The 121,896-nt window shown below is 42.0% G+C and overlaps 2 protein-coding genes across 2 annotated transcripts; one reads left to right on the forward strand and one right to left on the reverse strand.

The window, feature by feature from the left end:
- Positions 1 to 21,954: 21,954 nt before the first annotated feature.
- On the reverse strand, positions 21,955 to 26,234 carry LOC133252879 (ferritin light chain-like). The gene is made up of 2 exons (XM_061425864.1): positions 26,086 to 26,234; positions 21,955 to 22,860 (listed from the first exon to the last, which is right to left on the reverse strand). Exons 1-2 carry the CDS (start codon positions 26,232 to 26,234, stop codon positions 22,122 to 22,124), a joined length of 888 nt encoding a protein of 295 aa, XP_061281848.1. The 3' UTR covers positions 21,955 to 22,121.
- PCOLCE2 (procollagen C-endopeptidase enhancer 2) lies at positions 25,905 to 121,528 on the forward strand. Its single transcript, XM_061419460.1, has 9 exons — positions 25,905 to 26,315; positions 27,318 to 27,426; positions 89,052 to 89,307; positions 98,845 to 98,969; positions 102,254 to 102,390; positions 109,900 to 110,057; positions 114,050 to 114,133; positions 117,606 to 117,773; positions 120,952 to 121,528. Exons 1-9 carry the CDS (start codon positions 26,233 to 26,235, stop codon positions 121,080 to 121,082), a joined length of 1,251 nt encoding a protein of 416 aa, XP_061275444.1. The 5' UTR covers positions 25,905 to 26,232; the 3' UTR covers positions 121,083 to 121,528.
- The last annotated feature ends 368 nt before the right edge of the window (positions 121,529 to 121,896 follow it).

The following is a 121,896-nucleotide window of genomic DNA, read 5'->3' on the forward strand; positions in this document are numbered from 1 at the left end:
ATCTAAGAAGTGAGAATTTAATATGAAAAAAAAACACTTAAGGACTTCCTTGCCGGCTCAGTGATTAAGGTTCCACACTTCCAGTGTAGAAGCTGTGGGATCAATCCCTGGTCTGGGAACTAAGATCCCACATGCCACGTGGCAAGGCCGAAGCAAACAAACAAACAAAAGCTGGTGGCTCAGGCAGTGAAGCGTCTGTCTACAATGCTGGAGACCCAGGTTTGATCCCTGGGTTAGGAAGATCCCCTGGAGAAGGAAATGGCGACCCACTCCAGTACTCTTGCCTGGAAAATCCCATGGACAGAGAAGCCTAGTAGGCTACAGTCCATGGGGTTGCAGAGTCGGATACAACTGAGCGACTTTACTTTCACTTTTGTTTACTAGGTATGATGTTATTAACTAGGAGACCAAAAAGGTAAAAAGAGGACACTAAGAAATCATACCTGTAGCAACTGTGGGCAGCAACTACCTTCCCACAAAGTGGAGCAGAGAGACAAAAACCAAGTAACTGGCACAAACATCATCTATGGAACACTTACTCCATGCCATGCACAATGCCAAATGCTTCACATGCCTTACTTTATTCAGTTATATTAACAACTTAGGGCAGTGTCCCCATTTTACAGGTGTGTATGTAAAGAAGCTGGGTTTATCTGACTCCATAACTCCTCTGCCATATACAATGAGACATTGTCCAGACAATGTCTCAGTAAGCAGACATCCCTCCCACCTCTACCCTTCCTCCCAGTTCCAATATATTCAGTATTCTCAGAGCTTGGCAGATCCTGGGGAAAGGCAAGGGGAATGGAGAGTCAGGCAAACTTACAGAGGACCTGTGGGGAAGAAGTGGACCCATTTTGTGGTTCAGAAGTGTATAACGTGACCCTGACAATAGGCAGATGGGAAGTAAGAGCAAGAAGGAATTCACTTGGCAGGAATTCACTAGGAAAGAGGAGTCTGAACTCATCGCCCTTGGTTCACTGGGAAACAGTGGTGCTGGTCACTGAAGCCTTGGGAGATGGTCTGATCCAAGAGGGTCATCAGCATGGAGGGTTCATAGGCAGGACTGTGAAGCTGGGGTGGAGCTCCTGAGAGAATCTTGAAGGGAAGAAGCCTTCTTCTTTGTATCTTAAGCCATCACTATGACCTGGAGCACTGGAATGAGAGAGCCATCTCTGGCCATCAGGGCTGGACAAAGGGTCCAGTTTAGAAAGAGCAGCTGTGATGAGGGGTGGCATCTTCCTGAATTTTGGAGGTTTCAGTGAAGAAGGCAAAGGTTTTTGCAGCAATGGCCCATAGTCATGTCACCTCAAACAGTTCTAGAAAAAGAGTCAAGCTCTAGAGAGGATTGTTGAGGTGAGAGCCACAAGGCTGAGTGAGTAGTATGTTCTATCTGCCTTGGGTCGAACTGCCTAGAGACAGACTCTGAGATGGAGACTTGCAAGTAGGTGGCTCACCAAGGTGTTTAGTCAGCAGTGACACCTATAACGAAGTGAGGAAAGCAAGACTGGGCAGAGGAGGGACTGAACTGCACTGCAGATGCAACAGAGGCCTGCCTAGCTGACTCCAGCCTCAGTGGGAACTGGGATGGCCCCTTAGACTATTCCCAAACTGGGACTGGTCTTTTTAACTCCCACATAGACTTACCACTGGATGCCATTCTGGGGGAATGGTTGTAAATCTTGTCCTGTGGGAAATTCCTAGACATATGCCAATCAGGAGACCTTAGCATCTGACACCCCAGCATGCTGACACCCCAGCAGTTGGGGCAATGATTGCCTTGGTCCTAATTGAGAGGTCAAAAAAGCCTACTACAGCATATCCTGTACATCCATCAATTTTAAAAGTATTTCTCAGATAACTCCTCTATGTCAGGCATTATATGGAGCACATGAAACACAACAGTGATTGAGATGGACAAATATTCAGCCTCAAAGTACAGTTACATTTACTAAACTTTTCTTTGCTTCAGTGACCTCATCTATAAACTGGATAATAATAGTTCCTGACACAGAAGGTTGCTGTTAAGAAGGAATGAGTTGCTTCCCTAGTAGCTCAGTGGTAAGGAATTCACCTGCCAATGCAGGAGACATGGGTTTGATTCCGGGTCCGGGAGGGTCCCACAAGCCACAGAGCAACTAAGCCTTTGTGCCACAACTATTGAGCCAGTGCTCTAGAGCCCAGGAGCTATGGCTCCTGAAACCTGCCTGCCCTAGGGCCCATGCTCCGCAGCAAGAGAAGCCACAGCAATGACAAGCCCTCACACCACAACAAAGAGTAGCCTCCACTCCCTGCAACCGAAGAAAAGCCCACGCAGCTACCAAGATCCAGCACAGCCAAAAATAATAAATTAATAAATAAGATTATTTTTAAAAAGAGTGAATAAGACAGCATATGTAAAACCCTTAGATCAGCCCAGTACACAGCAAGCTCTCAATTTGTATTAAATGTTGTTTTTATGATGTGCAATGTCCACTCTACAGTATTTGAGCACTGCCTGGAAAACCAGCAGGGCAGTCAGCTCCACCCCTGCCATCCTTCCCAGGCAAGAAGTTGCATGAAGAACGGATCATCCCCCAAGGGATAAAGAGTTGGAACTCTGGCACTGATCCAAGAGCAACAGTGAGCAGCTCCTGCAGGAGAGACGTGGTTCTCTGTAGTTTACCTTGTCGGCTGATGGCCAGCCCAGCCCGCAGGGACTCAGAGAGGCAGAGGACTGCAGGCAAGACTAAATATTAACACACATGGTGGTTTGACTAATCTCTGTGGCCAACTAAGCACAGCCTGGCCCAGCCAGCAGCTCTGAGAGAGAGGACACTCACCGGGCAATCAACTCAAGCTCAAGTTCATTTTTCCCCTTTGGTGCTTCTCAACTATCAGTTCCCCTCCCCTGGACTTGGGCTTTGAACTGGGACTTGAACCAGGCACTGCATCCAGGAATTTCCCTGGACTCTATGGATTCATTTCCTTGGCTTTGTAACCACAAACAGCTGTGCCCCAACCCCTTCTTCTGGCTTACTTGTTGGCTTGGGCACACCTGAGCCCTGTCTGTCAGGTAAGAGGGCCTGAATGGCAGAAATGAGAGCGGAGGGTATTGTCTTCACACGGAGTCCTTGTTGGAGAAGAGAGGAGACGCCATGTTTTAAAGGGTTTGGGCCTTTCAGCAACATGTGCACCGCCTCCGCTGTCTCTGAAGGCCCTGGACATGCAGAGGCAGCACTGTGCTTTGGGTACCTTGGCTTTAGCAGCCATGGAAACACCACAGGAAGCCACCGCAAAGGGGGAAGAGGTTACAGGTCCTGAGCGATACCCAGAAGAATTGTTCCGCACATGTACACGGGACTCTTGCTAAAGTCTCCAGGGACTCCCCAGATAATTTGGAGGAAGCTGAGGTTCTGAAGTTCCCACATAGCAGGGAGGGATAAACCCAGAGAAATTCTAGTTTGTATGCTCTTGTGACCCTCTTTGTCTCTCCTATCTGCCTCCAGCCAATATCACCACTCTTGTGTGTCCTGAGGTCTTAAGAGTTATTTATAGGTAATTGACATTTGTTTCGTTATGTAGCTTCTATTCTCCCTACTACTAACCACAGTATAATTTCCCTTGAAATTTCCCTTGAAAGAGTTGGGGAATCACCAACTCTTCTTCTCTCAGTTCATAGAATGAATATGGGGTTGATTGTACCCTTGGCTCAACATATGGACATGTGTCTCAGCCTTGATAATCAGAAAAAAAATACATGACATTTCTTTTGGTCACAATGATTGGTTTGCAGATGGGCACATGATCCAGTCATAAAGCTCAATGAAGTTTTTACTGGGAGTCTTAGGGAATAATTACTCTTTCCCAACATACTTGAATGAGGTCTGCTGCTCCTGGAAGCATCTTCTAACCACATAATATTCGGAAATTGAAACAACACTGAAGACAACCAGAGATGAGAGAGAGTGTCTGGGTTCCAGTGATGCCATTGGATCCCAGATCTGTCATGGGATTTTTCGATTACAAGGGCCAAACATCTTTTCAGTTAAGGCTGATTGGGTTGTTTTTCTGTCACTTGCAACCAAGAAAATAAAGACAGATGCAGTCTGTAACCTGTGCGCTGAAGGATACAGAACTTAAAAGGCATGCAAGCTCACTTCAGTTTCCATCTCTCCTTTCATTTAATCCTCATTTCAACTATGAGATGTATTAATAAGTAAGGATGAGGATTTTATTGTCCCATTGAGGAGGTGATAAAGCTATACCCTTGATATGCTGAATGACTTGCCCAAGGTTTTTCTAGTTAATATTAATAGATGATGGAACTTAGGGTTGGTGACCTTCTCATTTGGGAGATAGAAAAAGTCAACAAGATCAGTTCACAACATGACAGGTGATCAGACCTACTTACTGATAGTACTGTGGTAAGGATACTTTTGAGAAAGCATCTGATGCTGCAAACATTTTCTGTTTCTATCCACTAATGTCATTTTATTTTGCCTTTGGTCATATTTATAACCCTAACTGGGCTTCTCATATTAATGCAGACAAAAAAAGTGCCTGGAGGAAACAAACTCAGTTGATCAATAAGAATTTATCAAATACTGAGAAACTATTCCATGACTTTCAACCTCATCCCTCAGGTTTTCTGCCCTTGGCTCTGCAGAGCTGCTCACCCAGATCTTCTGAGAGAGAGCAGAGTTGGAGAAAGGTTGCCACAAAAATCAGTTTTGGGCATTAGGGGGCTTTTAAACGGCCCTGGGTTTCCTATTTCCAAGCATAAGTCACTCCTCAGCCTAGGAGTTCCAGCTGTGAGTGATGCCTAAGTAGATTTGGATAGACTGACTGGCTGACTGACTGATGAACAGATTGGTTCTTGCCACTGTTAACCCAAAATTCTCCATGACATCACTCTGTCCAGCTGCTAGGATGTGAATATCACTTATAGGAAAACTTGGATTCAGACTCTTGCCCCATTCACTGATTCATGTAACCAATGCTAGTCGTATACCTACTATGTGTCAGACACTGGACTAGACTCTGAGGACACAAAACCAACGCATAGACAGCTCCTGTCCTCAGGAACTTTACAACTTAATAGAGAGACAGCCACCAATGATAAGAATAAGGGTTCTAAAGCAATTTAGGTGTTTTGATACAAATGTGTACGGAGTACAGTGGAGGGAAATGAAGGAAGTTCCACCTTGGGCCAGAGAGCCAGAAAAGACTTAGAGGTGATTGGTGCATAAAGTGAATCTTGAAAGAGAAGGACATATTTGCCAGTTGATGGAGGTGGGGTGGGGTGGGGTAACTCCATGCAGTGGAAGCAACAGGAATTTTCCATTTCAGTTGCATGAGACAGAAAACCTGACACCGGTGGGTTTAAAGAAGGGAATTGACTAGGGAACTGAGTGAGAAAACAGAGAGTCCCAGGATGGACTCATCAATCATGGTGGGATTCTGGGCCCAAGCACTGTCTTTAGGACCTGCTCTCTATCTCTCATCCGATTTCCTTTGAGATAGCTCTGGTAGTATCAAGATGGTGGCAGCAGATCTGACCCAACATCCCCTCAGATCTTAGCCTCAGAGCAAAAATGACTCCACATCCCACTCTTCACAGAAATGTCTCATTCTCCAAAAATGTTTCGTGGCAACCCATGGGCTCTGGGGAGGGAGCAGTCAGATGCCCATCCCTGAACTCCTCGCTGCGGCCAGGGGAGTAGGAAGCTCTGATTTACTGCTGCCTGAGTCACTGTTCTCCCCCAGAGAGCCAGGGTGGAGCCTTCTCGCCAGGACAACTTGGACTAAAAGTGGGGAAGGACAATCCAGGCACTAAGAGCACAAGAATGGGGAGTTGGCCACAAGCGTCCATTTCAGCTCTAGCCCTGCCAATCTCCGCTGCCTGGTATCATTCAGACCAGAAACCTGGAACCAAGCAACTCACCACCACGGAGTCCCAGGTGAGCAGCTCCAAGTCAGAGTCTCCAAGAGGACCGATTTCTGGTCAACTCTCTTGTGAGCCTTGTCTTCTCTTGAGCCCACACTGTGGGAAAGGCTTTCTCTTCATTCCCACTGGAGAGTCCCCACCTCTAGGGGGAGCCAGCAAGCAGCTGCAGTCCCAGAGAGGCCCCTGGGTCTCAGGGGAGTCAGCGCTGCCCCTGCCCCCGCTACCACCCTCCTCCCCAGGGACCTAATGAGGCCAGGCCACAGGTATTACCACCTCAGTTTTTTACTTTGTATTATGCTCTATTGGAATCTATGAGCCACTGCTTAGGAAGAGCAGCTAGAAGCCTACCCTCCCAGGAACTGAATTTCCAGTGTGTGCAGTGGCCTCACTCCTATATTTTGGAATCTATTTCTACCTGCTCATTGCATGTTATCCTCAAAGCTGAGAAACATGCTCATTCTTGGTTACAGTGTCTTCTTTGTCTGGAACTTTGGCTTACATATAGTTCCCTACATCTTCATAAACCTTCTTATACAGAGGAAAGGGAATTTAAGAACTGCTACTGCTAAGTAACTTCAGTCGTGTCCGACTCTGTGCGACCCCATAGACGGCAGCCCACCAGGCTCCCCCGTCCCTGGGATTCTCCAGGCAAGAACACTGGAGTGGGTTGCCATTTCCTTCTCCAATGCATGAAAGTGAAAAGTGAAAGTGAAGTCACTCAGTCGTATCCGACTCTTAGCCGCCCCATGGACTGCAGCCCACCAGACTCCTCCATCCATGGGATTTTCCAGGCAAGAGTCCTGGAGTGGGGTGCCATTGCCTTCTCTGATTTAAGAACACACACACATATATATATACATTTTATAGGTAGATATATATATTTTTTAATTGTTTTTATTGATATATAAATTTCATACAACATCTACCTATTTTAAGTGTACAATTCAGTGGGTTGTGACAAAAGCATATACCCATGGAACCACCACCACAATTGAGCTATAGAACATTTCTACCTCCCCCAAAAGTCCTCTTGCACTCTTTGTTATCTATACTCATCCACTACCCACCCCTATTTCTGGCCCCAGAAAACCACTGATATGCTTTTTGCTGCTCCAGATTAGTTTTCCTGATTGAAAATGTCATATAAATGGAATCGTATTATGTACTCTTTTAGGCTGGCCTCTTTTGCTCAGCATAATGTTTTTGAGATTCATCCATGTTCTGGTAGGCATTAAAAAAAGGTTCTTCCTTTTTTGTGACTGAGTAGTTTTCCATTGTATACATGTACTGCAATTTGTTTATCTACGTTCCTGTTGTTAAACACCTGGGCTATTTTACCTTTGAGCTAGTATGAATAAAATAACAATAAATATTCATGTATAAGTATTTTTGTAGACATATATTTTTATTTCTCTTGAGAAAAGATGTAAGAATGGGATTTCTGGGTCAAAAGTACATGTTTAACTCTTTAGGAAAACAGGCAAAGCAATGGGCTTCCCCAGAGGCTCAGCAGTAAAGAACATGCCTACAACACAGGAGACATGGGTTCAGTCACTGGATAGGGAAGATCTCCTGGAGCAGGCTATAGCAACCCACTCTAGTATCGTTGCCTGGAGAATCCTACGGACAGAGGAGCCTGGTGGGCTACAGTCCATAGGGTCTCAAAGAGTCAGACATGACTGAGCACAGCACAGGCAAAGTAACACGGACATATTTACAGGACAGAGAATTGTAGGCATTATTTTGTAATAACTTTTTTTCACCTAGTACAAAGTATTTATTTTAACTGTAAAAGAAAACTTAAATTATAAAATTGCCATATTCTTACTGTAAATAATTCATATATTCAGAAGAATGTAAGGTAAACATAGAAGTCCCTCTTGCAGTTGCCTACTTTCCAGATTTTTCATGCATATACAAATACATATGGATAAATATAAACATGTATGTGTGTATACAAATATGTACATGTACATACACACAGAGACATCTATATTATTTCACAAATGGGATCCTATTATAACAATGTTTAACAATTTACTTTTTAAGCATATAAAACTTGATCATCTGTTTCTTACCAGTACATAGAGATTTACTCCATTGCTTTTTTTCCTTCCAGTTTTTTTGAGACATAATCTACATAAGATTAGTAGTACTGTATAAGCTTAAGCTGTGGTGCATGATGATTTGACCCACATACACCATGAAGTGATTATCACAAGTCCAGTTACCACCTCCTGTAGGTATTGTAAACTTTAAAATGTAGTCACAACCTAGGAGTTCAAAGTCTCGTTTTATTTTTTGGGAATTTTTAGGACTTCAGCCTGGGAGACAGCATCTCAAGTGACCCTGAGAGAGCTGCTCCAAGGAGGCAGAAGGAGGAGTCAGTTTAGACAGAAGTTTGCAGCAAGGGGCAGGTAGTTTGAACACTGAAAGATTCTTGTTAATTAAGGAAAACCAGATATCTCAGTTTAAGAAATTTAGTGCTTTTGTATGTATGGGAAGAGGCAAGAGTCTAGACTTACTGAAATCATTCCTTTCACGTGTATCTCAGCCATCTGGGGCCAGCAGCCTGCGGTTTGATTACTCATATTCTTAGTTCCTTGCTCACCATAGGGAGTGGTGGCAGCTTGTGGTGGAAGCTCGACTGCTGTCAGATAGCAGGCATTGCTCTTCCTGGGCTCAGAAATTCATATCTGGAGGGCTGGATTCACGGATGCTTGGGACATCCTTATTTATTGAGATGGCAGGAAATATTCCATTTCACAGTACAGAAGTAAAGAAATACAAAACTTTTTTTCTTGTGATGAGAACTTTCAGTACCCATTCTCTCCAAAATGTTCACACATAACATGCAGCAGTGTTAATATATTTAACATGTTGTACATGGCATCTTTGGTTCTCACTTATCTTATAACTAGAAGTTTGTACCTTTTCACAGCCTTCATCCGATTCTTTTCCCTATGCTGCCTTCCACTTCTGGTAACCACAAACGTTATCTCTTTTTTAAATGTTTCTGAAGTATAATTGACATACAACACTATGCTAGTGTCTGATACACAACATAGTGATTTAGTATTTCTTTGAATGGAATATAATCCATAGAAATATTGAATTACTATGTTATACATCTAAAACTAGGACTGTATATCAACTATACTTCAATAAAAGTTAATTTAAAAAAAGAAAGACAGATGGATATTTAATAGAGAATAGAGCACTCATAGATGTCAATACTCCAGGCTTTGGTTTCCTCATTAGAGAGATGGAAATAATATCTACCCTAATTCTTGCCACCATTGCAGTGGTCAGAATGGATAATGCATTCAATACATCATAAAGTGCTAAGCTGCACAGCATGGAAAAAGGGCCAAAGGGATTCCAAGGGAGGGGAGAGAGGAAAGGGTTTAAGCAGGACTGGATCAAGAAGGACCTGACCCTTGTATATTTGATGAAATCTGCCCAACAGGTGGATGGATGTATGGACATACAAATAGGTGGACAGATGACATAGTCTCAAGAAATAAATAATAATTTAAAGACTTTAGAGAGAATATTAGATGTATATTAATTAAGGTGTGTGTGTGTGTGTGTGTGTGCTCACTCATGTCTGACTCTTTGCAACCTCATGAACTGTAGCCTGCCAGACTCCTCTGTCCATGGTATTCTCCAGGCAAGAATACTGGAGTGAGTAGCCATTTATGTCTCCTGCTTGACAGGCAGATTCTTTACTACTGGGAAAGAATAGTAGAGCCACCTGGGAAGCCCGTTAATTATGATATATGTTTTGAAAAATCACGTTGGCATAAAGAAGTTCCCCAAGAACTTCACCATACGTATTTCTCGTTTTGGTGCCCAGCTGAGGCAAGAGTGACAACTGGCTGGTGTGGTCCTGCAAGAAAGATGATGCGCCTGTGAAAGAAAAAGCATCATCTTGGCTCTTGCTTCAAAAATTATGTTATACCAAACTCCATGCTTTCTTAATATTGTTTCTGTTCTGTGCTATTCTTTGTCGCTCAGTCATGTCCAACTTTTTGTGACCCCATGGACTGCAGCCTGCCTGGCTCCTCTGTCCATGGGGATTCTCTAGGCAAGAATACTGGAGTTGGTTGCCATGCCCTCCTCCAGGGGATCTTCCCAACCCAGGGACTGAACCCAGGTCTCCTGCATCACAGGCAGATTCTTTACCAGTTGGGCTATTTTTTACTAAGAGTAAAAAAAAAAAAAAAGTTACACAAGGAATAGAAAATGAAAGGGGAGAAGTGCACAAGTTGATTAAAGAATGCTTACTTTTGTGTGGTAAAAGTCTAAGATAATATGAAAGTTTCTTTTTCCTAAGATTTGCTGGTTGCCCAAGTCCCTCCCTTACTGAGGTAGCCAGATGCATTGCTCAGGGTTAGGGAGGAGATACACTATCCGCTTTGCTGCTGCTGGAGCTCATGGAAGTCTTCGGAGACTAGAAGCCAAGCTCTTTCTCACCTTTGAGCTGGTGTCTCCTGTTTCCTTCATCCAAATGCTCTTTTCTCTTTCTCAAGCCTGGTTCTTTCTTATTATTCGGGTCTTGGCTTAAATATTATCACAGTGAGGATTCCCTGTTCACCCAGGGCTTTCTACCACAACATCCTGTTTTAATTTTCTCTAGAGCTTTTACTAGTGTCAATATTTTTCATGTATTTATTTGTTTGCTTTCTTATTGTCCTCCTTCCCGACTGGAACACATGCTCTCTGAGGGGAAGGACTTTGTCTTTATTTTTTAATTATTGTGCACACATGGCTTCTCTCTAGTTGTGGTGCATGCACGGAGCTCAGTTCTTATGACGTGAGGGCTTGGTTGCCCCTGGGCAGATGGGATCTTAGTTTCCCAACCAGGTATCCAACCCATGTCCCTATTATTGGAAGGCAGATTCTTAAGCACTGAACTACCCGGGAAGTCCTATGACTTTGTCTTATTTGCCATCATATCCCCAGTGCCTGGTTCCTGCTGAATAGTGGTAGCTCAGTAAATATTAGATGAGTGAATTAATGAGGTCACTCCTTGAAGAAGAGGAAGAGAAGGGAAATGATGACCACTGAGTAACTACCCAAAATAAACTGAGAAGAAACTGGCAGTGATTTGGGTTTAGACTCAAGAAGTAGGATGAGGCTTTCTGCCTTCTAGGGCTTTGTGTATGTTAAGTCACTTCACTTAACACACTTTGAGACCCCATGAATTGTAGCCCGCCAGGCTCCTCTGTCCATGGGATTCTCCAGGCTGGAATACTGGAGTAGGTTGCCCTGCCCTTCTCCAGGGAATCTTCCCAACCCAGGGATCAAATCCAAGTCTCTTAAGGCTCCTGCAGGCAGGAGGAATCTGGCGGGCAGGTTCTTTCCCACTAGTGCCACCTGGGCTTGAGAGATGGCATGATTTCAGCTCTAGAAAAATCGAGAAAGTTTTGCTTTTGTAACATCTAGCTCTAGCACTAGAGGATTCATATGCGCTGCGCAATTAAATTCAAAACTAGTGTCTGATTTGATGGGAAAGATTTTATTAATGATTTAAACAATAGACCTAATTATAGTCCCTAATTATATATGTGACATTTGACCAAAGTAAATATAAAAATATTTCTGATTTCTTTGAAACACTGTAAGTTTCACATATTGTAAAACTTTTTAGAATTTCAGAGAGGCCATTGATTTTTCTAAAGACTCCTCTGGAAAGATAATTAAAGCTGTCTGTCCTAGCTTTCAAATATATTTTTCATTTTTATATAATTGTAAGTTCTTTTAAATCTGTACTTGGCTAAATAATATATAGAATTAAGCTAATATGATTTTGTTTAATTCTAACAATTTGAATTTAACCTGTTGCTAAAGCTCATTTTCAAGAGGAAGGGTACGAATCTCCAGTTAGTTTTCTTGAAATTCTAACTGATTTAAAGTCTATCTTTTCCCCTGGGCTTTAAACACCAGGGATGGGAGAGGCAGGCAAAACCTGCTGAGAATGTTTGGGAGCAACTTGTCTTCACACCATACAAGAAAAGAATCAATGAAAGGAAGGGCAAGAAAGAAGAGAGTGGAAGGTCAGCAAGGAGGGGAGTTCTCACAGTGAGAGAGATAAGTTATAAACATTTGCTAAAGGCAAACGCACTATTTATTTAAACACTTGCAAGTGAGAAGCTGTTTGACTATCTTGTAGACCAGGCCAATTTATTTAAAATCTAACCAGTCATCTAAATCAGTGCTGCCCCATAGCTGTGGCTCCTGGATACTCAAAATGTGAAGTGTACAACTGTGGAACTGAATTTTTAAATTTTATTTTAATTGATATAAGTTTAATTTAAATTTAAATAGTCACATGTGACTGGTGGCTGTCATTGAATAGCACACATTTGGATACTCAGCTAAAGTATGTTTTAATTTACTGTTTCTCAGAACATTAAAGACATCATAGTTACGCTTTAAAATTAATGTAGGGAGCTAGTTTTTTGGATAAGTGTAGATCCAACCACAAAAATGTTGAGGAGTAGCATAGTGAGAATCTCCTAATCTCCTTCTCATTGTGTCTAATGTTCTCATGTTTCCCTTTTTGGAAACCAAGAAGCAAGTTTCTCCAGTTTCTTTAGTGCTTTTAGCAGAGATTAAAAAAAAAAAAAAGAGTCCAACCACCATGTCTTCATCTGAAATACTACCCATCTGGACACTTAGTATTCAGTTATTTGTTTTTGACCTGAAGAATTCAGTTGACTGCTGGTATTCAATTTTTTCTTGGTGATAATCATTTTGGAGATGGAGAGTTGTTGGCTTGCTATACTATCGGTTAAAATCCTTTGGGCTGCCTATGTTTTCAGACCCACTAGAGCTACCTGATGGGAGGGCAAGCTGGAGGAGGGTCCAATGGAAATGCATTAGGGTACAACTATTCTGGAGATAATCACATGGTTTTGTAGTTTTCATTTTTTAATCCATTTTTTAACTTGGTCTATCTTTTCCTCAACTACAAGTCTTTTGGTGGTGGTGGTGGCATGGGATGGTGGGGTTTTGGCTTAATTTTGTTTAAGAGAAGAGGAAAGGCAATCCAAGATGTCCTAGAACTGCAGGGCTGGACGTCCTAGATTTGTAGGTAGCACAAGCAGTCTAGAAGAGACAGGCAATAAAGGATGCCTGCTGTGTGTCTAATTTTATACCTTACTGCCGGTAAGTGTCTATTGTGCAAGAGTGAAAAAAAGGATTTGGAGCCTTAGACATCCAAAGAAATGCATCATTACAAACAGTCCTATTTACACTTTCAGTGGAGTGGGACCATGGAGGGCGCTAGACCTCTCTCCTAAAAAGAAGGACACAGTAATGCACTTGTTTAGGTGTTACAAAATTAATTTTTTTTCACACAAAATTATTTTTGTTAAATTTCACCTTTCAAATTTTGTACCATCACTGTGAATTCATAGTATACATTTTTATTCATATTATTTATTCTTTTTAATAAATTTATTGAATATAGTTGATTTACAATATTGTGTTAATCTCTGCTAAACAGCAAAGTGACTCAGTTATACATATATACAGATACATAATCTTTTTCATACCCTTTTCCATTATGGTTTAATCACAGGATAGTGAATATAGCTCCCTGTGCTTGCTTGTTTCCCTTGTTGCCAGACAGTTAAATTCTTGATACAGCAGTCTTTACCTGGGGGCAGAAGTGAAATGTTTCTTCCACTCTCACTGTCCTCCTATGCCTTCCAAAAACTTGAAAATAAAGTTGCCTCTGAAGATCATCTCCCAGATGGCGCCATGGTAAAGAATCTGCCTGCCAACACAGAAGACACAGGTGACTCGGTTTTGATCCCTGGGTCAGGGAGATCCCCTGGAGAAGGAAATGGCAACCCACCCCATTATTCTTGCCTGGAAAACTCCATGGACAGAAGAGCCTGAAAAGCTACAGTCCACGGAGTCGCAAAGAGTTGGACACAACTGAGCATGCAGATATTGTACAATCTGTGGATAAAACCCTAAAATCTATCTACGTGGCAGCCATGGAGTATACCATACAGTTGTCCCTCAGGAGAGAACCTGGGTTAAGAACTGTCATTAGCTGGTAGCCTCCAGCTGCCATACTTTAGGAATCTACTAAGATGCATGCCAAGGCCACCAGGCTATTCCCAGTCAATGGCAGAAGTACTACAGCCAGGCCCAACCCAGGTCTCCTCTAATAGGCTCCCTGAGGGAGCTTCTTGATGATGTGGCCCGGCTTCTGCTCAGGACTGCACTGTTACCCAAAGTTCTTCCAACCCAACCCCACTTCTTTCTCTAACTCCTTTCACAGGTGCCAGTCTGCATTGCAGTCTGAGGCTCCCCATCTACTCGTGCCTCCTCTTGCCTTTATCTCCCACAGGCATTTCTTGGACACCTAAGTCTGTACTAGTGTCTGCCTCCCAGAGGACCAAACCAACACCACACAAAATGAAAGAGATTAGTTCCCTTGAATTACCAAGGAGAAATAATCTTGAAGGGCATTCTCAATGGTGAGAATACAAGCTGGGTCTGCTCTATTCAACACTGTATATCCAGGACTTAGTGCAGCAATTGACATAAAGTAGACTCTCAAAAATTTATGAAAGGAAGAGAGGGAGGGAGGAAAGGAAGATTTTGGATTAGCTGAGATTAAAAAATCAAATTAAACTTTGTTGTTGTGTTGCTATTGGTCAGTCCTCAAGTCTTGTTTGACTCTGTGCAACTCCATGCATGCCAGACTTCCCTGTCCTTCACCATCTCCCAGAGTTTGCTCAAATTCATGTCCATTGAATCAGAACTGTAGCATTATAAGGAAAAACATGTAGTTAGAAGAGGCTGGTCAGTTTGGCATTTAGAAAAGGGCACTTCAAAGAGTAAAAAATTTGTTATTGCATTCTCAGCACTGTCTAGGGACGATGCATACACACATTCAAAGCTGCATCCTTATCTACATATGCATAAACAGTACATGTACAGAAAATGCTGGGTATATTATACATATATGTTCATATATTACTTTGTTCAGAATTCTCAATATTTACCAAAAATAAAGCACAAAGTTCAAAGGAAAATGAAACAAACAAAAAAAATCTCTCCACACTGCCAATGGAAACATTACCAATTGAGAAAACAGACAATGCCAGCTCCAGGCACAGACACAGCACTTCTGTTGGTACAACTTCTCATTTGTGCAATTAGTTCTATACAGAGAGCCAGGGTACTCCTGTCATTAGCGTCTGGCAAACATCCCTCAGTTAGGATGTTGCAATTGCAGTGTCCCTGAGAAGAGGCTCTGGACTCTGTCAAGAGCTGTAATCCTATTAAATTTCATCAAACAAGTCTCATGCAAATTTTTAAAATGAATAACCACTTAATATCCACAATAAATATATGTTGATGTGCAAACCTTCGGGCTTCATTTAAATTTATGCAAAGTGATATTTTCTTACATATATCTTCTTTTGCAATTATCTTAGTGGAAAAAAATACGTATTCAGAGTTCAACTCTTTTCTTAGGAAAAATGAAGTTTTCGTTGGGATTATTTCAAAAGCATTTATAAGACTATAAAATGTCTTTAGAACTCTGAAGTCAAAGGCCTTGGGACACATACTTGAAGCTAGTTTTATTAATAGCATGGATTTAGAACTGTGTTCATAGCCATAATTTATATATATTTATATATAAACATATTCAGGTACTATACTGCATATAAATTCTTTACACATAATTTTATATTAATAAATTCTTTATATATAAAGTTTTTAGAGAAATTCTTAAATTTAATTTTGTTTAATTTTTATTCATTCTCAAATTGCAATATCTCTACAGAAATGCTTAAAAGAAAACAAACTGCGTAATTCACAGCACTCTAAAGAATGTCTTAATGATTCAGTCTCATAGTTCTGCAGTCTTTGTTTACGTATAATATTTATTTGTATAATGGCTTTTAGCTAGTTACCTCACTTTTTCAAAAGCAATAACCCCTAAACAATCTTGCAACTCATAACAAACAAGGTTCAGATTGCAAACACAATTTTTTTTATTCCAGATGTTTAACGAGCAATGAATGTGAATCTTTTCCTTGAGGGACAAATAAAAGACAATTAAGTGGATGTAGATTTGCTAGTTCTGCCTGTGATTAGAATTGGTTTCTCCAAATAGCAGTTTAGAAGAGCGATGAGTAAGCAGGAAGTGACTTGTGAATGGAGTTAAAATAGAAAAAGATAAACCACCATTCCTCTTAGGAAGTCATGTTCAGCCTGTCATTGCAGTAATGTTGACACTATAAAATTATCATTGATTTTCTCTATTAGTAACTTTCCCAAAAATCAAAGAAGGACTTGGATTGAAAACAAACTCTTCAAATCCCTAGATACAATTTTATAGTAGAAGAGGCACATCAGAAAGGACGGGGAACAAAATGGACACCAGTGTCATCTTCGGGAGGCAAAGTTAATGGTGATTTTCTTCTTTCTCTTTTTAAATGTGTTCCAGATTTTATATCATAAGCATGTATTTCCTTTTTACTGAGGGAAATTTTGACTTAAAAAATAAAAAGACGAAGACATGGTGACCGAAGATGAACACCCACATAGCTTAAGAGAGGGTTTCAGTTTTCGCTCCTTAGGGTTGGGTCTGACACCAAACTCTTGAGCTTTGAGAATCAGTGAGGAGGGCATAGGACCTCAGGGTGGTCTAGGGCAAAGGGATCTGAGCTAATACTCTGTGGTACTCTGGTATTTCTTATTCCAGGCTCCTGGTTCCTTGTTAATGGGCAATCACGGTGGCATTCCTCTAATCTCTGGGGTCCCATCACTTTCCCCCAAGTGACTCCACTGCACTGCCTTCTTGAAGACAGCTGCCATCTTGGCATGACTCATGATTATGAGTAAAGTTGAGTCCTGGTGAGATAGCTGGATGAGTTAGCTACAAAAAGCATGCAAATGACTTTTTTTACTTAATTATGGGATGTATATCTAACAAATAAAAAGAAACCTCTTACCTACAGTTAATAATAATCATTCTTTTAGGCAAATGTTTATCCCCAAAAGTCAACATAATAAAATCATTCGGAGGTGTTTTGGTTTGATTTGGTCATGTTGATAATTATACTCTATACTTCATGACCCTCAGTATCATTATATGTTCCACTCACTGAGGACTTTTTAGGATCAAGTTAGTTTTTTGACTAACACTGGTACTTGTATCTTTTCTCATGACCAAGTCTCCTTATTCTGTGGTAGAAACTTGCGTTCCCAACAGAATCTTTTCCAAATTCTTGGAGGTTCATCTTCATGTGGAAATTGAATAAGTTGTTTCTCTGAAGCATTTACCTCAGGCTCATTCCTCTTTCCTATAACATCTGCTTACATGCTGCTTCCAGAGGGTAGAAGAACCTTTTTGCCAATACCTCCAGTAGAAGAGATGCAGGTTCGATCCCTAGGTTGGGAAGATCCCTTGGAGAAGGAAGTGGCATCCCACTCCAGTATTCTTGGACAATCCTGTGGACAGGGGAGCCTGGCGGGCTACAGTCTGTGGGGTTGCAAATAGTCTGAGGCAACTTAGCACTAAACAACAACAGAAGAGTCCTGGGAGAGCTCTCTGATTGGACAGTCCTTGGTCACACGCCCCAAGGCCGGCAGGTGAGGCAGAGGCTGGAGAAATACCGAAAATGAAGTCAGTGTTCCTGGGTGCATATACACAGCATATATCCATCAACTCCAGGCACCATCTCCATGTACACTGAACTCAGAATCCCCTGCAAGGCTCTGTTGAATTGATGCACAATGTTGATCAAGAGCCTGGACTTTCTAGTCAATGTGAGTTCCAATTCTAGCATTTCTTTTACATATGGCAGGTTTTGGTTTATTGGTTAACCTCTATACATCTCAGAATCTTCACCTGTAAAAATAGTGATAATCATTTTTACTATATAGGGTTTTTGAGATAATTAAACAAAATATTGTTACAAAGCATTTATATCACAGTTTCTGGTGTATAATATTGAAAGTGAAAGTGAAATTCGCTCAGTCCAGTCATGTATAGTCATGGACTATACAGTCCATGGAATTCTCCAGGCCAGAATACTGGAGTGGATAGCCTTTCCCTTCTCCAGGGGATCTTCCCAACCCAGGGATCAAACCCAGGTCTCCCGCATTGCAGGCGGATTCTTTACCAGCTGAGCCACAAGGGAAGGCCATAATATTAGTGCTCAGTAAAAGTTAGAGATGGTGATGATGATTATGGTGATGATGTTGATGGTGATGATTTATCATGGAGTGCTTCCATTGGACAAAGTTTCATTCCAAACCAGGGAAATGTTGCTGACCTCTTTGTCCAATACGGGCAGATGAGTGGAGTTGGTTTCATTCAACACACATTAGGTTTCTTCAGGACCTGTTTACATAAAGACCACCTGGGAGCCGATTTCCTGAATCAGTTCAGTTGCTCAGTCATGTCTGACTCTTTGCGACCCCACGGACTGTAGCAAGCCAGGCTTCCCTGTCCATCACCAACTCCCAGAGCTTGATCAAACTCCTGTGCATTGAGTCGGTGATGCCATTCAACCATTTCATCCTCTGTTGTCTCCTCCTCCCACCTTCAATCTTTCCCAGCATCAGGATCTTTTCCAATGAATCTGTTCTTCACATCAGATTTCCTCACTCAGTTCAGTTCAGTTCAGTCACTCAGTCATAGAGATAGGTTAATGGAACTTCGTATATTCCCCTGTCTTGGACATTAATCATATTTGTGCCTGCCATTATTTTTTGAGTTGCTTTTTAATATTGAGAGAAATTTATACAACATGTAATTCTTATCACCCACAAAGAGCTGAGCTCCTAGCTTTTCTTGCAGCTGAGATGCAGGCACGTGACATGAACATTACCATATGCACTTGCAGGAGACTCATTCAAGAGATCCAAGCAAAGAGGGTCTGTGATGAGCTTTCCTTCTGTAGGTGGCAGCAGAGCTGTCTGGCCTTTGAGGTAGGAGTGTTGGAGACTGAATTTCACTGGGCAGAAATTCATGAGCTATGTTCACAGAGGTGGCAGTGGCAACAAGTTGAAGTACTTGCATTTAGTGCTTAGCCTTGGTGGCAGCAATGTCAACAGATTTCTCATGGGGCCATTTCTGAAGCAAGGTTTTGTCTATTATTCTGGGGGAAATAGCCTTGAAATAAGTTTCCCCAGTTCTCTTAATGGTAATATAAACTACCTTCTCTTTTAAAATACATTCCTTATACTGCTTGAACCAGCCAGAATAAACTCAGTTGTTTGAAGATAAGAAGACTAACGAGTACAATTCCCTTCCAATGTTCTATTCTTAGGAGGAATAGTTTGGCTACTAGTCATCAAAAAAAAAAAATTTGAAGTTTTAATTTCCAAAATCCTTGGTGACAAGAACAGAGTATCTATGCACAAGAATTCAAAGATGACAGAGTGTTCCTAAATGTTGATAGTATCTAGAAAACTGAATTCAGGAAAGGCATTTCATCACTTAAGTGTTAATATCATAACTCTACACTATTATATTTTCCTAGATAAAAGAACACAGGGAGATTCCAGTGTGATAGTTCTGAAGAATGACACACGTTATGGAAACAAACATCCTGAACATTGTATTGTCACTAACTTGGGCTGCATAAAAAAAAAATTCTACACATTGCTTTCCATATACTTTTCATTTCCTTTATATATTTGGAGCACTTATAAATCTTGAGACTCGTGTGCTGCAGTTGGAGCAGTGTCGAGTTCAAGGAAGCACAGAGCACACCTGAGTTCCAGATATGGCTCATGCCCCTAAGAGAACAAATGGGAGGGATGTGAGGATAGAACCCAGCTCCCTATTATGTCCTCTCTCGGCCTCTCCTCTTCAATCTGATGCAGAGCCCTCATTGTGGTTCAGGTGCCTTTCAGGGTAATTAGAGATGATCATAGCTGAGATTAAAAGGCCACTTAAAATGTACTGAAAACAAGTTCCAAATTTTCACAGCAGATATTGAAAAACTGTTTAGAATTTTACCTTCAAAAACAAAACTAAAAAATCTTAAATTAAATTTTGTATTTAACAAAATTTCATCTATATTTGCAGCTATGTGCCAATTCTCAAAATACTGAATCAAATGTGGATTTTTCAGAATAATTTTCCCTGTGAAAATGCATTTGAGCAAGATACAAACGTTCTTCCCTCCACCTTTGACTTTCACAAAATCATAAAGTAGATTACTTTAGAAAAAAAAAATAGCTTAGGGAGTTTTAATTGTTCACACAGGCATCTCTAATATTTTTGGCATTAAAAATTTTTTTTTTTTGGTCAGAGACTTTTAGCTTTTTTCCTTCAGTTGTTCACTGGAGTGATTGTTCTAGGTTTTCATTTGTCAGAAAAGTCCATCATCCCTCCACTTCTTTCAACATCACTTGTTTCCATCTTGTGAGATTCTGGACCTTTTACAAGATCAGTACTGCACCATGAATTAAATGTGCAATGTATTTATGTTGCATTTTCAGATATTTGCAAGGTTGATGAACTGACCAGGTACTAACTAACAAAGATGTTGACATATTGGGCCTAGCTAGGGAGTTTCCCAGGTGGCTCAATGGTAAAGAATCCACCTGTTATGCAGGAGACACAGGAGAAGTGTGTTTGATCCCTGGTTCTGGACGATCCCCTGGAGTAGGAAATGGCAATCTGCTCCAGTATTCTTGCCTGGAAAATGCCATGGACAGAGGGGCCTGGAAGGCTACAGTCCATGGGGTCGCAAAGGGTCGGACACAACTGAGCGACTGAGTACAGACAGTTTAGTTCAGTTGCTCAGTCATGTCTGACTCTTTGCGACCCCATGAACTGCAGCACATCAGGCCTCCCTGTCCATCACCAACTCCTGGAGTCCACCCAAACCCATGTCCATCAAGTCGGTGATGCCATCCAACCATTTCATCCTCTGTCGTCCCCTTCTTCTCCTGCCCTCAATTTTTCCCAGCATCAGGGTCTTTTCAAATGAGTCAGCTCTTCGCATCAGGTGGCCAAAGCACTGGCGTTTCAGCTTCAACATCAGTCCTTCCAATGAACCCTCAGGACTGATCTCCTTTAGGATGGACTGGTTGGATCTCCTTGCAGTTCAAGGGACTCTCAAGAGTCTTCTCCAACACCACAGTTCAAAAGCATCAATTCTTTGGCGCTCAGCTTTCTCTATAGTCCAACTCTCACATCCATACATGACCACTGGGAAAACCATAGCCTCGACTAGGCTGACCTTCATTGGCAAAGTAATGTCTCTGCTTTTTAATATGCAATCTAGGTTGGTCATAACTTCCCTTCCAAGGAGTAAGCGTCTTTTACTTTCATGGCTGCACTCACCATCTGCAGTGATTTTGGAGCTCAGAAAAATTAAGTCTGGCACTGTTTCCACTGTTTCCCCATCTATTTGCCACGAAGTGATGGGACCGGATGCCATGATCTTTGTTTTCTGAATGTTGAGCTTTAAGCCAAATTTTTCACTCTCCTCTTTCACTTTCATCAAGAGGCTCTTTAGTTCTTCTTCACTTTCTGCCATAAGGGTGGTGTCATCTTCATATCTGCAGTTATTGATCTTTTTCCTGGCAATCTTGATTCCAGCTTGTGCTTCATCCAGCCCAGTGTTTCTCATGATGTACTCTGCATATAAGTTAAATAAGTAGGGTGATAATATACAGCCTTGACATACTCCTTTCCCAATTTGGAACCAGGCTGTTGTTCCATGTCCAGTTCTAACTGTTGCTTCCTGACCTGCATACAAATTTCTCAAGAGGCAGGTCAGGTGGTCTGGGATTCCCATCTCTTTCAGAATTTTCCACAGTTTATTGTGATCCACACAGTCAAAGGCTTTGGCATAGTCAATAAAGCAGAAATAGATGTGTTTCTGGAACTCTCGCTTTTTCGATGATCCAGAGGATGCTGGCCATTTGACCTCTGGTTCCTCTGCCTTTCCTAAAGCCAGCTTGAACATCTGAAAGTTCACGGTTCACGTATTGCTGAAGCCTGGCTTGGAGAATTTTTTTTTTTTTTTTATGCTGCAAAAAGCTTTATTGTTTCCTTTTGGTCCAAGGCTTGAGGGAGGGCTCCAGGGTGTTAAAAAGCTGCCTAGTGGCTGCAGAGAGGGGCTTCAGGCAGCCCTGATGTTAGGTGGGTTCTTCAATGGCCACTGGTCTCCAGAAGCTCCTAGTCGTGCTTGAGGATGAGCCTTTCGAAGAGATAGTCGCCCAACCCAGCCTGGAGACCAGCCAGCCTGAGGAGGTTGGTCAGGTGGTCACCCATCTTCTTGATGAGTTTCACTTCCTCATCTAGGAAGTGGCTCTCCAGGAAGTCACAGATGTGGGGGTCTCCGCGGGCAGAAGCCAGGCCATGCAGATCCAACAGGGCTTGATTCAGGTTCTTCTCTAGGAGAAGGGCGGCTTCCATAGCGTCCTGGGTTTTACCCCACTCATCTTGAGATGGCTTTTGCACGTCCAGGAAGAGGGCGCGGCCGCCACGCTGTTTTTGCATTTTCAAGAGACGCTCCGCGCCCTCGCGCTTCTCCTTGGCCAATTCGCGAAAAAAGTGACCTACACCCTCCAGGGCCACATCGTCGCGGTCGAAATAGAAGCCCAGAGAGAGGTAGGCGTAGGAAGCCCGCAGTTGCATGTTAACCAGGCGGTTGACGGCGGCCTCCACCTCGGTAGAATAATTCTGACGAATCTGGGAGTTCAGATTCGGTAATAATCTGGTCGGTAATAATGAGTTAAAAAATGGTGGCTGGTCCCGGTGATCGCGGACAGCTGGGTGGCTGACTCGGAGGTTGCGACTGGAAAAAAGGTTGGAGGGTGATCGGAGGCTGGAGCAAGGGGCGTCCCTGCGTCTGTTCCGTCCAAGCACTGTAGAAGCAAGAGACAGATCTGCGGGGCCGCCCCCGCACTTCTGGCTTGGAGAATTTTAAGCATTACTTCACTAGCGTGTGAGATGAGTGCAATTGTGCGGTAGTTTCAGCATTCTTTGGCATTGCCTTTCTTTGGGATTGGAATGAAAACTGATCTTTTCCAGTCCTGTGGCCACTGCTGAGCTTTCCAAATTTGCTGGCATATTGAGTGCAGCACTTTCACAGCGTCATCCTTCGGGATTTGAAATAGCTCAACTGGAATTCCATCACCTCCATTAGCTTTGTTTGTAGTGATGCTTACTAAGGCCCTCTTGACTTCACATTCCAGGATGTCTGGCTCTAGGTGAGTGATCACACCATCGTGATTATCTGGGTCATGAAGATCTTTTTGTACAGTTCTTCTGTGTATTCTTGCCACCTCTTCTTAATATCTTCTGCTTCTGTTAGGTCCATACCATTTCTGTCCTTTATTGAGCCCATCTGTGCATGAAATGTTCCCTTGGTGTCTCTAATTTTCTTGAAGAGATCTCTAGTCTTTCCCATTCTATTGTTTTCCTCTATTTGTTTGCACTGGTCACTGAGGAAGGCTTTCTTCTCTCTCCTTGCTATTCTTTGGAACTCTGCATTCAAATGGGTATATCTTTCCTTTTCTCCTTTGCTTTTCACTTCCCTTCTTTTCACAGCTGTTTGTAAGGCCTTCTCAGAGAGCCATTTTGCTTTTTCGCATTTCTTTTCCATGGGGATGGTCTTGATTCATGTCTCCTGTACAATGTCACAAACCTCCATCCATAGTTCATCAGGCACTCTGTCTATCGGATTTAGTCCCTTAAATCTATTTCTCACTTCCACTGTATAGTCATAAGGGATTTCATTTAGGTCATACCTGAATGGTCTAGTGGTTTTCTCCACTTTCTTCAAAATGTACACACAGGTGCTGATATTATGCAGCAAAATACATTTGAGTGTGGTCTGATTTTGTTAGTGGTTAGTCCACTGGTGAATATCCTCATACTCTTATGACTTTGAGTCTCTGTGCAATTTGGTTTACTGCAAAGGCTGGGTAATATACACTTTGAACAACAAGGATCACCTCACCTACCACTCTGCATCAACAGGGTTTGGTCCCCTCCACCTTTCCCCTTTCCTAGTGCCTGGAATTCTGTGGCTACCTACCACCATAGCAACACTGCATCTCTGAAGTCCAAAAATCGGTCTCACTGAAGGTTCTTACATGAACCTTCAGAGTCCACTTGGGTCTGTCTCAATTTTAACACATTAAACTTCTCGGGACATTAAAGGTTTATAATTTTGGTCAGAATTGTAGTTCCAAGTTAAATATTCATTTCTAACAGCAAATAATAAGGTCTTAGTAAATTTCTAAAATCATATGGTAACATTCATGTCTTTTTACATATCTCAACAGTAACAGAACTATCAGTGCTGAAACTCTAACTTTTTTAGTGAGGATATAAACACAGTAATAAACACAGTCATTATATAAACACATAAATTAAGAAAAGAGTTGTTGCGTACTTATGTTGTTATCTATCCACTTAGTCATGTTTAATACTTTGTTTTTTAATTTAAAATTTTGAAAACTTAGCTTAGTCCTAAGAATGAAGTATTTTCTGGCTATGATCACTTCAAATCATTACCAGAAAGTGAGTTGAGTAATATTTTCACTCTATAATTTAAAACTCTGACTTTTCAATAAAATATCATCTAAAACACATATGCTATTGGACAGCATACTCTTGAAACATGTGCAAAATAAACAATCATTTATTTTCCTATTTGCTGTTTTAAAACAATTTTATTGGGTTGAGGGTGTAGGTTTCAGGATGTAATGTTGTTTGCCAAATTCTGTAATCCTTTTTTTCTTTTTTTAATGTCTCACAGGGTGTGGTGCCTTTAGAAAATTTTTTAAAAGTTGTAGTTCTTGGTGTATTTTTCCTTCACTTTTTCAAAAATAGTAAGAAAATCTAAACCCCACAGGGAAATTCTGGTTCCTACTATTGACTCCTGGAATCCACTTTTCTAAAAATAAGATTATTCTATGTAGACAACTTTTGTTTATTTCCTTGCCAGGAGTATTTATGTTCTTAACACTATAGGTTCTTAACACTGTAGGTTCATTATTAGAAATGAAGTCTTGGTAAGTACTATCTTAATGCTTATTATTATTATTCTGCTTAGAATGGTGAAAATAATGTAGGAGGAACATCTAAAAGGAGGCATGTAAATTCAGCTATATCCCTTTTGTGGGGACCTGGTCATTGAAAAACCTCAGTGAATCCATTCTGTTCTTGTTTTTCTTTTACTACTCTATGGTTATTGAGAAACACTTAGCCAAATAAATATTTAAAATTAGTCTTGACTCCATAAGACTGCAATTGTTCTTAGAAAAACAAATTCTCTGTAAAAAGTAATTAATACTACAGAAAAAGACATTGTTGGAAAACATCTTTTTAAAAAGAGAGAGATGCTAGCAAAGAAATACTATTTTCAAAACATAACAGGGGATAGTGAGAACTGATGATCCGGATTTTGTCTTATATTTGGCACAATAATGATAATTCAGTCACAAATCGCATGGCTGAAAACTCGTTTCTAACTCCTAATCCCCCTCCCAAATAGAAACTATGTCCCTATTCTCACACACCAGTAAATACATAAAAGAATCTACTGACACTGTACGTGTGTATGTATAGACGGGTGTGTGTGTGTGTAGGTCCGTGTTTGCTTAAAGTAAGAGAACTAGGGTAGGAGTTAAAATATGATAGAATCCCTCTTTTATTTTCCCCTTTCTATCCTTGGAGCTGGGTGTTTGAAGGAGGAACCCTACGTTTTCCAGCAACCAGCAAGCGTCAATACTTTTTATTTAAAAGCAACTAGAGAAAAACACCCCCTAAAGCAAACCAAGGTCACACCACCCCCTATCATCTGTAGATCAAGGCACCAAGTCCCATTTGGGTACCACTTGGCAGGGGGTTCTCTTTCATCCTTCTCCTCACCGCCCCTGCCGGCGGGATGTGACCAGGACTGCGGGTCTCGGGGTGCCAGCGAGGAGCCGCCCGCCCGCCCCAAGAGAGGAGGAGGCTCCGGCCTGGGAGCCGCCCCCTCTCGCCGCTGGAGAACAAACGGGATATTCAGCAGTGGCCTGTGGCTGCCAGAGCAACTCCTCAGGGGACATCCAGCGGCGAAGCAGACTGCACCGTAATCGCCTCTAGAAAAGCGCCCCGGCCCCGCCTGCCGCGCACACCCAGCTACCTGGGCTGCCCCGCGGCGGCGCGTGCGAGCGAGCGGGAGAAGCCGGGGTGCGGGGCGCGCCGGGGCGGGAGCCCGGGCGGGTGCGGAGCGCGCGGTGCTCCGGTGTGCGCGCCGGGGTGGGGCGAGCCCCGAGCGTCTTCACCAGCCATGAGGGGCGCGGGCGCCTGGGCCCCGCTCTGCCTGCTGCTGGTCGCCGCCGCCCAGCACTCGCGTCCGCAGCTCTCCGAGAGGTAACGCGACCCCCAACCGCACCCCTCCCCTCCTTCCTCCATGCCCCTCGCCCGCTGCTTTACTTTACCCAGTTCGCTTTGGGGCGCCGGGGGACCCACGCGCCACCGGGACACGGGACGGCGCCCGTCGTCGGGGCTCCCTCCTGCGCCCCCAGTTTCGCCCGCTGGACGGCCCTGCAGCTGGCCAGCCACCACGTGGTAGGGGCTTAACCTGCCCTGGGTCTCCTCTGCCCGCAGCTTTATGCGGGTGCAAAGAAGCACTGGGGCCCAAATATGTGAACTTTGGTTTACTTCTGTTTTCTTCCCTGGAGACGCTTTGCCCAGAGGCTTAAGCCTACGGAAAAGCCCGAGTTGCCCGGCGCCCGGGAGCAGCTCTCGGAAAGTTAACTCTTCACCAACCTCTGAGCTGCCGGATGGCTCCAGGACCTGGGCTGGGGACTCGTCCTATGGCCAACTTTGGCATCTCCTTTTCCACCTCCATCACCATCAACATCCCTTTTCAGTGGGAGGCTCTGCCAATGGCCAACTATTTTCCAAAACAGGGAGAATTAGGCATCTCTCTTCATCTAGGAAATTAAAACTTTCCCACATTAACTAATTACTTGTCTGTCTTTAAAACCATGCACTTCACAGAGCCTAGCTCTCACCTTTTCTCTCTCACTCCCCCCAGTTACATTTTCTATTTACCATTTTCCAGTGATGTCTTATCACTTGATACGGACTTGATTGCATATGGATGGTGGATGGATGGATGGATAGATCGGTAGATTGATCTTGTTATTATAGTGTTACTATGGTGGAGATCATTGTAGCTGGACTGAATGTTTTATTAGGCTATAATTTAAATATTCTAAGAGCTAATAAGTATTTCAAATTCCCTATATGATGCAGGCACTTAATAGTCAGTATTCATTTTATCCCTATTAATAAACTACATCTTTCTGAAATTGACAGTGAATTGTTAGGCTCTGTTTCACATTTCTTTTCCTCTTATTTTCCCAGACCTGTTTTCACATGTGGCGGCATTCTTACCGGAGAGTCTGGATTTATTGGCAGCGAAGGTTTTCCTGGAGTGTACCCTCCCAATAGCAAATGTACCTGGAAAATCACAGTAAGCAGTTTTTAAAAGATTATTCTCCAAAAATGAATACTGAAAACTGGAAGAGCTGCTGCTTTTCTCCTCTGGTGACAGAATTTGGGTTGGGGGTAAATGTCTGAAATAGTAAAATGTTGGCTTTGCCTCAACTATTTGGGAGATTTTTAATAGAACTGATGGTGTCCTGCGTTAACAATTAGAAAGGGCTTGAGATAATGCTTGGAGGGATAAATTCTTAAAGCAGATGTGTTTTCTGAAAACCCAGTTGGACTCAGCTGAATTTCATGGATTCTGAATGAAGGCTATTTTCAAGCAAAGGCCCCTTGTAAAGACTTTTAGGAGCTATTTATTGCTTGTGCCTTTCATAAATGTCTCCCAGTGGTGGATAGAAAATCAAAGGTAGTACTCACCTCTGACTACTTTATATCCATTGGAGGGCGGTTAGGCAAAAGAAAAAGAAAAAAAAAAAAAATCCTATTAATGTCTCTGACTTAAAACCACCCTAAAGGGACTTCCCTGGTGGTCTAGTGGCTAAGACTCTGAGCTTCCAATGCAGAGGGCAAGGGTTTGAGCCCTGGTGGGGGAAGTTCCACATGCTGCAACTAAAAGTTAGCGTGCTGCAGCTGAAAAGGATCCCACAACACAAGATCCTGCATGCTGCAGCTGAGACCTGGCATAGACAAATAAGTAAATACTAAAACAATTAAATGATTGTTCTCACAACTGCATTTGGGGGGAATGGATATTTTTGAAAAACCACCATTAAAGGCAATCTAAAAATAGAGAATAATAATAACTTAGTGGGGAAAAGGGCTTCCCTTGTGGCTCAGCTGGTGAAGAATCTGCCTGCAATGTGGGAAGCCAGGGTTCGATCCCGGGGTTGGGAAGATTCCCTGGAGAAGGGAATGGCTACCCACTCCAGTATTCTGGCATGAATAATTCCGTAGTTCATGGGGTCGAAAAAAGTCAGACAGGACTGAGCAACTTTTACTTTCACTTTCGGGGGGGAAATGCCTAAATATCAAACAAAAACTAACAGAACTAACAGGCTGGTTAGTAATAGCATAGATTACGTTAAGTCAAGATAAGAAGTCAGATTTAGAGACAGCTAGCTTGAAAAAGAGAAGGCGATGGCACCCCACTCCAGTACTCTTGCCTAGAAAATCCCATGGGCGGAGGAGCCTGGTAGGCTGCAGTCCATGGGGTTGCTAAGAGTCGGACACGACTGAGTGACTTCACTTTCACTTTTCACTTTCATGCATTGGAGAAGGAAATGGCAACCCATTCCAGTGTTCTTGCCTGGAGAATCCCAGGGACGGGGGAGCCTGGTGGGCTGCCATCTATGGGGTTGCACAGAGTCAGACACGACTGAAGCGACTTAGCAGCAGCAGCTTAAAAAAAATAAGTCTGAAAAAAAAAAAACAAAAACAGTCTGGATTTAGTCAACTAGACTAAGTCATTTTTCCAGTCAGCACAGTAGTGACTGTTATCTTCTGTATTTTTTCATTTTAGGGAAGTTGTTTAATAACTGAACACATTAGTTCACTGAAAGCTTCATTCAATGTCAGCCATGAATTATGATTTTTTTAAGTGGATACCTCTTGTTGAGCACTTACTGTGTGCCAGAAGTTAACAGGCATAATTTTACCGAATCTTTGAAATCACTGTGAGAAAGTACAATTATTCCCATATTATAGATGAGGAAACTGAGGCCCACAGCAGCGGTATAAATGTTCATGCTCAGTTGCTTCAGTTGTGTCCGACTCAATTGTAGCCCTGCCAGGCTCCTCTGTCCATGGGGATTCTCCAGCAAGAATACTGGAGTCGATTGCCATGCCCTCCTCCAGGGGTCTTCCTGACCGAGTGATGAAGCTCGGGTCTCTTGCATTGCAGGTAGATTCTTTACTGCTGAGCCACCAGGGAATCCCCTCGAAATATTGATATTAGCATAAATGTGAAATAAGGCTCTGAAACAAACATGTAACTTGCTTTTCACATTATAGTTGTGTTTCAGTTGTAAGTAAATGGCTACGAGTTAAAAATGATCCAAGGAAATTAGGGACTGAGAGGCATCTTGTGCCTGACAAGTAGACTCCAAGGTTAGCCCAGTGTTTTGGGTGTTAGGGGCATTGTTAGTGTTGATGGGACAGAGGAGGGTGTCCAGTGAAAGTTCTCCTTGACAAACTGGAGTGCTCTCGAGAGCCCTGACTACCCCATTCTTATGTATGCGGGAGGGAAGTATTAATGGATGCTGCATATGGATACAATGCAAAGGTGAGGTAGGTGGGCTCACATTTCTTCACTCATAAGCTGTGTGATGGATTTATCTTCTTTAAACCTCAGGATTGTTGTAAAGACAACATGAGATGGTACATATAAAGCTCTTGGGCTGAGTGCCTGGGATATAATAAGTGCTCACTAAATATTAGCCAACACTGTTACCCTTTGCTGCTGGTATTGACTCATCTTTCCTTCTGACCCACAGGCAACATGGCAGATCACTGCCACCCACTTAGTATATTGGCTTAGCTAGGCTTGGCATCAGCTTAAAGCAGCTCATCTTTGATGGAACAATCAATGTTGTCATGTACTTTTAGGAAATTTTTGTACTTCGGTTCTCCTATAATCTTTTTGGGGAGATTCTGTGTGAGTTAGGACTAGGTCAGCTCCCAGTTAAAGGGATCCAAAGTAACAGTAGCTCAACCAGAAGCTTGGGTTTCCCTGGTGGCTCAGTGGTAAAGAATCTGCCTGTCAATGCAGGAGATGCAGGTTCGATCCTTTGGTTGGGAAGATCCCCTGGAGAAGGGAATGGCAACCCACACCAGTATTCTTGTCTGGGAAATCCCGTGGACAGAGGAGCCTGGCGTGCTACAGTTCATGGGGTGGCAAAGAGTCGGACACAACTTAGCAACTAGAGCAACAACAAAACCAGAAACTTGGTTCTCTCTTATGTGAAGGGATCTGGAGGTAGACAATCCAGAATTGGTGTGGCTGCTTCAAATCATTAGTAACTCAGTATCCATTCAGATGTGTGCTCAAGTTCCAGCCATCAGGTAGGTGCATGGTCTAGCCAGCAAAAAGGAAGAGAAGAAGGGCACAGATGCTCCCTTTAAGGACATTGCGCAGAATTACATGCACTTTGCTGTTCACATCACATTTGCCAGTTACTAATTACATGGCCCTTACTAGCTGCAAGGAAGCCCTGAAATGAAGGCTTCTTGTCAGGAATCTGTGTGCTCCGCTAAAATCCAGAAGTCTTCTTTTGAATAAACATCTTCTATCACCTGTGGAAAGAAGGGAAAACAAGCAGACGACAGGCAGTCTCTGTGACATATTTATTTGTGGTTTGCCTAGGCTGCCCGAACTAATGTTCCAAAGTTGAGTAACAAATGCCAGCCTTTTTAGAAAAAAAATATATTTTTAGAAAGCATAGGTAATGTACAAGAAAGGACGGCACAATTTGTTTTTCTAGTGAAAAGCTTTATAGTTTTCACTCTTAGCTGGTTGATTCTATTTCAAGCAGCTGCCACTTGTATGTTTGCATGTGAATAGGACCAAGGGCTTCCAGAGGAGCCCAGCACATTCTCCTGTTTATAATTGTACCCTCAGCAGAATGTTCACAAAGGCCGTGGATGCTCTCAAGGTTATAGTTTGACGGTATCTTCTTTTCTTCATATTTCACAAGGAAAAGAACTGCATCATTGGTAAAAATCTTTACAGTTCTTTCTAATGGTCCTCTGGTGTGTCAGAGTAGCTAAAAGAAACTTCCTAGCTTCTGTGTGGGAGAAGGCGATGGCACTCCACTCCAGTACTCTTGCCTGGAAAATCCCATGGAGGGAGGAGCCTGGTAGGCTGCAGTCGATGGGGTCGCTAAGAGTTGGACATGACTGAGCGACTTCACTTTTACTTTTCACTTTCATGCATTGGAGAAGGAAATGGTAACTCACTCCAGTGTTCTTGCCTGGAGAATCCCAGGGATGGGGGAGCCTGGTGGGCTGCTGTCTATGGGGTCACACAGAGTCGGACACGAATGAAATGACTTAGCAGCTTCTGTGTGTCCCTGGGTTGATAATAGAAAGAGAACTGTGGTTGGGCTACAGTTTGTAGAAGCTTGTGGCCCTAAGGTCTGTATTCATTCAACAAATGTATGTTGGGTCTTGGATACCACTGGAGTTATGGTGAACAAGCTCCTTGCCCTCATGCAGCTAGCATCCTAGTTTGGAGAGATGAGGGAATTAATGTTTAAACAAACAAGTAAATAAGAAAATATTTAAATAAGTAAATAAGTAATGATGAATGAATTATAAAAATAAAGTGGCTACTACTTCACACCCATTAGGATGACTACTATAAAAAATAGAAAATAACAAGTGTTGGCAAAGAAGTGGAGACATTGGAACCCTTGTGCATTGCTGGTAGGAATGTAAAATTATGCAGCTGCTGTGGAAAACAATGGGACACTTTCTCAAGAAATTAAGCATAGAATTATCATATTACCCAGAGATTCCACATCAGGGTGTATACCGAAAAGAAGTGAAAGTTGGATTTGAACAGATATTTATATGTCCATGTTCTTGGCCATGTTATTCACAAGAGCCGAAAGGTGGAAGCAACCCAGATATCTATCTACAGATGAATGGACAAACAAAATGCGGTATACAGAGGAATATTATTCAGCTTTAACTATTAAAGAAATTCTGACACATGCTACAACATGGATAAACCTTGAAGACATTATGCTAAGTGAAATAAGCCAGTCACAAAAGGACAAATATTGTATGATTCTTTTAACATGGGGCACCAAGAGTAGTCAGAATCAGAGAAAGGAAGTAGAATGGTAGTCTTCTCAGGCTGGGGAGTAGCGGAAAGGAGTTGGTATTTAATGGATATAGAGGTTCTGTTGGGAGGGCTGAGAAGGTTCTGGAGTTGCATGTTGGTGATGGGCGCACCACAGTGTGAGTGCGCTTAATGCTACTGACCTATACACTTACAATAATGGCGGAAGCGGGTACATATTATGTTACGTATATTTTACCAAGATAAAAAATACTTTCAAAATAAAATAAGGGAATTTCCTCGTGGCTCAGTGGTTAGGATGCTGTACTTCCATTGCCGAGGATGCAGGTTCGGTCCCTGGTCAGGGAAGTAAGATTCTGCAAGCTGCATGGCACGGTCAAAAGAAAATAATAATAATTAAAACAGAGCAGTGGAATATTACATAATAATTGTGTAATTCATTTACATGAAATATTCAGAAAAGGCAAGTCCGTAGAGACAGAGTATTATCGATTAGTGCTTGCCTGTGGCAGGGGACAGGTAGTTATGGGGATTAACAGTTAATGGTCATGAGGGATCTCAAGAACGTGGAAATAGTCTAAAATTGACCTATGGTGGTGGCTGTACAACTTGGTGTTTTTACTAAAAGTGCACTTAAAATGGGTGAGTTTTATAATATGTTAATATTCCTCAGGAAATTTGTGAAACAACTAAACAGACATAATTTAGTGGTGGAATAGCAGGAGCAATGAATGAGGTGATCAGGAAAGGCCACTCTGAGGAGGTGACATTTGAACTGAGGCCTGAGTGATAAGGAGCCAGCCATGTGGAGGTCTGGGGAAGAGCATTTTAGGCAGAGGGACCAGCAAGCATCGGTACAAAGGCCCTGAGATTCAAAGAAGCTTGACTTGTCTGAAGAACAGCCAGGAGATCAGTGTGGCTGGGAACAGAATGAGCAAAGGGGTGATTAGAGAAGAAGTCAAAAAGGTGAGCAGGGCCTTGCAGGCCATGGTGAAAAGGTTGAATTTTTTGAGTAGGAAGCTACCGGAGAACCTTGCAGAGGAGTGAGATGATCTGATTTTTTTTTTTTTAAGATTTTTTTTCTTTGATGTGGACCATTTTTAAAGTCTTTATTGAATTGGTTATAATATCATTTCTGTTTTATGTTTTGGTCTTTTATCCTTCAGGCATGTGGGATCTCAGCTCCCTAACCAGGAATTGAACTCGCACACCTGAATTGGAAGGCAAAATCTTAATTAACCCCTGGACGGTCAGGGAAGTTCAGAGATGATTTGATTTGAAAAGATGATTCTGGCTGCTGTGTGGAAGATGAGTTGTAGGGAGCTAAGAGTAGAAGCCAGGAGACCAATTAGGAAGCTCTGTGGTCTCCAGGAGAGAGAAGGGGGTAGAATGGACAAGGGTAGTTACAAAGGAGATGAAGAAATATGGAGCCTTCTGCCTAAAGCAGTTGTCTTAGAGGTTCTGAATGCAGTAAGGGTGGAGTGGTACCAGCCAAGAGGCCTAATCCTCCAGGCTCTCTCTGGACCCTTCCTCGTCACCTGCTCCAGACAGGGCTGTATTCTGGTATAGCCTCAAACAAGGCAGTCTATTAAAAGCTTTCTGAAAGCCAGTGGATCCAGTCTACCTTCCAGCTCCTGCAGTCAGTAAACTGAGGAGTTCCCACTAGTGATTCAATATCATAGAGACCCCTCAAGATGGAAGAGTCTAGAGTAGCCCTCAAACTCAAGTTGCCGTAGCTAGAAATATCCCACCTCTCACCCTCATCTGCCTCCCAGTCCATTCTTCTAGACTGGAGATGTGTCCCAGTAAGGTGGTTTTCACCATCAAATCCTTGTCATCAAACTATGTCTTATCAGTGGGGGGTTGGGGAAAGTCTGATGTTAATGTCTGTATACTTTGAGAAAGGTGAAGGCTAGTTAGTGGTCACAAGCAAACTTTCTAGCCATTTGTATTGGACTTTCTGATATGGAAGTTCAATTTGCAGAGTGGAAATTTAGATTTGTCCTTGAATTATAGTACTTAAAATAATTCATTGCTATTCTGTGGACAGCTGCACTGTCTAAATGCACAATCAACATTGGCTATTTAAATTTAAACTTAATTAAATTTAAGTTGCACATTTTAAATCCAGTTCTTTGGAACTTCTCTGGTGGTCCAGTGGCTAAGACTCTGCACTCCCAGTGCAGGGGATCCAGGTTCGATACCTGGTCAGGGAACTAGGTCCCAGATGCCACAACAAAAGATCCTGCATGCCACAACTAAGACCCAGCATGGCCAAAAAAAGCTTTTAAAAAATCCAGTTCCTCAGTCATATTTCAAATGCTCAGTGACCACATGTAGATGGCAGTCACCGTATTAGACAGTATTTAATATGAATATGTCCATCATCACAAGAAGTTCTTTTGGACGGTGCTGTTGTAGATAATGTTCAAGGTTTGGTTGTGTTTTTTTTAATTGGAATGTAGTTCCTTTACAGCATTGTGTTCGTTTCTGCTGTATAGCAAGTGAATTAGCTATATCCCCACCCTCTTAGACCTCCCTTCCAACCCCCCCGCACCAACTTCCCACCCTTCCAAGTCATCACAGAGCACCGAGCTATGCTCCCTGCTCTGCACAGAAGCTTCCTGCTAGATACCTGTGTTACGCGTGGTAGTGTATACATGTCAGTGCTACTCTCAGTTTTTCCCACCGTCTCCCTCCCTTGCTGTGTCCACATGTCCATTATTTAAGTGTGCGTCTGCATTCCTGCCCTGCAGACAGGTTCATCCGTACTGTTTTTCTAGATTTCATATATATGCAGTATGACCCTCATAACTCAAAAAGACACATGTGCTCTAATGTTCACTGCAGCACTATTTACAATATCCAGGACATGGAAGCAACCTAGATGTCCATTGATGAATGGATAAAGAAGATGTAGCATGTATATTTTTATATATATACACACACACACACACACACACACACACACACACTGGAATATTACTCAGCCTTAAAAAGGAAAGAAATTGAGTCAGTCGTAGTGGTGCGGATAAACCTAGAGCCTGTCGTATGCAGTGAGGTTAGTATTCAGTTCAGTTCAGTCGCTCAGTCATGTCTGACTCTTTGTGACTCCATGAACCGCAGCACGCCAGGCCTCCTTGTCCATCACCAACTCCCGGAGTCCACCCAAACCCATGTCCATTGAGTCAGTGATGCTATCCAACCATCTTATTCTCTGTCATCCCCTTCTCCCCCTGCCCTCAATCTTTCCCAGCATCAGGGTCTTTTCAAATGAGTCAGCTCTTAGCATCAGGTGGCCAAAGGATTGGAGATTCAGCTTCAACATCAGTCCTTCCAATGAACCCTCAGGATTGATCTCCTTTAGGGTGGACTGGTTGGATCTCCTTGCAGTCCAAGGGACTCTCAAGAGTCTTCTTCAACACCACAGTTCTAAAGCATCAATTCTTCGGCGCTCAGCTTTCTCTATAGTCCAACTCTCACATCCATACATGACCACTGGAAAAACCATAGCCTTGACTAGACGGAACTTTGTTGACAAAGTAATGTCTCTGCTTTTGAATATGCTGTCTAGGTTTGTCGTAACTTTCCTTCCAAGGAGTAAGCGTCTTTTGATTTCATGGCTGCAGTCACCATCTGCAGTGATTTTGGAGCCCAGAAAAATAAAGTCTGACACTGTTTCCACTGTTTCTGCATCTATTTGCCATGAAGTGATGGGACTGGATGCCATGATCTTCGTATTCTGAATGTTGAGCTTTAAGCCAACTTTTTCACTCTCCTCTTTCACTTTCACCAAGAGGCTCTTTACTTTCTGCCTTAAGGGTGGTGTCATCTGCATATCTGAGGTTATTGATATTTTTCCCGGCAACCTTGATTCCAGCTTGTGCTTCATCCAGCCCAGCATTTCTCATGATGTACTCTGTGTATAAGTTAAATAAGCAGGGTGACAATATACAGCCTTGACATACTCCTTTTCCTATTTGGAACAGTCTGTTGTTCCCTGTCCAGTTCTAACTGTTGCTTCCTGACCTGCATACAGGTTTCTCAAGAGGCAGGTCAGGTGCTCTGGGATTCCCATCCCTTTCAGAATTTTCCACAGTTTATTGTGATCCACACAGTCAAAGGCTTTGGCATAGTCAATAAAGCAGAAATAGATGTTTTTCTGGAACTCTCTTGCTTTTTCCATGATCCAGCAGATGTTGGCAATTTGGTGCCTCTGCCTTTTCTAAAACCAGCTTGAACATCTGGAAGTTTACGGTTCATGTATTGCTGAAGCCTAGCTTGGAGAATTTTAAGCATCACTTTACTAGCGTGTGAGATCAGTTGGTATTAGGTTTTACTAATTAATTTTGCTGACTGTGTTCTAAAAAATGTTCAAATCAATTTTCCTGAGTGTGTTCTAAAAAAGAGATCAAATCAGAGAATTTGAGGATTAAGAAATTTTAAAATATTTTGTTATCAGTGATGGGGTTAAAGGTTTCTTAGTTTCCTTTATGAGTTGATGCTCAATACTGTGACCTAAGGAGTGTCTGCATAAAATACTAAGCCTGCATACATAGGGGTGGTCAGGAGTTAAGTATGATTTGACAGCTGAAGGATGTCTAATTTTTAGAAAATGGTGGCTGGTCTTCTAAACAGGCTTGGAAGGACATGACTGGGTTGAGGCAAAAGTCATCCAAAGTGATTGAAGGATAAGAACTGTTAATAGTAACTGCACCTATATCAAACCTGGCAACATGAAGTGAAGCTCCACTTATTGACATATCACCACCTGGACCTCTCTATCACAGTGGTCCTTGTGCTGGGCACATATGCCCAGAGGGCCAGGACTGTGCTGGAGACAGTCCTGCTGGAGATCCCCCGCCACCGCCCGAAAGTCAGGCAGAGTGGATCATTGTCAACAAGAGCACAGCCAGTGGGATACGGCTTACTGCTACATTGACAAGGCACGTTTACGAAGAGCCCCCTAGGCATGGTTCTAGGTGCTGGAGACACACAGATGAATACGTGGGAGATGTGAGCACGGCAGGCTGGGCAGCTTGGGATGACGTGTTTCCCAGGCTCTGAGTGGGAAGGGAGGTAAAGCCCAACAGGCACCTTGACTTCTTGATTCCAGAGGCACAAAGATCACCATTCTATTAATGGTTTCCTGATAAATTTGTTGCTAACTTGGCACATCACCAATGCTTCTAAAGCTTGACGGTCTCATCCATAACTTGTTCGTTATTCAGTCTCACAGTAGAACTAGAAATTCATAGTGACGATTTGAAACAATTTTTTAAAATAAGAAGACCATACATAGGTAGCAAAATAACACCTTGCAAAAGCAATTCTATTCAGAGTCTGACTTGGGCGGCATGTGGCAGGGCCAGCTAAGTGGAACCAGCTGAACCTTTGTTTATAGCTGCTATGCAAATTAGAGGAAACTTGAAGCCTAGAACCTTCTGGGAACTCTCCTCTACTAGGTATGTAGAAATCTTTATTTTAAATTGGTTCCTGACGTTAAAACTAGGTATTCCATCTGAATTGCTGTTATTATCTAAATAAATAGCAGTTGGTATGCAGATGTCAGTGAAAATTATTTTGTCCTTACATTTAAAAGTGGGCATCATTAACAAAACAGTTTTTAAAAATGAGATAATTCATGTATGTGGTCCTATTGTTATAAATCATCACTGAAATTGCAAAGTATTTATTTATGATTTATATCTCTTCATTTCCAATTTTTTTAAAGGCACTGAAATTAGAGAGCAGATTATTGAAGGTTTCAGTTATTATTTTTGGCAGAAATCTGGCTTGGGAAAAAAACCAGCTAACATTTGAGCAGTTTAAAATTTGGTACTGGAGGTTCCTTTAACTCTGAAGTAAGTAATGTGGGCCGATCAGAAAGTCACAGACCTATGCCAGAAATGGGAGAATTACAGCAATGAATAGAGTCAGTCCCATTTAAGCTGAAAGTATGTGGCAAAATTTTCCTTGTTTAGCTAATTCATACAGAAGAAAAAAGGCATCGTCATATGTAGATCTTCAGGTTCCCCAAGTAATATACGTACTGTCACTTTGATAACTACCTTTTTTCTGTTCAACAGCAATTAAATATACTAGTTATTATGTAGGTCACAGATCTAAAATAATAACATGTAGTTATTTCATCTGCATCCTATTCCGTGATGTCAATGGATACATGTTATTATGTCCATTTCACAAATGGTGAAACTGAGGTCTAAAGCATTTGTATCTTTACAAATATCCCTGAAAATGGCATGAAAAGACTAGCACATTTCTAACTTGGTGATACAAATGCACTCTTATGCCCTTCTATAACAAACAAACATTCATTCAGTGCTTGTTGAGCATCTACTATGTACTGAGCATTGGGTGGGGTCCTGGGAGTAAAAAGGGAAGACCTAGTTTCTACCCTTAAGGAGTTTATAGTCTGGTAGGGAGTAGTTAGGGTCCCCTGGTGGCTCAGTGATAAAGAATCTACCTGCCAATGCAGGAGACCCGGGTTCGATCCCTGGGTTGGGAAGATCTGGAGAAGGAAATGGCAACCCACTCCATTATTCTTGCCTGGGAGATCCCATGGACAGAGGAGCCTGGTGGGCTGCAGTCCATGGAATTGCCAAAGAGTCAAACATGACTTAGCAACTAAACAACAACAGGGAGTAGTTAGATAGGAAAATCAAGGACTTCCCTGATGCTCCACTGGTCCACTTTCCAGTTCAGTCCTTGATCTGGGAAGATCCCACGTGCTGCGGGGCAACTAAGTCCATGCAGCACAACAACTGAGCCCGAGCCCTAGAGTCTGTGAACTGCAATGACTGAAGCCCATGAGCCCTAGAATCGGTGCTTCACAACAAGAGAAGTCACCACAGTGAGTAGCCCCTGCTTGCTGCAGCTAGAGCAAGCCTGCATGCAGCAACAAAGACCCAGTGCAGCCAAAAATAAATAAATGGATAAAATTTAAAAAAAAAAACACCTTAAAATAGAAAATCAATAGCAATTCTGTTGTGTAAATAATTATGCTGCTCACTGTAAGTATAGTTTTAAGTATTGATAATGTGGAATAAGGCTTATGTGATTTTAAAAATTATTGAAGGTTTTAGATGATTTAAATGAAAATAGTTCTTACCTCATGCAAAGAGTAAAAGATGCCATGACTCATTTTATCTCTATGCTGCTCTGAGACTTGAGAAATTGTTATATGCCCTTTGTTTGACAGCACAGGGCTATTTCACAACACATGCCTTGATATTTCTAAGTATGCCTAACAAACAATGATGTATAGGCATTCCCGTACCATGGGGGGATTTTGTTACTAATGTGTGTTAAAGTCATCATATGGAATACATCCTCCAAAAGCCTGATTAAATTTAAATGGCATTCACATTTAGTTTAAAGAGATGATAGACTGAAATTTTGATTGGGATGTACATCATCCCCATAACCTTCATGTGGCTTCATGAAAATAAAGCAGGGGTGGGACATGGAATTTCATGGAAATTGATACATATAGTGATTATTTATTAAGATTAGCACTAGGTATATAATTTGAGAAAACAAATAGGGAATTTAGACAGGAACTCAACATTTAAGTCCCTTAATTATACCGAAGGCTAGAGCAAGGAGTTCTAAAATTACTGTAATTATTATTCGCCTGGCATAACCACAGCAGGACAGATAGGGGAATGGAATTTTGGCCTTCAACAAATATTTCCTGGCTTTAAACTACATGTAGGATTTAGAGTTAAATAGAGATTTAAATTCCAGTCTTAACTGTGGGGTTTGTCTTAATGTACATATACATTGGTTGGACTAAGCTTCATTATTTCAGCTGCCTGAGTAGTAATTTAACCTAGTGCTTGACTTAATATTATTTATATCTAATTCCTTAGTAAAGATGAGTACAGTTAACAGAAATGTCTCATATCCAAACTTGATTGTATGAACAAGAGCGCCATAGCTGCTTGTTGTTTGCTTTTTAATTAGGAGAGTGTCATTCAGAAACTTTGTGATTCTTACAATCCTTGTGTGTGTGTGTGTGTGTGTGTGTGTGCGCTCAGTTGCTCAGTCGTGTCTGACTCAGTCGTGTCTTAGACTGTAACCTGCCAGGCTCCTCTGTCCATAAGATTTCCCGGGGAAGAATACTGGAGTGGGTTGCCATGGCCTTCTCCAGGGGATCTTCCCAACCCAGGAATTGAACGTGCATCTCCTGCATTGCAGACGAATTCTTTACCCACTGAGCCATTGGGGAATCCCCCTTATGACCCTTAAATTGTCCCAGTGAGGTTTCAGTTGATAAAACACTGGAAGAATTAAAACGTTTTCCATCCTTGTGAGAAGGAGGGAGGAATATAGATCCTAAATAAATAAGCCAAGTAGATGACGTTTTCCCACTGGGGCCTCAGTCCAATTTTTCTGAATGTGTTTATTTTGCTGTTTGCTTTTAAGAGCTTCTGTTGCTTGTTTTTGTTTTGTTTTTATTTGCTGTCTCACATGGAAATCAAATATGTTTTTGTTGATTGACAACATGATGTTTTATTAATGTGCTTATTTGTACTGCCTGTATTTTTAGTGCTCGGTGAAAGCAGATGCCTTAGAAAGGGCTTAATGAATAGAGAAGGAAATGAGAGACCATGAAAATGAACTCCTCTTTGGGTATTTTTTCTAAAAAAGATTCTTTTTAATAATAATGACAAAAAGTCATTTTTCTGAAATATTGCTATAAAAGAGCACAAATATTGCAATCTAAAACTCTCTATTAAAAAGCTGTCTAATAAAGCAAGAGGTAAAACACCCAAAAGTGATTTTAAATATTTTATTATTAAAAAGACTGCTGGAGTTACTTTCCCAGAGTTCCCTTTCTCAGAGTTCAATTTTTGATATGGAATTATAGGCAAATTTGAATTGTTCCAAGAATTTTGTGGATTCCTTGCTGTTGGAATGGGTTGCCATGGAGTGGTATTTCTCCTGGAGTGGGTTGCCATGTCCTCCTCCAAGGGATCTTCCCGACCCAGGGATGGAACTTGAGTCTCCTGCATTGCAGGCAGATTCTTTACTGACTGAGCCACCAGGGAAGCCCTTGAACTTACACACCCACCCCTTATAATTTAGCAATTTTATCAACAGTGGCAATGGCACTTTGGGGGTACTCTTGAATTTCTTACTGTAGGAACTTGGGAGAATAGAAGGGTTTTCTTCAGTTACATTATTTCTTAGATCATAAGAGTTAATGTGGCAGGTCTCTGCAAAACCAGTATGCTGCTGCTGCTGCTAAGTCGCTTCAGTTGTGTCCGACTCTGTGCGACTGCAGAGACAGCAGCCCACCAGGCTCCCCCGTCCCTGGGATTCTCCAGGCAAGAACACTGGAATGGGTTGCCATTTCCTTCTCCAAAGCATGAAAGTGAAAAGTGAAAGTGAAGTCGTTCAGTCGTGTCCGACTCGTAGTGACCTCATGGACTGCAGCCTTCCAGGCTCCTCTGTCCATGGGATTTTCCAAGCAAGAATACTGGAGTGGGGTGCCATTGCCTTCTGCGGGAAAACCAGTATAAATATCTGAAAATAAATGGAACACCCATAGAAATGCGGGGAGTCGCAGTTAAAGCAGGACACGTCCTGCCCCTAAGTGTCACCTCTCTTTTACCACCTCTCCAACACACTGCTGAGCATGACACATAATAAAATAGTGTTTGCCAAAGTGTGGAGGGAGGGGGAGACCTTTTAGTCACAGACGGGCTGTTCCGTGGACCAGGCTGAGAAGAAGCACAGGGAAGCCAGTGGAGATTGGATTGCTGTTTACTGCTCCCAGAAAGGAGTTGATATTGTTACTGACAAGGGTTCTTGGCCCTTCTTAATAAATGAAGACTGATAAGAAGCCAGACAAGAAATTCAGGCAAGGCTTCATTGGGGCCCCTGCAGCAGCAGAGGGGAGTGGAAACAAGTAACAGGCTCCCTTGCTCATTCCCTGAAGAGGGGTGAGCTGGTTCCTCATATGGGGTGAGGGTAGGGGTGTGTCTTGGGGTTGGGTCAGAGGCATGGCTGAAGTGGTTGGCCCACCTCTGAGGTGGTGTTGAGTGCAGGGATCATTCACAGTACCCGGTTTTTGCTCCTGGCTCTTCAGAAGTGGCAGTTGGGTATTTGGTCTCTTTGTATCTTGTTGTCCAGAATCTGCCCCAGCTGCACATGTGCACGGCTCAACTGCATGTGTGCACGGTTATTTTTAGTCCCTTAAAATTTCTTTGTATTTTGTTGATGGAGGAGATGTTTTTCCAGGTACAGGCACTGCAGCAAAAAGTCTGAAGTCTCAGCCTGTCTCAGTGGGGGTCTGATGGAGGTCTGACCTAGACTTCCTAAAAGCCTGGGCTATGACTGATCTTCTGTGAATAAATCATACTTCATGACAATTTAAAGTACCTACCAGAGATCAGGTGCTGGGTTGGGCACAGAGACTGTAATGATTGGAAAACCATGTCCCAGAACAGAGCTTGGAATAATAAGGAAGAGTCAGGAGTCTGGGAGATGTCCGGGAAATGAATCATGGTAGCACGTTGTGCCCGGGTTCATGGTGGAACTTTGTGAGTATGGCATTATCCAGTAACTAGAAGAAAGGGCATTGGCAAGTCATGCTGAAATATCGTTCAGCCATTTGCTAGGAATGTGATGCAGTTTCCAGAACTTTCCAAAGTTGGTTATCATGGCCAGACCTGCCTCATAAGGGTAGTGTGAGGATTGAAGGAGGTAGTAGATGAAAGGCCCTTGGCACAGCGCTTGATGCAAGAAAGTACTCAATAAATGTGTTTTTTTTCAACCTCTCTTCCAGGGTTGTAATAAGGCATAAAAGTGTGGTGTTTGTGTAGAATTTGTCTGCAAGCCAATGCATTTCAAACTGGATGGTAATCCCTTTGGGGCATGGCTAGCTCACACTGGAAATATCCATTCCTACTTACTATGTCCTTTCTTCACTTAAAATATGGTCTTTCATAAGACTTTGTCAACAGAAGCACTTCCAAACCTTCCCTGGTTCTCCTCAAGCCATGGGCCCTCAACCAACCACCCCCATCCCACACTACCTGAGAATGCCCTTTAACTTTTTTTTTAAATTAATTTATTTTTTAATTGAAGGATAATTGCTTTATAGAATTTTGTTGTTTTCTGTCAAACCTCAGCACGAATCCTCCATAGATATACATATATCCCCTCCCTCTTGAACCTTCCTCCCATCTCCCTCCCCATCCCACCCCTCTAGGTTGATACAGAGCCGCTGTTTGAGTTTCCTGAGCCATAGAGCAAATTCCCATTGGCTATCTATTTTATATATGGTAATGTAGGTTTCCGTGTCACTCTTTCCGTACATCTCACTGTCTCCACCCCTCTCCCCAATGTCCGTAAGTCTGTTTTCTATGTCTGTTTCTCCATTGCTGCCCTGCAAATGAATTCATCAGTACCATCTTTCTAGATTCCATATATTTGCGTTAGTGTATGATATTTATCTTTCTCTTTCTGACTTACTTCACTCTATATAGTAGGCTCTAAGGTCTTCCACCTCATTAGAACTGACTCAAATGTATCCCTTTTATGGCTGAGTAATATTCCATTGGTTGTGTGTACCAAAACTTCTTTATGCATCTGTCAATGGACATTAGGTTGCTTCCATGTTCTAGCTATTGTAAATGGTGCTGCAGTGAACATTGGGGTACATGTGTCTTTTTCAATTTTGGTTTCCTCAGGGTACATGCCTGGGAGTGGGATTTCTGGGTCATATGGTGGTTTTATTCCTTGTTTTTAAAGGAATCTCCATACCGTCTTCCATATGAAAATGCCCTTTAACTTTTAAAACTAAGATATTAGAGGCAGAGAAGTAATTGCCAGCTAAAAATTAGAAATAATTTTCTGTCTTTAGAGATGGAGATTTTAATTCACTTTTGGAGCCTCAAACCATCAGAATAGTCCCCATTATTACAAAGTAAGTAATGAATTTATTCATTATTCCTAATAGAGACACTTCCATGAGTATAGTTTCTGGAGCCAGACTGCCTGGGTTCAAACACTAGCTCTACAGTTGTGGTGGTGAATCTCCAATGATGACCTTTAAATAACCTCACCTTCTGGTATTCATGCCTTTTCCTAGCCTCTCCAAATGTTGAATCTTGACTGACCTGATGAAAAAATAGGATGAGGCAAAAGTGACACAACATGACTTCTGGAGTTAGGGCATAAGAATCTTAAAGCTTTTGTCTTAGTCTCTTAAAACATGAACTCTGGGGAAAGCTAGCTGCCATGTAAGGACGACCATGCTGTGAGGAAGCCCAAGCTAGCTCTGTAGCGAAGCTTCATGGAGAGAGAGAGAAACATGCTCAGATAACCCCCAGCTGTTCCAGTATTCTGAGCTAGGGTGTCAGACGTGTGAGTGGAAAAGCCATCTTGGAGGATCAGCCCAGTTAAGCCTTCAGATGACTTAAGCCCTAATGGAGAACTGATAGTAATTGCATGAGATAATTCAAGCAAGAACCACCCAGCTGAGACCAGTGAATTCACAAAACCATAAGAAATGAGAGTACATGAAAGAACCCACCTGCCAGTGCAGGAGATGCAGGTTTGATCCCTGGATTTGAAATAACTTCTGGAGGAGGAAATGGCCACCCACTCCAGTATTCTTGCCTGGGAAATCCTATGGACAGAGGAGCCTGGAGGGCTACAGTCCATGTGGTTGCAAAAAGTCAGACACGACTTAGCAACTAAATGATAATAACACTGCTATATTTAAAATAGATAACCAACAAGGACCTACTATAAAATAATAATAAATGTATTATTAAAAGAAACGAGTACATTGTTGTTTCAAGTCATCAAATTTTGGGGTTGTAACATACTAGCTGTATGAGGTTGAGTTTGGAATTTGTTAGTTTCCCCATGCCCCAGTTTCCTTGTCTATAAATGGCTACTATATGGCTATGACATAGAGCCAATGTCTATATGGCTACTAATACTCCCTACCTCATAGGATCACTTTGAACATTAAGTTAGCTATTGCATGTACAGTGTTAAGAACAGTGGTAAATACTAAAATACTGTTAGCATGTGGTAAATACTAAAACAAAGATATTTTTCAGTCAGGAAATATTTACTGAATGCTCAGTACGTGTCAAGTCTTGTTTTATATTCTGAAGATACAGTACTGAACGTTCTTGCATTGAGGGTGTTTACTTTCTGGGGGGAAAGAGAGACAATAAAATAGATCACTGATTGTAGGATGGGAATGGGTACCATGAAGACAGTAAAAGAAGATGATATAATAGAGATTGATGCTGATGATGTGACATTTGAACTGAAACCTGAATGATGCAAAGCATTTCCCCACTGATGTTCCCTGAAGAAATGATGAGGTCATCACTGCTCTGAATGCATATGACTTGGTACATGGCATTCAGCAACTTCTGAGGTTTCTTGCCTTTGTGAATACAAAATATCTTCCAGATGATTATGAGTGCAAAGGCCTTACTCACGAATTAAGGTTAGCTCCTGTGGAGAGAGTAGTGGATTTGGTTTGCTTTTTTATGTTTTTATGTTTTATGTTTTATGTCTATTTATTTTTAAGTTGTTTGGTGTTTACTTTAGAAAGCTGCTTTAGAATGTAGGGAGGGTGGAGCTTAAGGGTCAGTTTTTGTGAGTAGTGTTGCCTTGGGTTCCAGGTGACACAGTGGGATGCAGAATGGGAGGTAGGTGTTCTCATCATCCCAGCTCACAAGTTTCTGCAACCTTTGTGGGGGTGGGTACTGCAGAATCTTAGGAGCATCAGGAGATAGCACCCTTGAAATAGATAGAGGCTTCCCCTTTATCGACCTGTTCAGGGGACTTGGATGGCACATCAGTTACCAGGAACATTCTGTTTATCCATTTGTCTGTGAAGGAACACTTGGATTATTTCCACCTTTTGGCAATTTTGAATAATGCTGCAACAAAGATGGATGTACAAGTGCCTGTTTGAGTCCCTGCTTTTAATCCCTTTGGGCATACCCTTTGGAGTGGAATTGCTGGATCATGTGGTAATTCTTGGCTTTTTCAGGAGCCATCAATTTGTTTTCCTGGAGGAAGAAATAGAAACCCACTTCAGTATTCTTGCCTGGAAAATCCCGCAGACAGAGGAGCCTGGCGGGCTACAGTTCATGGGATTGCAGAGTCGGACACACTTGGTGACTGAGCACGCACACACGCAACTTACTTTCCAGCAGTAAGAGAAGAAAGACCTGTGAATACTATCACTAGGGAGCCAGACTGCTTTGTGGGCCTGTGTAGATATCCCTTTGGGATACCCCAAGCCAACTGAGATTTTAGGAGGGATTCTGGCACAGTCATCAAGTTAATATGAACCTGCACCATTGTTTTTAGGGATTACAGCTAAGCATGTATTGTTTGGGGGATGCATATATGTTCAGTTCAGTTCAGTGCAGTCACTCAGTCGTGTCTGACTCTTTGTGACCCCATGAATCGCAGCACGCCAGGCCTCCCTGTCCATCACCAATCCCCAGAGTTCACCCAGACTCACGTCCATCGAGTCAGTGATGCCATCCAGCCATCTCATCCTCTGTCGTCCCCTTCTCCTCCTGCCCCCAATCCCTCCCAGCAGCAGAGTCTTTTCCAATGAGTCAGCTCTTTGCATGAGGTGGCCAAAGTACTGGACTTGCAGCTTTACCATCATTCCTTCCAAAGAAATCCCAGGGCTGATCTCCTTCAGAATGGACCGGTTGGATCTCCTCGAAGTCCAAGGGACTCTCAAGAGTCTTCTCCAACACCACAGTTCAAAAGCATCAATTCTTCGGCACTCAGCTTTCTTCACAGTCCAACTCTCACATCCATACATGACCACTGGAAAAACCATAGCCTTGACTAGACGGACCTTTGGTAGCTGAAAAAAATTTTTTGGAGCAAAAGGTTTATCAGAAGCCAGGCAGCTAGCCTAAGAGTTATCTAATATACTTGTTTTTATTATTATAATTGTGAGTTACAGTTTTTAATGAACTTGCTTTATTATTCTCCATAAATCTTATATATATTTATCCATATAAATCTTAGCAATACATATATTATTTCATTACTTGCATCATTGTATTTAGGGATTACAGTGGTGTAGAGACAATTTATAGAGACAAAACTATTTATCTGAAAATAATGAAACTGTATTTCTTATTAGAGAAATGAATCATAGAATTATTAAGTCAGAAAGGAATTTGCAGTTAACATTTCTAGCTGTCTCTCTATCCCGCAGTGAAGACTGGAATCTACTTCCTCTGTGACCCCATAGCATCTGGGGAATATCTGTATTACAGCACTGATCACTGATCATCTGGTTACTAATCTGTCTTCTGTACTCAACTGCAAAGCTCTTGAGGATGAGATCCTTGTTTTAGTTTTCTGTTCTCCTAGTAGTTAACATAGTGCTTGACACATGCAGTATTAGCTGAGTGAAAGAATGAATGTATAAATGAGTGAATGAATGAGTAAACAGATTCAATGACCAAACCTGATTTTAGGCAGAACAGCACAGAAGCTACAGATCCCTGCAGAAGAGTATCTATTTGTTGCCAGAGCTCTCTGGGGAAGGAGACAATCTGAAGATGTTCATAATCTGCAGAATGCTGCTGCTGAAAGAAATGTCCCCTTCCTCCATCCTCCCTTGTGTCTAGTTGTGTTACACGTGTGTGCTGTCCGCACTTCCCCTGGGGTTCGTGCATTATAAGTCACTGTATGGTTGTACTGGGTGACCGCCAGTCAGTTTGCGTATCAGTGACATGAGCGAACAACACAGCCTGTGGATTGATTGTTGATTTCTGAATGTGTACTCTCCTTGCCAGTATGGGTGAACAGTCTTAGATGCATCATGGAGTGAAGCTCTTCTCTGCCTTCTGTTCCACTGCACAGTGTTAGTATTCGTGTACTCGTGTACGTATTCATTTTGTATAGGCGACAGTACAGTGCTGCACTATTCGTGTTGACTTTCAAAGCTGCAGCTTTACATAGACAACCATTTGGGATTGGAATCTGTAAATAGTAAAACAGAGAAATCAATGAACAGCTAATATAAATTGAGTGTATTCTACTAGCTAGTTCACTTTGGGAAAAATGTTATTGATTTTTCAAGCCAGCCAGTCTTACAAAAATGTGAGTGATATAGAGCTGAATGAAATGGGTTAGATTATAGTATCATTGTAACATTTGTAGAATTGTTTGGTGAATGAGTGTTTATAACATCCAGTCACAACATCTTAACAGTCCTTGGGGTTGCAGAGTCATACACAACTGAGCGACTAAACAACAACTGTGTTCCAGGCACTGTTTGGGCACCAGGGATACATCAAAGAACCTGGCAGACAGAGCTTCTTGCCCTTGAGGAGCTTTTCATGCCTGGCATGTGCTGGGAGCAGCGAAGAGGCCTGTGGTATGAACCAAGGGAAGGGGAGCAGATGCTGAGGTCAGACAGGGAAGTGAAAGTGTGAAAATTGCTCAGTGAAAGTGTGAAAGTTGGTCAGACAGGGAAGTGAAAGTGTGAAAATCGCCCAGACTCTTTGTGATCCCATGGACTGTAGCCTGCCAGGCTCCTCTGTCCATGGAATTCTCCAGGCAAGAATACTGGCGTGGATAGCCCCTCCCTTTTCCAGGGGATCTTCCTAACCCAGGTCTCCCACAATGCAGGTGGATTCTTTACCATCTGAGCCACCAGGAGATCACATATAGCCTGGAGACCAGTGTAAGCAAGGTAGTCTTATCAATCAGAGTCTCCATAGAAAACAGCTCATTCAAAAGATGATGATGATGGGGGGTGAGTGTTGTTTACAAAGAAGATGTTTAAAAAGGTAAGGGAAGCCTGGAGGAGGGAGACATTACTAGAACACAGGAGTCAACCCATGATGACCTCAGAAAGAACCAGGGAAGTTAACATCCCGATCTCACTCTTCCTAGTTTCAGTTTCCTGTTGGGGCTTCCCTTGGCTCCAGCACCCTGAACACAATGGTTGATATACGGATCCAGATCAACCATCCAGGAAGGGGAGTAGGGTGGAGGTGGGAAGAGAATGGACCCAGAGGGGCCAATGGAAGGCATTGGACATGGGGAACTTGTGTCAGTGGTCTCCAGAGAAACAGGACCAGTAGGAACTAGATAAACATATACACACATACAAACATATGCATCTGTGCATATAAATATGCAACATGTATATGTATATACGGGCTTCCCAGTTGGCTCAGTGGGTAAGGAATCTGCAGTGCAGGAAACACAGGAGATGAGGGTGCTATCCTTGGATTGGAAAGATCCTCTGGAGAAGGAAATGCCAACCCCCTCCAGTATTCTTGCCAGGAAAATCCCATGGACAGAGGAGCCTGGTGGGCTACAGTCCATAGCGTCGCAAAGAGTTGGACATGACTGAAGTGACTTAGCACACACGCATACATAAATACATCATGTATATGTGTGCTGTGCTGTGCTTGGTAGCTCAGTCGTCCATGCAACCCCATGGACCACAGGCTCCAGGCAAGAATACTGGAGTCAGTTGCCATGCCCTTTTCCGGGAAATCTTCCCAATCTAGGGATCAAACTCAGGTCTCCCATATTGCAGGCGGATTTTTTATCATCTGAGCCACCAGGGAAGCCCAAGAATACTGGAGTGTGTAGCCTATCCCTTCTCCAGGGGACCTTCCCAACTCAGGAATCGAACTGGGATCTCCTGCATTGCAGGTGGATTCTTTACCAGCTGAGCTACCAGGGGAAGCCCCTCATATATACATATGTACATAGAAATAAATACACACGTATACACACACACATATACCAACACATGCGTGTGTGTGCTCAGTCGCTCAGTCATGTCCAACTCTGCAATGTTATGGACTGTAGCCCTCCAGGCTCCCTGTCCATGGAATTTTCCAGGCAAGAATCCTGAAGTGGGTTGCCATTTCCTCCTTGAGGGAATCTTCCCCATCCAGGGATCAAACCTGAGTCTCGTGTCTCCTGCATTGGCAGGTGGACTCTTTACCGCTGCGCCACAGAAGTACATATGTAAAGAGATTTGTTTCAAGGAATCAACTTACGCGATTGTGGAGGCTGGCCAATCTGAAATTTGTAATACAGGTCAGCAGGCTAGCACTTGTCAGTCGGGGTCGAAGATGTTGCAGTCCTGAAGCAGAGTTCTCTCTTCCTCAGGAAAACCTCAGTTTTGCTCTTAAGGCTCTTCAGCTGATTGGATGAGGCCTGTCCACATTATCAAGATAATCTTTATTTTAAGTGAGGTGATTGTAGGAACTTCAGTGGTAAAGAATCCACCTTGCAGGGGACTCCGGTTCAATCCCTGGACCGAGAATTAAGATCTCACATGCTGCAGGGCAACTCAGCCCTCATGCCACCACTACGGAACCTGAGCGCCACAACTAGAGAATCTATTAGCTGCATGGAAAGATCCAGCATGCCACAACTAAGACCCAACACAAGCAGATAAATAAATAGATTAATTAAAAAAAAAAAACAAGGTGATTGTAGATGTGAACACATCTGTGAAGTACCTTCACAGCAACACCTAGATTAATTGAATCCAACTAATTAGATTCAGTTAGAATCTAATTGTGTGAGATTGAATCACTGGGTGCTACAGGCCAGCCAAGCTGAAACTAACCATCCAGAGCCAGTGCCGAGCTCTGGGCGAGCAGTGGCACAACATGATGGGTGTTTGTAATAGATCCCTGGATGCTGTGTTAAGAGCAGAGCATGGGGGTGTGGCAGGGATGGAAGAGGGGAGGAGGTTGGTTAAGAGGCTCTTTCTGTAATTTAGGCAAGAAGTAATGATGCTTGGACCAGCATGGGAGCCACAGAGGCTTAGGTGAGAGCTGGTTAGTTTCTGGATATACTTTAAAGTAGAGCCAATAAGAATTGTTGATGGACAGAATGTGGGGTGGAAGAGATAGGGAGGAGCCAAGGATGGTTTAAAAGTTACTGTTCTGAGCATACCAGGAAGGATGAGACCAAGTGTGGCAGGGAAGGTGAGATGGAGCAGATTTGCTGGGGTGATCAGGGGTGGTGTTTCAACATCCAGAGTGTAAGCTGGAGTGTACATCAGACCCCACATCAAAATGTCCTCCCAAATACTGCTTAACTCGGAAAGAGAACAGGTGGCAGTTAACAGTTGGCTTCCTACTGAATCAGTGCTTTAGGAAAATAAGGAAAATACAAAAATGATCACATGACATCAGCGAGCCCCCATCTTTAAAATTTGCAGTTCAAGGGACTAGCTGCAGTAAAGGATATGCTTAGGTGTCTGGCAGCTGAAGATAAATGTGCTCATGCAAGTTTTTGAAATGAAGTGGCATATAGAGTTAAAAAAAATAGCTTTGCTTCACTGATAATGTTGATAAAGACATTTCTTTTACTTCAAATGACTTGCTCTGATGTATGACGGCAATAAATCTTATTTCTTGCCTAGAGTAAACCTATTATTCAGATCCATAATGTCAATATTTTACATTAAAAATTAGGAATTAGAACCTTTTGAGATTGAATTGGGGTACATACGGTTTAGTTACTGAGAATTTGGCATATTCCCAACACTGGATGTTTTTCTTCACTTTTCAGAGAAATAAATCAATAACTTAATAATAGATATGTTTTCTAACCACACCCAAATGCTTCAGCAGAACACACTTTCTAGAGCTAAATGTTATCATAGACAGAATCAGGAACCCATTCATTGTTCCTGCCCAAATTGAAACAGTCAGCTTTCTAGGCCTTGAGTGTGATAAACCCATCAATCTGACATTTTACAGAATGCTGTCATTTATAATGAGAACTCACTCTGTTATTCTGGATCCTGATTTGATTTGACTCACCAGAACTTTCCAACAGAGCCAGGAAACACTCGCTGCCTTTATTGACATCCTATGATTCTTACTATTTTCTAAGTTTTAGAGACAAGAATAAAAAACAAAACTGATTGCCTCTGGGACTATTACAAAATGTATTGGTACACTTTTTTTTGTGAAAGTGTAATTGATTTACAATGTTGTGTTAATTTTTGCTATACAGCAAAGTGAGTAACATATATATACATATATATATATATATAGAGAGAGAGAGAGAGAGAAACAGAATGTGGTCCACTGGAGAAGGGAATGGCAAACCACTTCAGTATTCTTGCCTTGAGAACTCCATGAACAGTATGAAAAGGCAAAATGATAGGATACTGAAAGAGGAACACCCCAGGTCAGTAGGTGCCCAATATGCTATTGGAGATCAGTGGAGAAATAACTCCAGAAAGAATGAAGGGATGGAGCCAAAGCAAAAACAATACCCAGTTGTGGATGTGACTGGTGATAGAAGCAAGGTCTGATGCTGTAAAGAACAATATTGCATAGGAACCTGGAATGTCGGGTCCATGAATCAAGGCAAATTGGAAGTGGTCAAACAGGAGATGGCAAGAGTGAATGTCGACATTCTAGGAATCAGCGAACTAAATTGGACTGGAATGGGTGAATTTAACTCAGATGACCATTATATCTACTACTGTGGGCAGGAATCCCGTAGAAGAAATGGAGTAGCCATCATGGTCAACAAAAGCAGTACTTGGATGCAATCTCAAAAATGACAGAATGATCTCTGTTCATTTCCAAGGCAAACCATTCAATATCATGGTAATCCAAGTCTATGCCCCAACCAGTAATGCTTAAAAAGCTGAAGCTGACTGGTTCTATGAAGACCTACAAAACCTTTTAGAACTAACACCCAAAAAAGATGTCCTTTTCATTATAGGGGACTGGAATGCAAAAGTAGGAAGTCAAGAAACACCTGGAGTAACAGGCAAATTTGGCCTTGGAATACCGAATGAAGCAGGGCAAAGACTAATAGAGTTTTGCCAAGAAAATTCACTGGTCATAGCAAACACCCTGTTCCAACAACACAAGAGAACACTCTACACATGGACATCACCAGATGGTCAACACTGAAATCAGATTGATTATATTCTTTGCAGCCAAAGATGGAGAAGCTCTATACAGTCAACAAAAACAAGACCAGGAGCTGACTGTGGCTCAGATCATGAGCTCCTTATTGCCAAATTCAGGCTTAAATTGAAGAAAGTAGGGAAAACCACTAGACCATTCAGGTATGGCCGAAATCAAATCCCTTATGATTATACAGTGGAAGTGAGAAATAGATTTAAGGGCCTAGATCTGATAGATAGAGTGCCTGATGAAATATGGACGGAGGTTCGTGACATTGTACAGGAGACATGAATCAAGACCATCCCCATGGAAAAGAAATGCAAAAAAGCAAAATGACTGTGTGAGGAGGCCTTACAAATAGCTGTGAAAAGAAGAGAAGCAAAAAGCAAAGGAGAAAAGGAAAGATATAAGCATCTGAAAGCAGAGTTCCAAAGAATAGCAAGAAGAGATAAGAAAGCCTTCCTCAGCGATCAAAGCAAAGAAATAGAGGAAGACAACAGAATGGGAAAAACTAGAGATCTCTTCAAGAAAATTCAGTTTCATGCATTGGAGAAGGAAATGGCAACCCACTCCAGTGTTCTTGCCTGGAGAATCCCAGGGACAGAGGAGCCTGGTGGGCTGCCGTCTAGGGGGTCGCACAGAGTCGGACACGACTGAAGGGACTTAGCAGCAAGGGAACATTTCATGCAAAGATGGGCTCAATAAAGGACAGAAATGGTATGGACCTAACAGAAGCAGAAGATATTAAGAAGAGGTGGCAAGAATACACAGAAGAACTGTACAAAAAAGATCTTCATGACCCAGATAATCACGATGGTGTGATCACTCACCTAGAGCCAGACATCCTGGAATGTGAAGTCAAGTGGGCCTTAGAAAGCATCACTACGAACAAAGCTAATGGAGGTGATGGCATTCCAGTTGAGCTATTTCAAATCCTGAAAGAGGATGCTATGAAAGTGTTGCACTCAATATGCCAGCAAATGTGGAAAACTCAGCAGTGGCCACAGGACTGGAAAAGGTCAGTTTTCATTCCAATCCCAAAGAAAGGCAATGCCAAAGAATGCTCAAACTACCGCACAATTGCACTCATCTCACATGCTAGTAAAGTAATGCTTAAAATTCTCCAAGCCAGGCTTCAGCAATACGTGAACCGTGAACTTCCTGATGTTCAAGCTGGTTTTAGAAAAGGCAGAGGAACCAGAGATCAAATTGCCAACATCCGCTGGATCATGGAAAAAGCCAAAGAGTTCCAGAAAAACATCTATTTCTGCTTTATTGACTATGCCAAAGCCTTTGACTGTGTGGATCACAATAAACTGTGGAAAATTCTGAAAGAGATGGGAATACCAGACCACCTGACCTGCCTCTTGAGAAACCTGTATGCAGGTCAGGAAGCAACAGTTAGAACTGGACATGGAACAACAGACTGGTTCCAAATAGGAAAAGGAGTACGTCAAGGCTGTACTCCTTGTCACCCTGTTTATTTAACTTATATGCAGAGTACATCATGAGAAACACTGGGCTGGAAGAAGCACAAACTGGAATCAGGATTGCCAGGAAAAATATCAATAACCTCAGATATGCAGATGACACCACCCTTACGGCAGAAAGTGAAGAGGAACTAAAAAGCCTCTTGATGAAAGTGAAGGAGGAGAGTGAAAAAGTTGGCTTAAAGCTCAACATTCAGAAGATGAAGATAATGGCATCTGGTACCATCACTTCATGGGAAATAGATGGGGAAACAGTGGAAACCGTGTCAGACTTTATTTTTGGGCTCCAAAATCACTGCAGATGGTGACTGCAGCCATGATATTAAAAGACGCTTACTCTTGGAAGAAAAGTTATGACCAACCTAGATAGCATATTGAAAAGCGGAAACATTACTTTGCCAACAAAGGCCCATCAATCAAGGCTATGGTTTTCCCAGTGGTCATGTATGGATGTGAGAGTTGGACTGTGAAGAAAGCTGTGTCCAAAGAATTGATGCTTTTGAACTGTGGTGTTGGAGAAGACTCTTGAGAGTCCCTTGGACTGCAAGGAGATCCAACCAGTCCATTCTGAAGGAGATCAGCCCTGGGATTCCTTTGGAAGGAATGATGCTAAAGCTGAAACTCCAGTACTTTGGCCACCTCATGTGAAGAGTTGACTCATTGGAAAAGACTCTGCTGCTGGGAGGGATTGGGGGCAGGAGGAGAAGGGGACAACAGAGGATGAGATGGCTGGATGGCATCACTGACTCAATGGACGTGAGTGAACTCCGGGAGTTGGTGATGGACAGGGAGGCCTGGCGTGCTGTGATTCATGGGGTCGCAAAGAGTCGGACATGACTGAGCGACTGAACTGAACTGATATACACATTATTTTTTACATTCTTTTCCATTATGGCTTAATCATAGGACACTAGATATAGTTCTCTGTGCTATACAGTAGAACCTTGTTTTTATCATTGGCACAGTTTGTAGTCACCCCTCTTGTTTATGTGAAAATACTATTAATTATAAGATGTAAGTGAGTTTAATTTTAGACTTTTTCAAAACAGACCTAAAGTTGACAAACTATATATTCTCAGTATCCGTAAAATGGTCCTTGGAGGTCAAAAATTTGAGAAACACTATTTAAGATGATGCTTTTTTGATTTACAGTGTTATGTTAATTTCTGCTATACCGAACTGCTACGGAACTGAACTTGGATCCTTTTGTCCACCCATGGAACGTAGGCAATCTACTGACACTGAGTACAGTGTTTATTTGCAGGGCACCAAGCAAGACCAGCAATCTCTTCAAGAAAATTAGAGATACATTAGGGAACATTTCATGCAAAAATGGGCACAATGAAGCACAGAAACTGCAAGGACATAACAGAAGCAAAAGAGATTTAGAAGAGGTGTCAAGAATACACAGAACTGTGGATCCAGATAACAACAATGGTGTGATCACTCACCTAGAGCCAGACATCCTGGAGTGTGGAGTCAAGTGGGCCTTAGGAAGCATTACTACAAACAAAGCTAGTGGAAGTGATGGAATTCCAGCTGAACTATTTCAAATCCTAAAAGATGATGCTGTTAAAGTGCTGCACTCAATATGCCAGCATATCTGGAAAACTCAGCAGTGGCCACAGGATTGGAAAAGATTGGTTTTCATTCTAATCCCAAAGAAAGGCAATGCCAAAGAATGTTCATTTCATTTCACATGATAGTAAGGTAATGCTCAAAATCCTTCAAGCTAGGCTTTCAGCAGTACATGAACAAGAACTTCCTGATGTACAAGCTGGATTTTGAAAAGGCAGAGGAACCAGAGATCAAACTGCCAGCATCCACTGGATCATAGGAAAAGCAAGAGAATTCCAAAAAAGCATCTACTCTGGCTTCATTGACTACCCTAAAGCCTTTGTGTGGATCACAACAAACTGGAAAATTCTTCAAGAGATGGGGATACCAGACCACATTACCTGCCTCCTGAGAAATCTGTATGCAGGTCAAGAAGCAACATTTAGAACTGGACATGCAACAGTGGAACAACGGACTGGTTCCAAGTTGGGAAAGGAGTACATCAAAGCTATATATTGTCACCCTGCTTATTTACTTTATATGCAGAGTATATCATGCAAAATGCCAGGCTAGATGAAGCTCAAGCTGGAATCGAGATTGCCAGGAGAAATATCAAGAACCTCAGATATGCAGATGACCCCACTCTTATGGCAGAAAGCGAAGAGGAACTAAAGAGCTTCTCGATGAAGGTGAAAGAAGAGAGTGAAAAAAGCTGAGTTAAAACTCAACATTCAGAAAACAAAGATCATGGGATCTGGTCCCATCACTTCATGGCATCAGATAGTTAAATATATCCTTTGAGGAGGAACTAAGACCCTTGTTTTTTCACTGAACTGTTGTTTAGGCTATCATTACTTTTCTTGCTTAACTGCTTTTCCTTTATTTCTGAATTCTACTACATCTCTAATTAGTATAGCTTCTTGAATCTGTTCTCTGGAACTGAGGGAAGGCCCAGGAGACTAAAGCCTTTCTCTACAAACAAGAAATAGGAGACATGGAGGGGCTTTTGTGCCTCAGAAGGCTCTGAAGGGTCCTGCTCAGGTTCACTCCCCACTTCCCTTTGATACTCCTCAATCCTGAGGGGAAGGGAGGGGATAAGAAAGCTCAGTAAAGTTTTGGATTGGTTAATCATAAACTTAGCTGGGTAAGTCAGTTTTAAGGAGACTGGGTTTCATTAACAAAACAGGATAAATTGGATGTGGCATACAGTAAGAAGTGAGTTTTTATTCTAGATCACAGGGCAAGGAAATGTGACTAAACTTTATAGCAATTTGTTATACAGGTTCATATCAATTTCAAACTTCCTAAATAGTGGGTTTTAAGTTTGCACAATGTTGTGGGTGGCCTTAACTAGTGGCTAGGTTATAATAGATAATACTTATAATTTTACCCAGTATTTATTGAGCTTTTAATAACTGGCAGGCACTGTTCTAAACTCAGTAGATTGATAGGTATATGTTCTTACCACCTGCATGACATTGCGTGTTTCTGCTTATTTTAGTTTGGGTTTTTAAGGTATACTTTAAATAGAGTAAAATGCAAATTTAATGTTTACACTTTAGTGTATTTGACAAACACATTACACCTGTGTAACTGACACCTCCATCCATATAAATATTTCCAGCATGCAGAACCTTCTCTCTCCCTTCTTCCCCATTTGTTCCATATCCCTCCATGGCAAAAGCACCATAGATTAGTTTTTCCTATTCTAGAACTTCATAAAAATGGAATAATTTGGAATGCACTCTTTTTCCTTCTTCAGGGTTTACTCAGCATGATGTTTTTGGATTTATCTATATTGTTGTATCAGTAGTTTATTCCTTTCATTGCTAAGTATTATTCCATCGTATGAACCACAATTTGTTTATCCTTTCTCCTGTTGACATTTGGGCTGTTATGAATAAAGCTGCTGTGAATGTTCTTCTGTAAGGTTTTTTAATATATACATGTTTTCTCTTGCATAGCTACCTAGGGGTGGAATTGCTGAGTCACGAGATCGGTATATGTTTAACTTCATATGAAACTGCCAGATCAGTTTCCAAAATAGTGACCCTTTTACACTCCAGTGGTAGAAAGCAATGGTAGAAAGTTCTGTACGTTCCATGTTCTGGCATTTGATATCCTCATCAGTCTTTCTAATTTTAGCTGTTCTAGAGAGTGTACAGTAATGTCTCACTGTAATTTTAGTTTGCATTTCCATGATGGCTAATGAAGTTGAACGCTCTTTCATGTGCCTGTTGGTCTGGCTTTGTGACGTGTTCAAGTTTTGCTCCCGTGTTTCCTAATTGGATTATTTGTCTGTTATCATTAAGTGGTAGGAGTTCCTTATTTATTCTGAATATAAGTTCTTTGTTAGATACATGTATTGCAAATATTTTCTTATCATCTGTGGCTTATCTACTCATTTTATGAGTTTCTTTGGACGACCAGAAACTTAAAATTTTTTGAAGTCCAGTTTATCGGTTTTTACTCTTATAGTTGCTTTCTTGCTACCCAGGGTTCTAAAGATATTCTTCTATGTTTTCTTTTAGAAATATTATAGATTTAGCTTTTACGTTTATGTCTATGATCCATCTCAAATTAATTTTGTGAGATGTGAGGTGGGAGTCAAGATTCTTATTTTTCTGTGTGGATTTCCAGTTCAGTTTTTCAACATCTTTTGTAGAAACTGTTGCTGATTGAGAAATTAAAATGAGAATCCCAGTGTTCCTAACAAACAGATTCTTTAAAAGGTACTGTTGTCAACTCACTGTAATTCTGTGTGGTAACTTCATCAACCAAACTTGTTAGGGGTGCCTTGCACATTCCTCTTATCATGAAATCGATGTATGAAATCAGGTTTTGCAGTGTGACTCAGATGCTCATCTTTATTACACATTAAGTTTTGATGCTTTCTGTTTGAAATTTGAAACTATTTTAGGGTTAACAATTTAGAAAAACAGGCAAAACATTTGAATACACATTTCACCAAAGAAGATATACGAATGGTCAATAAATACATGAAGATATGTTCAGCATCATTAGTCACTAGGGAAATACAGCCCTAAACCACAATGAGCTATCACTTCACTTCCACTAGGATACCTATCATCAAAAAACAGATATTTTAACAAATGTTGTTGAGGATGTAGAAAAATTGTAACTCCTGTATACAGATGGTAGGAATGGAAAATACTATAGCCACTTTGGAAAACAGATTCTTTTAAAGTTAAACATTTACTAAGTGACCCAGCAATTGCACTCTTACGTGCACACATCAACATAAATTTTGCACAAAGATGTTTATGAAAGCACTATTAACAATAGCCAAGAAGTAAATACATCTCAAATATCCACCAACTGATGAATGGATAAATAATACATGGTATGTCACACAATGAAATATTACTTGCCCATAAAAGGGAATGAAGTGCCAATGAAGTTCGTGCTACAACATGCGTGAACTTCAAAGACACTATGCTAAGTGAAAGAAGCCAGATGCAAAAGATCACATGTTATATAATTCCATTGATATGAAATATCCAAAAAAGCAAATTTATAGAGATAGAAAGTAGTTTAGTGGTTGTCTGAGGCTGGGCATGGGAATGAGGAATGACTGAATGGGCTTGAGGGATCTTTTTGAAGTGATGAAAATGTTAGAAAATTGGATCAAGAGGGAGTTCCTGGTGTCTGGTGGTTAGGATTCAGTGCTTTCACTGCCACGGCCTGTGTTCAGTGCCTGGTCTAGGAATTAAGATCCTGCAAGATGCATGGTGTGGCCAAAAAAATTTTAAAGTAAAAATAAATTCACATATAAAAAATTGGATTGTGATGATGACTGCCCAACTCTAAATAGTTACTAAAAATCATTGAGATGAATCAGTTTTATGGTTTGCAAGTTTTACCTCATGTATCCTTAAGAGGAATCAGTTGTATGATTTGTAACACCTCAGTGAAGTTTCTTGTTTTTTTTTTTTTTACATTTTCAGAATTGAAATGGGGTCTGAGATACTAAAGAAACACTAAAACCCTACTTGACACCTGTGGCCAAGTGGGGACTAATAAAAGCAGAACCGCTGTCTGGCATTACAGGGCTCTAGTTTCAAGAATCATTTTCTTGAATTAAAAACCCACATGATAACACCGCCTTGATATCAGCCATCCCTGTAGGCAGCCAAGAGCTTTGAGGAAAGGGTGAATTTTTTTTTTTTTTTCATTTTATGAATAAGCCCAAGGTTTGCAGTTGCAGAAACAAGAACAGACAGGGGACAGCGTGGAGGCGGAGCAGGACACCACGCCAGGCGATGTTTGACGTAACGACCTCCGCCCTCCCTTGACTTTCAAACCATCTGTGCCAATTACACGCCGTCTGGACTACTGAGTTCGTTCTCAGCTTCTCTCCAATTTTCTTCTTCCCATCCACGAGTGCCTTCTTTTTGTGATTTTCCCTAAATGTGCTGTTGTCACAGAACATTTAATTTAAATGTCACACCATCTGAGCAAAAGGATTCAGCGTCTTTTCTCCAGCTGACTAAACTCTCCTCTGGGAGTCCTGAGGTTTTTCTTAAAAAGCATGTTCGTTTATCCACTTGTGTGTGCAATTTCATTTACATTTTTTTTAAAAGCTTCCTTGGGGAATGGGGCTCTGAGGGGAGGAGAATTTATGAGCAGAGTTAGCGAGGTTGTTGGTCTTGGGAAGACAGTAGTGGAAATAATGGAGAAGCTGCCTGTGTTTACGCTCCTAACCGCTGTACCAAGGACATGCCCTTTGGGTTGTGGCTTCTGGCATCTCTCAGCCCCGCACACACCCTCCTCTCTTACCCTCTCCTTGTGGCTTCACATTTGGGAGACATGTGGCTAGAGTAAGAGTCATCCCTGGCCTCAGACTGTGTTTTCGCTTGTAAAAGTTTTCCATGTCCTATTTCCTGAGAGAACGACACCTTTTAAAATCATTCCCCTCCTTCCAACCATCATTCCAGCTGCCTTTTGATACTGAAATTATAGTCTGATATCTGATACTTGTCGTGTTCAAAAGCAAACTTAGGACACGCTCTCTCTGTCCATCCTGCTTTCCTCTAAAACTAAACAAAAGCTTTCTCTCTTTCTCACTGTTCTAATGTGGATGGTGTGGGCTTGAAGCCTCGAGGTCATCTTAGAGAAGTTTCTTTTCCCTGCCATTCTCCCTTTCATCTCTACCACCTTAAGTGAACCCAGGTGTCCCCTGCAGATGCCCACTGAAAAATTAAATCAACAGTGGAATGTCATTTTTTTGTCTACCAGATTGATATGTCTTGATTGCATCAGTGTAGCTGAGGGTGTGAAACATGAGAATATGCATTAGTTCAGCTTTTTCTTGGGTATATTTTGTAATCATCTAAAATGCCCATACTCCTTAACTTGACCGAGCCATTTCTAGGAATTCATCCTACATAAATATTCCCTTAAACACAAGAAGACTTATATAGTTGTGATCATATAGTAGTGAAAAATTAGAAACATATTGGCATGTGTTAATCACGCAGTTTCAACCCCACAGACTGTAGCCCGCCAGGCTCCTCTGTCCCTGGGATTCTCCAGGCAAGAATACTGGAGTAGGTAGCCTTTTCCTTCTCCAGGGGATCTTCCTAACCCAGGGATCAAACCCAGGTCTCACGCATTGCAGGCAGATTCTTTACCAGCTGAGCCACCAGGGAAGCGCTCAAAGAAGGAAAGGGATAAGATAAATGTTAGTCTTTATAAAAATCACCTTAGTGACTTTTGGTTAAGCATGGTAGATTAAATGCTCATGTTTATTTCTGCCTTCTCTCAAGATCCCACAAAAATTATGGTAAGGAAATTTAAAAATTTAAACCCACAAGGACAAAGGGCACTGGAATGGAACTAACAGTAGGTGAGAGATACTGACAAAATTTTGGAGGGTAAGAAAGCAGATGATCAGTGGTAACCGAATTAGCAAAGGAGAGAGAATGAAAATTGTGTATCTGCCAGAGGGGCAGGGGACGGAGCCGCTGCAGAGCAAGCTGATTTGTGCCACAGAATCCCTGAAAGGAACTGAAGGTGCCAGATTTCTTGGAAGGCAGCAGAGGAGGGGAGGTTAAAAACTGGAGTTATAGTTGAAAGCGTTTTAAGAGTGATTGGGCTTCCCAGGTGGCGCTAATGGTAAAGAACCCGCCTGCCAATGCAGGAGACATTAAAGATGCAGGTTTGATCCCTGGATTGGGAAGATGCCCTGGAGGAGGGCATGGCAACCCACTCCTGTATTCTTGTCTGGAGAATTCCATGGACAGAGGGGCCTGGGGGGCTATAGTCCATGGGGTCGCATAGAGTTGGACACGACTGAAGAGACTTAACATGCACACGTAAGAGCAATTAACCACCTCAGTTCCCTCCCCACTCCCTGCAGCATGGGCACCTCCCCTGCCTGTTGCCTCCATCATGGTAGGCCTGCTTCTTCAGGAACCAGAGGGATTCTGGACCTGGGAACTGCAGGCCCAGCAGAAGGGGTCAGGCCAAGGTGTGGCACTGAAAACTGGGTAATTAAAGTCTGCATATGGGAAGGGGAGGCCCTCCTGATCCCCTTATTTTCTGCTCCTTTCATGAAAGCTGCAGCAAGGTCTTTACCCTTTGGGCAAGGCACTGAAGAATCTCAGAGAAGATGAATAGCCCCAAAGGAAGGCCCTCCAGACACTGACTTTTGGGAGACTCAAGGAAAAAGTCAGTCTGTCCCCAGTCACACTGTAGTGATCAGTCCTGCCACAGGGCTTTCTGTCAGCCTGGCCCCAGTTCTGAATATGAATAGACAGCTAGCTGAAGGTCCCTAGATATTTGAGGAAAACCTCTTACCTCAAAGAGTGGAGCCCCAAACAGACAAAAACCAGAAACTCCAAAGAAAGAAAGTACAGAGGGCAGAAGAAAATTTCAAAATGAATATTGTTATCTCAGAGAGATTAAAAATAAGAAAGAGATCAAAAATAAAAAATTATTGTAAGATAAGAAGAGGATACTTAAAGAAAGAAGAAGATAAGCAAAATGCTCTTGGAAATTAGTAACTTGGAGAAATGAAAAAAAATCAATAGAGGAGCTGGAAGATAAACCTGAACACACTCAAAAAGTAGAACAAAAGGAGAAGATAGGATATTGCAGAGAAAAGGAGATTAGGGAACCCCTGTATGACCAAGAAGAGTTCTAGAAAAAAAACAACAGAATATGAAGGGGAGGAAACTATCAAAGAAATAATACTCAGCACAATGAATGGAAAAAGATAAACACCAAGGCACATCTTTGTTAAACTTAGATGAGAAAATCCTTTCTGGAGGAGGGGGAATCACGTAGAAAGAGAAAGGAACATTAACTTATTGGAAACTAGAAGACAGTGGTGAACAAGGCCTTTAAAATTCTGATGAGAAGTATTTTAAGCTACAATTCTATACCCTGCCAAGCTGGCAGACAAATGTGAGCACAGAATTAAGGTGTTTTTAGAAATGCAAGATCTGAAACTTTTCATCTCTGTGTGCCCTTTGTAAGAAAACTATAAGAGGGTGAGCTCCAGCACAATGAGGGAATAAGGTAAAGAAGAAAAAGCCATAGGAGCCCCGTGGGGATTTCCTGAGTTGATGAGAAAGGGAAATCCCAGCCTCGGAGCTGTGCAGCTGCCAGTCCAGACTGGAAAGAGAGAGAGGACAGGAGGGTGGAAGGTTCCAGAATCATTGTTGGAGTTCATAGGACACCAGTGCCTGCCCATTATTGTGAGGGGTTTGAGTGACAGGCACGAAGCAAACAAAGGTCACTTAAGGAACAAGGCAACTTATTAACCTAAGAAAAGCAAAAGATTATACAAGAATAGTAACAACTTAGTTCAGCAGTGAGTAATATTTATGTGGTCACAATACTGAAAATTCTAAATATTGATTTAACCAGAATTTTGATGATTGGATTCTCTGGTGGCTCAGATGGTAAAGAATCTGTCTGCAGTGAGGGAAACCTGGGTTCATGCCCTGGGTCGGGAAGATCCCCTGGAGGAGGAAATGGCAACCGACTCCAGTATTCTGGCCTGGAGAATCCCATGCACAGAGGAGCCTGGTGGACTACAGTCCAAGGGGTCACACAGAGTCAGACATAACTGAGCTACTAACACTTTCGGCAAAGTAGTGAGTAAAGAGATGAAGTTTTAAAAGGATAAGTCAAGAAATAGCAGCACAAGCATTTTGTTAAAAAGCAGGAGGTAAAGGCCAGATAAAACAGACGAAAGAGTTAATTTGGTTGTCCCCGAGTAGTGGAAATCAGGGATCGGAAGAGTCAGGGCTGTTATTTTCCATTAAAGTCTTGTAGTGCTATTTTAAATTATAAAATAGCATGAATTTTTTGGATAAAGGAATCAGGTTTATTATTTTTTTATTTTAAAATTTTATTATTTTTGGCTGCACTGGGTCTTCAGAAAGCTGCATGGGCTTTCTCTAGTCACGGCTAGTAGGGGCTCCTCTCCGGTTGTGGTCTGGTGGCTTCTCTTATTGTGGAGCATGGGGCTCTAGAACTTGGTTGGGCTCGGTAGTTGTGACTCATGGGCTTAGACGCCCTGCAGCATATGGAATTTTCTGGGACCAGGGATCAAACTCGTGTTCCCTGAATTGGCAGGTAGATTCTTAACCACTGGACCACTAGGGAAGTCCAGGAATTAGGTTTAAAAACAACTTGAGTTCTTTCTTGTAACAACCTAATGTGGCCACGTGAACCCTGTTTCTTACTCCTTGAGGAGAACATTGGATGCTCACATTGCATCTGTTTTGCTTGAAATGTGTTTATTACCTTCCTGTGACTTCTCTCATCCCAGAAGGGAAGGGCTTTCTGTTTCACTCCTAGTAAAATAGTAGAATTTTGTATTCCTTGGCCGTTACAGATTTCTCAGATGAAATCACAGATTACAAGATTGTTTTCTTGAAAATATTTCAGATTTTTTTCCTTAGGTCACTGCATAAAAATCAATGCTGTCCTATAAAAGCTTTAAAAAAAATTACACCCACATGTTCTTAAGGAGAAAACCCCGGGTACTGTATGACAGAAAGGCCCCTCACTAGCAAAGAACAACCCTGGCTTTTGTATCTGTTACCATTAAGCTTCGCTGTCAGAAAACATGAAACAGTGGCTTAGGGTAGAAATGCTTTTTCTCCAAGAATCTCCACCAATCATGTTTATCCCATTCTGGATTAACTTGTGTTGACATCTTCTAGAGAATTGAAAACATATCCTAAAATGACTTAAGTAAGTACCTTGTTCCATATTTTGAAGGCATGAAAAAATTGGCTAGCTTTAATCTCTGTGACCTATCTGCAGTCTGCTGAAACACAGCTAAGAAGAAGCAATGAATATCCTGTAAAGAGTATCCATTATATTCAGGTTGAGAGTGCGTGTGTGCTAAGGCATGACCAACCCTTTGCAACCCCATGGACTGTAGATGAGGAAACTGAGGCCCAGAGCAGCAGTATAAATGTTTATGCTCAGTTGCTTCAGTCGTGTCTGGCTCTGTGATTGTAGCCCTGCCAGAGTCCTCTGTCCATGGGATTCCAGGCAAGAATACTGGAGTGGGTTGTCATGCCCTCCTCCAGGGGATCTTCCTGACCCAGGGATCAAGCCCAAGTCTCTTGCATCTCTGGCATTGGCAGGCAGATTCTTCACTACTAATGCCACCTGGGAATCCCATGCAGATTGAGAAAATATAACAAAGCAGACAGCTTGGGATGGGTGCTCTTACATATCAACTTCTTTCTCCTGAGGTCAAGGAAAACTTCTCTCACATGTCTTAGTGAAGCCCTAACTTACTCCAAGCAACTTCCCTGGTGGCTCAGATGGTAACAAATCCTGTGGCCAGAGTAGCCTGGCAGGCTATAGTCCATGGGGTAGCAAAAAGTCTGACACGACTGAAGCAACTTAGCATGCACAGCTTGCTCCAGGGAGGCACTGTCGGGTCACAGGGAACCTCGGAGTCTGTTTTCTCCAGCCTGATGTATGATGCTGTGCCAGCAGCTGTTATTTAACGAATACTTGTTGATTTGCAGAACAAATAATCAAATACCATAGAAATTCCCCAAACTGTTCACAGATCTGAGATGAAATGATTGGAAACTGTTCCCCATCTCCATTCTAATGATCTTGGAGAGAGCAGTGAGCTGTCCTGAAGAGAGATCTTAGTTCCCTGCCCATGATTGATCCTGGGTGGCCTGGATGAAAACCAGGAGTTCTAACCACTAGATCACCCAGCGCTAGAGGCTAGAAGCAAAGAGGTCCTCCATTTGAAAGCAGAAATGTTTCAAGGAGGAAAAAACTATAAAAACAGGTACAAAGTATATTATTGAGACACAGTACAAGGTATGGGAGAGCACACAGAGAAGCAGTTTATTATTTAAGACAGAAGCTAGGAAGAAATACACACCCAGAGAGGTGTGTGTGTCCTGAATGAGGAACACAGAAAAGGGGTGATTTAAATCACTTACATAGTTCTTCCGGGTCTTTGTTTGAAAGTGAAAGTCACTCAGTTGTGTTCAACTCTGTGAGACCCCATGGACTATTCAGTCCATGGAATTCTCCAGGCCAGAATACTGGAGTGGATAGCCGTTCCCTTCTCCAGGGCTTCTTCCCAACCCAGGGATCGAACCCAGTTCTCCTGCTTTGTGGGCGGATTCTTTACCAGCTGAGCCACAAAGGAAGCTCAAGAATATTGGAGTGGGGTAGCCTATCCCTTCTCCAGCTGATCTTCCCGACCTAGGAATCGAACCAGGGTCTCCTGCATTGCAGGCAGATTTTCTTTACCAACTGATCTATCAGGGAAGCCCGGGTCTTTGTTTACCTCGGCCAGTTGTCTCGTTTCTTTTTCCACACCTGACCTGTTCTAGGACCCTCCCCAACATGCATGTGCAACATTTTGCTAAGATGGAGTCCATTATTGCAGAGGCCTGTGGGTGCAAGCCCACACTTCTTACCGGGTGGTGCCCCCTCCCTTTTGACCCCGAAGTAACCTTCCTGCACGTGTGCAGACAGGGAAGTTTTCCGTGACCCCAAGAGTGGTCATCTTATCTCTGCTTCTGCAGAGCTCAGTTTCTGCCACTAGCTTTGTCCTTGGAGTGTCTGGGTGAAAACAAAGCTTCAGTTTTAATCCACTTGACAAACACCAGTTGTCCAACCCAGGAGCCATCTATCTGCTACCTAACTAACTTTCACTGCACTTTTTTTGATACCTGGCCTCCAGCTGCCTGTGGGTTCAGACTCAGACACAGATGAATCAAAATGAAACGGTCCTGCCTGTGGAAGGTTCGCAGTCCTTCTGGAGGCAGAGAACACACACCCCAGGCCCTGTGGGCCCCGTAGATGCTGAAGGATGTACCAATAGAGCAGGGAGAACAGTAGATGAGTGGGCTCCGGGAGCAGAAAGAGGGAAGATAACGTCTCCCTGAGTGTGGACATTGGTGGAGGACTGGGAGACTCTTGGGTTCCTAGAAAGGTGCTGCTTGGCCCAGAATTTGGGATCGGCGTGGCAGTGGATGGTCTGAGACAGGAAGAAAGGATTCCAGGCAGGGGATGCACATGTGATCTCATAGAGGTGGAAATGGAAAGGGGCTGGGTGTGTTCGAGGATGGGTAGAATGTCAGAAGGGTGGGCCTCACACACTATTATTCTAAGGAGTTTGGACTTCATTCTCCAAGTATCAGGAAGCCATTCTTTCACCCTTTTATCCATTCAGCAGCTCTTCATTTAGTCAACCTATGGTTTTTATTTATGTATGTATGTATGTATTTGGCTATACCATGGCGGCCTGTAGAACTTCCCCAACCAGGGGCTGAATCTGTGCCCCTGCAATGTGGGAGTATGGAGTCTTAATCACTGGACCATCAGGGAAATCCTTTTTCTAAATTTTTAAATTTAAATTTTTTGATTTTTTTGGCCATGCCATAGGGCCTGTAGGATCTTAGTTCCCCAACCAGGAATTGAACCCAGGCCCCTGTAGTGGAATCTTAGCATCCTAGCCACCAGATCATGAGGGAAGTCTCTCAACCTGTGGTTTTTAATGGGGCAGCTTCAAACTTTAGAGGAAGGACCCAGGTGCCCTGAGGCCAGGATAGCCAGGTGTCCTCATTTGTCCTAGACCATTCTGATGTGTACCTGTCATTCAGGGCATCTCATGTGGTTTACTATTTGTTGTGGATTTTTCATTGTTTTAAAAGGCATATTACTCCTAAGAGTTGCTTCAGTAATCCAAGATGGGTTTGGTAGAGCTTCCCTTGGTGGTTCCATCTTCTGCCGAGATCTTGTCTCGAAGTACATATTTCACATATGCAGGGTGCAGAATTCTCTCTTAAACATGTGGTTAGATGACAAAGACAAATAGTGAGAACTTGTCTCTTTTTTCCCAACACAGCTAAGACCTCTCAAGGGCAGTATTCAGGACACACAGTGATCACATGAGATAGCTTGGGCTTCAGCCACTGTGTTCAGTCTTGGGTGGTGGAAGGATGAGTATTTTATGCTTCTGCTCCCCGCAGCCACGTGGCACTAGTGACACATGAGGCCGCCAGGCTGCCAGTGGGCTGGTCCCTTGGACAACATGGGAAGTATAGGTTCATTGTCCATGAAACGTACGCTGGCAAACAGAGGCTGAGCTGTTCTGTTTAAAATAGTCTGAGTGCTCTTGCTAGAATGGTTTTGTTATTTATTGCTTGGTATAAATCTATAGCTCTTTGCTGTATAAATCTTTATTTTATTGTTTGGTAGTGATTTTTTATTTTATTGTTGGATAATGCTTTTTTTATTTTGCAGTAAATCCTTTCAGGAACAAATGGCCAAAAAGGCAGCTTGTGTTTAGTGAAAAATTAAGTAGTGAATTTCCAGTTCTCAAGAAAGGTGATGATGAATTGCCTAACTTGCTCAGATTTGTCATCACTTACATCCACAGTACAGTACTAGTGATGTTATGAGCCACAGGAGAAGCAGAAGAGGCCCCAGTGTGAAAAGATGTGAGCAGTTTCCTTAAAAAACTAAGAATAGAGCTACCATATGATCCTTCAATCCCATTCCTGGGTATATATTCAGAGAAACTGCAATTCGAAATGATACATGCACCCCAGTGTTCATTGCAGCATTATTTAAAATCACCAAGGTATGGAAGCAACCTCAATGTCCATCGACAGATGAATCGATAAGGAGGTGTGGTAGATATATAGTGAGATGGTAGTGAAAGTGAAGTCTTACTCTTTGCAACCCCATGGACTGTAGCCTACCAGGCTCCTCCGTCCATGGGATTTTCCAGGCAAGAATACTGGATTGGATACTACTCAGACATTAAAAAGTGATGAAATAGTGCCATTCGCAGCAACATGAATAGACCTTCAGATTATCACACTAAGTGAAGTAAATCAGACAAAATGTGAAATCTTAAAAAAAAAAGATACAAATGAACTTACATGCAAAACAGAAAGAGATCCACAGACATAGAAAACCAATTCTTTGTTATCAAAGGGGAAGGGGGAGAGGAATGTAGCAATTTGGGATTAAACTACTGTATAGCACAGAGAACTATAGTCCTTATTTTGTAATAACCTATAATGGAAAAGAATCTGAAAGAGGATATGTATATATATGTCTCCCTCGAGAAGGGAATGGCAAAACACTCTAGTATTCTTGCCTGGAGAATTCCATGGACAGAGGAGCCTGATGAGCTACAGTCTGTAGGGTTGTAAAGAGTCAGACACGACTGAACGACTAACACACACACACACACACACACACACACATGTGCACACATGCACACATATATATACCAGTTCAGTTCAGTTCAGTTGCTCAGTCATGTCCGATTCTTTGTGACCCCATGGACTGCAGCATGCCAGGCTTCCCTGTCCATCACCACCTCCCAGATACACACACACACACACACAGACACACACATATATAATTGTTTTATTTATATATATATTTATATATAGTTATATTTTATATATATATATATATATATAACTGGATCACATTGCTGTATACCAGAAACTAACACAACTTTGTAAATCAATTATAATTCAATAAAAAATAAAATAACTTCATTCAGAATTTTTTAAAAAAGGAATACTCTACATTTAAACCTAACTTTTTCTTCTATCCCAAGCAAAACCTAAAGCCAGCTCATTGCCCAGTTGCCTGTCTCCCCATCCTGGCTGGAATTTCCTCAGATCCTGTTGCTCTGGGTTCTGCCTTATTGCTTCTTCAAGTTTTTCCCACCAGAATTTTCCCTTGCAGATAAGCCAAGTCTTCAGTCATAAGATCCATTTCTTTTCCCACCTGGAGCAGCCCCACTGGCTGCTGACCCTCTTCTCACCTTCACTACCCCGCCACAGATAAAGGCATCGTGGGGTCACAATGGTGGTGCCAGTTAGATTTTGCAGGAGCCATTGAATTTACAACACATACCTCAGTGACGCCTACTGAGTTCACTCACTTTCCTGATTGCTCCAAATTGTCTGTCACCTCTCTCACCATTCACACAGCCTGAGACAGCACCCATTTTTTCGGTGGCCATGTTATAATGTAGATTTGTATAGAACTTAACAGGCACCAAAAAACAACAAAGACATCTCTCCAGTTGCCTGTCACCGAGCTGCTTGGTTAGGACAACTGACTCATGTCAGGATAATTAACCCAAAGTGCCAAGCTGTAACCCCAAGTCCCCCAAATCTTGGTGGCCTAGTACAACAAATGGAAATTTCTTTTTTAAAAAATTATTTTATTCAGGTATAGTTGATTTACAATGTTGTGTTCATTTCTGCTGTACAGCAAAATGATTCAGTTATCCATATATATACATTCTCTTTCATATTCTTTTCCATTATGGTTTAATTACAGGATATTGAATATAGTTCCCTGTGCTATACAGTTCAGTTCAGTTGCTCAGTCGTGTCCTACTCTCTGTGACCACATGGACTGCAGCACGCAAGGCCTCCCTGTCCATCACCAACTCCCCGATTTTACCCAAACTCATGTCCATTGAGTCAGTGATTCCATTCAACCATCTCATCCTCTGTTGTTCCCTTCTTCTCCCACCTTCAATTCCTCCCAGCATCAGGGTCTTTCTAACGAGTCAGATATTCACTTCAGGTGGCCAAAGTATTGGAGTTTCAGCTTCAACATCAATCCTTCCAATGAACCCTAATCCTTAAGGACTAATCTCCTTAAGGATGGACTGGTTGTATCTCCTTGCAGTCCAAGGGACTCTCAAGAGTCTTCTCCAACACCACAGTTCAAAAGCATCAATTCTTCAGCGCTCAGCTTTCTCTATAGTCCAACTCTCACATCCATACATGACCACTGGAAAAACCATAGCCTTGACTAGACGGACCTTTGTTGGCAAAGTAATGTCTCTGCTTTTGAATATGCTATCTAGGTTGGTCATAACTTTCCTTCCAAGGAGTAAGTGTCTTTTAATTTCATGGCTGCAGTCACCATCTGCAGTGATTTTGGAGCCCAAAAATAAAGTCAGCCACTGTTTCCACTGTTTCCCCGTCTATTTGCCATGAAGTGATGGGACTGGATACCATGATCTTAGTTTTCTGAATGTTGAGCTTTAAGCCAACTTTTTCACTCTCCTCTTTCACTTTCATCAAGAGGCTCTTTAGTTCTTCTTCACTTTCTGCCATAAGGGTGGTGTCATCTGCATATCTGAGGTAATTGATATTTCTCCTGGCAATCTTGATCCCAGCTTGTGCTTCTTCCAGCCCAGCATTTCTCATGATGTACTCTGCATAGAAGTTAAATAAGCAGGGTGACAATATATAGCCTTGACATACTCCTTTTCCTATTTGGAACCAGTCTGTTGTTCCATGTCCAGTTCTAACTGTTGCTTCCTGACCTGCATACAGGTTTCTCAAGAGGCAGGTCAGGTGGTCTGGTATTCCCATCTCTTTCAGAATTTCCCACAGTTTATTGTGATCCACACAGTCAAAGGCTTTGGCATAGTCAATAAAGCAGAAATAGATGTTTTTCTGGAACTCTCTTGCTTTTTCCATGATCCAGTGGATGTTGGCAGTTTGATTTCTGGTTCCTCTGCCTTTTCTAAATCCAGCTTGAATATCTGGAAGTTCACAGTTCACGTATTGCTGAAGCCTAGCTTGGAGAATTTTAAGCATTACTTTACTAGCGTGTGAGATGAGTGCAATTGTGTGGTAGTTTGAGCATTCTTTGGCATTGCCTTTCTTTGGGATTGGAATGAAAACTGACCTTTTCCAGTCCTGTGGCCACTGCTGAGTTTTCCAAATTTGCTGGCATATTGAGTGCAGCACTTTCACAGCATCATCTTTCAGGATTTGAAAGAGCTCAACTGAAATTCCATCACCTCCATTAGCTTTGTTCGTAGTGATGCTTTCTAAGGCCCACTTGACTTCACATTCCAGGATGTCTGGCTCTAGGTGAGTGATCACACCATCGTGATTATCTGGGTTGTGAAGATCTTTTTTGTACAGTTCTTCTGTGTATTCTTGCCATCTCTTCTTAATATCTTCTGCTTCTGTTAGGTCCATACCATTTCTGTCCTTTATAGAGCCCATCTTTGCATGAAATATACCCTTGGTATCTCTAATTTTCTTGAAGAGATCTCTAGTCTTTCCCATTCTATTGTTTTCCTTTATTTGTTTGCACTGATCACTGAGGAAGGCTTGCATATTTCTCTTTGCTATTCTTTGAAACTCTGCATTCAAATGGGTATATCTTTCCTTTCCTCCTTTGCTTTTCGCTTTTCTTCTTTTCACAGCTATTTGTAAGGCCTCAGCCATTTTGCTTTTTTGCATTTCTTTTTCTTAGCTATGGTCTTGATCCCTGTCTCCTGTACAGTGTCACGAACCTCTGTCCATAGTTCATCAGGCACTCTATCTATCAGATCTAGTCCCTTAAATCTATTTCTCACTTCCACTGTATAATCATAAGGGATTTGATTTAGGCCATACCTGAATGGTCTAGTGGTTTTCCCTACTTTCTTCAATTTAAGCCTGAATTTGGCAATAAGGAGCTCATGATCTGAGCCACAGTCAGCTCCTGGTCTTGTTTTTGCTGACTGTATAGAACTTCTCCATCTTTGGCTGCAAAGAATATAATCAATCTGATTTCAGTGTTGACCATCTGGTGATGTCCATGTGTAAAGCCTTCTCTTGTGTTGTTGGAAGAGGGTGTTTGCTATGACCAGTGTGTTCTCTCAGCAGAACTCCATTAGCCTTTGCCCTGCTTCATTCTGTACTCCAAGGCCAAATTTGCCTGTTACTCCAGGAGTTTCTTGACTTCCTACTTTTGCATTCCAGTCCCCTATAATGAAAAGGACATCTTTTTTGGGTGTTAGTTCTAGAAGGTCTTGTAGGTCTTCATAGAACCGTTCAACTTCAGCTTCTTCAGCATTGCTGGTTGGGGCATAGACTTGGATTACCATGATATTGAATGGTTTGCCTTGGAGATGAACAGAGATCATTCTGCATTTTTGAGATTGCATCCAAGTACTGGATTTCAGTCAGACTCTTTTGTTCACTATGATGGCTACTCCATTTCTTCTAAGGGATTCTTGCCCACCATAGTAGATATAATGGTCATCTGAGTTAAATTCGCCCATTCCAGTCCATTTTAGTTCGCTGATTCCTAAACCATTGACGTTCACTCTTGCCATCTCCTGTTTGACCACTTCCAATTTGCCTTGATTCATGGACCTAACATTCCAGGTTCCCATGCAATATTGCTCTTTACAGCATCAGACCTTGCTTCCATCACCAGTCACATCCACAACTGGGTGTTGTTTTTGCTTTGGCTCCATCTCTTCTTTCTTTCTGGAGTTGGTTCTCCACTGATCTCAATTAGCATATTGGGCACTTACCAACCCAGGGAGTTATCTTTCAGTGGCCTATCTTTTTGCCTTTTCATACTGTTCATGGGGTTCTCGAGGCAAGAATACTGAAGTGGTTTGTCATTCCCTTCTCCAGTGGACCACATTTTGTCAAAACTCTCCACCATGACCCATCCATCTTGGGTGGCCCTATATGGCATGACTCATAGTTTCATTGAGTTAGACAAGGCTGTGGCCCATGTGATTAGATTGGTTAGTTTTCTGTGATTGTGTTTTTCAGTCTGTCTGCCCTCTGCTGGAGAAGGCTAAGAGGTGTATGGAAGCTTCCTGATGGGAGAGACTGACTGAGGGGGAAACTGGGTCTTGTTCTGATGGGCAGGGCCATGCTCAGTAAATATTTAATCCAGTTTTCTGTTGATGGGTGGATCTGTGTTCCCACACAAGAGGCTGACCCAGACTTGCCTGTGAGTCTCCAAGAGTTTCCAGCGGAGGCGTGGGTTGGCATGGGTTGGTGGTGGCCTGCTGCAGGGTTGCTTCCCTGGTGGCTCAGAGGTGAAAGCATCTGCCTGCAATTGGGAGACCTGGGTTTGATCCCTGGGTCGGGAAGATCCCCTGGAGAAGGAAATGGCAACCCACTCCAGTACTCTTGCAGTACTTTTGCCTGGAGAATCCCATGGACGGAGGAGTCTGGTGGGCTACAGTCCACGGGGTCACAAAGAGTTGGACATGACTGAGTGACTTCACTTTCACTTTGCTGCAGGGTTGGGGGCACTGAGTGTAGCAGTGCATGCATGGGATCTTTTGAGGGAGGTCACCATTATCTTCATTTCCTCCACCATAGTTTGGCCCCAGGTCAATAACAGGTATGCTATACAGTAGGACCATATTATTTATCCATTCTATTTGGAAGAGTTTGCATCTGCTAGCCCCTAACTCCCAATCCTTCCCTCCCCCTGGCAGCCTCCTCTGTGTCTGTGTGTGCATGCTAAGTCGCTTCAGTCATGTCCGACTCTGCGACCGTATGGACTGTAGGGCGCCAGGCCCCTCTGTCCATGGGACTTCCAGGCAAGAATACTGGAGTGGGTTGCCATTTCCTCCTCCAGGGGATTTTCCTGACCCAGAGATCGAACCTGCATCTTTTACATCTCCTGCATTGGCAGGTGGATTCTTTACCACCAGCACGGTGTGTGAAGCACTCCATGTCTGTGAGTCTGAACAGATGGTGATTTCTTGCTTATGACACCGTCCAGTGCTGTTGGATGACTGTCCTGGACAGCTCTTTTGAGCATTAACTCCTGTGTGACTCTGCCTTCTCCTAGAACCTTCCTGTTTCCTCCGTTGAGTTCCCTCCTTAGAGCCAAAAGAGAACTCTGAAAGGATTGGGCAGAGACATTTATGGCTAGGCCTCGACGTGGGTACCTGACTTCCCTCACTACGTCCCATTGGTCAGGACCCCGGCATCTGGCCTTACCTAACTGCAGTGCAGGCTGGGACATGTCAGCTTCCTGTGGGGCTGGGGAAAGGACTTGAGATCGTAAGCACCTCCTCAGCCCCTGCCTGTATCAGGCCACGGGAAACATAGTCGGGAAGGAGTCAGGAGACCTGGCCTCTGCTGCTGACTTGCTGGGTGCCTCTAAGTCATCACAACCACTCCGAGCAGTTTCTTCCTTTTCAGAAGCGTGCCGCTACCGCTTGCCTTGAACCCGTTTGTTGTTGATTTTTAGTCACCAAGTTGTGTCCGACTCTGTGCCACCCTGTGGACTATAGCCCGCCAGACTCCTCTGTCCATGGGATTTCCCAGGCAAGAAGACTGCAGTGAGTTGCCATTTCCTCTTCCAGGGCATCTTCCTGACCCATGGATTGAACTCACGTCTCCTGTGTTGGTAGGATTCTTTACCACTGAGGCACCAAGGGAGCCCATTAGTTAAAGTACATTGTTACATAAACTTAATGTGCTAGTTATAGGCTTTGTGGTCTGCTCTGTTTTTAAAAAATTAAGATTATGAGTGTTTGGGGACTTCCCTGGTAGTCCTGTGACTAAGACTCCACGCTTCGGATGCAGGGGGCCTGGCTTTGATCCCTGGTCAGGGAACTAGATCCCGCATGTGCCAACTATGACCCAGCACAGCAAAATAAATTTAAAAAAATTTCTTTTAAAAAAAGATTATAAGGATCTCAGTCATTTATTCAATAGTTACTTTTTGAACTCATGTAATAGCCAGGTATTAGACTAGCTGTGGACAAGCTGTGGTCTCTTGATTGTACATTCTGGTGGAGAGACAGATGAAAATCTATGAAGAAATAATATGGTTATGTAGATGACATGATCTAAAGCAACTGAAAGACTCAGGAGAGGGCCCTCTGGAAAGATGACACTTGAGCTGAGTGTTAAATGATGAGGTAGGTAGCGGCAGATGTGTGAATATCAGGGAGGAGAGTGTGCTGAGCAGAGAGGCCTGACTGTGCAAAGGCCCTGAGGTGGAGAATAAGCCTGGAGGGTTACTTGAACAGCCAGATTATTGCATGATAGAGAAAGATGAGGCCAGAGAGATAGTCAGGGGTATTATATGAGGCCTTTCCCTCTCTTTGCCTCAGTTTCCTTACCTGTACACTGTAAAACTGGGGTAACATCACCTTCATAGGGTTGCTGTTATTAAATGGAATAATATGAGTAAAGTGCTTACAAATAGCTGTGAAAAGAAGAGAAGCGAAAAGCAAAGGAGAAAAGGAAAGATATAAGCATCTGAATATAGAGTTCCAAAGAATAGCAAGAAGAGATAAGAAAGCCTTCCTCAGCGATCAAGGCAAAGAAATAGAAGGAAACAACAGAATGGGAAAGACTAGAGATCTCTTCAAGAAAATTAGAGATACCAAGGGTATATTTCATGCAAAGATGGGCTCTATAAAGGACAGAAATGGTATGGACCTAACAGAAGCAGAAGATATTAAGAAGAGGTGACAAGAATACACAGAAGAACTGTACAAAAAAGATCTTCATGACCCAGATAATCACGATGGTGTGATCACTCACCTAGAGCCAGACATCCTGGAATGTGAAGTCGAGTGGGCCTTAGAAAGCATCACTACGAACAAAGCTAGTGGAGGTGATGGAATTCCAGTTGAGCTATTTCAAATCCTGAAAGATGATGCTGTGAAAGTGCTGCACTCAATATGCCAGCAAATGTGGAAAACTCAGCAGGGGCCACAGGACTGGAAAAGGTCAGTTTTCATTCCAATCCCAAAGAAAGGCAATGCCAAAGAATGCTCAAACTACCGCACAATTGCACTCATCTCACACGCTAGTAAAGTAATGCTTAAAATTCTCCAAGCTAGGCTTCAACAATACGTGAACCGTGAACTTCCAGATGTTCAATCTGGATTTAGAAAAGGCAGAGGAATCAGAAATCAAACTGCCGACATCCACTGGATCATCAAAAAAGCAAGAGAGTTCCAGAAAAACATCTATTTCTGCTTTATTGACTATGCCAAAGCCTTTGACTGTGTGGATCACAATAAACTGTGGAAAATTCTGAAAGGGATGGGAATCCCAGAGCACCTGACCTGCCTCTTAAGAAACCCATATGCAGGTCAGGAAGAACTGGACATGGAACAACAGACTGGTTCCAAATAGGAAAAGGAGTACGTCAAGGCTGTATATTGTCACCCTGCTTATTTAACTTATATGCAGAGTACATCAGGAGAAACGCTGGACTGGAAGAAGCACAGGGAGATATCAAGATTGCTGTGAGAAATATCAATAACCTCAGATACGCAGATGACACCACCCTTATGGCAGAAAGTGAAGAGGAACTAAAAAGCCTTTTGATGAAAGTGAAAGAGGACAGTGAAAAAGTTGGCTTAAAGCTCAACATTCAGAAAACAAAGATCATGGCATCCGGTCCCATCACTTCATGGGACATAGATGGGGAAACAGTGGAAACAGTGTCAGACTTTATTTTTTTTGGCTCCAAAATCACTGCAGATGGTGATTGCAGCCATGAAATTTAAAGACACTTACTCCTTGGAAGGAAAGTTATGACCAACCTAGATGGCATATTCAAAAGCAGAGACATTACTTTGCTGACAAAGGTCCATCTAGTCAAGGCTATGGTTTTTCCAGTAGTCATGTATGGATGTGAGAGTTGGACTGTGAAGAAAGCTGAGTGCTGAAGAATTGATGCTTTTGAACTGTGGTGTTGGAGAAGACTCTTGAGAGTCCCTTGGACTGCAAGGAGGTCCAACCAGTCCATTCTAAAGATCAGCCCTGGGATTTCTTTGGAAGGAATGATGCTAAAGCTGAAACTCTAGTACTTTGGCCACCTCATGAGAAGAGTTGACTCATTGGAAAAGACTCTGATGCTGGGAGGGATTGGGGGCAGGAGGAGAAGGGGACAACAGAGGATGAGATGGCTGGATGGCATCACTGACTCGATGGATGTGAGTCTGAGTGAACTCCGGGAGTTGGTGATGGACACAGAGGCCTGGCGACTCTGTGTGACCTCATAGACAGCAGCCCTCCAGGCTCCCCCGTCCCTGGGATTCTCCAGGCAAGAACACTGGAGTGGGTTGCCATTTCCTTCTCCAATGCATGAAAGTGAAAAGTGAAAGTAAAGTCACTCAGTCGTGTCCAACCCTCAGCGACCCCATGGACTGCATGGGGGCCTGGCGTGCTGTAATTCATGGGGTGGCAAAGAGTCGGACACGACTGAGCGACTGAACTGAACTGAACTGAATACACACTACCCAGGTGTGTGACTGTAGGTCCAGTGAGGATTCTATTCCTACCTTGATGGGAAAGCTTTTGGACAGTTTTCAGAAGAGGAGTGTCTCCATTTTGACTGGTTCTCATGGCCTGGGCTTGAGGTAGATGGGGATTTCCACCCTCCTTTTCAACATACAGGTAAATAGAGTTGTTTTTTTTTAATCCCCAGCCAAAAAAATTTCTTTTCTAAACATCACATGTTATTTCCATGAATCAAAATGTGTGTTCTGGTTTCCAAATGCTTATACAGTTCAATGTTTCAAAAGAGTATTTACATAGACGCAGAATATACATGAATAAGATCTTGAGGCTTTGGATTTATCCCCCTCTTGAGGCATCGCCAAATATTTGTACATAATTTGTATGTACGTTGCCCTGGATTACATTTGGGGATATAAATGAGTTGACAACAGAGCTGCTATGCCTCTTGAACTTTCCATAAATAAAATGTGGTATTTTAGAACACACTTTCCCCAAGGTCTGTTTGTGGAACAGGAGAATCTAGATTAAAACAAGGGCTTTTTTTTTTTTTTTTTAAATTAGAGTATAATTGCTTTACAATGTTTTGTTAGTTTCTGCTGTACAACGAAGTGAATCAGCTATATGTATACATATATCCCTTCCCACTTCAGCCTCCTTCCCACCCCACCATCCCACCCTTCTAGGTCATCACAGAGCACCGAGCTAAGCAACCTATGCAAACCATAATTCAAAAAGATACGTGTACCCCAGTGTTCTCACAATTCGTTCCGTTTATTCAGTTTTTAAGTTGTATCTGACTCTGCAACCCCATGGAGTACAGCCTGCCAGGACATAGAGCCAGGACGTGTGTGTGCTAGTCACTCAGTCATGTCCAAATCTTGGCGACCCCATGGACTCTGGCCCTCCAGACTCCTCTATCTATGGGATTCTCCAGGCAAGAACATTGGAGTAGGTTGCCAGTTCCTGCTCCAGGAGCTTGGACAGGGAGGCAACCTAATGTCCATTGACAGATGAATGGATAAAGATGTATAGTACATAATGGATCATGGAAAAAGCAAGAGAGTTCCAGAAAAACATCTATTTCTGCTTTATTGACTATGCCAAAGCCTTTGTGTGGATCACAATAAACTGTGGAAAATTCTGAAAGAGATGGGAATACCAGACCACCTGATCTGCCTCTTGAGAAATTTGTATGCAGGTCAGGAAGCAACAGTTAGAACTGGACATGGAACAACAGACTGGTTCCAAATAGGAAAAGGAGTTCGTCAAGGCTATATATTGTCACCCTGCTTATTTAACTTATATGCAGCGTACATCATGAGAAACGCTGGACTGGAAGAAACACAAACTGGAATCAAGATTGCCGGGAGAAATATCAATAACCTCAGATATGCAGATGACACCACCCTTATGGCAGGAAGTGAAAAGGAACTAAAAAGCCTCTTGATAAAAGTGAAAGTGGACAGTGAAAAAGTTGGCTTAAAGCTCAACATTCAGAAAACTAAGATCATGGCATCCGATCCCATCACTTCCTGGCAAATAGATTGAGAAACAGTGGAAACAGTGTCAGACTTTATTTTTGGGGCTCCAAAATCACTGTAGATGGTGACTGCAGCCATGAAATTAAAAGATGCTTACTCCTTGGAAGGAAAGTTATGACGAACCTAGATAGCATATTCAAAAGCAGAGACATTCCTTTGCCAACAAAGGTTTGTCTAGTCAAGGCTATGGTTTTTCCTGTGGTCATGTAGGGATGTGAGAGTTGGACTGTGAAGAAAGCTGAGTGCCGAAGAATTGATGCTTTTGAACTGTGGTGTTGGAGAAGACTCTTGAGAGTCCCTTGGACTGCAAGGAGATCCAACCAGTCCATTCTGAAGGAGATCAGCCCTAGGATTTCTTTGGAAGGAATGATGCTAAAGCTGAAACTCCAGTACTTTGGCCACCTCATGCGAAGAGTTGACTCATTGGAAAAGACTCTGATGCTGGGAGGGATTGGGGGCAGGAGGAGAAGGGGACAACAGAGGATGAGATGGCTGGATGGCATCACTGACTCGATGGATGTGAGTCTGAGTGAACTCCGGGAGTTGGTGATGGACACAGAGGCCTGGCGTGCTGCGATTCATGGGGTCGCAAAGAGTCGGACATGACTGAGCGACTGATCTGATCTGATGTGCATGCATGCTCAGTCTTGTCTGACTCTTTTTTCACCCTGTGGACTGTTAGCCACCAGGCTCCTCTGTCCTTGGAATTCCCATACTGGAGTGGGTTGCCAGGGGATGTTCCTGACCCAGGGATCAAACCCATGTCTCCTGCAGCTCCTGCATCAGCAGGCAGATTCTTTACCACTGAGCCACCTGGGAAGCATGGTATTAGTCATAAAAAGGAATGAAAAACAAGGGCTTTTTTAAAAATCAGGCTTTAGAAACAGATTTTTTTTGCTTAAATTAGTAAATGGTGTTTTGGGGAGAGAAAAGCTGTAGATACAAAGGAGCGTTCCCATTTCTGTGGAAGTCTACACTCCAGACAAAAGAAGCTGACTTCTATTTGCATTTGCTTACAGTTTCCTGAAAATGCAAACAACCAGCCTAGAATGCAATTCCCAGTTCCTTTTCTGGCAACAGCCCTGGCATTGGCATTGGGCGACTTGGCACTCTTGCCTGTGACCGTGAGGACATCCCAGGAACTGCGGGGTGAGCTGAGGTCATTGTTGCAGCGCCGGGCTTTGGCCGACGAAGAATTCAGCTGCTGATAGGGAAAAACACGAATACAGATTTATTTTTCTACAGGCAGATAGTTTATCCCCTGGTCAATTTGATCTCACAAATCAGTGGCCTTGTCTAATATGTTACCCCAAGAAAGTGTCTTAATCGAGTTTCTGCATTGTGTTAGCATTCACAGGAGATTTGAAAGATAAAGTTTCCCCAAGGATATGTCTTCTTTTTTTTTTTAAAGAATGACCTAGAAAAGAAAGAGGCCTTCTAGAGTTTTGCTGCTGGATAGGGTATGAGATGTTAAAACTCAAAGAGGCAGAGCCACCCAGGAGGTACCTTGTCCAGGATTTGTGTAAAGAACCTAATCTCCATTTAGCTCTTGATGGATTCATTCATTTAGTATATCTTTATGATACAACTCTGCTTGTGGCCATGGGTTGTCCAGAAGCTGGGAATGGGACAGTGAACAAGGCATGAGGATCCTTACCTTCTAGAACTCCATCTTTCAGGGAAAACAGACAGGGGCCAAGTAAGTGGGTTGAGCCTTCTAGGGCTTGGAGACCCGAGGGCCAGGCTGTTAACTGGGCAGAGCCCATCTTGAGAGGAGGACGTGGGAGGGGTCTGGATGCACCTCCAGGAAGAGGTGACCTTGAAAATGAGACCCTGAGCCTGAGTAAGAGAAGGGCAGAAGTGGAAAAGTGCTCTAGGTAGAATAAATAGCTTACCAAATCCCTGTTGTTTTAATTTCTCCCACTTCTCTTCTTCCTCACCCTTGAGAAAATTCAAGGATGCCCATGTTGGAAAGTGATATGTACAGCATTATCCCACTTTCATTCATTTTTAAAACATACATAAAAACACAATTATGGATTTTGCATGGATACATATACAGGTATATTAATTTAGCTTTTTGAATAGCACAGAAGGAAACTCACTAAATTTGTGAATGTTTGCTTCTGAGAAAGGCAGGGGAATGAGGCTGTACATGAGGACAAAGAAAGCTATTTTATCTGAAATTATTTATTTACTTTATTGAAGGAGACTTTAAAGAATGTTAACAATAATCAATTCTGGCTTGTTGGTATCCAAGTGTATATTACTTTATGTATCTTTAAATATTTTTTTATACTCCTAACAAAGAATAACCAAGGGTACAGACTATATATTCTTGAAGTGGAAGGTCATCTTCAGAGAAGATGCTTTCCAAAATCCTTTAGAATGATAATCCAGGAACTCTTAGCAGAGTTCACATCACAGGGCAGCAATCTTCAGTTCAGTTCAGTTCAGTCCAGGAGCTCAGTCGTGTCTGACTCTTTGCGACCCCATGAACCGCAGCACGCCAGGCCTCCCTGTCCATCACCAACTCCCGGAGTCCACCCAAACCCATGTCCATCGAGTCGGTGATGCCATCCAACCATCACATCCTCTGTCATCCCCTTCTCCTCCCGCCCTCAATCTTTCCAGCATCAGGGTCTTTTCAGATGAGTCAGCTCTTTGCATCAGGTTGCCAAAGTATTGGCGTTTCAGCTTCAACATCAGTCCTTCCAATGAACACCCAGGACTGATATCCTTTAGGATGGACTGGTTGGATCTCCTTGCAGTCCAAGGGACTCTCAAGAGTCTTCTCCAACACCACAGTTCAAAAGCATCAATTCTTTGGCGCTCAGCTTTCTTTATAGTCCAACTCTCACATCCATACATGACCACTGGAAAAACCATAGCCTTAACTAGATGGACCTTTGTTGGCAAAGTAATGTCTCTGCTTTTGAATATGCTATCTAGGTTGGTCATAACTTTCCTTCCAAGGAGTAAGCGTCTTTTAATTTCATGGCTGCAGTCACCATCTGCAGTGATTTTGGAACCCAGAAAAATAAAGTCTGACACTGTTTCCCCATCTATTTGGGATGAAGTGATGGGACTGGATGCCATGATCTTCATTTTCTGAATGTTGAGCTTTAAGCCAACTTTTTCACTGTCCTCTTTCACTTTCATCAAGAGGCTTTTTAGTTCTTCACATTCTGCCATAAGGGTGGTGTCATCTGCATATCTGAGGTTATTGATATTTCTCCCGGCAATCTTGATTCCAGCCTGTGCTTCTTCCAGTCCAGCATTTCTCATGATGTACTCTGCATTTAAGTTAAATAAGCAGGGTGACAATATACAGCCTTGATGTACTCTTTTTCCTATTTGGAACCAGTCTGTTGTTCCATGTCCTGTTCTAACTGTTGCTTCCTGACCTGCATACAGAGTTCTCAAGAGGCAGGTCAGGTGGTCTGGTATGCCCATCTCTTTCAGAATTTTCCACAGTTTCTTGTGATCCACACAGTCAAAGGCTTTGGCATAGTCAATAAAACATCAGTCTTGGTTCCTCCTATAAAGATGAACAGTGTTGTGCTATAGTGAAGGGTTCACTACGACGTGCATCTCACTTGCAACAGAATTTCTCTTGGCCTTCAGTGTGAGATGGCATTTATCTAGTTCCAGGAGACCCACAGTGAATACTGATCTCCCCTGAAATCTTCCCTCCAAAGAATTTTTGTTAGGGTTGTTGGATTTTGTGTTCAGAGTTACACGCTGTAACCCATTTTCTATTACCAACATATTTGTGTCTCATTCTCAGAGAAGCTTCAACTTTTCATTGCATCCAGACCAAGTAAAGAACGTTGGAAAATAAATGATTTACCCATAGGGAATGGATTTCCAAAGCTTGGGTTCCATTTCAACAGCCTGATTGCAGTCACACTATTTTCTCAATGACAGAGAACTGAGAAATTACCAGTGAAATAAGACCATCATGTCCCGTGTCCTTCCATGTTGCAGTCATCGGAAGACTTCACGACAGCCTTCCACATTTCTTATAAACTTTGGGCCCTGGCTTATGGTCACTGTTTTCAGGACTAATCTTGTCATTATTCACAGCCATTTCAACATCTGTGTGGATGATCCCTTTGGGTCTTTTATCTTCTCTTCTCCATTGCTTCTTAGTCATCCACATTCATTGTCATTATCCTTGCCTCCACCACAATCTACAGACTTTATTTTCTTGGGCTCCAAAATTACTGCAGATGGTGACTGCAGCTATAATATTAAAAGACACTTGCTCCTAGGAAGAAAAGGTGTGACTGACTTAGAAAGCATATTAAAAAGCAGAGACATTACTTTGGCAACAAAGATCTGTCTAGTCAAAGCTATGGTTTTCCTAGTAGTCATGTATGGATGTGAGAGTTGGACCATAAAGAAGGCTGAGCACCAAAGAATTGATGCTTTTGAACTGTGGTGTTGGAGAAGACTCTTGAGAGTCCCTTGAACAGCAAGGTAATTAAACCAGTCAGTCCGAAAGGAAATCAGTCCTGAATATGCATTGGAAGGACTGATGCTGAAGCTGAAGTGCCAATACTTTGGCCAACTGATGCAAAGAGCTGACTCATTAGAAAGACCCTGATGCTGGGAAAGATTGAAGGCAGGAGAAGAAGGGGACGACAGAGGATGAGATGGTTGGAGGGCATCACTGACTCCATGGACATGAGTCTGAGCAAGCTCTGGGAGATGGTGAAGCCTGGCGTGCTGCAGTCCATGGGGTCGCAAAGAGTTTGACACGACTGAGCCACTGAACAACAACAACTGTCCTCACCCCACTGAGTCCTGACTTCTGTCCTTATAACCCAGCGTGGATTCCGTAGTCCACCATTGTGGTCATTCCCCTGCCTATGTCCCCTCTCCCTTCATCGTCCTAACTTGGCAAATATCCCTCCACCTCCCCAAACTCCTCCCACAACACTGCTTAAATTCCACTCTGCCTACTCTGGACCTCCACCTAGGGAGCTGAACATGGCTGGGGAGAAAGAGAATACAACCACGCAGAGGACTCACTTTTTTCCTTTCAAATGAGACATAGTTTATGTACATGATTATGTAAGTTATAGGAATACAACATAGTGATTCACAACTTTTAAAGGCTACATTCCATTTATAGTTATTAACATTATAAATTATTGGCTGTATTCCCTGTGTTGTACCCTATATCCTTGTAGCTTGTTTATTTTGTGAAAGTGAAAGTCACTTAGTCGTGTCTGACTCTTTGCGACCCCATGGACTATGAAGTTCATGGAATTCTCCAGGCCAGAATACTGGAGTGGGTAGCCTTTCCCTCCTCCAGGGGATCTTCCCAACCCAAGGATCGAAACCAGGTCTTGTTGATTTTGTACATAATAGTTTTTACCTCCTACTCTGCTCCCTTTGCTCCCTGCCCTCTCCCCACTGATTTGTTCTCTGTTAACCTGCTTCTTTTTTTACATTCACTAGTTTGTTGTACTTTATAGATTCCACTTTTAAGTGATATCATACAGTATTTGTCTTTCTCTGTCTAAATTATTTCACTTAGCCTAATACTCTCCAAGTGCATCCTGTGCTGTGCTTAGTCACTTAGTCGTGTCTGACTCTTTGTGACCCCATGGACTGTAGCCTGCCAGGCCTCTGTCCATGGGGATTCTCCAGGCAAGAATAGTGGAGTGGGTTGCCGTGCCCTCCTCCAGGGGATCTTCCCAACGCAGGGATTGAACCCAGGTCTCCTGCATTGCAGGAGTTTACCGTCTGAGCCACCAGGGAATCCCAGAGTCCAAGTCCATCCATGTTGCAAATGGCAAAACTGCATTCTTTTATGACTGACTAATATTTCATTGTATATATGTACCACATCTTTATCCCTTCATTATTGATAAACACGTAGGCTGCTTGAATATCTTGACCTTTGTAAATAATGCTGTTATGAACACTGGGGCCCAGGTGTCTTTGAATTACTGTTTTTGTTTTTCTCAAATATGTACCCAGGAGTGGAACTGCTGGATCATATGGTAGGGAGGACTCACTTTTAATTCATTTACTTCCAGTGGACCTCAGCACTCATGGCAGCCCTGTTACACTTCCCTAATCTATTACACTGGAGAAGGCAACGGCACCCCACTCCAGTACTCTTGCCTGGAAAATCCCATGGATGGAGGAGCCTGGTAGGCTGCTGTCCATGGGGTCGCTAAGAGTCAGACACGACTGAGTGACTTCACTTTCACTTTTCACTTTCATGCATTGGAGAAGGAAATGGCAACCCACTCCAGTGTTCTTGCCTGGAGAATCCCAGGGACGGGGGAGCCTGGTGGGCTGCCATCTATGGGGTCGCACAGAGTCGGACACGACTGAAGCGACTCAGCAGCAATCTGTTACCTATTCATCTGTTCTCAAACTCCCAGTAGCTCCTCCCCTATCCACTCTTTTGCTGCTGATGACCTCATTCTCTATTTCACTGAGAAAAGCAAAGTAATCAGAAGAAGATTTCATATGCCACCACAGCCTCGTGTACCAACCTCCCTGCATCTGCCTGCCTTCCGCTCACTGGGCAGACCATCCGTGCTCCACGGTGTCTTAGATCAGCATTCCCCAGCCTGCTAATGTCCAGCAAAACAGCCATGTCAGAGTCACCAGTGACCTCTGGTTGCTAAACCCAGTGGTCATATCTCAGTCATCATCCTACTGACTAAACAGCAGCGCCTGATTCTGCCAATAGTCTTTCCTGCTTGACACACTCTCTTTGTCTGGCTTCTGGGCACCACATCCTTCCTCTGGTTGCCTCCTACTTACTGACTCAGTCCCTTTGGTGGTTTGGCTTCATCTTTGAGACACGATGACATTGGAATGCCCCAGGACTCCATCCTTAGACCTCTATCCTTTTTCATCTACACTCACTTTGTGGGTGGATGAGTGTCATAGCTTTGAATTGCCCTCCATAGAGTTTATACATTTACGCAAATAGTCATTATTCACTCAAGGACAATCCAAATTACTTTAGTTACAAATGTTTTTCTTAACTGGGAATTTTTCAGTGATTCATGGAGAGCTTGCCTATAGTCAAGGTAGCAGATGTGGCACCACATTGTGATAATTTTCTCATCATGGGATAAAGAAAGATTGTATGCAACAAAACAAAACAAAAAAACCAAGGACATTCTGCAACAAATATCTCAGTGAGAATGTTTAAAAATTAAATTGTGTTTTCTGCTGTCAGCTTCTTAGACTGTGGCTTTAGAGCTTCTGATGTTCATACTTAAGATAAGCCTCCAGCAATTAGAATGCAACAATGGTAAAGCTAAAATATCCCCCTTCTTGTGATTACTGGGTTATAGTTTCTCCGTTGGGTGTTATGTGTTTGATTAAAAAAGGCACGTAGCACTGACACACTTCTTATTATAGGAAAAAAAAATTTCATGTCACTTACCAGTATGGGGCACTTACCAACATGGGGAAGCCACATACATGTGATGACGTCTGTTGATCCTTAAGTCTGAGAAGGTTAATTAAGATGAAGTGAACAGTGTTGCTTGTGGATCTTTGTTGTTTTTAAATCACTGATCTGTGTCATCTGTAGGTTTTTACAGAATGAAATTCTTATGCTATTGAGTGTGAAACAAATCTGATCAAGACTTTATGACTAAACAGCTTGTATGAAGAAATTAAAAAATAGTGTGAAATAAATGGGGCTTTTTAAAGAATCCTGCCAAATGCTTTTGTAGCCATTTTTCTCTACCTAGTCAGGGAACAAGGAGTGAGGAGGAAATTATGGTGAAAAAAGTCTTATGAGAAAGTGGAGAAAGTGAAAACGCATCTTTTTCATCAGCGTATTTTGTTTCAAGGCTGCCTAGTATATAGTTTTCACCTGGAAAACAAAAACTCAGTGACTTTGAGAAGAGCTGATTCAACAATTAATCAATATAATCAGTGTAGATAATTGATCTGGCCTCTTGAGGACCCAAAGTGAATTATCTATAAATTACCTACACAGTTGCCAAATCACCCTTTGAGTTTGAATTTCATAGAAACATTCTATGTCTTGAGATTGTCCTATTGTGTTATTTGTAAGAATTGACATTTCAAATGGATCTTTGCCGAGCACTATGTCTGAGTGCCATGGTGCTTTAGAATGTGCAGATGTGAGATGTGTGCTAAGATCCAGTCAGGCCTGGTATTCTTTGTAAGCTATGATTTGTTAATTAATAAGACTGATCCAGGAACTTCCCTCATGGTCTAGGGCTAAGACTCCGTGTTACCAATGCAGGGGGCCCAGGTTTGATCCCTGGTCAGGTAACTAGATCGCACATGCCTCAACTAAGAGTTCGCATGCTGCAACTAATAAAAAAAAAAAAAAAAAAAACCCAAAACGCATGCTGCTACTGAGACCTAGCGCAGCCAAACAAGTTAATAATTAATTTTCAAAAACAAGACTGATCCAATAGTTTGCAACGTTGAGACAGACTCCCTGAGAATAAGCTCATGTACCCTAGAGAATTGTGGAATTTGTGAAAAGATAATAAATGCTCGTCTTTTACTGGGAATGCATTATGGTAGAATGCCTTTTCTGGCCTCATTCAGTGTTGAAGGAAAAAAGCATGATCTGGGGTATTAACCTTTTCTCTGCTCATTTCAGTAATTGGCTTAGATGTGAAGATTTCAGACACCATTCCCATGACACAGTTTTCCCCTTGGCCGTTTTCTTGGCAGGTTCCAGAGGGAAAAGTGGTAGTTCTTAATTTCCGATTCATAGACCTGGAGAGTGACAACCTGTGTCGTTATGACTTTGTGGATGTGTACAATGGCCATGCCAACGGCCAGCGCATCGGGCGCTTCTGCGGCACGTTCCGGCCTGGAGCCCTTGTGTCCAGCAGCAACAAGATGATGGTGCAGATGATTTCCGACGCCAACACAGCTGGGAATGGCTTCATGGCCATGTTCTCTGCCGCGGAACCAAATGAAAGAGGTATTGTTCCCACATTACAGCAATAATAAGGGCCCATAGTTACTGGATGCCTCCTGTATGACAGGCGCTGTTCTAGGCACTTAATCCAAAGTTTAAGAGCAATTCTTCTCAAACGGAGAGCTAATAAATACCACCAAATCATCAAAGTGTTAGTCACTCAGTCATATTCGATTCTTTGCGACCTCATGGACTATACCCCACCATGCTCCTCTGTCCATGGAATTCTCCATGCAAGAATACTGGAGTGGGTTGCCATTCCCTTCTCCAAAGGATCTTCCCGACCCAGGGATTGAACCTGGTCTCTGGCATTGCAGGCAGATTCTTTACTGCTGAGCCCACCAAACCATCAAAAAAATCAGTCTTGCCAATGGCCAGGGATGGACTGGGAGTTTGGGGTTAGCAGATGCAGACTGTTATATATAGAATGGTTAAACAACAAGTCCTACTGTATGGCACAGGGAATTATATTCATGTATTCTGAGATAAACCATATACAAAAATCAGTATTTTTTTAAAGCCCATATATATTCTTATAAAATTCAAATGTAGAAATTCATGGAGTAAAAAATGTGAAACCTTGCATACAGATATAGAGACTTTTGCCCCATGGTAGTCCCCTCTTAGAAACAGCCAGGCATGGCTGGTGGGTCCCATACATGCTTTGTGCACTTACTTACTAGTTTGTACTTTTGCAGTAACTTTTAAAATGTATAAGTGGGGTCATGCTTTCATATTGTTTCACAGCTTCTTCTTTTTGCTTCGCCCTACAAGTTGGAGTAGTTTCACATCAGTACATGTGATCTCCCAAGGGTAGAAATAGAAACCTCCATCCTTGGAAGACAGCTGCAATGGCCAAGATCTGCAGCCTTCTGCCTAAAGGCACTGCCTAATCTTTTCTTGCCTTGGACTGTAGCTCAGCCTCTCTGGTTTGAGATATTGGAGTACAGAATCTGGGGCTGACAGAGCAGCCAGAACACTTGGGAGGAAATCCTGGCTGGGAGCTTCTGAAGAATTGAGGCACAAAATATACACATAAAATCCACCCAAATCTTTGGCTAACAGCTAAACTCTACATATATGGGGGAGAGCCCAGGTGGCCTGGCACAAAAGCATTATCTGGAATATGAAGAAACCGATCCAAGATACAGCTGCTGCCCATTAGCAGGGTGACAGACTTCGAGCTTGGATATAGCCAAGTTAAATGCCTGCCAGAACAAAAATCACTTTTCATTGGAACACAGTAGAATCTAGAGACTTTATAGTGTATCATAATGTATACACATACACATAATGTATATACATATACATATGTATATACTTTATAGTGTATTCATAATGTCCAGTATCCAATCATCTGATGAAACCAGGAAAGTGTGTCTATATACAACAAAAAAAGCAGTCAATAAAAATTGACCCCCAGGGCTTCCCTGGTGGCTCAGTGATAAAGCATCAGCTTGCCAATGCAGGAGATACAGATTTAATCCCTGATCCAGGGAGATCCCACATGCTATAGAGCAACTAAGCCCGTGCACCACAACTGCTGAGCCTATGCTTTAAAGCCCAGGAGTTACAATTACTGAGCCCACAATTACTGAAGCCCATGCACCCTACAGCCTGTGCTCAGCAACGAGAGAAGTTACCACAAAGAGAAGCTGCACACCACGACGAGAGAGTAGCCCCCGCTCACCACAACGAGAGAAAAGCCAGTGCAGCAACAAAGACCCAGCACAGCCAAAAATAAATAAATAAATACTTTTAAAAAACTGCACCTAGCCCAGAGGTTACAATTAGCAGACAAGCATTTTAAAGCAGCTATTATACATATGTTTAAAGATTTAAAGGAAAATATATGTGTAAGAAAAATAAACTGAGAATCTCAGAAAAGAATACAATAGTAATGCTAGAGCTGAAAGATAAGAGACTATGAAACTTTGAAATTTATCTGAGGGACTTACAAGTAGATTGGAGATGGTAGAAGAAAAATGCAATGGTTTTGATTAGAACTGATTCAATCTGAAGAACCAGTAGGAAAAAGATGAAAAAATGACAGCCTTGGAGATTAGTGAGACAATATCAGGTGGTCTAACATATGTGTAATTTGTATCCCAGGGGAAAAAGAGAGTGATAAAAGTGCAGAAAAAAGGTATCTCAAGAAATAATGGCTTGGAGCCACCCAAATTTAGTGAAGAACATCAATTTACAGAGCTAGGAAGGTTAACAAACCCCAAATGAGATAAGTAAAAAATGAAGCCACACCTGGCCACGTCATGATGAAAGAAATCAAAAGATAAAGAGAAAATCTTAAAGTCAATCAGATAAAACCCAAATTACATTTAGAAAAACAATGGTATGCAGGATGGCTTTCTTTTAATCAGAAACAGTAGAGGCCAGAAGGCAGTGGAACAGCATCAACCCAGAATTCTATAACCAGACTTCAAAAATGAAAGTGAAATAAAGACATTTTCAGATAAACAACCATGTCACAAGAAATACTGAAGGAAGTTTCTTAAATTGAAGGGAAGTGGCCCCACAGGGTAACTGAAAGGTAACAGATTTGAAGGCCACTGGAAATGGTAAATATAGCAGACTATGTATTATTTTATTTTCTTCTCTTCATTTCTTTACCATCTGTCTGTTCAAAACAAAAAGCTTAAGTGCGTATTGTGGCAAGTGTAATATATGATATAAAATATATGACAACAATGGAACAAAGGATGGAGAAGCAAGTGGAAATATACCATACATGAAGAAATATTCAGTTAACTCTAAAAGGTTGTGATAAGTTAGAGATGCATATTGCAGTCCCTAGAGAATCCATTAAAAATGCCTTTTTCATTTTAACTAAAAGCCAAAAGATTAAAATGAATACCAGAATTATTTAACCCCCGCAAAGAGGGCAGGAAAGGAAGAAGAGATGGAACAAGAGAAAGGTGTGACAAATAGAACAAAATAGTAGTTGGCACACTCAATCCAAGCATATCAATAAATACATTAAATATAGAGGATTAAATACTCCAATTAGAAGACAGTATTAGAATGGGTTAAAAAGCAAAGCCCTCAAGAAACAAGAAAAAAGTCAAATAAATAACCTAACTCTACACCTAAAGCAACTAGAAAAGGAAGAAATGAAGAACCCCAGGGCTAGTAGAAGGAAAGAAATCTTAAAAATTAGAGCAGAAATAAATGCAAAAGAAACAAAAGAGACCATAGCAAAAATCAACAAAACCAAAAGCTGGTTCTTTGAAAGGATAAATAAAATTGACAAACCATTAGCCAGACTCATCAAGAAACAAAGGGAGAAAAATCAAATCAACAAAATTAGAAACGAAAATGGAGAGATCACAACAGACAACACAGAAATACAAAGGATCATAAGAGACTACTATCAACAATTATATGCCAATAAAATGGACAACTTGGAAGAAATGGACAAATTCTTAGAAAAGTACAACTTTCCAAAACTGGACCAGGAAGAAATAGAAAATCTTAACAGACCCATCACAAGCACGGAAATTGAAACTGTAATCAAAAATCTTCCAGCAAACAAAAGCCCCGGTCCAGACGGCTTCACAGCTGAATTCTACCAAAAATTTAGAGAAGAGCTAACACCTATCCTGCTCAAACTCTTCCAGAAAATTGCAGAGGAAGGTAAACTTCCAAACTCATTCTATGAGGCCACCATCACCCTAATACCAAAACCTGACAAAGATCCCACAAAAAAAGAAAACTACAGGCCAATATCACTGATGAACATAGATGCAAAAATCCTTAACAAAATTCTAGCAATCAGAATCCAACAACACATTAAAAAGATCATACACCATGATCAAGTGGGCTTTATCCCAGGGATGCAAGGATTCTTCAATATCCGCAAATCAATCAATGTAATACACCACATTAACAAATTGAAAAATAAAAACCATATGATTATCTCAATAGATGCAGAGAAAGCCTTTGACAAAATTCAACATCCATTTATGATAAAAACTCTACAGAAAGCAGGAATAGAAGGAACATACCTCAACATAATAAAAGCTATATATGACAAACCCACAGCAAACATTATCCTCAATGGTGAAAAATTGAAAGCATTTCCTCTAAAGTCAGGAACAAGACAAGGGTGCCCACTTTCACCATTACTATTCAACATAGTTTTGGAAGTTTTGGCCACAGCAATCAGAGCAGAAAAAGAAATAAAAGGAATCCAAATTGGAAAAGAAGAAGTAAAACTCTCACTATTTGCAGATGACATGATCCTCTACATAGAAAACCCTAAAGATTCCACCAGAAAATTACTAGAAATAATCAATGACTATAGTAAAGTTGCAGGATATAAAATCAACACACAGAAATCCCTTGCATTCCTATACACTAATAATGAGAAAACAGAAAGAGAAATTAAGGAAACAATTCCATTCACCATTGCAACGGAAAGAATAAAATACTTAGGAATATATCTACCTAAAGAAACTAAAGACCTATATATAGAAAACTATAAAACACTGGTGAAAGAAATCAAAGAGGACACTAATAGATGGAGAAATATACCATGTTCATGGATTGGAAGAATCAATATAGTGAAAATGAGTATACTACCCAAAGCAATTTATAGATTCAATGCAATCCCTATCAAGCTACCAACAGTATTCTTCACAGAGCTAGAACAAATAATTTCACAATTTGTATGGAAATACAAAAAACCTCGAATAGCCAAAGCCATCTTGAGAAAGAAGAATGGAACTGGAGGAATCAACCTACCTGACTTCAGGCTCTACTACAAAGCCACAGTTATCAAGACAGTATGGTACTGGCACAAAGACAGAAATATTGATCAATGGAATAAAATAGAAAGCCCAGAGATAAATCCACGCACATATGGACACCTTATCTTTGACAAAGGAGGCAAGAATATACAATGGATTAAAGACAATCTCTTTAACAAGTGGTGCTGGGAAATCTGGTCAACCACTTGTAAAAGAATGAAACTAGACCACTTTCTAACACCATACACAAAAATAAACTCAAAATGGATTAAAGATCTAAACGTAAGACCAGAAACTATAAAACTCCTAGAGGAGAACATAGGCAAAACACTCTCCGACATACATCACAGCAGGATCCTCTATGACCCACCTCCCAGAATATTGGAAATAAAAGCAAAAATAAACAAATGGGACCTAATTAACCTTAAAAGCTTCTGCACATCAAAGGAAACTATTAGCAAGGTGAAAAGACAGCCTTCAGAATGGGAGAAAATAATAGCAAATGAAGCAACTGACAAACAACTAATCTCAAAAATATACAAGCAACTCCTACAGCTCAACTCCAGAAAAATAAACGACCCAGTCAAAAAATGGGCCAAAGAACTAAATAGACATTTCTCCAAAGAAGACATACAGATGGCTAACAAACACATGAAAAGATGCTCAACATCACTCATTATCAGAGAAATGCAAATCAAAACCACTATGAGGTGCCATTTCACACCAGTCAGAATGGCTGCGATCCAAAAGTCTACAAGTAATAAATGCTGGAGAGGGTGTGGAGAAAAGGGAACCCTCTTACACTGTTGGTGGGAATGCAAACTAGTACAGCCACTATGGAGAACAGTGTGGAGATTCCTTAAAAAACTGGAAATAGAACTGCCTTATGATCCAGCAATCCCACTGCTGGGCATACACACTGAGGAAACCAGAAGGGAAAGAGACACCTGTTCCCCAATGTTCATCGCAGCACTGTTTATAATAGCCAGGACATGGAAGCAACCTAGATGTCCATCAGCAGATGAATGGATAAGAAAGCAGTGGTACATATACACAATGGAGTATTACTCAGCCATTAAAAAGAATACATTTGAATCAGTTCTAATGAGGTGGATGAACTGGAGCCTATTATACAGAGTGAAGTAAGCCAAAAGGAAAAACATAAATACAGTATACTAACGCATATATATGGAATTTAGAAAGATGGTAACAATAACCTGGTGTACGAGACAGCAAAAGAGACACTGATGTATAGAACAGTCTTATGGACTCTGTGGGAGAGGGAGAGGGTGGGAAGAGTTGGGAGAATGGCATTGAAACATGTAAAATATCATGTAAGAAACGAGTTGCCAGTCCAGGTTCGATGCACGATACTGGATGCTTGGGGCTAGTGCACTGGGACGACCCAGAGGGATGGTATGGGGAGGGAGGAGGGAGGAGGGTTCAGGATGGGGAACACATGTATACCTGTGGCGGATTCATTTTGATATTTGGCAAAACTAATACAATTATGTAAAGTTTAAAAATAAAATAAAATTAGAAAAAAAAAAAAAGCAAAGCCCAACCATAATTGTCTACAAGAAAGCACTTGAAATATGAAGACAAAACAGGCTAAACATAAAAGGGTGGAAAAATATGTACCATGCAAATTTCATTAAAGTGAAAACTAATGCTTATAAAAAGATAATTTTACATAGATAGCCTAAAGAATAGGAAAAACATTTGCAAAAATACCTCATAACAGACGTGTATTCAGAATAAAGAACTTAAATAACTCAACAGTAAAAAGATAAAGATCCCAATAAATATAAAAATGAGCAAACAGTTGAACATTTACTTTCCAAAAGAAGATACACAAATGATTCATAAGTGCATGAAAAACTGTTCAGTGTCATTAGTTAACAGGCAAATGCAAATTAAAAACACAATGAGATACTGTTACATACCCACCAGGTTGGGTTAAAAACAAACAAACTGACAGCACTTAATGGTGGCAAAGATGTGATGCAGCCAAAGTTCTCATCCCGTGAGAGGCATAAAATACTAAAACCACTTGGGGAAATATTTTAGTTTCTTATGAAATTAAACATCTACATCTACTCTTGGCCCAGCAATTGCATTCCTGGGTATTTACATAAGAGAAATGAAAATACAAGTCCACCAAGAGATTTGTACAAAAATGTTCATAACAGCTTCATTCACAGTAGCCCAGACTGGAAGCAACCCAGATGGATATCAGCGGGAGAATGGGTGAACAAATTGTTGTTTCCACACCCCAGAATACTACTTAGCAATGTCAAGGAACAAGCTACCAATACACACAGCAACATGACTGCATCTCAGACATTGTGCCAGGCAAGAGAAGTCAAACACAGAAGAGGAACACCATATGATTCCATTTATATGAAGCTCTAGAATAAAACTAATCTACAGTGAAATCTTTCAGAAAAGTGTTGTGGAGATCCAGCAAATTGACTGGAGAAGGATACAGAAATTTTGGATACATACATCATAGGAGTGTGGCTCACACAGGTGTAACCATTTTTCAAATTTTTACAGCTAAGATTTGTGCATTTCAAAGTATCAAATTTACCTCCCTCAAACCTATAAAGTAATAATAATAATAGTGCAAGTGGTGGGCATTGGCTAGCTATATTGATAGAATAGTAGAATGATGGGATTTCCCTGGTAATCCAGTGGTTAACACTCCACACTCCCAGTGCAGGGGCCTGGGTTGGATCCCTGGTTGGGGAACTAAGGGTCCCCATGCCACACAGCATGGTCAAAAAGGATAAATAAAAATAAAAAAACATTTAAAAAAAGAATAGTAGAATGATGATACTTGTTGAAACTGAACGACGAATACATAGAGATTCATTATATTGTCTGTTTGCTTTGTATATGCTTGAAGTTTTCCATAAACAAAAAGTTGTAGAAATTATTCCAACCACTATTTTTATAATACATTGTCTTCAATTTAAAGAATCCTTTTAAGAATGATTAGCTTCTGTGTCAAATATTTTATTAAAGTATATGAATTAGTTTGTTTTTCTTTCTTGGTTAAATCCAAGTAAAATTAAATTAAAACTTGTATTGAAATATCTTTCTAAAATTATTTCAATCAACCCTTTAGTACATATGCATAGAGATGTCTGAAATGCATTTGTCACATACTTATTGTGGTTAGTTTTAAGTGGTAGAATTTGAGGAAATCTTAACCCAAATTCAATCACCCCCCACGGGGAATAAGCAGCTTTACTAGGAGTCTAGATGTGTCCCGGAGAAGGCACTGGCAACCCACTCCAGTACTCTTGCCTGGAGAATCCCATGGCTGGAGGAGCCTGGTAGGCTGCAGTCCATGGGGTTGCTAAGAGTTGGACACGACTGAGCAACTTCACTTTCACTTTTCACTTTCATGCATTGGAGAAGGAAATGGCAACGCATTCCAGTGTTCGAATCCCAGGGACGGTGGAGCCTGGTGGGCTGCCGTGTATGGGGTCTCGCAGAGTCGGACACGACTGAAGCGACTTAGCAGCAGCAGCACCTCAGATATGTCCAGGAAACCCAGTTCAGTCCCAGGGAAGTGAGGCTAATATTCGCACAGGCCAGGAAGCTAGCATTGCAGAATCTTGAAAACCAAGCGTGAAACCAAACCTTCATCCTTAGTATCCTCACTGTCAGAACTACTGCTGAGTCTGGCTCTGGTGAAACTTCCGGAACCTCCTAGTGAAATAATGAGATTTGTGCCTAAAGGGAGAACCTTCAGCACGGCTGAGTCTGGGCTCTAGGTTAGGGTCTGGGGTGGGAGAAACAGAGGTATGAGTGGGGGACGGTCTCATCCCCCCACACAAGGCCATCTCAGTGTGCAGGCGAGGGAGGAACCGAGGGTTTGGGGACAGAGGGCAGACGAGGGACGCAGGCTGAAGAAGCACAGTCCCTGTCAAACCAAGCAGGCCTGTGCTGTGTGGTGTGAGGGCGCCGCCAACAGCCCCTTCCTGAGGCTCCTGGGGGCTAGCCTTCCTGGCTCTGTTCTGAAGTCATTCAGAGCAGAAATGCGCGTGCCCGGCCCCAAGTCCGGGGGCATGGTTAGCTGTGAGGCATGGAGCCACCCAAGGCGACACCTGTACCTGTTAATCCAGCAGACTTTTCTGGAGCAGTCACTTTTCTCAGACCAGGAGAGAGCTTGCCCAACATCAGGCCAATCTAGAAATCAATCCTACCTTTAATGCTTTTCTGTATCGCTGACAGTTTTATAAACATATATTGTTTTGACAAAATTATTCTTGAAAATTGTGAAAGATTTATAAACAGCTTTCTAGTAATAAGAGTTGTCTATAATAACTCAGTCAGACTTTGTCCATGGACCTGAATTTTAGCCTTATTAATAAATACCCCTGCCTTCAGTTCTTAAATGTATAGAATTGGTTGAGCCTGCATGGTGTTTGAATGTGTGAGTACCCGCCCAGATGTTTTGTCTCATCCAAAAAATGGGGAAAAGAAAAGAGTCTATGGCCCTCATTTCACTCCTTCACTCTCTTATGCTGATGTGATCTGTCAGGTAACCTTGAGATCATTCTGTGTGTGCGTATGTGCGTGTATGTGTGTGTGTGTGTGCCTGTGTGTGTGTTTAAAGGAGACTATACAACCATTTTTTAAGGGAAAAACTAAGAGCATCTGCTACTGCCTTTATTATACTGTCAGTATTCAAAGTTCCTATTTCCATATGGTTGCATTGCCATAAACGTGGACGTTTTTTCATTTTTAATAACTTCAGGTGATCAGTATTGTGGAGGCCTCCTTGAAAGACCTTCCGGCTCTTTCAAAACCCCCAACTGGCCAGACCGTGATTACCCTGCAGGAGTCACTTGTGTGTGGCACATCGTAGCCCCGAAGAATCAGGTGAGGTTCCCTGAAAACACGAAGAAAGTATGCATGTGTGAATTGCCCAGTGTGAACTGTTAAAGATAACAGGCAAGGAAGGCCCTGCTGGACACAGGATTTCTTCATGCAGAGACCCAGGTTAAAGTTGCCTTTGTGCTCTCTGACTTGCAAAGTCATGGATTTAATTTCCCATTAGAGAATTATAATTTTCAACAGGTTTAAAATACAAACGGCCTGCAAATCCCACCTGAGGTTGTTTAAACACTGTGGAAGGTGTTATAAGCACGGGTTTATGAGCAGCAGTGACCAAGTGCAGGAGGACAACAAATCCCCAAGTTTACATACACCTCAGGTTACCGTCTGCTCACAGAGCATCATGTCCTGGTAACAGCCCTCTGAATCACCAAATCCAAAACAGCCAGAATGCTTCACTTCAGCAAAGCCAGTGCAAGCACATCACATCATTTTTTCTAAGAACAAGGTCTCTGATATGAAAACTGCTGTGCTCCATGATGCTTTTTCTTTTTCTTTTTTTTGGTGGTGGTTTAAAATTTGTGCAGGTTCCCCACAAATACCTATTCATTGCTCTAAAACAATCAACAGAGATCTAGTTTTCCAGTGTTTATTAGTTTGTGGTTATATAAATTTTTACCCTTTCTGGGGACCACTTTCAGATATTAATTTCAGGACAGAAGTTAGCATGAGAATAGACCAACTCTTTGCTATAGAATTTTGAAAATAACTTTTAAAAATTATTGTTATGGGAAACATTATAGACTTTAATCCAAACACTGTATGGTGAATATTACGATATTGTTAAAAAAATTTTTCTAACTTGATCTTTTGCTTACACAAATACTATTTGCCATATATTCATTTCCTTAGTGGAAAATTATTCAGCAAATATACTGTGCAGATCAGTGATTTGACTGCACACACACACACATACTTTGATCATAATCCTAAAACTCAGTTTTATGTTTAAATGAAAAATTTACTCATTTATTTGATAATAAAGGATTCTGTAAATCTATTGAACATTTTATAGTTTAAGATAACATTTAAAAATTAAATTTATCCAACATTTAAGCTATTATGTAATTCTTGAGATTGTATTGATAATTTTTCTCTTTGTGTCATTTGTAAATATGTTAGATTAAGTGATTTCCATTTAATTATACTTGCAGATTACAATTTGCCATCTTTTTCCCAAGTTTTTCTCTTTATTTAAATTACATTTAGATTTTATTTATTTAATTTTTGGCTTTAGCCAGTTGAGTCTCTAGTCATAGTTGTAGTATCTGAAATCAGTGGAAACTGTCCAAATGAGAAAAATAATATGAGAAAATTAAGTCTTAAGTAATTTCTCTGTAAATCTTTGGGCATTTTCTTCTATTAAAAGATATCTTTTCAAAAAAATCATAGCTTTCCACTTTACCCTGTTTATTTTTATTTTCTCTCCCAAAATTTGTAACCAATTTCTAAGTACAAAAAGTTCAGCCAATTTTTTAGTAACCTGGAATGCATTTTCTTTCTGACCAATGAAAAGTTACAGGACCCAAAGGGGAAATATTTTAATGTAACTTAAAGCAGTGTTGAGTATGAATAAGCTATTATTCACCCTTTCCCGGTGCTTTTGAAAAGTGGATAAATATGTAGATATGTGGCAATCATGTTCAAAGCCAAACTTTCCTTTTGTGTCTCTTTGTGATGTCACTGCTGTTACAACTTCACCGACATTACTGTCCAAGTCTTCGCTAGCTAACGGCTAATAACATCGTGACTGTCCTAACATGAGTTAACACCTATTATCTTGCGTAAGCATTAGGGAGGGTTGCCTGCCCACCCAGAAAGAATAGGGACCAGTCTCTGGGTGCCATGGGTATTTATGAACCCAGTGAGACTTCCTTTGATTCATACAGTGGAGGGCCTCTTGAAAGATCTGCTTTTATAAGGGGAATGATTGCTTTTAAATCAAAACTTCCTATCGACTTGAGTATTTTAGGACACTATTGTTGGTACCAGTGCCAAAAAAAAAAAAAGAACTTCAGAAATCTAACACTGACTTTGTGCATTCATGCTTCTATGCAGCCTCTTCAAAAATCAACCAGATCACCAAGCACGCTGTGCTTGGCAGACACAGTCTTAAAACATACTTTCAGAAGACATCAGAGTCAATTCCCACTTCCCTGAACCTCTGGCCCTGAAGAATTTGAGTTCTTTGCATGTGATGGGAATATTAGTCTCCTTCCCTTGAAGGTAGAACTGCTGTGTCCACCCATCTCAGACAACCAAACATGTACACAAACACCACATCCCAACTACAGGGGACATTGTAGGTAATCCTTTTTATTTCTACTAGTTTTCCTCTAGAGAAGAATGACGTTGGTATATAGCCCCAATTTCCACTCCAATACAAACCCAATTTAAGTCTTAATATTGATTACTAGGATTATGTAGTGTTTCTGTACTTTCTTAGCTGTAAGTGAACAGAGTTCCCATGTTTAAGATCCTAAATCGGTAACCTTAAAAATGCATTCTAATATACAGTTGTTGTTTAATCACTGAGTCGTGTCTGACTCTTTGCGACCCCGTGGACTATAGCCCGCCAGGCTCCTCTGTCCGTGGGATTCTGTAAGTGCAGACAAATACTGTTTGACTCCACTTATACGAAGTACCTAGAATAATCAAATTATAGAGTCAGAAAGTACATTGGTAGATGCCAGGGGCCGGCAGTGGGGGAGGAAGAACGGGGACTTGGAGTTTAATGGGGACAAAGTTTCAATTCAGGAAGGTGAAATATTCAGGAGATGGATGATGGTGAGAGTTGCACAAGAATGTGAATGTAAGTGCCACTATACAGTCCATGGAATTCTCCAGGCCAGAATACTGGAGTGGGTAGCCTTTCCCTTCTCCAGCAGATCTTCCCTAACCAGGAATCAAACCAGGGTCTCCTGCATTGCAGGTGGGTTCTTTACCAACTGAGCTATCAGGGAAGCCTGATTAAAATTATATGTTTTATATTATGTGACTTTTACCACAATTAAAAAAAGATCCTAACTAGGGTTGATCTGGGCTTAAAGTGATCTTTTGAGATAATTAAAAATGAAAGCAAGAGAATAACACAATGTTGTTAACTAAAGAAGTTTGAAAACAATAAGAAAAAATGTAAAGAAGGTGAATACATTTTTTTTAGGAAGGAAAAACACGGTACCCTTACAAACCTGAGGAGAGGAAGAATTCTGTTTGATGTTTTTCTGCACTACCCCTTTGACCCTTCTAATGTTGTGCTTTCACTAAAGCTTATAGAATTAAAGTTTGAGAAATTTGATGTTGAGCGTGATAACTACTGCCGGTACGATTACGTGGCTGTGTTTAATGGTGGGGAGATCAACGACGCTGAAAGAATTGGAAAGTATTGTGGCGACAGCCCCCCTGCGTAAGTAGCACCTGTTTTATTTTAGGGGCTCTGAACTTGTTCCTTATAAAATTGTCTATTTTTTACTATATTTTTTAAGTATGTCTTTCTTTATTTGGCTACGTCACATCTTCGTCGCAGCACGCGGGATCTTTGTTATGTTGTGCACGTGGACTCTCTGGTTGTGGCGTGTGTGCTTCAGTAGTTGTGGCGTGTGGGGTTAGTTGCTCTGCGGCTTGTGGGATCTTAGTTTCCCGACCAGAGATCGAACCCAAGTCCCCTGCATTGCAAGGGGGAGTCTTAACCACTGGACCACCAGGGATGTCCCCTAAAATTGCCCAATTATATTGTATTTTCTGGAAGGTGTTGTGTTGTTTTGTTCACAAATTCTTGGGTTCCTTCCCAGTGGAGTCCCATACAGCAACAAAACAAAGAATAGCCAACCCAGAGAGCAAGGCAGCATTAACAAGAGAGTAGGGAGCCTGGTGGGCTGCCGTCCATGGGGTCGCACAGAGTCGGACACAACTGAAGCGACTTAGCAGCAGCAGAGAGGCCTGCGAAGCTGAATAGATACACCGAAGCAGAGTTGGTGATGCCCCAGGCGCAGATGCTGAGCCAGAGACCTGGAAACCTCACTGCCTTGTGAGAGGAGCTCCAGTGTCATAGCAGAATGAGGAAAATTCTAAGGAAAAATTTGGGGGCTGTTTATTGAGAATCCAGATGAGGAAACCTGGAAGCTTAGGCTAGCTGGATGCAGATGATTTTACCTGATCAGAGGTCTGTCCTGGACCTTTGGGGGCTTTATGCTTCCTCACATGGTTGCCCAAATTCTCGTTTGAGTAAGCCCTGGTAGCTCAGACTGTAAAAAATTCACTTGCAATGCAGGAGACCTGGGTTTGATCCCTGGGTTGGGAAGATCCCCTGGGAGGGCATAGCAACCCACTCCAGTATTCTTATCTGGAGAATCCCATGGACAGAGGAGCCTGGTGGGCTATAGTTCATGGGGTCACAACAGTCAGACACGACTTAGGACTAAACTACATGTCACACCTTCGCATACAGTACTAGTAAAGGTGGCAGTTTAAATGACTACTGCTTGCCTGCAAGTCACCATTGTGCTAATTTAAATAGTCTTTCTAAAAAAAAGGTCTTTCTTACCCTGTTCTTCAACCTAGTGAAAGTATCTGCATCACTTGATCTTAGTGAATTTCTGTGATTTCCCATAGGCACATTAGATTTAAAGCACAGCATTTTCTTTATTTTTTTAAATTTACTTTTATTTATTTCTTTGGCTGTGCTGGGTGTCAGTTGTGGCATTCCAACTCCTAGTTGCAGCATGTGGAATCTAGTTCTCTGAGCATGGATCAAACCTGCCCCCTCTCGCCCCACCCCCCAGGCATTGGGAACATGGTGTCTTAGCCAGTGGGCCACTAGGAAAGTCCCAAGTCACTTTCCAGGTTAGATTCATTTATATTTATTAAGCTTGATAATAGTAAGAATTTGAATATGTACAAGTTAGTAGTAATTTAAACATGTATGTAATCAGTCGCTCAGTCACGTCTGACTCTTTGTGACCCCATGGACTGTAGCGCCCGCCAGGCTCCTCTGTCCATGAGATTTTCCAGGCAAGAATACTGGAGTGGGTTGCCATTACTTTCAAAATTACTATACACAAATTTGGCTTTGGAGATAGCTATGTGACACCAATGTGGTTGAATTAATTTTCCTCCCTACCCCCCCTACCGCAAGGGAGATAATAAGGAAAATTGGCTGGTTTTGGCCTTGGCTTCTAGTGAAAGGAAGAAAAAATAGTCTCTGATGGGAATTTTTAACCAAAAACCAGTCCACATGTGAATTTGAGGTTATAATTTACACTACCTGACTATTCCCCAAAAAATGCAGTCAGAAACTTAAAGAATTTCCAAGTTGTGAGTGCCCACATGGTATGACAGAGGAAAACACAAATCCTCGCTGAAAGAATGCATCTTAACTTAGGCTTTAAGAATTCCTATAAATAAAGTTTCAAGAACTACAAGTACTAATCAAAAAAATCATGAAACACGAAGAAAAAGCCAACATAAACAATCAGCAGCAGAAACAAGCTATAATCAGACCTACAAAGGCCTGATTATAGTAATCAGTAAAAATATAGTTTATATTAAATATAAATTAAATATATTAATTAAATATTAACTACATAATTACTATATATAGTAAAATTATGAGATACAGAAGGTAAAATAAGTATGTGAAAAGAAATTCATGTAAAATATATTACTTGAGAGTCTTTAAGGTACAGACTGTTGAAAGTGAATAAGAACCAAGAGACTTTTAGAAATGATCAAATAGATTTAACAAAGAGTCTAACAGAATTTCCAGAACTGAGATACATAATCATTTAAACAAGAAAGTTAATACATATGTTAAATAGTTGATAGACATAGTTCCAGAAGGGATTTAAGGTACTGAGAAATAGGTATGAAGTGATTGCCTGGAACATGGCACAAAGAGACAGATGGAAAATATGAAAGAGAGGTTAAGATTTATAGAAGCTAGAGTGAAGGAACCTAATATACATTAATCAAGGTTCCATAAGAAACAATACAGAATGTAGGAAATTTAATGTTTGAAGAAATACTAGTGAGCGATTTCCAAAATGGAGGAGAGATATCAATGATCAAATATGAGAAGTCAATAAAGCCTAAGCAATATATGTTTTAATAGATCCATGCCTACATGTATTATAGTAAAACCACAAAACAGCAAAGAAGGATGTTAAAAACATCCAGGAAGAAAAGACAGATTATCACAAAGAGCCTAACAACTGACTTCTCAGTAGAAACAATGAAAGTTAGATCTTAGAAAAATATCTTCAAAATGCTAACACAACTGTCACTCTAGAATTAATTACCCAGAAAACCTTCTCTTTTGTGAATGTGGGTGAAATACAGACATTTTTAGTTGAATAAGAGCTGAGACAGTTTACTACCAACAAATCCAAACTAAAGAAACTGCATTATGACTTTAAATCAGGCAGAAAGGTAATGACCACAGAATAAAAGACTAAAATGCAGGAACAAACACTGAGCAAAGATATTGGATACAGAGTTGAAGGATTCTCAGGTCTCTGTGTTGTTTGAGAATCGGGTGAAGATATTGTGAAACTTTATAATATGCTAAAGTAACTATGGATGGTAAATAGAGGTAACCTCTTAAAAAAAGTAGAAATGAAGAGGTAGAAGGTTGTAAACCAACACGCTTGGTCTAATGGATAAATAGAGAACACTGTAGGACTTCGCTGGTGGTCCAGTGGTTAAGACTCCACAGTCCCAATGCAGGTGGCATAGCAGTTTGATCCCTGATCAGGGAACAGTTCTGAAGGAGAAGAACTGGCAGGAAGATTTGACCTACCATGATGGAACAAGGTCAGAAAGCTGTTGTAATTAAGACAGTGTGGTTTTAACAGAAAGATAGAAAAACTGACTAATGAAAACACCAGAGAAGCCAGAAACACATCCATGTGTCTCTGCAGAGTGGGCACATTCCAGAGTTCCACAGGTCAGCGGCCAAAGGTTGGCCCTGTTGAGAATGGAGGCAGGGACCATTTTTGTTTCCATGGAGAAATGAATTGTGTTCATATCTATGTCACACAAAAATCAATTACAGATGGGTTACAGGTGGAACTTAAATGAGAAGTTTAAATGAGAATTTCTGCTCATCAAAACACACCTTAAAGGGAGAGAAAAGAGAAGGCACAAAACCGAAACAGATGTTTGTAAAATATTTGATATACTTGACAAAGACCTAGGTCTAGGTTCCAGAACGTATCAAGAAATTCTTAAAAGTGAATAAGGAAAAGGTAACAACTCATTAGGAAAAATGGGCAAAGGACATGAAAAGGCATTCCCAGAAGAAAGCTGCACAGTGAATGCATCTTTGAGAAGAATGTAAATTGGTACCGTCACTTTGGAAATCAGTTTGGCAATATCTACTAAAATTGAACATGAACTTGTATCCGTTAACCTCGTGTAGAGTCTATACCCTAACCTTCTGGTGTGTCCACTAAGGATACTTTTGTCCTCCTGCATCACAGCACATAAAAGTGTTCTCTTTAACACTGTGTGTTCCGGAGGGAGAGTAAACAGCCCAGTGTTTATCAACAAGAGAATAGTCAGATTCTGTTGCAATTCACACTCTATAGCCATGAACATAGTGGATAAGTCTCACAGTTGTAATGTTGAGGGTAGGAAAAAAAAAAACGAAAAAGACACACTATACGCTTTCATTTATATGAAGTTTAAGAGCATACAAACCTATAGGTTATATGGATTCATGATACAGACCATTGTTGTTCAGTCACTCAGTCGTGTCCGACTCTTTGCAGCCCCATGGACTGCAGCACGCCAGGCCTCTCCGTCCATCACCAACTCCCAGAGCTTACTCAAACTCATGTCCATTGAGTCAATGATACCATCCAACCATCTCATCCTCTGTCGCCCCCTTCTCCTCCTGCCCTCAGTCTTTTCCAGCATCAGAGTCTCTTCCGACAAGTCGGCTCTTCACATCAGGGGGCCAAAGTATTGGAGCTTCAGCATCAGTCCTTCCAATGAATATTCAGGGTTGATTTCCTTTAGGATTGACTAGTTGGATCTTCTTGCTGTCCAAGGGACTCTCAAGAGTCTTCTCTAACATTGCAGTTCAAAAGTATCAATTCTTTGGCACTCAGCCTTCTTTATGGTCCAGTTCTCACATCCATACATAACTACTGGACAAACCATAGCTTATATAAGTAAATCTGTAGTAGATAAAGGAAGGGAAAGAAAGAGCACAAACTCAGGGTAGCGGTTGCCTCCACGAGGGTGGGTGGGGGCGATGGGGGCGCTGTTGAGCATCCCTGGCTTCCTGAGAAGTTTGCCTGGAAGAGCTTGGACCACAGGAATATCTCCCCACAGTTAGAGTACTTCTGGGGTGGGGCAGTACAGAAAGAGAGAAAACCTGTTTGGGGAACTTTTCCCCTGTTAGATGTGTGACTAGGAGGAGGAGTGTTGTGACTGGCAGGACATCACCAGCATCCCTGTGCCTGATTCAGCACAGTATCAGTACCATTGGATTCAGTTCAGAAACATTTACTATATATACCCCAGCCATGTGGTGGGCACGATGTTAGGGACCTGGAACTCCAAGATTAATAAAAAATACAGAGGTGAGTAGCAGGAGGGGCGGAAACAAGGCAGACAGGTAAATTGGCAACAAAAAGTCTGGGTGGATTTCTGACAAGGAGCCCTTTGGTCCAGCAGGGACAAGTGGTGGGGAAATTGGGGGAGATTATGCTTCTTGAAGCTGAGTCTTGACGGAAGAGTGGAAGTTAGATACAGAACAGAGGATTCGTTCCAAGCAGAGTTTGATTGTAAAGATACACAGAGGAGATGGATGCTGTTCTGGAGTCTACGCCTTGAGTGGGAGAGAGAGAGAGGAGGCTGAGAGTGGAGTGGACTCCACATCGTGCAGACATGGGGGCCCTCCCCATGCAGGTGGGGGAAATGACAGGACCGGTGCCCCTAGAACCCCTCCTAGACAAGAGCAGGGAGGAGGCTGTGGCAGTGGTCCAGGTAAAGACAAGGAGGTGAAGGATGGTGAAGATGAGGAGGAGGTGGGTCAAGAAATATGGTGGTTGGTTGGCTGCAGACCGTTCTCATAGCCAGTTCTGTAAGACAGCAGTGAGCATCCTTCATCCAGTCCTGGGATTTGCTAGTGGGGAGTGGGCACACATGAGATGTCCCCTTGCCTTTCAAGTGATTTGTAACATTAATTTGCAAATGCAACACTTGGCCTTCAGTACATTTATGGCACTGCGGTTCTGTCACATTCATACTAAAGCTCAGTGGCAGCATAGCTGAAATATGTCTTTGTGACAAAAATACTCTTCCTTGAGAAAATTTAGCTTCCAGTATAGTGCTTCCAAGATTAGTTCATACAAGAGGCAGTGAATGATCACTATAATTATAACATCGTGCCCCTAAGGCTGGCTTGGTTGGATCGTCAGGTTTTCTTTGCTGCTTACAAGAAGTGCTTTTTGTAATTTTATCATCTAAACAAGGTTAACATGTCTTATTTGTAATTGTAGTTGAAAACTGTATTTCATGCACGCTGTGTTTATTTCATGGAATATTTTCAGAAGCAGGATTAAATATTCACGTTTGTGGCTTGATGCTCAGAATCTTTATTTAAATGACCTTGGTCCCATTTTTGTGACTGGAAGGTAAAAGGGAAGTCACAGAGCTCGTTCTTAGGTTTGGTTCATGTCTTGGCTCGGAAGGCAATAACCTTCAGGACAGAGAAGACCCTGCACTGTTCTCCCTGGTGGTCAAGGCCAGATCTACCTTCCCCTCCACGCTTCCAACTCAAAGTAGCTGATAGGTGAGGGAAAACAAGAGTTGCCTCATGTATTTATTGTCCAAGATGCCTAAGAAGTGATTCGGCTGAGAAGATGCCTCAAAAAAGGAGTTTAGACAAACCACCGATTAATTTGGTTAAATAACTAATTTTTTCCACTTCTGAATTAAATAGTTTTAAAATGGAATTAGCCAAACAGCATTTTTAAACCACTGTTTAAATAACAATAGCAAAAGATTAGATGAAACTACCATCTTTTATAATATAGTTATCCCCTAAGATTTAAGTGAGAGAGCTTCTGAGCCTTAGTGATTAGCGCTACTAAATCTTTAGTCCCAACTAACCAGCACGCCCCTAAGATTGCTTTAAAATTAGATTCTTAATGAGGTTGTTCATGACCACCAAAACAAAGTAATCACTTTCTCTTTCTCCTTAAGAGCATTTTGCTACCCAGATTATAAACAGAAAGGTTTCCATTTCAGGCACACGTGAGAACTCTTATTAACAATGAAATGAAAGTCCCATTAAATTCTGAGTGGCTTTCTTATCCCTAGGTGACCAGCCCGCTAAGACGATCCCTTTCGTTGTGTCTTCACAGGGTGTGGAAATTTGTTCACCAGGTTTCTCCATCTGATTCCCCATGGCCAGCAACCCCTAGCTCCCCAGGCCAGCCGGAACTGAGTCTTAGTTCAAAGATGCTGTGCAGTTGCTGAGTCAGACCAGACCCTAAAGCGCTTATGAAGCACCAGCTGCAGCTTCAGTACTTACACTGTCCCCAGTGGCACCTGGTCCTGGGTTCAAATCCTGACTCTCCTACACACAAGCGGAGGGCCTTGGGCAAATCACTTTAACTCGCTGATCTTCAGTCACCTGTTCCATAAAAAGGGATAATAACATGGTTGTTGTGAAAGCACAATTCAGCAGTTTGCAAAAAGCTCAGTGCCTAACTGAGCAAACGCTCAGTAAATGTTAGCTATTTGCGTGAATATTGAGCAGGTTAAGAATGTCATCTTTTTAAGTCTTTTAACTTTTCAGTTTAAACAGAGAGTAATCTATTGTTGGAAATTAAAGGAAAGTTAGTTCTACACTTTTAAATCTATATATATGCATTTTTAAAACTTTTTTTTTCCCTTTTAGGCCAATTGTATCTGAGACAAACGAACTTCTCATTCAGTTTTTATCAGATTTAAGTTTAACTGCAGATGGATTTATCGGTCACTACAAATTCAGGCCCAAAAAATTGCCGACAACCACTGCACTGCCTGTTACCACCACCTTTCCAGTGTCTACAACAAGTAAGTCTGCTTTGAAATTTCTACTCAGACTTGAGTATAAGAACAATTCTTCTGAAGTGGGGGTGGGGGGGAGGGGGGAAACTGATTAAGAGGAAAATACTTGAAACTAAAATGAGTTAAATAAGACAAATACTTACATAAGAGAATAATATGATTCCATAAATGAAAGAAAAGTATAAGATATAAGAATGCTTATAAGCTAATAATTTTAAAATGTTATGCAGGAAAATTATGGTCACTTAAAAATACTAGGAACCCTATTATAGGTAGAGACCATAACAAGCCTAATTTTTCTTTCTTGGCATTTATAAAATCATGTTTTTCTTTTTATTACATAGAACTGTAGTATTTTGGGTTAAAATTTCAGGGCCCTGATTCCTGTCTGTTTTCATTTCTGCAAGTATTTGGACTTTGTTGTGGGGAGGGGTATGATCCAAAATGTGCCATACAAAATATATTATTTTTTTAAACTGAAGTAAATCAAACAAAAACATTGTATGTATTGTAGACACCAGTTGGGGACCTCTGGTTTGGGTATGACCTAAGAAATGCAAGGGCAACAGAGCGTTCCTGTTTCTTGTCTCTACACCCTGTCAGCAGAGCCCACCAGGATTTCAGGCCTCAGATCTCAAAATCTAAAAGGGAGGAGAAAAAAGTGGAAGGGGGAATCTAAGGTTAAGACGTGAAATGGGCTGAAATAAGCCCAGCTTTATTGCCTACCATTTTCTGCGAGTTCGCAGAGAGGGCTGTCCTGAGTACAGACACTTCCAGAAGGGCTGATTTTTCTGAGCACTCCGCAAGTGTGCCACCTTGTGGCCCGGAAGTGTACTGCTGCACATCGCAGCAATATTTCTCCAGTTCTCTGTGGACCTTGGTGTCCTTATTCTTCCCAGAGAATCATCTGTCTACACCCATGTGGTTCTCCAGCTTTTATATCCAGTCCTAAACTTTCTCTGAAGTTGCAAACATGACTTTTTAATTATCTCCTACAGGTTTGCAACTGCTAGACATTGAAAAATATATCAGATTTAACTCATTTCTATCGCACTATATTCTGTCTCATTTCTGCTTCTCCACCTATTTTCTCAAGCCTGGGCCACAGCATCTGTAGCCACACTCCTAGGGTTCCCTTGACTTCCTCTATCTTAACTCCCCATGCATGCCCTGCCCCTTCCCCCCACCCCCAACAGCACAGACTGTGTCTCTCCCCCACTTAGATTTGCTGTCTACGCCTATGCCTTCCAATACGGTGGTCACTTTTAGATGATTGAAATGTGATTAGTGCAACTAAAGATCTGAATTTTTAACTTCATTAAATTTAAAAAGCCTCCTGTGGCCAGCAGCCAGACCAGAGGACAGCGCAGGGGCCAATCTCCTTCACACTTTGTCCCTGGGGCCTCCCCTTCTAGCTTCATCTTTAGGCTCTACCACCTTGCTCCTTATGCTCTAAGTATTTGGGATTTTATCCTAAGTGTGGAGGAAGCTGTTGGTGGATTTAAGCAAAGTTCAGGATTAGATTCTCACTTAATGTTGAGAATTCACCTCACTCAGATGTTGATGAGACTTTAAACAAGAGCAGGAATAGAATGGTACCATCTGATTTCGTGATGTGGAGGCTGCCGGACACCCTGGCAGGGGTTGTGTGAGCCGAGTGGTGCAGGTAGATGCTGAACAAGGGCGAGGGGGCGTGTGGAGCATGGCAAGGAAACGAACACCAAGTCCAGCAACTCAGTCTGAGGGTTTGGCCCTGAGGAAGGGAGGTAGAGAGCCTGAGTGTTTGAACATGGTAAAGCTAGGGGGAAGTAGCTTGCAAAGAGGGAAAACAGAAGGGCGGAGCAAGGGAATAAGTGAGGAGGAAATTTTCACAAAGATGGCAGGGTCTGGCCTCCAGAGGCCATGCAGAAGGGTAGACCTTAGGCCAGAGGTAGGCAGCCTCCTGTCTTAGGAGAGGAAGGAAGTCAGGGTACAGATGGAGACAGCTCGGAGGTCTGGTGGAGGACATTTTGTTCTGTGATCTTTGTTCTCACCAGAAAATAGGCAAGGTCACCTGCTGAGAACAAGAAGAGAGGTGGGAGCCCTGGGGGTTGTGGGGCAGTTTGTCACTTGGATGAGGGTCTGTTTGTGTTCTCAGCTGTCTGTGAGCAGACACAGAAAGAAGAGAGTCTCCTACCGGACTGCTAGAGGGCAGAGCAGGAACAGGTGTGTAAGTATTGTTAAGAAAGTAACTGAACTAATGGACCATGAAAACTACGTGGAAAAGCTAAGGAATTAAGATGGGCCAGGGCGATGGAATGGGAAATAGGAGCGGGGCCAGTGTATTGAACCTCTAAAGAAAGAAAGAATAAGTAGTCATGAGAGTAGGAGAGTGAATAAATAAGCCTAAAGGAGAGGAGGTTCTGTTGGATGAAGGATGAGAGATTAGTGATGAGACTTCAGCAGAAGGACACGTGAGCCTGGGACTGAGGGGCGAAGATGGACCAGAGGGAACATCTGAGATGGGGGGCCGGGGTTGAGGCTACAGCCAGAGAGCGATCGTCCCCAAGGAGGGAGGACCCACCAAGATGCTTGAGGGAGCACATGAAGAGGAAAGCTGAAAACCCCATGCCACACTTGGGTGTGCAGGGCAGCAGAGAGCAGACAGGAAGATGAAGAATGTCAGGGTGGGCCACCCACCCAACCTCCAGACTAATGTCCTGAGGCCGAGAAGGAGCTGGGTTCAAGTGGTCCACGTAAGAAGATGCTCTTTCATCAGACAAGGAGAGCCTCTAAGGCACTTAGCTTTGGACTCAGTGAATTAGATAAATTTAGGTCCCCAACTTTTAGAGCAATATTCCCTCTAAATGCTTTCTGAGCTCTTTCTCTACTATATATATATTTATATATGCTATTATGTATATTTTAACATTAAACTGTGTATATTTTAATATTGTAATCCACTTTAGATCCTTTTGGAGATAAGTAGGGATACAAATTAAGATTAAATTCACAGAAGGGTTAGCAGAACATATTAGAAGGGCAAATTCTTACCCGGTAAGTACAGCTCTATGACAGTTGTTCTGTTTAGTTCTTCCTAACACGTTGCCACATGTAAGGGAATCATTACCAAATGTTTTGGAAACATTTTTAATGATGAAAATGAGGATTCAATATTTTCATTTCATTTCACAAGGATTAAATATTATCATCATATCACAGCTTTCCAACCTTGGCACCATTTACATTTTTGGCTAGATAATTCTTTGCTTTGGGGGGCTGTCCTGTTCACTGTGAAATGTTGAGCAGCATCGCTGGTTATCTACCTACTAGACGCTGGTATCATCTTCTAGTCGTGACTGCCAAAAATATTTCCAGAGTTTACCAAATGTCACCTAGTGGGAGAAATCACCCCCATTGAGAACTACTGTGTTTGTCTATTTAGCTGTACTTTAAATTTGTCTACTTCTCAGTTCTTAAGATCCTTACAGGCAATGACAGGCTCAAAATAGCACACTTCATCACATGAGCATTGTTCCCCAAAACCTGTAATGCTAACATTTGGGTAATTGTGTATTTCAAATGCATCAAGAAAACTCCCTCCACTCTCAGGGGAACCCCATAAGATTCCTTTCGTGAAGTGAAGAGTTAACCTATATTTCCTGTGTTCTTATTTGTTATTCTGGGTTTTTGGTAAGCAGGGCACATGAGACTGTATCTATTTTTGGTTACAGCATTAGTTATATATAAAGGAAGAAGAGAATGGGGCTAAATTTGGGTTATCTTTGATCTCAGGTTTAAAGCTCAGCAGAGGGCATTGAGTTACCCTGAGGAAATTAAGAGTAGAAGTTGGTAACATGAGGAATATCCTTTGCAGGTTCTTTAATTATTTCATTGCAGTGACAGATTGGTGGCTCAGAGAAATAAATGAGAATTTTAAATGGACTGATTCAGATCTAAACACCAATTATATATGCATTCATTTTCCTGAATCTCATATATTTCTTCTTGGAATGAAGGTTTAAAGCCCACCGTGGCCCTGTGTCAGCAGAAGTGTAGACGGTCGGGGACTCTGGAGAGCAATTATTGCTCGAGCAACTTCGGTAAGAAAGAAAACCGTCTTTCCTTTTTAATCAGAAACCCGAAACTGCATGCTTAACCTCAAAGGAACTGCCATGAATGGGATGGTAGTGGGTCAGTTACACTCTGCATCTACCCAGGAAAATATTTTCCTCCACGCTAAGGTGTGTTGCACCATTTGAAGTGTTAGAGTTCACAACTGAGAAAAATGTGTGCAGAAAATATGTTTTTCACACCAACTTAAAACTTAATCATTTGACTTCTGGTACATGCCTCTGCTGTTCTGTTTATTCTGGCTAGCCCAGTGTTTCCCCCACCCCAGGAAAAAAACCCTGCATCCTTTTTTTTCTCACATCGTTTTCATGTTCTGAGTATTTTTTCACACATCTGTAATTCAACTTAAATAAATCAGAAACATATCCAAGCTGGCCTCTCTCAGAAGAAATTCAAGTATTTCCTCTGCTGTGTCCCTCCAGAGGATGAAATTAAAACTCGGAAATCTGAAATCCATTTGGAAACTCTTATAAACTGGAAGATATCAGGGAGATATTACCTAATGAATCAGAATTCCTAAAGAGTTTTTTTTCCAATTAAAAAAATCTTGCACATTCTGTGAAAACTGCTTAAGAGCAAACGATCCCAAGTTGAATTATGTTGGTTATGTTTGAAAGGAATATGGAAGAAAAGTCTTATCAGGAAAAGAAAGTTGCTACGGCCTAAATAGTTTACCCAACACAGGGCCTCCCAGAAGAAGCTTTGCTTGCTTTTTCTTATGCCTTCAAGTGATAACTGCAGCCCAGATTGACCACATTGTAGTAAAGATGTGAGGACAGTAAAGAATCTAGGGCCCTCTAGAGGGAGGGAATACATATATGTGTATATGTATACACATATAGCTAATTTGGGGCTTCCCAGGTGGCGCATTCGGAGAAGGCAATGGCACCCCACTCCAGTACTCTTGCCTGGAAAATCCCATGGATGGAGGAGCCTGGTAGGCTGCAGTCCATGGGGTCGCTAAGAGTCGGACATGACTGAGCGACTTCACTTTCACTTTTCACTTTCATGCATTGGAGAAGGAAATGGCAACCCACTCCAGTGTTCTTGCCTGGAGAATCCCAGGGACGGGAGAACCTGGTGAGCTACCGTCTATGGGGTCGCACAGAGTCGGACACGACTGAAGCGACTTAGCAGCAGCAGCAGGTGGCGCATTTGGTAACGAATTTGCCTGCCAGTGGGTTCAAATCCCTGAGTGGGTAAGATGCCCTGAAGGAGGAAATGGCAACCCACTCTAGTATTCATGCCTGGAACATTCCATGAACAGAGGAGCCTAGTGGGCTACAGTCCATGGAGTCGCAAAGAGTCAGACATGATTGAGCATACACACACACACACACACACAAGCACATAGCTGATTCAGTTTGTTGTACCCCATTATAAAGTAACTATGCGTGCTCAGCAGCTCAGTCGTGTCCAATTCTTCGTGAGCCCACAGAGGGGAGCCTGTCAGGTTCCTCTGTCCATGGGATTTCCCAGACAAGAATACTGCAGTGGGTTGCCATTTCCTACTCCAGGGGATCTTCCCGACCCAGGAATCGAACCTGAGTTTCCTGCGTCTCCTGCATTGGCAGGCACATTCTTCAGCACTGAGCCACCTGGGATGCCCCCAAAGCAACTATACCCCAATAAAAAAAACTAGGGCCCTAAATCTATCTGGAGTTTGCATGCCAAAATGCAAATAACCGGCATGAAAATGAAGCCCAGTAGCACCAGGTGTCATTGCTCCCACATCCAGTAACAGGTGCTTAAGGAAATCTCCCTCCCTCCCTTCAGAGCTATCTGATTTCACTCAGCTACCAACTGACATTTTGCAGAGAATCGCTCATCACTGGGAATCACAGTAAGGTGTAATAAGAATTCTGATGTGATGAGCTTTGCACGCCACATAAGCAGTGAGTTTTCACTTTATCCTGAAAGGGTAATATTATCAAGTCCAAAACTCCATGTATTCCATTGTGACTTACATGGCAAAATGACCCAATACTATCACCAGAGGCCTATTGGTTCCTAACCCACATTGGTAGCACTGTTTTAGGGGCAGGGTTTTATTTTTGTTTTTAATTGGCCACATCATGTGGCATGCAGTACCTTAGTTCCCTGACCAGGGATCGAACCTATGCCCCCTGCAGTGGAAGCATGGAGTCTTAACCACTGGACCACCAAGTAAATCTCTTTAGGGGCAGGTTTTGATTTCACAATGACTGGGGGCTGCAGTTGGTTTTCTGGGTAAGGACAGGATTATCAAAAAGTCATTCAATCTAAGTCCTGCATCACATGGAATACACCCCCTTCAAAAAATGCCCGAAGCATGCCTTTGTGAAACACTGCATCTTTCTTTCAGACAAGGCAATGGCACCCCACTCCAGTACTCTTGCCTGGAAAATCTCATGGGCGGAGGAGCCTGGTAGGCTGCAGTCCATGGGGTCGCTAAGAGTCGGACACGACTGAGCGACTTCACTTTCACTTTTCACTTTCATGCATTGGAGAAGGAAATGGCAACCCACTCCAATGTTCTTGCCTGGAGAATCCCAGGGACGGGGGAGCCTGGTGGGCTGCCGCCTCTGGGGTCGCACAGAGTCGGACACGACTGAAGCGACTTTGCAGCAGCAGCAGCATCTTTCTTTATGTGGCTCAGAAGTAAGACTCTTCTCTGAGTGTTACATGGTAAGAAGAGAGAGTTACATAGTGAAAAGCAACGGAATTTTGCTAGAGTTTTTTCTAACCAAGGAAATGTTTAAAGTTATACCTCAGTTCTATACTTTGACTTGTTCATTGAGATAAAAAGGATGGATAAGAAAGAGAATATGAAAGACCCAGAGGGACTTCCCCAGAAGTCCAGTGGCTAAGACTCCAAGCTCCCAATGCAGGGGGCTTGGGTTCGATCCCTGGTTCGGGAACTAAGATCCTGCATGCGGCAACTAAGACCCAGCTCAGCCAAATAAATAAATAAAAAGAGAGGAACCAGGGGGAGATACAGAAAGGTAAGTGCTCACCCACACAGACACAAGGAATCAGATCTTTATGGCTCAAACCTCCATCATGCAACTTCTTATTATGGCACTGCCTTAAGGATACACGGTCCTGTTGAGTATTAACAAGCAGAGGTGCAATTACCATGTTTGGTAATTGATCCACACGTTGGATAACACATTGGAACAAGTCTCTGTCTCAGCAACTGACTGCAGTTTGGTAGTTATTTTGGTTTTTTTCAATGCCTAACAGCTAGGGTAACATTACAGCCCCATGACTCCTGGTTTTTAACCTGTATTTTGATGACAGATAGACAGAATTAAATTTAATGACTCTTATTATGCCCTTCTTTCTAACATTAAAATGTTTCCCATCTGAAAGTTAGAGGAATGTATCAATACAACTATTTTCAGTTCCGCTTACATTGGTCTTCACTGTCCTAGATTTTAAAAATGTTTTCTTTTGCAGTCTTGGCCGGCACTGTCATCACCACCATCCCTCGAGGTGGGAGTCTGCATGCCACGGTCTCGATCATCAACATTTATAAAGAGGGCAATCTGGCAATTCAGCAGGCTGGCAAGAACATGAGCGCCAAGGTCCTCGTGGTCTGCAAGCAGTGCCCACTCCTCAGAAGAGGTGAGCAGGAGGAAAACTCCAGGCTTTCTTCCGGGGGAGCTCAAGGGCCGGGAAGGGGAAAGGAGAGCCTCTCCGAGCAAGTCGTGGATCTTTCCATGCCGTGGCTGGTCTAGAGAAGTCAAGTCATGGCTCATGTATTGCCCACTTCTGATGGAGGAGGGTCTTTGGCGTCAGGCAGAATTGGGCTCCAATCTCAGTTCCTGTAACTTGTGGAAGAAGACAGGATAATGGAAATGGTCAGTGAGTTCAAGAAGCATTTGAAGTTGGATCAATAGGGAACAGACAGAGAAAGAGGTTCAGGAGAAAGAGATTTTCAGTTACCGCACTTAAAGTACCACTACTACGTGTGGAGGAAAATATCTATCAAGGAATAGGAAATTCAAGGACTTCCCCGGCGGTCCAGAGGCTAAGACTCGATGCTCCCAAGGCAAGGGGCCCGAGTTCAATTCCTGGTTCAGGGAACTAGATCCCACATGTTGTAGTTAAGAGTTCACATACCTCAGTGACGATTGAAGATCCCGTGAGCAGCAACTAAGACCCAGTGCAGCCAAATAAAAGTTTTTTTTTTTTTTTTTAAAAAGGAACAGGAAATTCAGAGTTGGTGTTCAGAAGAGAGAGGTATCTATGGGCTAGAATAAAAGATCTGGGGCTCATCTGTAGATACGAGATTATTAAATTCACGGGTGAGAATGAGTTTATTAAGATAAATTTTAGGAAAAGGAAGGTTACCCTAGAGCCAGAGGCACGTGATTTTTTAAAAACAGGTATATAAAAGTAATGTATGTTCTATGGTTTTTGAAAAAGTTAAATAAGTAGTGCATGCTTAGTCTCTTTAGCTGTGTCTGACTCTTTGCAGCCCTATGGACTATATAACCTGCTAGGCTCCTCTGTCGCTGGAGATTCTCCAGGCAAGAATACTGGAGTGGGTTGCCATGCCCTCCTCCAGGGGGTCTTCCCAACCCAGGGGTCGAACCCACATCTCTGACGTCTCCTGCATTGGCAGGCGGTCTTTACCACTAGTGCCAACTAAGTGGAGGATTTAAAATAAAAAGGGAAGCCCTTTCCCTTTCCCCAGAGGCACAATGAAAAAGCTCCTTCCAGAAGGTTCTGTCCATGTAAAAATGTACATACACATGTAGACAGATGGGATCTTTCTACACATATTCTGCTCAAACTTCCCTCCACATGATGTGTATATGCACAGCTTTCCATCAACAGCACATACACAGCTCTCTCTTTCTTTGGAATGGCAGTCAGGGCAGTCACGCCCGGCACTCCACTGTGTGATGAACCATGACTTCCCATCCGGTATCAGCTTGTTCCTTTTCTCAGTCTTATTACAAACCTCTCCCACAATCAAAAGAAGCCAAACCTCTACCACACACACAGAAATACAGATACATTACATACAAATACATTAAGAAAGCTTTACTATGAATTCAGATTGTTCAGAAAAGTCAGAGGCCAGCAGCTTCACATTGACTCTATTTTTGAAAAATATATATATTGTGAGAAAATCTTTCTATAATAAAATGGAAAATGCCAGAAAGGGAAATTTTGATCAGTTTTATCATAAAAATTTGATCTTCAGAGCTTCATATAACATTATAAATGAGATTAAAATGCAAACAAACATAAATAAAATGGTAGAGTAATTTTTGTAAACACAATGGATAAGAGGTTGATATTATTTAAGTATTATTAAGGACTTGATTTCTGAACAGAAAATAATTGGTGATTTCAAAGCAAAATGTAGAAGGGATATAATCAAGAATAAATTATAAATTAATACAGTAACATTGTACCTCACTTCTAAGAAAAGGAAGTGAGCATCAGAAAAATAAGACCAACACCACCTTATGGTTTGTTGAAAAAGCAACATAGTACAACTTTCATATGCTCACATACTGTTGCTCAGAAATTACACTCTAAAACATAGTTTCTTGAGGAAATAACCAGAGATGAGCACAAATATGTATGTAAAGACTTCCCCGGTGGCTCAGACGGTAAAGCGTCTGCCTACAACATGGGAGACCTGGGTTTGATCCCTGGGCTGGGAAGATCTCCTGGAGAAGGAAATGGCAACCCACTCCAGTACTCTTGCCTGGAAAATCCCATGGACGGAGGAACCTGGTAGGCTACAGTCCATGGGGTCGCAAAGAGTCGGACACAACTGAGCATCATTTACTTTTACTATGCATGTAGAGCACATAAATTCCAAATAATAATCCCATTGACTCTTAAGAGGGAATAGTAAAGACTCTGTAAAAGGTAACACTTCTTTCCAGAAGTGTCTGGAACAGCAAATAATCCAGGTCTGGATACTTACTGTCAGATCTCATCTCATCAGATCTCATACTTACTGTCATCTCTCTTGCGGTGGCATCTGCCCGCCCAGCCTGCCGAGCCTTCACGGGCTCAGGACCATTACGATTATAGTGGTGGACCACAGAGGAAGGCTTATACAGGGGAAATGTCTCCTATGACACCCGGGGGAGAGGAAGAATAAAGGAGGTGGTAACACATTTTTCTGAAGCAATGTAAATCTTCAGAGTTGAACCCAACATACCTCAGTGTGGGCTCCAGTCTAGGCCTACGTACCTTAGTCAGACAAACAGATATATAAAAAAAACAGAACAACAGATAGAAGTACTTTTTAGTACATATCTTTTTAGGGACTATAAGAATGTAAAGAAGTATATGGTCCAACCATGCCCTCAAAAAACTTACATAGTATAAATGTTGGAGGGGTTAATAAAAAGTTCAAGACAACAACGGAAGACAATGGATCAATAGTTGCCAAATGCCTGGGGAGATCCAGAAGCCTGGTGGGACCAGGAGGGGCCTTCTGAAGACAGCCCCTTGAGGAAGGAGAGCTTTTCCTAGGAATAGTGTTTGTATAGAACGCTCAGTAAATACATTAGACCTTATGCAGAGCTGGACCTGACCGGGTCTAATCATTCCATCCAGTTTCCTAATGTAAGCAGAGCTGGAACATTCTATTCTGTCAAAGTTAGATTTTTTTTTTCAATGAGAGTCTTAAACAAGGTTTTATGCTAGAAAGAACAAATATCTAATTACACGATTTGTAAAACATTTACCTGGAGGTAAGTTGTAGTCTAAGTTGTTTCAAACCAACACACACAGAGAAAAAAATTAATCTTACGTTCTCTTTTAGGTTTAAATTACATAATTATGGGTCAAGTGGGTGAGGATGGCCGAGGCAAGATCATGCCCAACAGCTTTATCATGATGTTCAAGACCAAGAATCAGAAGCTCCTGGACGCCCTGAAGAACAAGCGGTGTTAACACTGTGTCCATTTAAGCTGCATTCTGTCACTGCCTTTGAAAGATCTTTTTTTCTCTGTAGAAGAAGAAAATTTATAACCTGAAATATTGAGCATTCAGAGAGATTTACTCTTCACAGGATGTAGGTAGGAGAGCTCGGGTGTTGCTGATGGAAGTTCTTGCCGGCACGGAAGAGGAGCAGATATCTGATGGGAAGCCTGCAGACTCAGTGGGGTGATGCGACTAAATGTATCAAGCATTGACAGTTTGGAAGCAGTTTATTTATGTATCTCTGTAAAAGGGTATTTTAGAAATGAGTTGTGTGAAGATGTAAAAAAGAGATTTTTATACGTGCAATATTTATAGTGATATTTGTTTTACCTTCAAGCATTTGCTCTGAGGTGTTATATTCTTCTATCGCATTTTTAAAACCAGTGCTTAATAAATATTTTTAAATGATTATATAACTGCCATTAAATTTTTTTATTAAAAAGTGGAACACTATGAAAAGAATATTCCCTGGTATTTACCTGTAAGATTGTCCTTGTATCAAGGGGCTTCCCTCATAGCTCAGTTGGTAAATTATCTGCCTGCAATGCAGGAGACCCGGGTTCATTTCCTGGATCAGGAAGATCCCCTGGAGAAGGGAATGGTAACTCACTCCAGTATTCTTGCCTGGAGAATCCCATGGATAGAGGAGCCTGACAGGTTACAGTCCCTGGGATCGCAAGAGTCGGACACGACTTAGCAACTAAACCACCACCACCAAAAGAGCAGTCCAAGGACGACAGGAACCAGTTGGATCCAGTCTTGTAAACAGACTATAATTCTTTTC

This window comes from Bos javanicus, chromosome 1, assembly GCF_032452875.1.
Source record: "Bos javanicus breed banteng chromosome 1, ARS-OSU_banteng_1.0, whole genome shotgun sequence".
NCBI lineage: Eukaryota > Metazoa > Chordata > Mammalia > Artiodactyla > Bovidae > Bos > Bos javanicus.

Excerpts from the sequence above, each read along its gene's own strand:
- PCOLCE2 (XM_061419460.1), top strand. The coding sequence starts at position 26,233 with ATGAGGGGCGCGGGCGCCTGGGCCCCGCTCTGCCTGCTGCTGGTCGCC. Across the intron at positions 98,970-102,253 it reads TCGTAGCCCCGAAGAATCAG|CTTATAGAATTAAAGTTTGA; the intron begins GTGAGGTTCCCT and ends CTTTCACTAAAG. Across the intron at positions 114,134-117,605 it reads TTATTGCTCGAGCAACTTCG|TCTTGGCCGGCACTGTCATC; the intron begins GTAAGAAAGAAA and ends TTTCTTTTGCAG.
- LOC133252879 (XM_061425864.1), bottom strand. The coding sequence starts at position 26,234 with ATGGCTGGTGAAGACGCTCGGGGCTCGCCCCACCCCGGCGCGCACACC. Across the intron at positions 22,861-26,085 it reads GCCGCCGCGGGGCAGCCCAG|CCAGAAGTGCGGGGGCGGCC; the intron begins GTAGCTGGGTGT and ends AAATTCTCCAAG.